The sequence below is a fragment of the Nansenia antarctica genome, assembly GCF_963989245.1.
Source record: "Nansenia antarctica genome assembly, chromosome: 6".
NCBI classification, from domain to species: Eukaryota; Metazoa; Chordata; class Actinopteri; order Argentiniformes; family Microstomatidae; genus Nansenia; species Nansenia antarctica.
In genome coordinates, this window is record NC_137676.1 from 48,182,453 (window position 1) to 48,302,860 (window position 120,408).

Sequence of the window (120,408 nt, forward strand, 5' to 3'; positions counted from 1 at the left end):
GGTGCTAAGAAAGAAAAAAACAAGAAAAAAAAACAAGAAGGGAAAGGAGCTGGTTTACATAAATAAAGGCTATGTACACTATCCACTATACTATACTGTACAGATAAAACGACTAGGGTTGTCATATTGCACATAGTGTTATTGCACATTCATTTAAAGTGTCGCAGTTTGCAGGCTTGAAATGTACACATTTGTGCCTCAGCACTACACCTGATTTTTCAATCCAGCAGCTGCCATCAATCCGTCCAGACTGTCCAGGGCCCAGAACCTAGGTCTTTGCTGGGGTAGAAGCTGAGCTTCAATCTGTTTGTCCTTGCGGCCATGGTCCTGTACCGCCTTTTCGAGGGCAGCCGGGCAAAGTGTTCGTACCCAGGGTGGGATGGGTCTCTGGAGATCTTGGAGGCCTTCCTGAGGCAGCGTGTGTTGTACAGCTCTTCCAGAGAGGGGAGGGGGGCGCCGGTGATCTTCTGGGCTGTTCTCACGACTCTCTGTAGCGCATTTCTCTCTGCGGCTGTGCAGCTGGAGAACCAGTTGCAGATGCAGTAGGTGAGGATGCTCTCCACTGCGCAGCGGTAGAAGGCCACCAGTATCTCCTGCTTGTTGTGGTCCTTCCTGAGGACTCTCAGGAAGAAGAGCCACTGTTGTGCCTTCTTGATGATGGCTGCTGTGTTGTTCTTCCAGGACAGGTCATCCTGTATGTGCACCCCCAGGAATCGGAGGAATCTAGTGAGTTGCAGCTACATTAACATTTACATTTTAGACATTTAGCAGATGCCTTAATCCAAAGCAATTTACAACAAGTACAATTGTCTAAGTCATGATGAGAAAAAACTAATCTATGCTAGGACCAGAGGCCATTAGCAGTCACAATGTAGAGGAACAGTAGAGAAACTGTAATATAACTACAGTCACTTTAGTCAAGACCTTTCAAGGTCTCAAGGTTACAGCTCTGCAACAGGATTATGGGCTCACCACATCTGGGCGGGGTCAAAACTTTTTGATCAAGTGAGTATTCTCTTTCTAAGCTTTTTTCTCCAAAAATACAGTATGTGTTGGAGTTCAGACCATATGACTCACACACTGGCCTCAGCTCACCTATCAGGAGAGTGTTAGGGGAGAGGGAGGTACGGGGAAGTGAGGGACCAGGGGAAAGAGCATGCAAAGCACAAAACAGCGATTAGCAGTGTCAGAGAACATGGGGAACGTATTGGGGTGAATAGGCAGAGTGGAGTAAGAGTATAAACAAATTGACCCAGATAGGGTGTATTCAGAGTAATCAATATTAAACAAAAGAGAGTGGATGTGAGCAAGCCAACTCTGTGTCTCTGTGGAACACATATAACTGACAGAGACAGAGAGAGTGAAAGCCAAAACCTCAGAAGCCAAAATACACTGGAGCATAATTCCCAACACACTTCACACATCACTCCACAGCCTCCAGTAATCCCTGGTTACCCTCAATTAATGCTTTCACCACACAATATTCAAATTCTAAAATGTGGGAAACAGCTCATAACTTTCCCACAGAATCTGATACTTGGGGAATTGGCCTATGCAATTATAAAAGGTCTCTGTATCCCCCTGACAGTAAGGAGAACAGAACAAGAGAGGTAGAGTGGAATTGTTTGGACAGTTCCTCTGTGCAGGATGTCAGTGTATGATGCAGTGTGTGATGTCCATCGCTTTATCATTGCCTGTGTTTGAAGATTTGAGTGCTATGCTTACTAGAACACACTGTTCGAGAAGCTTGCCCCTACTACACAGAGGCTTCCTGACAACATTTAAAAAAAAAAAAAAAAAAAAAACAGTGTTTCAAGCTCACATTGTGGTCACACTTGTGTAATAACTGAACTCAGTGATTTTGTAATAATATCATTTTAAACAGATGATAATGGTACATATGGTGTATGACTGAGCATGGTGCAGTGTAGAACATTTGAACAAGAACATACTGTACATAGTATACTACTATCACAATCCTTACAATCCCCGTGTTGTGGTTGCCATCTAGTGAGCAAAATGTGTAACAGCAACTCTCCTGTCAGTCTCAGGTTACATGTTAAGCATAGTCTCCCTCATGTGTGAAATTGCAGGGTAAATGAAGGATCAATGAGGTTTACTTTATTCAGAGCTATATAATTAGACCCTAGGGGATTTATAGAGAAAGGTTGTTACAATAGCTAAGAAAACCATGTAATTTAAATTTACCAGACGCTTTTAATCCAAATCGATTTACAATTAGAGATTACAGGGACATTCTCCTTGGGGTAATTTAGGGCTAAGTGCCTTACTTAATCGCACACTAGTGGTGGTGTTCCAGGTGCAATTGGAACTCATGACCTTCTGATCACCAGTCCAACTCACTATCCCCTAGACCACCCCTACCCCATGTCATTTATTTTAGACAAAGGTTTTCCTAATCATAATGTAGGTCACAACTGACTGTAAATATGTTTACAATGGAAAGTTTGTTTCTACATATCTGTTTGCTGAAACTGTAAAACAACAACTCTTACCATAGGAACGTAACATAGTTAACTGCTTTATTGATAATATTCATCTTACATAGTCACAGCTCATGTCAAACGACAAATCCATAAAAATTCATGGGCTTTGTCCACTCTAGATATCCAGTTTGTTAATAAGGTATAGATAAGTACTGTGGCATAAGCACAACAACTACCTTTCATGTGTGAGTACAACAGTGACACACATGATTGACACTTTCTGAAATGATCAAATGAAGTACAGTATGACAGGTATAACCATTTCTAGTGTACAGTTCTTGATGATATCAGAATATTGTTGATAATTTAGGGACATACATGTAACAGTCAACGATGATGTTAAGTTAAATACATAGTATAACAAAAACCTCAAGGCAAAATAAAACCGAGCATTTGGACTGAATCTACGGTTATAGAAAACAAATCTGTGGTAAATTAAAAGACTTTGAAATCTGTACAAGAGATAGATCTGATAACATGAAAAAAGCAGCAAAAAGAAAGCCTAATTACAGTGAAAAACTGGAATGAGAAACATAACTCACAAAGAAAGCAGTGAACCTTGCCCCATTCTCCAAATCTTTCGATCGAAGTGCTGCTCTTTCATGTGCTTGGGTTTACCCTAACACGATCCTCGTGTTTATTTGACAGATTTACAACGTTCCCATTGACACTTTGGTATTATATGTCATGGGAACCGGGGAATGATTATTGAAAGGCAAATGGTGTTAAACTAAATTAACTTAACAATCACTGAAGAGCAGGCATTGAATAACAAGCATGTGAATAAGATAATGCACAGGTTTCATCTGAAAGGGAGGTAAAGTCAAGAATGAACCACTCAGGTAAGACGTCAATGTGTGGGAGAAACATCACTATGGAGACAGGCATGCACAGACACACACTCATTCAAACAAATGCATGCACACACATTTATGTATGTACACACACAGACACACACACACACACACACACACACACACACACACACAGTGTGTTGTCCTCAGGTCCAGAGTTGCTGTGTGTTCAGAACTCTGTGGTGAGAGGACCCTTACTCTGGATGTTCCTCATGATAGACTGGACCACCTCAGAAGTAGTTCCCTGACCCCCAATGTCAGCTGTGTGCAACTGAAGGAGAACAAGAACAGTTACCATCGCAGTCAAGTCAACTGATATTTAGGCTATACATTCACAATTGGCACATAGCACTAAGTCACCCATAAACATTATTTTTTAAAACAAAAATAATACTTTTGACTACAGGTTTGACCATGTTGTATAGAGAGAGTGTAAAGGAAGAATCTCTGAAATGTAACAATGATGAAACTGCAAATAACTTGCTGTACTGGCAGACAGTTCAAATTAAGGATAACAAAGGGTCTAGCACTAGCAGTGAACTGTAGGGGATACGTTCAACCAAAGAGGTTGTACGTATGCACTAAGGTAAGACTACTTACCCTGGTCTCATTCATGGTGGTTAGGATAGCATTCCGGATCATAGTGGCATAATCATGGACCCTAGAAAACACAGGAGGGCTTAAGTTGGCATGATCTTTCACATTACCTGATCAATAAGTCCACAAAATCGTTAACACACAATACAAAATACCAAAGCAAATGTACAACCTTGTTGATGCAAAATATTAACTTACTTGAGGTGGTCAAGCATCATGCAACTAGCCAGCAGCATGGCAGTGGGGTTAGCAATGTTCCTGTCTGCAATACTCTTCCCTGTGTTCCTTGTAGCCTAGTGTCAGTGAAAGAGAGTGAGTGAGAACGAGGATGAGGTATGCCTCAAAACAATCAATCACCCATCAATTCACTCTCTTAATCTCACTTTGTCTGAGGCCGAAATTTGGACTCACCGTTTCAAAGACAGCATAGTTTCGGCCATAGTTGGCCCCAGGCACCAGCCCAGGCCCTCCCACCAGCCCAGCACACACGTTGCTGACCACATTACCATACAGGTTGGGCATCACCATCACATCAAACTGTTGAGGTTTGGAGACAAGCTAAAGAATACAAACACAAAGCGGGAGCAAGCGATGAGAAGAGTAACAGAGAAGCTGCAATAATCAACTGACTGTCATTCACAAAGAGAGCCTTTGTTACCTGCATGGTGGTGTTGTCAACAATCATTGCGTCAAAGGTGATGTCTGGATATCCGGAAGCCACCTCCCTACAGCACTGTAGGAACAAGCCATCACCCAGTTTCCTGTTGGGGAGGACGGGGAGCGTTCAACAACCTCAAAGGCCAAAAATACTATGCGAGACTCAAGCCTAGGTAACTGATGAGCTCAATGACTCACATGATGTTGGCCTTATGCACTGCTGTGACCCTGCGACGACCCTTCTCCCGGGCCAATCGGAAGGCGTAGTCAGCGATTCTAAGTGAGTTAGTCCGTGTGATAATCTTCAGGCTCTCCACCACTCCTGGCACACTCTACACAAGGAACGTAAGGAGAAAGTAAGGTTCATACAGTCAAATCGAAAAAGGGTGAAGGAGACACAGAAAGAGAACAAGGGGTGGTGTGTGTGTGTGTGTGTGTGTGTGTGTGTGTGTCTAACCTCATGCTCAAGGCTGCTGTATTCTCCCTCTGTATTCTCTCTGATGATCATGATGTCAATGTTCTTGTGGCGGGTCTGGACCCCAGGGAGGGACTGACAGTGCATCACATTGGCATACAGGTCCAGGCTGGTGCTGGTGGACACACAGAGAGAGAAGGAGTGACTGTGTGAAGTGATGGGGCAGGACAGACAGACAGAGAGCAACAGAAGACTTGACAAAAATCATGTTCACGGACAAATCATTTTAATATAAACCCTTACCGGAGTAGATTGTTTCTGGATTTGTGGGAAGGCGGCATGGTGTGGTTGGTCTCAATATTACCTACAAAACGTTGACATTACATTATTTACAACAATGGTATAGGCCTATGTATTTCATTTAGAATAAAGGCATGTTAATACACTATTTAGTGACACACATGCAATTGTGTTGTTTGCTTTCGTCTCAGAAACTGCATGTTGAGCATCAAAAAGAAATAGCACGGAGCATTATTCAATTTCTCTAACCTTTGAGGGCCACTCCATTGCGGCGGATAGCCATGATGGCATCGTTGATGTCATCCTCAGCTGCCAAAGCGGAGTTGACATTTACCACTTCAAAGTCCACAGGCACACAGCTGAACCTGTAGCACAATACAATTAAATACAACTTTTTTTTACCTCAACTGAAAAACAAAGATCGCATGAGCCTGTGTCTATAAACCATTAATAACATGTTATAGTAACCTGTTATAATACACTTCTTTACTGACCTGAAGAGTTCCCTCACATGGTTGAGAAGTTCAGGTCCAATGCCATCGCCAGGTATCAGGGTCACGGTGTGTCTCCCACCATACTTTGCAGGAGGGGGCTGAAACATAAAAATGCCATGAAGATTATGGCAATAGAAATTGTCTAACAGATGAATGATAACACCAGTACTACCGGTATATCTTGTATGTCAACATGTTTAAGGTCTGAATAAGGTACATCTGCAGGTAAATGGTGAGGATGTGCATGCCTGTGATGGTACTTACTATGATTGGTCCCTGCTTCTTTTTTTTTTTAGGTAGATATCAGGAAAGACAGAATAATGTTTATCAGTTAGAGAGATGCTAGCAGAGAAGGCACCAGAAATCAATACAACATTTCGCCTATCAAAACCAGGATCACTCTTCCCAAATAAGATGGATACAGTAGATATAAAAGGCTGACAACTGAGTTAGCTTTGTAAATGACAAACACAACCTACACAAGTTCAAGTTCACCCAACAATACAGAAAATACAGAATTCTGAATGTCAGAAAATGACTGATAAAAGACCAGTGTTTGGCACTAACAGAGTAGTATTGTGATGCTGTGTTACTATTGGTAGAATTGACATCAATGTTTGATCATTTCGTGGTATGAGATTCAAGTAGGCCTAGGATTACAGTATAGCTTCTGTGCCAAGTGTTAATAATAGGCCTACTCTGTTTAACAGACAAAGGCTATATCTAAACACTGTCAGATTCAACAACATGGATCTGACACTATTCCAATATAATTGACTACTCACATAAGCTGCTGACGACTTCTCTCTGTGACTAGACACTGTCACTCCAAAAACCTGAAAATAAATGCAGAAATACGAATAAGTGCTTTGATTGATTGATTGAAAACTTTATTAGAAGATTTGCAGAAGTAGGTACATGAAAGTACATATTACATACAAGGTCAACTAACAGGATAAAAACCCAAGAAAACCACTGGCTTATTTCAATTGGGGTCCTTGCGTGCGTGGGGACCTCTAGCTCTCCACCTGCGCTTGGGTTAGCGTTTAGTGTTAGACTGATTTGATCTACCTAGCCGAATGTTATTCACTCGAGGTCAAGTACAGTAGTTGGTTACAGTAGCAATATATACATCGTGGCGAGCCAGGGGTATCCTTCAACCAGCTAGCTAACTAGCTAGCTAACCAAATGACCTTGTATTCGTTAGCTTAACCCCTCTGTTTAATTCAATCAACGTTTTTGGTAGCATCGTAGTTGTGAATCACAAAGTATGTGAGCGTTGCCTTACTTTTGCAGTATTTCCCAGTTGTCCACCCCAAATTGGTTTTAGGATTTTGGACATTGAAAGCACTGCACTGGAAGCGGCCATCTTGATACAATGACAGTTCGCGTGCCCGATTATGCTCGTGCCCGACAGCAGAAGTGTCTGACGATTTAGTAGTACAGGCGTTTTGTGAGAAAATGAATGAATGAATGAATGAATGAATGGTCTTTATTGTCATTAATATAGTACAGGTACCATACAACGAAATTTGGGAGGGGGGAACCTCAGACAAATTGCAACAGAAAAACTTTCAACTGTTTATTGCTCATAAATCTCTATATGACATATAAAAAGTCTTAAGAAATCCAAGAAAGTGGATTTTTTTTTTTTTTTTTTTTTTTACCATAACCTGGTAACACGTTTTTGCTTCCAAAAATGACATTATAAAGCTTTAAAATGTTGAAACTTTAATCGAATCACTAAATGAATATACTTGTATACAAGGCAACATAAATTGGCAGTAATCAACATTAATATAGGCATTGATTAACAACAATTGAAAACAATATTATTAAAATATAACTTTTATGTTACTTTCAAAATATTTGTGACTGGTAGATTTGCACTGCCACTAATCAACATGTTGGCACTATTGAACAAAAACGTAAACATGTTAACTTTTAAGTAAAACTTCAGTAGTATCACATGCAGCCTGAGATGAGTTTGCACACCCCAATCCTTTGCAGTTGCTACATGCAACAGAGCACTCAATGCCATGCTTCTTGCATGTGCACCTCAGGCTGCTGCAGTCTGTCTTGCAGGTGCATCTGATGAACCGGAGGAGTTCCTGTGGAGCTGGTGGTAAGTCAGTTTGGACAGGGACAAGCCTCATCACTCTCTTTCCATCCCCATTCTTGTGGCAGGAGGTCATTTGAGGTTCCCTTCCACTGCTGCACCTGGTAGGACACACGAAGACTGTGGTACTTCGCTGCTGCTGACGTAGGTGGCAGACTCTGCGGCTGTACATGAGAAGTGCTAATAGCTACCTTCTCACAAAAACGATAGTGTCGTAGAGAGTCGAGTCCCTCCCCAGGTTTCCCATTGTCCAGGCACAGCAAAGCATTCTTTGTTATTGTGCAAAGATTAGTTATTGTGCATTCTGCTGTGGTAGCTGACTGTGTGTCAAACACTTTAGCTTGCTCACAGAAGTCATCACTGGTTGTGAATTTCTTGAGGGGAGCTCCTTTCTCAATGCCATAAATGCGGGAGGTAGTGTCACAGTGCCAGTGGAGGCTCCTCCATAGAGGTGGAGGAGGCCTGGCCTCCCCAATAATTTGAGAGAAGAGAGAGAGATTTAAAAAAGCAATAATTATATTTTTTATCAGACACACAACATACAATTCAGAACAATACTTCATCCATTTCTAATATTTATCCTGCAGAACAGCACTCATACACGCGTGTGGCGGAAAAAGGTACTACACGGAGGCCAGGCCTCCTGTCGGAAAGTGGTTTCTCATAGAAGTCAATGTAATGCAATTTTTTTCATGGCAATATGTGATTGGCCAAATCACTGAAAATGGGTGGGAACAGGAGGCCTGGCCTCCGTGTAGTACCTTTTTCCGCCACACACGTATGAGTGCTGTTCTGCAGGATAAAGTATTGTTCTGAATGGAATGGAATGGACTTTATTTGTCATTGCTACAGTACAGGTACCAAACAACGAAATTTAGGAGGGGTGGCTCCCCTGGTGTTAGGAAAGGGAAAAAAAGAAAAAAAACATTTTAGAAAAAGCATAAAAGCATAAAATCACAAGAAGGTAAGGAGCTGGTTTACATCAATAAAGGCTATGTACACAATCTACTGTACTATACTGCACAGATAGTCAACTAGGGTTGTCATATTGCACAAAAGTATTTTTTCACGTTATTTTAAAGTGTCACAGTTTGCAGGCTTGAAAATGTACATGTTTGTGCCTCAGCACTAGCTGCCATACAATCCGTCCGGACTGTCCTGGGCACAGAACTTAGGCCTTTTCTGTGTTCAGGGCCTTGACGGCCCTGTGGTAGAAGCAGTCCTTCAGTCTGTTTGTCTTAGCGGCCGGGGTCCTGTACCTCCTGTTCGAGGGCAGCCTGACAAAGTGTACGTGCCCAGGGTGGGTCGGGTCCCTGGAGATCTTGGAGGCCCTCCTGTGTGTTGTACAGCTCCTCCAGAGAGGGGAGGGGGGCGCCGGTGATCTTCTGTGCTGTTTTCACGACTCTCTGTAGCGCGTTTCTCTCCGCTGTTGTGCAGCTGTGGAACCAGTTGCAGATGCCGTAGGTGAGGATGCTCTCCACTGCGCCGTGGTAGAAGGCCACCAGTATCTCCTGCTTGTTGTGTTCTTTCCTGAGGCATCTCAGGGTGTATAGCCGCTGTTGTGCCCTCTTGATGGTGCCTTTTGTGTTGTCCTTCCAGGCCAGGTCATCCCGCATGTGATGTCCCAGGAATCGGAGGGTTGAGACTCTCTCCACGCTCTCTCCGTCGATGAGCAGGGGCTGGATCTCGGACTTTTTCCTCCTGAAGTCTACGATGAATTCCTGGGTCTTTGACTTGTTTAGCAGCAGGTTGTTGACCTTGCACAGCTTGCTCAGTTGCTCTACCTCATCCCTGTAGAGAGGTTGTGTGTCTGATTGACATAGTGTTTGAGTGCTTTTGACATGTCATTGATTGTATGTAGTATGTTGTGGTGAATGTTGTGAGCCTGAGCAGAAGGGACAATAGCTGCTGCAGGCGGACCAGAGATTCATGCCAATTGTTTTGTTTATTTGATGACCCATTGTGCAGGCAATAAAAGCTGCTTCATCCACCATCCTGAGAGTGTCCCAATCCCTTCAGTACCGCCAAACAAAAATTAATAATTTTTAACAAAGACAGATAAGAAGAACAGGGAACATTCCATCGCGAGTGAAGCAAGCAAGCGGAAAACAAATTGGCCTCCTCAATTCTGGAAGTCACCAGCCTCCACTGTGTCACACCCAGCCATTGCATGGATGAAGAGGATGTGAGGGCAAACACTGGGACCCAGCTGCTGCTGGGCGGCCTTGATGTTCCAGACACATGGCTTCTTCATGCTCTTCTTCGCCTCAGGTTTGAAGAAGAGGTCATGTGACTTGAGGTCGGTTTGGTATATGAGGAGGACGAGCAGATCTGTATCATCACCAATGAGCACAGTGTTTGTTACTGTGGCAGACTTTTTGCACAATGAGGAGATCAGCATCACCTGGAGCGTGGTATGTCTGACAGTTCTTCTGTAGGTGACCAGTGACCAAACGGTTTTTGTGATAAACGTTTTTCGTATATAAAAATATGACCGTCCACACCAGCATGTTTAAAAGCAATATAAACGCTGTCATTGAGCATTCCACACCAGTAGTCGGCGATATAATTGTAACCTCATAGCCCCGCTGGCCAATCAGACGCCGCTGTCTCTCAATGTTCTCGATCATTAACCGTGCATTTATATGTAAACAGGTTAAAAGTCCAGTTAACAGTGAAAGAGCACTTTGTACACATGCATTTTCCTCGCTTGTGTAGCCTCGACCACCGTTGCCTGTTGTAAACAAAGTACAGGTACAAAGTACAAAGTACAGTGGTGCCAGGATATGACATTGGAGGGAACAGCAAACAGCTGTAGTGCGCTTGATCATAGAAATCTACGCGTGATGATGACGTGACGAATACAAAAAACTCAGTCTATCTCGTCCACACTTCAAAAATATACAGCGTTTTTAAAATTCTTCACTCTGGCAGGCGTTTTTAAAAATCTTCGTTTTCATGGGGCAAAAACTCGTTTGCGTCTGGACGAACCCCCCAAAACGAATATATAAATCCATGTTTATCAAAAAAACGTATCGGTGTGGACAGGGCCTTAGATTTAGATTTAGTAATCTAAAAATTTATTAGACCCCTATACTTTCTTTTATTTCTTTTTTGGTTTCTTTTTATTTTACTACTCTATCTTTTCAGTTTGTAAAGCGTCTTTGAGTGTCTGGGGCATGGGATAAGTGACAGAAAGACAGAGCATAGAAATAGATGGGTAGAGGGAGGTAGACATGATATCTGTCAACAACAGTTAATAGTTAGCAATAGCTATCGAGTAGAGCGATGTGAGTGGGTATAGAAATAGATTACGCAGAACTGGTTGAACAGAAAAACAGCAACCAAGTAGCCTTGAGCAGAGTGGTATGTTAGAAGAGTGGCGCCAATGAGCTTCAAATAGTTCCACATAGCTTCCTGGTTATACTGTCCTGATTAACCCAATATTTACTTTTTATTGGACTAACAACCAGTTGTCAGGCAACATGCTCTGTTGGTATCTTGTAAAGGAACTATGGTGTTTGGGTCAATAGAAGGTTGACCCCTTCATTGGTACCACTCTTCTTCATAGAACACTCTGACCTAGAGCAAGTACTTGACCTGTGAACAGCTTCCAAATGCAAATGCCACACTTGGAATCAACTCAGACCTTTTACCTGCTTAATTGATTAACAAATAATGAATGAATAGTCCACACTGGCCCTTGAAACAGCTTTTGGGTCATTTGTCCAATTACTTTTGGTCCCTTGAAAAAGAGGGAGCTACAGAGCTGTAATTCCTAAACCCTTCCTTCAATTTGGATGTGAATACCCTTACCCTAAAGCTGAGAGTCTGCACTTTAAGCCCATGTTCATAATATAACTGTAACTTGAAGATGTTTTGGTAAACAGCTAAAATTTAAAATTCTGTCTGTGTCCAAATATATATCGACCTAACTGTACATATATGTTTAACTCTCTTACACCAGTACATACATTCTGTGGCCCCCACCACCATGCAAGTTGCCCATCCCTGTGTTAGACCACAGACCGTTACCGTAGTAACTGGTGAAGAGATGAACATTTTGATGTAAGATATCTGTGTATTGTTAAATCTGTAGAAATGGCAAACAGGTTTTGTGTTTTTCATATTTTCAAGTGGTCTTGTCTTGTCAGAGAAAGGGCTGCCCGTTCCCATGTCTCAGTGGTGCTCTTAGACCTGTCAGACACGTGTATATAGTCCTGGTTGACTTTGCCTACAGCAAGCACACTAATTACTGACTTTTGTAATGAAATCACAAAGTCTCACATATTTTCTTTTTTCTTAAAGAATTTATTAATTAAAGCAGGGGTGGGCAATTATTTTTTCCCAGGGGGCGAAATGAGCAACTGAAAATATTTGTGAGAATAAATGGGCTTCAAAATAAAAGCAATGCGGTTTTAGTCCACCCATAAGATAATTAGAAAATACTGGCAAGTGTTTGTGTGTCATTCAAACACTATTTTTTTTTTCTTTTCAAACACGCTAGCCTTTTTTCAAATATGCTATCCCAAAACTAAATAGGCCTAACCCTAACCCTAACCCTAAACATTTATAGGTGCGCCGGTGGGCGGCTGTGAGGGAGGCCTTCTCCTCCCCCCACCGGTCTCTGTCCTCCTGGAGCTTCGTGCAGGCCTCATCCCTGCTCTTCTCCAGGTCCAGCAGGGCAGCAGCTCTGGTGAGGACCAGAGCCTCAGCTGCCTCACTCTCCAGGGCCCTGACGTTGGCCTGGCTCCTCTCCTCCTGCTCCATGACGTGGACTTTTTGTTGGAGGTCGCTCTCTCTCAGTCTACTTTTCTCCACCTCCCTGTCAAGCACCAGAGCCTTCTCAGCTGCCGCCAGCTTGTCCTCCAGGGCCTCTCTCTGCAGGTCGCTCTCTCTCACTCTGCCTTCTTTCACCTCCTCCCTGCAAAGGACCAGAGCCTCCTCCGCTGCCTCCTTGTCCTCCAGGGCCTCTGCCTCCCTGGTGGCGTTGGCGGTCTCCAGGAGGGTCGCCCTGACCCCGGCCAGGCTCCCCTCAGTCTCTCGCTGGGCAGCGAGGGCCTGGCTACTCTCCTTCTCCAGGTCGGAGTTGTCACAGACAAGACTCCTCTTCTCCTGCTCCATAACGTGGACTTTTCTTTTGAGGTCTCTCTCTCTCAGTCTGCTTTCCTCCACCTCCCTGTCAAGCACCTGAGCCTTCTCAGCTGCCGCCAGCTTGTCCTCCAGGGCCTCTTTCTGCAGGGCCTTGATGTGGTCCTCTGCCTCCCTGGTGGCGTTGGCGGTCTCCAGGAGGGTCGCCTTGACCCCGGCCAGGCTCCCCTCAGTCTCTCGCTGGGCAGCGAGGGCCTGGCTCCTCTCCTTCTCCAGGTCGGAGTTGTCACAGACAAGACTCCTCTTCTCCTGCTCCATAACATGGACTTTTCTTTTGAGGTCTCTCTCTCTCTGTCTGCTTTCCTCCACCTCCCTGTCAAGCACCTGAGCCTTCTCAGCTGCCGCCAGCTTGTCCTCCAGGGCCTCTTTCTGCAGGGCCTTGATGTGGTCCTCTGCCTTCCTGGTGGCGTTGGCGGTCTCCAGGAGGGTCACCTTGACCCCGGCCAGGCTCCCCTCAGTCTCTCGCTGGGCAGCGAGGGCCTGGCCCCTCTCCTTCTCCAGGTCGGAGTTGTCACAGACAAGACTCCTCTTCTCCTGCTCCATAACATGGACTTTTCTTTTGAGGTCTCTCTCTCTCTGTCTGCTTTCCTCCACCTCCCTGTCAAGCACCTGAGCCTTCTCAGCTGCCGCCAGCTTGTCCTCCAGGGCCTCTTTCTGCAGGGCCTTGATGTGGTCCTCTGCCTTCCTGGTGGCATTGGCGGTCTCCAGGAGGGTCACCTTGACCCCGGCCAGGCTCCCCTCAGTCTCTCGCTGGGCAGCGAGGGCCTGGCTCCTCTCCTTCTCCAGGTCGGAGTTGTCACAGACGAGGCTCCTCTTCTCCTGCTCCATAAAGTGGAGTTTTTGTTGGAGGTCTCTCTCTCTCAGTCTGCCTTCTTTCACCTCCTCCCTGCAAAGGACCAGAGCCTCCTCCGCTGCCTCCTTGTCCGCCAGGGCCTCACTCTGCAGACTCTTGTCCTCTGCAGTGACGGTCTCCAGGAGGGCCTGGCGCCTCTCCTTCTCCAGGTCAGAGATGTTGTGGAGCAGGCTGCCCCTCTCTTGCTCCATATCGTGGAGCTTTTGGAGGAGGCCTTTCTCTCTCCATTGGCCCTGCTCAACCTCCTCACTCGCTCTCTCCAACTCCGCCTTTGCCAGAGCGCTGCTGGCCTTCTCTGCCTCCAGCTCAGAGTCCTTGGCCTCCAACAGGGCCCTCCACTTCTCCTTCTCCTCCGCCTGCTCACGCACACACGACCAGGCCAGACGAGATATTTTGGGGGTCTCATCTCCGTCAGGCTTCTCCTCCTGGGGGGCTGCTCTCTGGGCCTGTTTGTCCCCGGGGGCAACCGTGGCCTCAGAGGCCTCGTCACCCGAACAGACCTGCAGGAGCAGAACAGAGGAGGTGTGGCATCATTCATGGCTACATTGTTACACAACACTGGTATAACTGCAGGGACGTGTGTGCTAATAGTGATGGTTACATCTACAGTAATAGGTCTGTCCTCCTTCAGCCTAGCAGCCTCCTCATTCCACCTAGCAGGTTGCCGAAGCGTCCTGTTGCTCATGGCTACAATATAAAAAACGGAAGGAAGAGAATGTGAAATGACATATATATATATATATTTATATTGATATATTATTATTATATAATTACTTGTCATCTATTAGTTCATGGATGACTGTGAGGCTGTTTGAACTTCAAAAGTGACTGACGTTGATATTGCGCGACATTGTGATTGAAGCATCAGTTGTCATGATAACAGGGGCAATGTGCCAAAAAGCCGTATCCTTGTAGTATTTTCTACCTTCCTAAATGATGGCTAGGACGTCGGGTTATAAAGCGAAAGCTTCTTTATATAAAAAAATCTGTTGGCCTACACTTTTGATCACTTTCAAACAATAAACGAGTTATTGGATATTCACTTTAATTCTGGACGTTATAATTTGCATTTCTCAAAACCAACAAACTAAACTGTCAACTTCTATGACGTCTTGCCGCAAGGCCTTCTGGGACCAATTACAGTTAATCATGTAACCTATAAAGTTAATCATGTAACCTATAAAGTTACGACAATCTAATACAGGCGGGGCCGTCAAGCCCATAGACTTTTACTTGTCAAGGCAAATTTTTAAAGCGAAAATCTGTAATTCAAGACTCTCTGGTAGCTTACACACAAGACCCACATTGATCTCTACTCAGCGCGCACGCACACACACACACACACACACACACACACACACACACACACACAAACACACACAAACACAAACACACCTCTGGGTTGGTCCTCCAGGCTGGCTGCTCCCTTGGCCTGGGGGGCTGCCTTTTCTCTCCGTCTGCTCTCCTCCACCTCCTCCCTCGCTCCCTCCAACTCCGCCTTTGCCAGAGCGCTGCTGGCCTTCTCGGCCTCAAACTCAGTCCTTGGCCTCCAACCGGGCCCTCCACTTCTCCTTCATCCCCACCTGCACACGCTCACACATCGGTTCCGTACGAGACTTCTCCTTCTCGGGGGCTGCTCTCTCGGCCTGGGGGGCTGCTCTCTGGACCTGGGGGGCTGCTCTCTGGACCTGGGGGGCTGCTCTCTGGGGTGCCTGTATCTGCGCAATGCTTACCTCCAGCACATTGGCATATGGAGTAGTAATAGTTCTGTCCACCTTCAGCTTAGCAGCCTCCTCTCTCCGCCTAGTAGCCTGCTGAAGGAGCGCCTTCTGCTCATGCTTCCTGCTTGTCGTTCTTGAGCTATTGTTATACATGGCTACAATATGAAAAACAAGGAAGAGAATGTGAAATTACGTATTTCAGATTTATATATTATTATTATATAATTACTTGTCCCCTAGTCATTTCTCAAAACCAACAAACTAAACTGTCAACTTCTATGCTGTCTTGCCGCAAGGCCTTCTGGGACCTGCAGTTCTACCTATTCTTAGTCAATACAACAGAAATGTACTTTGATATGATTGATTAATATATAACATATTAATCAATCTCTTTTATTTTTCAATCATGTAACATATTAATCAATCATGTAACCTACAAAGTTAATCATGTAACCTATAAAGTTAATCATGTAACCGATAAAGTTAATCATGTAACCGATAAAGTTACAACAATCCTATTAATACAATCCATTTACACCTAATATTATTTTCAGCTGTATTAAGTTTATTGTAAAGTGTAGTATGTATATTGTGGTATGTAGCCTAGATCCGCCTTCCCTTGTTCTGTTATCCATTTTGGCCTTGTTATGGTTGTGATGTTTTCAATGTTTTCAATTGGCAATGTTTGTCTCCTGTTTGTCTGTGTTTTGTCATGGTTGTGTCTTTTATTGTTTCTCCTGTTATTATAGTTGGGGAATATTAGCAAGATTGTCTGACCATCTGTGAAAAAAATTCTTACCAATAGCTTTTTTCACCAATGGGTTCATATAGGTGTCTAGTAACACCTCTCAAAAGATGCAAACTCAAATCCACTGGGATTTCAAGCCCATAGACAAATTTTGAAAGCGCAAATCTGTAATTCAAGACTCTCTGGTAATTTACACACAAGACCCACGTTGATCTCTCATCAGCGCGCACACACACACACACACACACACACACACACACGCACACACACCTCTGGGTTGGTCCTCCGGGCTGGCTGCTCCCTGGGCCTTGTTGTTCCCGCGGGGGTCCAGAGATTTGGTTAAGGCGATGTAGTCATCGTGAAACTCCTTTTCAAGCTGCCAAGCAGACTGGAAATTGAAGACATCTCCCTGGTTCTTCTTCTTATTATTTGGCATTTCTGCAACTTTCTACAAACAACTGAACAAGGAAGAGAATGTGAAATGACGTATTTTATATGTATATATTATTATTCTAGAATGACTTGTCCCCTATGAGTTCATGGATGACTGTGAGGCTGTTTGAACTTCAAAAGTGACTGACGTTGATATTGCGCAACAGTTGCAGGTGCAACGTGCCAAAAAGCCATGATCCTTTTCCTATTTCTACATTCAAACATTATGACTAGGACGCATACCTGTCAACCCTCCCGTTTTTTCGGGATTCTCCCGTATTTTACCTTTCTTTCCCGCTGTGCTCCAGTTTAAATATTTTCCCGTAAATCTCCCGTATTTTTCACCTATAATATAATATAATTTAACACTTAATTGTTAGACGTTGGCGCATGCGCACAATCGTTATATCCATGTCGGAGTTGACTTGTTTCCTCTCGTTTCTTGGGCTGCGTTCGTAATCTTGCTCTGAGAGCGCCGGAACGCACACTAGGTGCAACGTCATAAAGGGACCAAGTAATTTGATTGGACAAGAGGCATTCCATGAGTGGTGATCAGATTTTCAGAGCGTATTTACGAACGCAGCCTCGGTTATCTCCGTTTTGAAATGATCGCTGGTAGCTTTGCGCCGCTCTTTTCCCATTGACATGTAACGATGAATTGAGAATCAAGGACCCCAATTGAAATAAGCCAGTGGCTTTCTTGGGTTTTTATCCTGTTAGTTGACCTTGTATGTAATATGTACTGTCATGTACCTACTTCTGCAAATCTTCTAATAAAGTTTTCAATCAATCAATCAAAAAAAAAAAACATGATCATGGTGTCAAGTAATGTATAAATAAATGTGCTGAATTGATATGCCCTTTTGTGTTTTCATGTATATATATGCAGGGATGTTCAAAGTATTTTACTTTCAACCAGGTATCTGATTCTGATCACCTGTAGTCACTTGCTTAATCATATGATGTAGGAACTAGTTAACCCAATTCTTGTTGCACGCCCGGGGGCGTGCGGGGGATATCCTTTATTTTCGGGAAAATATCCCTTATTTTCAAATCCCAATGTTGACAGGTACTAGGACGTCGGGTTGTAAAGAAAAAGCTTCTTTATATAAGAATCTCTGTTGGCATACACTTTTGATCACTTTCAAACAATAAACGAGCTAGACTTTGACACTCAGCGGCAGCGCGCACACACACACCCGCGCAGCCACATCCAGCCCCCCCCCCCAAAACAATTAAAAACAATTATAATAATACAAATAATAATCATATTAAAAAGGCCCATATCTATTCATCTCTCATTCCGATCATTAAAGCATTAAAGCTGTTAACGTTAATAATGGCAGCTTTCCACCTACGTTGCAGAGAATCAGTATTGGACGGAGACGATGAACTGTTTTGCTCTCATGGTTTTATTTCCCACCTCACCACTGGTACATCTTTACATGGTTTTATTTCCCACCTCACCACTGGTACATCTTTACATGGTTTTATTTCCCACCTCACCACTGGTACATCTTTACATGGTGTATATTTCCCACCTCACCACTGGTACATCTTTACATGGTTAAAAGCAAAGAGCTGTCTTAAGACCTTCGCAACCAGATTGTTGCAAAACATGAAAATGGCACTACGTCGCTCCATGAGGACAAAACAGACTCCTGCTCATCTGAAAGACTTTGTATAATAATAATAATAGTGAGCTCCCTCAAGAAAGAGCAAGAATGCGCTCTGGGAGCTTGCTGGGAAGGTGACAGTCTACCCACCTTCCTAGTTTTCAAGTGAAGAATAATTATATTGTTTATGTTGTGTCTCAGGTCCCGTGGTAGGTTCAGCTTAAGGGGGGAGGAATGTGATATCCTGGTTAGACTACCTGTAGTACCACCCCACGCCAGTAGGGGACCACCAGATGCATTGGGCTGAGTTACCTGTTGAATAGCTGGGGTCCCAGATTAAGCTAGCAAGTGACCAGAGTACCACGTTGTTACTTACCGTTCTACAATAAATGGTTAACTTGAATCCTGGATGGCATTCCCATTATTCATAAGTTAGGTTACCACAATTATTATCCAAAAATAATTGAACGTTCGAAAGGTTTAAATATCCTAACCGCCGTCATAATTCCGTTAGCTTCTCGGTGGTCTTGTGGTTACGTCCGAGAACAATAGCGGTTCTGGCCTATCCGCTTGTTAAGTCTGACGTCAAAAGTGACGTTTAGCCATTTCCGAGTCCAAATCAGAAATTCCCCACACTAGAGTGACTGTGAACTACAGCGGTAGAATGACAGTTTAATCGTTTTTTAGACTCGGATCTATTCATACAACAAGGGACACAGCACTTTCCCGTTTTCTCCATATTGTCAGGGTATTTGAGCCTCGGAAAAGCGCTATATAAATATAATTAATTATTATTATTATTTCGCCATTTCGAAGACAGCGCCTCAGCCAACGTTGGCCCCGGAAATACGTCACGACTTAACAAGCGGATTCTAAGGTCGCAGGTACGAGACGGCACTATGAACTCGAGTGCGACCTGTATGTCAGAACCTTGATCTGGACCTGTATGTCCGACCCTTGATCCATAACAATAAAGCCAGATCAACCACACTTTTTGATATTTATTGACCGTGAACTGTCTTCTTAAAGCTACTTTATTGTGTGTTATCCATAGCCAATTTCAAGGCGTCAGCCATGTCATCTCAAGGTCGCCGGTTCGAATCCGGCCGCGGACATGTATTACTGCCTGTTGTTGTGTCTTGTTGTTCTCTCTGACTTACAAGATACCCTTTATAATAATAATGACTCTGGTCTCTGGAGCAACGTTCAACGTGCGTCTTTATTCACCATTCCAACAACCACTAGACCACACTAGTCAATCGATGATAACATTGTCAAGATGTAATGCTACGGAGGCAATAGCAATCAATCCCAGATCTATGCTAAACATATGAATTTCATAGCTTTCAGTCACGTGGTTTCTTCCCTAGCAACGACCAACCTGACGGGCAAAAAGTATCATAGCAACATCGCTCAACATGGCTGCCTACTATTTAGACCACCTCACTCATGAAGAACTATCAAGATACACGACGGTGATAGGAGTGGAGGATTGACACCATTCAAATAGTGTTGGATTCCCTGTCTTCTACTCTATCCGGACACGTTGGAATTATTTTCCTAACCCCCGGAGAATCAAAGTTATTGACCTGCAAAGGGTGCCTCCTTGACCGGCTTTTCCCGTGAATAACACCGGTTATGGAGGTGGTACAAACATAAGACTATTATTGCTAAATTCACCATCAGTATACGGTCATTTTGAGCCCTTAACCACCGCGCTGACACCCCGAGAAGATATACTTTTAATATGAAACTCGATCAACCGGGCGTTCACCGGCTGCTGGACGAAACTCCCAACTCCCGCTGTCAGCGAGGCGAGGGAATATTTATATCCGGGAATTCGCTCCTTGCTGTGTCCACGGTGATAGGAGTGGAGGATCGACTCCATTCAAATAGTGTTGGATTCCCTGTCTTCTACTCTATCCGGACACGTTGGAATTATTTTCCTAACCCACGGGAAATCAAAGTTATTAACCCGCAAAAAGTGGGTTTTGCCCGTGGGTTTTGCCCGCAAAAAGTGCCTTTTGCCCGTCAGGTGGACGTTTCCACTATGCTGTGACGTCACATGAAAGCTATGAATATACTACACCTGTCATCCCTGCTCTCTCTCACCCATCTTTCCTGTCAATATCTACTGCCTCTATCCCATTAAAGCAGAAATGCCCTAAAACTTTTTTTTCCCCAAACATCTAATGATGGGTAAAACTGAGCATGTTGATGAACTGCTGCTTGTTTGTGTTGTTTGGAAGGAACAGGTCTTTATTCATCGTAATAGGCATGTCTTCATCCATGGTTACGGCTGCTCCAGTCCTCCCACCTGCGGTGTGTCATGTCTTTTGTGGATGTGCCCTGATAACCGTCGAACACAACAACTGCCTCTCCATACTTCCTTCAGTTCCTTGTGACATACTCGCTGTACAGCTTGCAGATGTCCTTGTATGTGGATCCACGTGTCCATGGGATGCGCTGAACCAATACTCCACCATCCAGCACATACTGGACTTTTATTCAGAAATTTTATTTTTCTGACTTTTATTCAGAAATGTTAGTTTTCGGACTTTTATTCAGAAATCGTCGTTTTCGGACTTTTATTCTGAAGCATGGTATGTCTGACAGTTCTTCTGTAGGTGACCACTGAGCATGTTTCTTAATTCTTTTTATTGATTTTTTAGGCATGGACCTAGACAATACACATTACCATTTGGGGTGGTCGGGTGAGCTGGTTCAGCTTAGACATGAATATCATGAATAACAGCATGTAGGCAACATTATATAAATATCTAAACAGTAACAAAAAACGTATCCCCAAGGTGTTTCCCACCCACAGTCCATCGTTGATAACAAGAAATAATACTTAATGGTAATATCCCTGAGAGAAAAGTAATAAATTATAAACACAAACCAAAAGCATAACCCCAAACAAACAATAAAATAATAAAATCAAAATCATAATAGGACAATAAGGGTAAGGAGGGGGGGGTGGCATCTAATCATCATCTGGGTGAATGGTGGTCTACTCAGGTGATCGGCGAAGGGCTTCCAAGTCATGACAAAGGTTGTGTTGTAGTTCTGTAGTTTATTTGTATTTAATAATGGGCCTATATGTTTGCTCCTGACTGTGGGGCAAGGTATTTACCTCCTGGCCCCTCCCCCTGACCTGATAGGACCACTGGCTGTGACTGCATCTTGACCAAGTTTATAAGTAAGGATGTGGGCTCTGGCCCTGCCTCTTTTCTCCCTCACCTCTTGAGCAAGCAGCTCCCTCTCTCTCTCTCTCTCTCTGTCCCCTCCCCCTCTCGCTCTCTCTGTCTCTCTTTGCCAGACCAGCGTCCATCTTTGATGTCTGTGTACTTTTGCATTTTGAATAAATGGTCTTAAACTGCTCAATAACTGTTCTTCATTTTAGTAGCCAACAGGTTAGGAATTTACGACAGATGGCGAGCCTGAATCCCGGAGGTCTATAAAAAGGAATCTACGTTTGAAAACTTAAGCTGAATCCACGGCTCTGAAGACGGTAAGTATTAAAATAGCGCTATTTTCTGTTTAAACCGCTAGGGGCGCGTGTGCAACAGCTGGGTTTTCAAGCGTTTTCTTTGAGACTAAAAACAACCTTCAACTTTAAGGTTTAAAGTAAAGTAACTTGTTGGAAAAGGAAACACATCTTTCATAGTCTTTAAGCTGGGGTTGGTGAGAGCCGGATTTTGAAGTCCGTTTTTGTAAATATACGATTAGATTGGTATATTGGTGATAAGGGCCGAATTTTGTAATTCGCCTTTTTGTGTAATATTGTGTAGTCTATTTTTGTAACTAATAGATATTGTTTGCATGGTGTTATGGAATATCGTGTATGTGTGTAAAATTCGGTATTAGAGGAAGACGGACTCTAATAGTGTCTATATGAAAAAGTGTAGACTGCCAGCAACAAACTGATAAAGGCATTTTGAAGTGGACTGGTATATATTATTGATTGTAAGTATATTAGATCAGAAAAGAGTCTGATGTGGGTAAAATTGTAATTTGATAAAGTGTAACTGGATTATGAAGTCTATTTTGTAAGATATGTGAAAGAGCATTATTGTAGCAGTGAAAAACATATGAGCAGAACTGTAGACGCCATTACTCTTTGTCTGTGTGAGAGGACGCCATTGTGTGGGCGGCCATTTGCAGTGTACTGTCAGCGGAGTGTAGACGCCATTTGTGTTGTCCTGTGTAAGCGGAGCGATAACACGCACGCTCGGGCACGCGCGCAGACACGCGGACACAAAGAAGCCTAGATATCTCTGTGAAGAGACTGCATTGTAGTGATTCAAAGATAGAAAGATAGTGAATTGATCATCGGGGGATTTAAAGTAGTTTAAAGATATTTGTCATAGTTTGTTAAAAGTAAAGATAGATTGTGACTTTAGGTTAGATTCAAAGCATATGAGGCAATTTGTGCGTGAGCCTAGACAAGGCTGCTTTCCCTGAGCAGAATCACAGCAGGGTCACAGACCCCAATAAAACGGCCCTGCCTGCTTGCATAGAATGTTGACGAGAGATCTGTAGAGATCACTCATAGATTGATGTTTTTAAATGATTGTTCTATATTAAATTACTTTAATTAATTTAATTAATTACTAATTGGTTGAATTAATTATTCAGATCATTCATTATCTGTTTCACAAAACTTTGATCAATTGTTTTGTGATAATCTAATGATAATCATTCCTTTTTTGATATTTTGATAAATAGCTGAATGACTTCACAGGTTTGCATCAATGAAGTGTCAATGAATAATTCTAACTAATCATTCATTCCTTTCACTGAACAAGTCGATTTCTTTAACAGGTTGTAATTAATAACTAATCATTCATTCCTTTCATTTAACAGTTGATTTATTTACAGGTTGTAATTAATATTTGTAATTTACATATTTTATTTTAGTTAGGTCATTTCCACAGTGTTTGATTAAGGAATAGCAGAATAGTACATATTTGATAGTTGAGCAGTAAAAGGGTTTTTGTGGATCAGTGAATACTTAGGCGTTACCAGCCTTTGTGATTTAATAATTGTGTTGACCAGAACTGTAATTAGTATTGAATGAGTAATCAAGTGACACATATTCATAAACAATTAGGAAACACATTTAAGTATAAAGTACTTACACAGCTATTAGATTTAAGTTAATACTGCACTGACATACACAAGAGGCAAGTCTGTTATTCTGAAGTTGCAGGGTTTTTGTGGGGATGGTTAATACAGTTATATTGGACTAGCATTTGTTTAGCAAACAAGACAAAATAAGGTGGGTTGTAAGAAGCGTACACCTTATCTAATATAGAATATTGTCAGCATATTGAGCAAAGTAGAATGGGGTCGAATTCCACGAAGCTGTTAAAAGATATTAGTGAACATCGTGGAATGTTGGCTACGTTATCCCCTATGGCTATAGTGGAAAAAATGAATCCTCTTGTTAGGGAAATTAGCAAAATGTCTACGAAATGGAATAGCCGTTGGGCATACATTGAACAGCCGTGGCCGAAAGAGGGCAGCATTAATTTACAATTAATTGCAACATTGGAAATACTTATCAATGGGCACAAAGCACATCAAAGAGGAAAGATTAGATCAGAGAAACGCAAGTTAGAGTTAGCTATTTTAGATCTATTTAAGGTAGAGGGACAGAAAATAGCTCAGATGGAACCGGAAAAGAAAAAAGAATTGGCCAGAACACTGGAACAGAAACTGAACATTTCATCCCCAGACCTGTGTCCTGCCTCCAGTCCCCCTCCATATGCTAAGGCACTGGAGGATCATTCCCAGAAGAAGAAGAAGGAGCCAAGGGGAAAAGGGGACGACAGGAGTGACGAGGAAGATGACAGCGAAGATGGCAGTGAAGACTCAAGTGATGACGACAATGCAGATGGAGGCTACAACGCGCAGGTCAGGAAGATGATAGCCACAGCCGAAAGGAAAGGTGGGAGAAGACGCCCGGAGAAAGAGGGAGATTGTCACCGAATGTCATCACATACATTAAAGAACTGTCCAGTGCTGATTCGGGGTAACAAGATGGAATATCATCCGTGGCATCATACAGATTTGTCTGAAGTGATCGAGAAACTCCCAGTTCTTCAAGAGGGAGGACATTCGTGGACGCGAGAGGTCGACGTGATACTGACAGGAACGCAGGCCGCGATGGGAGACCTGAAAAGACTCTTAGCTTTTATTGCAGGATTGGATACAATGCAGGAAATATTGATGAAGGCAGGACTTCATAGATATATCAATACATCAGTTTATGATCCAGAGCTCTTCGCAGCAAACAGAGGCAGGCTGTGGAAAGCAATCAGAGAGACCTACCCTACTCACATTCACCCAGACAATATCATTGTGAAGCCACTGGGGGGGGATGAGAATCCCAGGGGTTATGTTGCCCGTGTGCACACTCAATGGAGAAGTGTGACAGGGAAAGACGCTGAAGATAACCCCTTAGAAAAATCCATAATCAGGGAAAAAATACAAGAAGGGCTTCCTACCCCAGTTAAGGATAAGCTAGCAGAAGTGGTGGGGCTACGACACATGAACAAAGCTGTTTATATAGACCACGTAGCTCATCAAGTTGAGTTATATCGAAAGAACATTCAGATACAGAAGGCACGAGACGAAGAATCCCTCAGAATATTGACTCATTTGCAATTGACTGAAAGCGAGAGGAACATAGAGGGAGTGCAGGCTTTAGCCCCACAGCAACAGCCACCTGGAGTGCAGACTGCTACTTACCAGTCCTACTCACAGGGGCCACAAGGGGGGTATCCTGCTACTTACCAGTCCTACCCACAGGGGCCACAAGGGGGGTATCCATACCCACAAGGGCCACCAGGGGTGCAAGCGGTTCCATACCAGATGTACACACAGCCTGGCCAAGGACCACCACCAGGGGGATGGACAGCAGCAGGGAAGGAGATGCTAGAACCATGCCAATGCGACCAGAATGGACATCTAGCCTGTGCCTGCTGCAACAGGCCCCAGGGGGGCGCAGGGGGGAGCCAAGGAGGAGGATATTGGCCCCCTACTACACCTGCTCCAGGAGTGATGAACCCTTACGGAGGCCCAGCAGCTGGCCTATAGGGGTGCCCGGAAGATCCGAGTGGGAGGTGCCAGCTGGTGGTGACAAAGAAGCCTGAAGGCGCCACACACCTCCCTATGTCTAGAGAATATGTGAAGACAATCGGATTTGAGGGAATTAAACAGCTGATTCCTACAACTGAGCTTGTAGACTTAGAGTACAAGGGACAGAGAGCAACTCTGTCAACACTTGTGTCAGAACACACGCCAACAGGGCTGCTAGGGAGAGATGCTCAATGCCAATTGAACTGTACAGTAAAATGCACACCTGACGGCTGTCAGGTGACGGTGCCATCCGGTGTTCAGATTCCATCGACAGCCAGAGTGATTAAGCATAGAACAGACCTACAAGCTTTGCCTTTAAAGGGAGCTGATATAGAATATTGGGTTGATGGGTCTTGTTACGGGGTAGGAGAAACGTTGTGCGCTGGGTATTCCTTAGTTAAAGCACAGAATTCAAAGTTTATTGTAGAACAGGCTGAGGCAGTTCCTCAGCCTTGCTCGGCTCAGTTGGCTGAATTGATTGCCCTCACAGAAGCATGCAACTTGGGAACCGGACGGAGAGTGACAGTGTACACCGACTCTGCCTATGCACATAATGTTTGTCATTTTAATGGAGCTGTATGGAGGGGGCGGGGTTTTAAGAGAACTGATGGTACGCCTATACAGCATCACGCACAGATCATGAAGCTGTTACAAGCCATGATGAAGCCAAAGGAATTAGCTATAGTGAAGTGTGCCACACACAGGTCTGACTCATCACATGTCACACAAGGTAACAGGGCTGCAGAAGATGCAGCCAAAGCCATTACAGGAGCAGACAAGGCAGGTAAAGGTCTTCTGGTCACACATGAAAAGCAATTACAGGGCATGGTCACACTTGAGGATTTATTGATGTTACAGAGTAGAGCAACTATGTTAGACAAGAACGTTTGGCTAGCAAGGGGGGCAAGTCAGGATGACACAGGTCTATGGAGGAATCATGAGGGGTTGGTTGTAGCACCCTCAGATTTAATAGGCATGTTAATACGGGAAGCTCATGGATTAGCACATGTGGCTAGGGGGGAGGTAAGACGCAAAATCACCAAGGAATATGGGTTTTGGAGTCCATATTTGATGGAACAGATTGACCATGCTTTGGGTCAATGTGGGGTCTGCTGGAGAAACAACATCAGAGTGGGTACACCAGTGGTGTCTGGGCATATCCCTACCCCAATAGGGCCACGGGTGGTGGACAGGGGGGTGGATGTACAGAGTAGGCAGGATGTTGTGCCAACAGGTGCCGAGGTCCCCAGAGAACCTGAGAAGGAGGAGCTACGACGAGATGCTGTGGTGTTGCCAGAGCCAGTGGCAATGCCAGTGTTACAGCCAGTGACATTACCGGCAGTGCCTGAAACCGAGGGGACAGTGGAAAGCTGTCCAGATGCCAATGAACCAGAAACCAACGAAGCAGAGAGTGCTGACAGTCTGGAGGTCCAGCCTGGGAGTGTCCAAAGCCTGGACACCTGTGCTACTGGGGATGCTGGCGAGTGCCTGCACCATGCTTCAGATGATGCTGAGGGCGACTCCCCAGACCTTGATCAGCGTGGGAGGGGACCAGGCGGCTGCCCGAACCTCAATGACACTGACGGACGACGACCAGTTAGGAAAAGATTAAAGACTATGAATAGGGTAGTGAAGCAGCAGATCAAAGGGAACGACGGGAATGGACAGCAGATGATAGCATGGCTGGAAACGGTCTTAGGGGCATGGGAAACTTACTTTGCTAAGATAGGCGCACCTATTATAGCAGACATGATTTTTGACTTTCTTAGGAGGCAGGGCCTCATTGACTGTTTTTGGAAAATCAGTCACTCAGTCCACGTTAATGAACTTTTCAGAAGACTAGTCCTCACCTGAGGTGAAGATCTATGCATTAATGCATTCCCTTTGTCCTATGCTTACTGTTGGAGAATTATGGGTTATGATAACTGAATGTCATTATTTGTGTATTGTTTGTGTATTTGTGTGATTGATGTCAGTTGAGAAGTGATGTGGTGGTTATGCAAAGATAGGAAAGAGGTTCTGTTCCTAGCGCAACGAAAATGGAAGCTCCTGACTATGAAAGTGTTATCAATCTGAGACAGCGGTAAAGGCTGTTCTCCAACTGGGTTCAAGTGCTAGCAACCTCTGACCCTGACGCTTCAAGGACAAAGAAAACATCGGTCGTTGGAAGTTTTTGTGTTGAAATATGTATGATGTACTGTGTTTAGATTAATTTGTATTGTTATTTTTAGGATTCTTTTTTATTGTTGATTGTTTGTATTTGGTTTATATGATATCTTTGGTTGCTGGTACTGGTGCTGGGTTGGTCTGTGTTATTATGTTTCTTGTGTTGTGTGTTGATGTAGTTTTTCTGTTGTTTATTGGAACATGTTGTTTATTTTTTGAATTTTTTATTTATTTATTTATTTATTTTTTTTTCTCTTTGGTTTCTTAGTTACAGTCGGTGGGGTTTTGTGTTTTTGTTTTTGTTTTGTGGTCATTTAGTTTCGGAACACCCTCTGGGTATTCCGAGGGGGGAATCTGTAGTTTATTTGTATTTAATAATGGGCCTATATGTTTGCTCCTGACTGTGGGGCAAGGTATTTACCTCCTGGCCCCTCCCCCTGACCTGATAGGACCACTGGCTGTGACTGCATCTTGACCAAGTTTATAAGTAAGGATGTGGGCTCTGGCCCTGCCTCTTTTCTCCCTCACCTCTTGAGCAAGCAGCTCCCTCTCTCTCTCTCTCTCTCTGTCCCCTCCCCCTCTCGCTCTCTCTGTCTCTCTTTGCCAGACCAGCGTCCATCTTTGATGTCTGTGTACTTTTGCATTTTGAATAAATGGTCTTAAACTGCTCAATAACTGTTCTTCATTTTAGTAGCCAACAGGTTAGGAATTTACGACAGATCCTAAGTGAAAATCTATTTTTTTCTAATGTAATGTGATTCAGGATCTCTTTGAGCCAGCTATTATGTGAAGGGGGGAGGGTGTGTGTCCATTTAAATAAAATAAGTCGTCTTGCAAGTAGGGTTGTAAAAGCAAGGACGCGTCTCTCGAAAAAATGGGTGTTGTAGGCGGTGGGATTCCGATTCCGAATAGGGCTGTGAGAGGTTCAGGTTCGAGGTTCCTGCCAAAAACTGTCCCGAGTGTATCAAAGACCTGGCGCCAGAAGTCTGTCAGTTTCGGACAAGACCAGAACATGTGGGTATGGTTAGCAGGTGATTGTTTGCATCTGTTAAGTGTCGCTGGTGTCTGGATATCTTTTTGCCAGTCGAGCATTCGTGTAGTGTACTCTGAAGAGGACCTTGCATTGTAATAAGCCGTGTCTAGCACACATAGAAGTTGAATGGACTAGATCAAGGATTTGATCCCACTGGTCGTCAAGTATCGGCACCCCAATTTCCTGTTCCCAGGTCTGTTTCAGGTAGGCTGCTGGAGCCGGGTTGAGGGAGTCAATGGAGTCATAAATTATGGAGATAGAGCGTCTCTGAGCGGGCTTTGGACTAAGTAAAGAGTCGAACGGAGACCCGGGTGGATGATTGGGGAAATGGGGATATTTAGTTTTAATAAAATGTTTGACCTGGAGGAAACGAAAAAAGTGAGATTGGGGCAGTTCAAACCTGGATGAGAGCTCTGCAAAGTCTGTAAAAATTCCGTCCTTGTAGAGATCTTTGACACTAACTAAGCCTTTGTCACGCCAGATACGAAAGGTGGGGTCAAAAGAAGAGGGTGGGAATAAATTATTTTCATAGATTGGGGCCAGGGTGGAAGGTTTATCCAGTCCAAAATGTTTACGAAATTGTAGCCAGATCTTAATCGAATGGTGACAACTGGGTTTTGGGAGATATTGTGAATTTTGAGAGGAAGTTGTGCCGTGAGGAGAGACTGAAGGGAGACCTTTGATGACTGTAGCTCTATCTGGGCCCATGAGGGAGGTGTTTCGGCCCTGTCTTTGAACCAATGACGGAGTTTATCAATATTGCACGGCCAGTAATATTGAATGAAGTTGGGTAAGGCTAAACCGCCAGATTTTTGGGGAAGTTGTAGGATAGCTTTCTTAATACGTGGGGGTTTATTAGCCCATAAGAACGAGGATATCAGCTGATCTAGATGACGGAAAAAGGACTTGCTCATAAAGATCGGAACGTGCTGGAAGACCATGAAGATGTTGATGAACTGCTGCTTGTTTGTGTTGTTTGAAATGAACAGGTTTTATTCATCGTAATAGGCATATCTTCATCCAAGGTTACGGCTGCTCCAGTCCTCCCACCTGCTCGCCTGCGGTGTGTCATGTCTTTTGTGGATGTGTCTGTGTTTCCCGGAAGGTCAGGTGTGAGGAGCTCCCAAATGGCATCTGCTAGCACCGGCTTCTGTGGCTGTCGAAGCAGCAGGGAGGTGTCAAACAGTGCTGGACGATAACTACACAGCTCATACCTGAACACTGGTGCCAGGTCTCATACCTGAACACTGGTGCCAGGTCTCATACCTGAACACTGCCAGGTCTCATACCTGAACACTGATGCCAGGTCTTGTGAAGCTTTAGCAGCAATTATGAGGAAACGTTTGGAAACGTTATTTCAGTCGATTCTTCCTCCCCTTTAATAATACCAATTGGTATTGTATTTTATATCGTTGGAAAGCCTGATTAGTCGCCTTTACAACGAGGTACAACTTGTAAGGATGCATTCGTGGAATGAGTAACACAGCTAAACGTCTGGGTAGCGGCCCCCCAAAAATTGCCAAAAGCCCCTGCAATATTCTGGTATTCACTCGTTTTGAGCTTCAAGTGCTGGCAGGTCTATGTCACTCACAGGTGACTGGCACCTGAATGGCACCTAATTGACAGGAATTATATTCTGGGGCCAGTGGCGATCCCATATCTCCAGAATTTGGGAGTGGAGAGGGTGGAATGGCCTGCCGTGAATCCAGACCCAGTGGTGTAGTCTACGTGATACGCAGGACTACGCCGTATACCCACTAGGAAAGGCCAAGGATTTGCGTATACCCACTAGAAAATGCGAGAGGATACGTAACGGCATTTTGTGACAGAACTTTCACACTTTTATTCATAAAATTCACCCCGTCTGTGTTACGAAGCACTTACTTCGAACTTTCTAACATGTTTGTTATCGCATAACCAGTCGTTCAGAATGCTAGTCTCAGTATTTCCCCTACAGAGCCTTGGGGTGGGCGGGCCGCGAATTTGCGAAACCTAGGATGGTAGGGGGAGGCAGGGCAATACCGCTACCTGATTGGTTGGCGAAGCACTCCCTCATTGGCTGGCGAGTCTCTCGTGCCCTGCCTCCCCTTACCATCCTAGGTTTCGCAAATTCGCGGGCGGGCCAGACCTCCACACACAGCTTCGTGCCGCTGGAGAATGGTTTGGTTTTGGTTTTGTTTTAGCTCGAGAGAGTTTTTGCAGGGTGAAAGCTCTGTAGAAGAAAGTAAGCAAGTTGAAACGTTAGCAAATGTAATTACTGTGTTCTGACAGAGAAAGTTGGTTCAAATTAGTCGTTATTATTGTGATTAGAAAGTGTCTGATTATAGTTTCATGGTGTGAATAATAGTGTCAAAGAACTAGCAAGCTAGCTAGCTCAGAGGTGATTAGATGAGCTAGTCTGCTGCACACTTGCCAGCTAAAGAGCTAACTGGAGGCACTTTATTATTTTACTTAAAGTAGATATACTATCTTTCTTATTCTGCTAGAGTTGGGCTTTATGGTAATACCATAATGGCATATACAGTACATGGACAGTGGATTGAAGCATTGGAACAAACCCTCACTCATTGGGAATTTCTGTTTTTTGCAGTTGGACATATGATTTTCTTACAGGTGAGAGAGTAAGTAAAGACAGCATCTGACTGCATTGCCCACAGCAACCCAATATTCAATTAGAATGATGTTATGATTTGATATGAATTCAATGTATACCTCTTATTAAATTATAAATACTCTGGTTGTTATATTTGCCTTTTGGTTGACAGCAAAATAGGGAGAGAGGAGGATAGAGAGGGAGAGAATGAGAGAGAGCAGGATGGTGTCGGCACACCAGAGAGAGAGAGAGCAAGAACCAGGTGAGAAAGTGGACAGGTAGTCAAGACCACATAAGTAAGTAGCCTAGCCTAATGGCCCATAGGGAAGGAGCCTATCTCCTGTTTCTGTAGCGTGAGGCAGCTTGATGTACAAGTACAGTCCATGCCACCCCCCCCAAGGCAGCAAACACCGGTGTAGATGCATACTGTATGCATAAGTGAGTGTGGTGGTGCTTATGGGGTGTCGCTACGCGCTACGGGACAGGTGTCGCTCTGACTGGGAGGGCAAAATCACAGTATACCCACTAGAAAAAACTAGACTACACCACTGTCCAGACCTCAACCCAAATGAACACTTGTGGGATCAGCTTGGGTGTGCTGTACGTGCCAGAGTGACCAATGCAACCATGTTGGCTGACTTGCGGCAAATCCTGGTTGAGGAATGGGATGCCATCCCACAGCAGTGTGTGACCAGGCTGGTGACCAGCATGAGGAGGAGGTGCCAAGCTGTTGTGACTGCGTAGGGAAGGTGTGACATTGAAATGAGGTGCAGAGCCTGCAGCAGAGGGCACTTTACCTATTCAAAGACTCGAGAAACAAGAACATTTAAAAAGACGATTGAGCCTTTCCTCCCATCGGCAGCATCCAGCTATGGATGTCCTCGATCCGGTCCCGTTATTAAATCAGTGCGAACAATCTGCGTAGCGAAATAAGCATCCTCAAAAGATGAAACCGACATGTATCCATGCAAGGTGCATAACCATTGCTAAATCAAGCATTCTGTTCATTTATCAGACCGACAGCAACATTGTAGCTTGTGCGTAATCTGCACTGCGAGGGATCTTTGTTTCTTCTGAGTCTGACCCATTTTTTGTCTTTGTCCTCGCAAGGGGGAGGGATGACGGAACAGTTCTACTCTGCCCCCATATCTAACAGCATGGACTGTATCTAACAGCATGGATTATCTTGGGCTCACGTTATTTCTAATTTTCTAATACATCAAACATTTCCTAAAAATACAGAGCCTATTCTTAAAACAGATTTAATGACGCGATTGCAATGACGTGATGTGTAGCCTACTTATTAATAAAGTTAGTAAATCACACATTCAAATATGCAACACATACGGTACAGATTTATTAATAATTGAAGACGGTGAACAAATACACTTAGTATACAAGCACTCCACCATCTGAGAATAATTTCCAAAGAGGATCCATATTGTGCGTTCATGTGTGTCACTTTATAATCCACTCTCAATAATTAAATGATGTGATGAAATATTGTACTACAATTGAAAAATATATGATATCAAGCCATTTTGGCATATTCTGTCCAAAATAAAAAGTAGGATGCATTCTGATTAGACAATACAAAGCAGCCAAAAATAGCCTAATAAAAATAGAAAGACTAAAGCCTTTGTACCTCTGTCTAACTTCACAAACACAGTGATCACAATACCGTCACAAACAGTCCATTGATGTTAGATGGCAACGGTTAAAAGCACAGACCCAAAATAAACAGCCCCCAGGGTCTGGCTGTGACAGTCACAGAAAAAACATCTCAATAGTCTCTCCTCTAGTCACCTGCTCTCTCGCTCCCTTCTCCCAACACATCTTCAGAAGGAAGCGAGGGAGAGAGGATGCAAGGAATAGAGGAAAGACTATTTGGACGGAAACCAGGGAGGGGAACTATAATTGGGCCGTGTGCAATTAACATGCATCACACCTGCAAATAACACCTGCAATCGCAATGGCAGAGACCGTGGATGACATGTCTACAATTAACAAGTGACAAACTTGATAACATAAATGGGAAAAAAAAATATGGATGTATATGGTTAAAAACCATTTTCTTGTGACATTTTCACTGACAGTCCTTGTTGTATTACTGCAACTGTATAATGTATTGTTCTGTATTCAGGTTAATATTTTGCCTGTAAATGTACACCTTGTCTAACTTGATAACATTAATGGAGAAAAGAAATATGGATGTATATGGTTGAAAACCCTTTTTCTTGTGACATTTTCACTATGACAGTCCTTGTTGTATTACTGTAACTGTATCATTTATTGTTCTGTATTAATATTTTGCCTGTAAATGTACAGCTTGTCTAACTACGGCATCCGACCAAGCCCTCTGTGTGTAAATACTGCAAAATAATGACTTTGACCATGTTTGTTTAAACAAAGACACTCCATATAATTGGGTTATCATATCATATCTCAAATTCACTACTCCTTTGTTGGGAGAGAACAAACCCCAGGCCACTCGTTTTCAAAGGCAGGCAGGTTGGCATTTACGCTTGAGCCAATAGAAACAGTTCAGTTTGTTGTTAAAATGGTCTAAATGGTTATTCCATGTCTGCCATTTCAACATCTGCTGCCTTGGATGCACCTCGTCTCTTCTTGTTCTTCCTCGTCTTCTTCGTTGGTGCCGGGGCCTTCGTAGTAGGGGCAGGGGCTGCCTTTGGTGCCTCAGCTGAAGAGAGACACAGTGGATTGCGTATTAATAATAATAATGAATCCCTCAAGACCAAGCGCCGGACCTGGGGTGATGGGGCCTTTTCAGCCGCAGCCGCAGACAGGCCAACACCCTCCCAACATTTAAACAGAACCCTCAAAACCCACCTCTTCCAGCTTGCCTTCACCAGTTAACCCTCACCCCCTCCCCCTCCCCCTCCCCTTCCCATGTGTCCCCAGCACAGAGAGAACAAACCCCAGGCCACTCGTTTTCAAAGGCAGGCAGGTTGGCATTTACGCTTGAGCCAATAGAAACAGTTCAGTTTGTTGTTAAAATGGTCTAAATGGTTATTCCATGTCTGCCATTTCAACATCTGCTGCCTTGGATGCACCTCGTCTCTTCTTGTTCTTTCTCGTCTTCTTCGTTGGTGCCGGGGCCTCCTCAGCTGAAGAGAGACACAGTGGATTGCGTATTAATAATAATAATTACACCCCCTCCCCCTCCCCTTCCCATGTGTCCCCAGCACTACCTTAATTAGACCCCTATACTTTCTTTCTCTATTTCTTTCTTGTTTCTTTTTATTATTACTACTCAATCTTTTCAGTTTGTAAAGCGTCTTTGAGTGTCTAGAAAAGAGGTATTTAAGTCTAATGTATTATTATTATTTGTATTATTATTATTAATAAATTGGTAAAAACAGTACTGTGCAATAAATACGTTTATCAAGTGATACTGTATGTAATGTATCTGTTACGGTATATGTGGGAATACGGTACATGTGGGAAAACTAGGGTTAGGGTTAGGTGCTAGGGTGCTACGGTTAGGGGTAGGGTTAGGATTAGGGTTAGACATGCCAGCATGTACCAAGTCGACGTAGCACCTAACCCTAACCCTAGTTTTCCCACATGTACCGTATTCCCACATGTACCGTAACATATCTATTGCTATATGGGGAAATGACTTGAGCCCTGACTGGGGAAAAAACTATAGCCCATCAAGATACATGCAAGATAGTTACTGTACACTATTTCATTTGAGTTTTTATTGTTGTAAGTCGCTGTGGACAAAGGCGTCTGCTGAATGCCCTGAATGTAAATGTGACACACACACACACACACACAGTTAGAAAAGTCCTACAAAAGGCCCAGCGTTTACCTTCTTTCTGGGTCGCCTCTCTTTTCATGTGATGCAGCTGTTTGAGAAGTTTGTTCCTCTTTTTTCCAGACAGGGTGATGTTCGCTCTAGCGCTGGTACTGAGAGGAAACAAATATATATCAAATAAATAAATAAACCAATTCAGATCAGTTCACAGCATGGAAGGCATGCAGACAAAAGATCGGACCTGAATACATATAGGTTACATTAAACATCGAGGCCTCTACCTAACCCTAGTATCTAGCAGGAGGATCTCAGCTCCCAACTATTGAATTAAATGATTTTGGTGTAACAAGAAATGTGTGATAACAAAACCCCATTATTATTCGAAATCAATTACTTAAGAACAAATAAACATGGAATGTTCCTACACGAATAACGACAGTATTCCCATAGGAGTCTTAGAAAAACATTACATAAAGAATGCCCAGTCCATTGTCTTTATAACTACACTAGGTAGGTTATTCCCTAGTTTCAAGGAAAGATATCTCTCTCTCTCTCTCTCTTCTCCCTCCTTGTGTGTGTGTGTGTGTGTAGCCTACTTTCTCTTCTTTAGGTGATGGATCGTGGTGAGGCCCTCATCGATCACGGCTCCTACGATCATGTGCCTTCTCTTCTTCTCTCTGGTGATGTACCTCCGCCTCTTGTACAGCTTCTTCCCCAATTCCTTCAGGAGAACAACAGCCATATGAGAGTGGATCCCTTGCCATTGTGCCCAAGCTTTTTAGGCACAGGCCTGGAGATTTCCCCCTGACTTTCTATTGGGGAGTCTACGGTCCCGGCCATCATTAAGCACTCTGTGACAAGACTGCTTTTTTGGAAAAGGGGCTATACAAATACATTTTGATCGATTGATATCCTCCTATTGTCTATGATTGAAAAGTTTCCTTTACTGAGTCAGCTAGCTAGCTACCTTCTCTTAACAACATACAAACTAAAGTTCTTTGTTATCTGTTAATTAAACTAATTAATTGTATTCAGCATGAACTTAACCAGTAGAGAAAACAATACCAAATTCCAACAATTGACTGACAAGTTGATTGCATGGAAAATAAAACATTCTTCTTCTCCTTCTTCACCACGCAAGCTAGCTTGCGAACGCTAGCTTCTAGCATAATTTAACTGAACAAAATAACCTACAGAGTTATAGATTTAGACTCGAAAATGCATTCTATACATTGTTCTAATGTTAAGTGTTAACTTGAGAGTCAAAAAGAGAATTCTTACTGTTTTTGGCCTATTGATTTTGCCACCCGGAGTTCCTGACTTTACCATGCTTGCGGTGGACAGCTAACACATGGAGTAGGGTCCAGCTGCGCGCATCAAATCTTCTTCTTCTTCTTTTTATTTGATTGGCGGTTGGCAACCAGTGCACCACCGTGCATTACCGCCACCTACTGGACTGTGTGGACTAACACATTTGGCTATGGCATGTAACTCACTTCATATTTAACAAACTAACACGTTTGGCTATTGCATGTAACTCACTTCATAGTTAACAAACTAACACGTTTGGCTATGGCATGTAACTCACTTCATAGTTAACAAACTAACCTGTTTGGCTATGGCATGTAACTCACTTCATAGTTAACAAACTAACATGTTTGGCTATGGCATGTAACTCACTTCATAGTTAACAAACTAACATGTTTGGCTATGGCATGTAACTCACTTCATAGTTAACAAACTAACATGTTTGGCTATGGCATGTAACTCACTTCATCATAGTTAACAAACTAACATGTTTGGCTATGGCATGTAACTCACTTCATCATAGTTAACAAACTAACATGTTTGGCTATGGCATGTAACTCACTTCATAGTTAACAAACTAACATGTTTGGCTATGGCATGTAACTCACTTCATAGTTAACAAACTAACATGTTTGGCTATGGCATGTAACTCACTTCATCATAGTTAACAAACTAACATGTTTGGCTATTGCAGGGTGGAGTGTACTCCCGACCGCTAGGGGGCGATAGTATTGGTTTATGTGTTTAGTACTCTCTGTTAAGAGGTTAGAGTTAGGAGAAGTTGTGGTGGCCATTGTGGATGCCAGGTGGTCCGAGGATACACGCTGTTTCTCCTCTCTCTTTAGGACGTGTTTGCCTGTTATACGTAAGTCTGTTATTAGTTATATGTATCTTATTATCAGATTGTGGTTAACAGTAATCGTTCATGTTTGTTTATATCTTGTTATGTATGTCTTGTTTTGGTAATTGTATTTACTCATACGCTGTATTCCCACCCACAGGGTGTTGACATCTTTGTCTGAATAAATATTATAAACCGACATTGAGGAGTCTTCTTCAGCTATGGCATGTAACTCACTTCATAGTTAACAAACTAACATGTTTGGCTATGGCATGTAACTCACTTCATAGTTAACAAACTAACATGTTTGGCTATGGCATGTAACTCACTTCATAGTTAACAAACTAACATGTGTGGCTATGGCATGTAACTCACTTCATTATAGTTAACAAACTAACATATTTGGCTATGGCATGTAACTCACTTCATAGTTAACAAACTAACATGTTTGGCTATGGCATGTAACTCACTTCATCATAGTTAACAAACTAACATGTTTGGCTATGGCATGTAACTCACTTCATAGTTAACAAACTAACATGTTTGGCTATGGCATGTAACTCACTTCATAGTTAACAAACTAACATGTTTGGCTATGGCATGTAACTCACTTCATAGTTAACAAACTAACATGTTTGGCTATGGCATGTAACTCACTTCATAGTTAACAAACTAACATGTTTGGCTATGGCATGTAACTCACTACTCCCAGCAGGCAAGCATGTGGCAGCACGTCTCGCCATCCAGCTGGGCTCGCAAACACAAACACAAACACACGACTTCTCACATACTCTTGTCTTCAGTCTCAGCACTGTCTACGCACTTTGTCCAACACAATAACATGTTCTACAGGGAACGATGTCGGGGGGGTATTCCATCAACGTTCCGCATTTACGATCCCAATGAATCCCGTAAAGACAAGTCGGCTTATTTACTCCATGAACGTGCAGCGTTGACCTTCCCAAATTAGTTCCTCATTCTAAATCTCTGGTGAGACTGGTCTCAAATAATCAGTCAAACAATACGATCAGGGTACGAATATTTCGACCGAGGACCATGGGGGCAGCCATGATCCCCGCTCCATCTGCCGTCAACCACTGTTCAGCCTTCCGCGCGCATCAAATCCATCACCCGGAAATGTGATGTACCATACGTCATCATACCGCGCCTGCATATTTGCATAGACTACGTCATCGTGTGACGTGGGAAAGCAGGGCAGAGTTCCGTATTCTATTCTGATTGGTTGGAGTGACACATTTTGGGGATTCCCATTGGACGTTCAGACTTTGTGACAATATCCGTGTCCGAAATGTCCAAGTAATCTGTAAAACAAGGAATACATTTTCAAATAGGCCTACGTATTCTATCATGTAGTATACATCTGCATCAGTCTGTACTTGAGATAAATTCATACTTCATACTTCATGTCATGTATTCCTGTTCAATAAGATGTAGCTTGTCTCCATCTTGTGGTTGGTCAATGGAAAAGCATCATTTTACAGGACATGGTTCGAGCACCAGCACCATAGAGCATAATATAATATATTTTAAAATCTCTGCCAGCACTGAACATTGTTTTTTAAACAAATCTGATTCAGAGCTTTTAAAAATATATATTGTTTGTTTTAACGCCCTCCCGTGGTAGCATGGGGTACTGCATCGACCAAGATCAGTTCCGTTAAGACACCCATGCCATTCAACATAGGACGAAGAATATAGAACGTGAATCTGATCATCTGTGCAAAATTCTATATTGTTGTATCTAATACTACCTTTAAAAAAAGCTCATTAGTGGTTCAATAGCACCATGGATATAGGCTTAAGGCCGATTTAGACTTCTGCGTATTATCAACGCCGTAGCCTTGCGTAGTCCCGCGTGGGCCCGCCTTGCCTACGGCGTAGGTTGACGTGCACATCTCCAAAAATTTATGAACGCGTCAGTTTCTACGCAACCGTAAGCTCTGTGATTGGTCCGCTTGGTAGCACATGATTCCGACTCTCTCGTAGACCAAAATGCGGAAGCCATGACAGAAATGTCATTGACCTTTTCTGTAATTACTCATTAATAAAGATTTGAAAAATTATGATAACCATCGTATTATCTTAGTTTAATGTCATTTCAATGCATCATAGAACTTTTATTTACAACAAGCATAACAACAAAAAGATCGCTATTATGCCGCTTTGAGTACACCGTTCCAACGGAGCTCCCTATGGAAGCGTCAGGCACAGCCTTCCTGAGCGCGATTCACATTTACGAGATGTACAATCCTGTTTATTTAGAAATAAATGATTAGTTACAGGGAGCCCCATGGCTGTTCGTTGGGTTTTCGCTATTATGCCGCTATTATGCCGCTATGAGTACACCGACCAACGCGAGCGGTCGCGGACCAACGTCGAACTATAAACTTGGAGAGCCCTCGCGTAGGCTACGGCGTAGCCGCGCGTAAATTCGACGCAGGAGTATAAATCAGGCTTTAGTGTAACGGAGGGGCTTTGCCCCACCCATCACATGCGATAATATAGCCAAGACTAACCACTGCATTGGAAGACATGTTTTAGACAGGGTACATCTATATGAGGGTTTGTTTTTTGTTCTATAATAGAGTCATTGAATTTGAATTTTAAAAAGCTGTTTACAGTAGTGTGACTTCATGCTTGTGTGCAAGTCATAAAGATGGACAGTAACGTGTACAACTACTATTTTCTTCCTCACGTAAGTTATAATTCATCATTCATCATCAGTCATTTTCATAATCTTACAATAATTCCAGGATCCCGCTCTCTGCACCTCACAACATTAGCTAGCTAGTTAGCTGGCTAGCTAACGCCCAGGCTCCACTATGGCCATCGAGCGTTGCGTCTGCGCTGCGTTGTGTCCGGAATTGCTGTCAGCCTGGGAACGTTGCTTTTGTAATCAATGAAAGGTGCTCCATTGCCTACGTTGCGTCTGCGTTGGGTTGTGGCCGATGGCTGCGTCCAAAGTATAAATTCAGCAAAGTTTGATTTCTGATGGCGAACGCGAATGTATATTTACTATTGTATATTGGTTGTTGGTTATAATTGTATATTGGTTGTTTTCTGGTGTTGTTTTCTTGTTTTGCTCTGTTTGTAGTCTACTTGATGTCTTTTTATCATCAGTTAAATCACCACAGTGGTTAATCCACTAATAGAGAAGATACCAGATTGAAAATGCTTGTAGCCAACTACTCTATTGCTCGTGCCTGGTCGCAGCTATTGCGAATTGTGAATCACCACAGGTGCTTGAAGCTTGTTGCAGAAATGGATGACGAACGGCTGATACTTGAGGTGGAAAAATCTATATTTTTATATGCAACAAATGACGGTGGAGCAGGTACAACGTCAAGTTAATGCAACGCCGATGGTGAGGTGACGCAACGCTAGTAGTGGAGCCAGCCTGTAATATTCTACAGTAGCTAGCTATCAAGATAACAATGACTGATGCCTTCTTCTGTTTACACGAACACAGCCCATTGTCATATATGCATTCTTATCATTTCAATTGATAGGAGACATTGTAGTATATTTGTACTTAAAACACACATGGTGTGGGCCTGTGCTACTGAAGATGGGGGTTGTATGACGATCATAGGCTCAGGACATTGACTGTTCTTCTATGGTCAACTGAGGAATGACTTCCTGGTTTGTAGGCCATAGTGACATCACAGGTGACTGCCCCTTCTCACCTCTTGACCAGCTCTAGGGAAGGTGATAGGCTATGGCCTGTGACTGTATTTGCATATTGTCTATAAATAAGGGTGTGACCTAAGGGGGGGTCTCTTTAACCACCCCAGCCAGGCCAGCAGAGGAGAGCAGACATCAGGCTCCAGCTATTGGTATATGTATGTATGTTTTGTACTTTGATTAAATCGTCTTAAACTCAATAACTGTTCTTTGATTCATAACCAACAAAATTAACCTCAACATGCTGAAAATAAGGTATTGTCTTGTTTTACTTCTGTCTACAACTACTATTTCCTGCAACGACAACATGTAGGCTACAATTTCCTCAAACGAACGTAAGTCATGTATTATGTCATCACAATATGGCCTCTACCTCTACCTCTAGTAGCGGGACCATTAATTGGGACCTATGCTGTCTCTGCCAATGAGATGCTGATGAACCATTGCAAAGACCCAAAAATGAAGGACTTGTATCACTAGAAAGGGAAAAAAAGATTTCTTAGCTATTGCTAATGTTCTTCCTTCTTCTGTTAATGTTACAATTGATCAGTTGAATGACGGTTCAGGTATTGCAGCAACGCTTAAAACACAATGCTATGTATCACAAACGCTGTAGAAGCTACTGTAGTAGTTGTCGTGTCAAAAGGGCTCCAAAGTATGACGTTGGCTCCTCCTTAGTAGTGAGTCCTAAAAAGCTTCGATCATGTCAACCCAAAGCCTGTGGCATTCATTGTGTTATAGCCTATGTGAGGGGGAGGATATGGATAACCTTCACAAGGCAGTAACAGATAATGTTGATTCCAATCTGAAAAGCTGGGCAGAATCCTGTAAACATTTTTAGCTTCTTGGTAGATTAGTTACACAAGCTTCCGATGTGCACGCAGCAGGTGTGTACTACATGCCAAATGTTATCTCATGTTGCAAAATGCAGCAAAACGGCAAGCATCTCATGACACTGCCAGGCCAGGGTGTCAGAAGGGGAAGCATCTACCAGTGAGTGGGGGACAACCTTTGACCATCTAACTATTGCACAAATTGTTGCTCTGGTTGAGGATCCAGATCCTCCTTCACAATCTCCTATTACGGAAACTCTACAGGAACCTTATGAAAGAACACAGGTGTTTGTGTCTGATTATGAACCCCACACAACAACAGTCAAGCAACATCTCCTCAGCTATCTGCCTGAATAGAGTGTACATTTCAAGCCTGCAAACTGCGACACTTTAAATGAATGTGCAATAACACTATGTGCAATATGACAACCCTAGGGTACATAAGGTTGCAGAGAAATAGGAAATGTTAGAATAGGTATAGCATAGCATAGAGTACAGCACAGTGTTTTATCTGTACAGTATAGTATAGTGGATAGTGTACATAGCCTTTATTTATGTAAACCAGCTCCTTTCCCTTCTTGGTTTTTTTAGTTTTTTTTTCTTTCCTAGCACCAGGGGAGCCACCCCTCCCAAATGTCGTTGTTTGGTACCTGTACTATAGCAATGACAATAAAGACCATTCATTCACCAGAAGGGGAGGGAAACCTACATCGCAAACAATCGCTCAGGATGAGGCAATTCTGTTGATGAGGGCCGCCTTGGTTTTACACAAGTGCTGCTTACAACGAGCCCACACATTTGACGGCTCCTTCCCGTCCAACTGTCTCACAACATCTGTTGCTTTTAATTAATTTGATAATCTGTCGTATCACATCTTGTTGCACCACGAATCCCATTCGAATGGCACGATTTTGCACGAAGATGCATCCAACGATAGCCTTGCATTTGGCCACTTCCCGATAGTTCCTCCTGCACAAAGGCTATTACCTCATTTAAATCTGAGTAATACCAATAAACACTAAACTGACTTTTTCTAATAAATTCTGACTTTAATCTCAGAAATTCTGACTTTAATCTCAGAAATTCAGACTTTTTATCTCAGAAATTCAGACTTTTTATCTCAGAAATTCTGACTTTAAACTCAGAAATTCTGACCTTAAACTCAGAAATTCTGACTTTAAACTCAGAAATTCTGACTTTAAACTCAGAAATTCTGACTTTAAACTCAGAATATAATCCCCCCCCCCCCCCTTTCGGGAGAAAAAAAAAAGACTCAGTTCGTGGCCCTAATACTCTTCCGTACATATTCTATACGCATTGTTTGTTATTTTTCTGGTTTTGATCGCTTATGGATTATTTTTGTACGTCGCCAAGTTTGATTGTTCTATTCAATAAACACTCTAAAACGTACTTTTCATCTCAGCGGATTGTTTGGCGCGTCATACAATTACCAGCCCAGACCCTGCTTGCGTCTCTCAGCGACTTTTTACTTTTGGCTCGATCTATCTCGCTACAGGTGTCATATACAGTAACCCTAACCCATATCCTGTCATATAAAAGTACCTTATTGAATCTCCAGGTAATGTATTTCTGACATCCATCACTTTTGCTGTCGTTAATATTTTTTTTCTGTTTTAGTCTGTCCAATGACACTTGCCCTCCTCCACCGGCCCTAGTTTTGGATCTAGCTTGCTGTTCATTATATTCATGATAAATCGTAGCTAGCTAGCTATAACATCTTCATATACACCATACAGGCTAAATACTGATTAACAGTAGGCTACTTTGGCAAATGCCCATTGAACAGATTTATTCATTATCCTATCTTAAGAAAACGAATGTAACACTCTCATCTGGGGAAAGCCCACGGCAAATCAAATGAAGAACTACAAATCCCTGATGACAGGGAGATGACGTATTCATCAGAGCAACGCATCCGGGTACTTTCCCCTCCCGTAATGTCCACGCCCCTTTTTGGGTGATAGAAGAGTAGAAGTTTGACTGGCGGTCAATGGGAATTTCTGGTCTTTGCTACTTTAATCCGATAAAATAAGAAAACCGTAGTGCTTTTTAGATATTAGGAGCACAAATCCGATGGCCAGTTAGGCAAACTATTATATAGTGTCATTGCCGATCAATGATCGACGTCGTTATATAGAGAAAATTTATGAAATAGGGGTTGATTCATCAGAGCAGTCATACGTCATCTCCCTGTCATCAGGGATTTGTAGTTCTTCATTTGATTTGCCGTGTAAATCCCCAGATGAGAGTGTTACATTAGTAACAGGCTACTTTGGCAAATGCCCATTGAACAGATTTATTTATTATCCTATCTTAAGAACACTAATGTAACACTCTCATCTGGGGATTTACACGGCAAATCAAATGAAGAACTACAAATCCCTGATGACAGGGAGATGACGTATGACTGCTCTGATGAATCAACCCCTATTTCATTAATGTTCTCTATATAACGACGTCGATCATTGATCGGCAACGACACTATATAATAGTTTGCCTAACTGGCCATCGGATTTGGGCTCCTAATATCTAAAAAGCACTACGGTTTTCTTATTTTATCGGATTAAAGTAGCGAAGACCAGAAATTCCCATTGACCGCCAGTCAAACTTCTACTCTTCTATCACCCAAAAAGGGGCGTGGACATTCTGATGACAGGGAGATGACGCGCAATTGCTCTGATGAATGACTGCTCTGAGGAATCAACCCCTATTTCATTAATTTTCTCTATATAACGATGTCGAACATTGATCGGCAACGACACTATTTAATAGTTTGCCTAACTGGCCATCGGATTTGGGCTCCTAATATCTAAAAAGCACTACGGTTTTCTTATTTTATCGGATTAAAGTAGCAAAGACCAGAAATTTCCATTGACCGCCAGTCAAAGTTCTACACTTCTATCAACCCAAAAAGGGGCGTGGACATGACGGGAGAGCAAAGTACCCGGATGCGTTGCTCTTATTCTGACGCGCAGACTCGACCGATCCGGAAGACATCTAGGTGGAAGACAGTTCGATAGAATAATATAATTCCTGCATGCTTGTCGAAACGGGAACGATGAAAATCATACAGATGGCTAAATCGGTCAAATAAAACATTATTGGCTTAGGGTTTTTTCGGAGGGGGGGTTACCCAGGGAAAGTACATTTTGCACAGGGAAAGTATCGATGAGGTTGAAGAAATAAAAGTGTCCCAGGTTACAAGAGCAACGTACAGCTTGTTTGCTGGTTAGCAAAGCGACAAGGGAATCAACCTCCAGTTTGTATACTGACAGTAAGTATGATATTGCCATGTTGATGAGTGTTAAGATTCATTGCCTGTGCTCTCTCTGCAGTGTGTTCCCGTTCACTTTTTTGCCCTTATCGAATTCATCCCAAGTCAGAGCCATCTTGTTTGCTTACAATTTTCATGATCTCATAGGTCGGACAGTTTTCAGAAATGTGCTGAAATGTTTTCTAACATCATTGTATGTAGGCTACTACACGTCTACGTTGGTCTGGAAGTGCCTACCTGTATAACTCCAAATAATCCTATCGTATCACTGATTAAATCGAGTGCTCCTAATAGTCCTATTGTTTTGCCCCTAACCGGTGTAGGCTACAGAGCAATACGATATTGATTTGTAAAGCTTATTACAGTCCATATGTCATGTTTTTCTCCCCGCGCAGGATTACTTGCAGCCCAGTTCTGACAGATCAAACATGAGATTAGCAGGTAGGTTGGAGCTACAATGTATGGAAAAGGTGTGTGTGTGTGTGTGTGTGTGTGTGTGTGTGTGTGTGTGAGAGAGAGATAGTGTAATATTAATGTAATCACCAAATCAATGAATTAATTGGAATGTTCTTCCTCTGTGGCAGGGCCACTGCGAGCTGCAGCTGTGCTGCTTTTGGTTGGCCTCACCTGGGTGTTGGCCAGCTCAATAATAGGAGACAGCAGCTCATCAGTGCGACACTTCTTCACTGGTAAGACAACCAAACTCTCTCTCTGATGGATAACGTACAGCCTATGTTTCAGATTTGAGCCCAGCAGTTCTGTGATGATCAGTCAGTTATACTGTACAGTGTACACATTGGGTTTTTTGGAATTTACTTAAGCATTGATTATCACCATTAACAATAAGTTAAGAATGCTCACTTGATTGACTGACAAGCTCTCTTTCTTCAGGAGCAAGCGAGGAGCCAACAGAAGGTAGGCCTATGTGGGAAGGTCATTACAGGCTGTGGGCAATTTGTACATTCCAAAGACATGCTTTGTCTGAAGGCTAAGTTATTGTGAATGTCGGTGCTAACTTATGTTTCCTTTTTTCTTTCAGAACCCAGACCCCGCAAGTACAAATGTGGTCTATCTGCTCCTTGTCCTCAGAAACACCTGGCCTTCCGCCTTGTCTCTGGAGCTGCCAATGTCATTGGTCCAAAAATCTGCCTCGAGGATAAGATGTGAGAATCAATACCAATTGCTCTCCATTCATGTCATTCTCCCTTTTATCTATATATTGCAGGGCTTAAAGTTCTCCGGCACGGTGCCGGATTTCCAGCGCGGGGGATTATTTTTAAATTTTTTTAATCACATGCTATTTGTTTACATCGTAATTTAAAGAGTCATCTTCAGCAAAGAGACAGTTCCGCCTACCAATGGTATCACATTGCTCAAGCCAACCAACGACTTCTAGCCAATCGGAGGCAGAGTAGTGGGGCGGGCCTTAAGAAGTTTGAATGAGTAATGTTAGCTTGTAGAGACGTTCGCTTTTAGCAGCCCGCTATCTAGCTAACTTTAGTAAGAGTCTATTAAAATGGAAGCCAAGTTTATTAAACCTGGCGAAGACACAGCTATACTAGAACGAAGAGTAAGGAATAAATGGCGCTGGGCATATATTTGAAATTTCTTTATTAGGATTAAACCCCTTGAGATGCATCATCTCGTTTTCGAGGGGGTCCTAACATAAATGACAAACATTACATTACAACAGAAGCAGACAGGTAACGGTACAGTTTACAATACAACACACAGACAATAAACAACAAACAACAAAAAACACGAAAACACACACAAATAAAAATAATGAAAAACATTTCAACCACAAAACAGCTAGTAAACAGAGGGAGATTGGATCTAGAATACAAAGAATGCATGGATAGGAGGAGAGTAGTGACGGGAAGCCTTATGGGACGTGGTGCCTCAAACTGAGGGAGTCGGGTGCTTGTTTCTGTACGCCGTGCTCAAAGAAACTCGTCTACGGCAGTATAGTATATACTATAGTATATATATATATACAGTATATATATATAGTAGTGGGAAGAAGGTTATTGCTCGACATGCCTCAGATCCCGGTCACCAAGCTTCGGTTCGAGCGCTTGCTCATTTATCAACCTTGCCGGGAGCGACGGCTACAGGTACCACTTCATCTTCAATGACTGACCGTGTTTGCGAGCAAAAGATCAGAGTGTGCGCGTTTATAGCTGAACATGATCTGTCTTTCACAATGGCTCAGCCACTCGTCGATTTGTGCAAAAAGCTATCAGAAGACAAAAATGCACTGACAAAGCTGTCCGTTTCCAATCAGCACGCCAGCTATTTAAACACACATGGGGCCTCATTCATAAAAAAGTACTTGAACTTCATCTTTGACTTTGACGTAAGCACATTTTTCTAAACCGTCGTAAGCATCATTTATAAAACGAGCTGAGATGATTTCAACTTGCGTACGTGCTTCCTTCTATAAATACCAAACATACTTGTAATTGAACGCAGGTGAATGAGGTTTGTATTAACGCCCTGTGATAGCGGCTCAATTATAGCGGCTGAATGAAGCCAAGTGCTATAATATAATATAATACAGACAGTACACAGGGCTTAAAGTTCTCCGGCACGGTGCCGGATTTCCGGCGCGCGGGAATTTTGAGCAATTAAAAAATAAATAATCACATGCTATTTGTTTACATCGTAATTTAAAGAGTCATCTTCAGCAAAGAGACAGTTCCGCCTACCAATGGTATCGCATTGCTCAAGCCAACCAACGACTTCTAGCCAATCGGAGGCAGAGTAGTGGGGTGGGCCTTAAGAAGTTTGAATGAGTGTAATGTTAGCTTGTAGAGACGTTCGCTTTTAGCAGCCCGCTATCTCGCTAACTTTAGTAAGAGTCTATTAAAATGGAAGCCAAGTTTCTTAAACATGGCGAAGACACAGCTATACTAGAACGAGGAGTAAGGAATAAATGGCGCTGGGCATGGATAGAGGAGAGTAGTGAGGGGAAGCCTTATGGACGTGGTGCCTCAAACTGAGGGAGCCGGGTGCTTGTTTCTGTACGCCGTGCTCAAAGAAACTCGTCTACGGCAGTATAGTATATACTATAGTATATACAGTATATATACATATATATATAGTATAGTATATAGTATAGTAGTGGGAAGAAGGTTATTGCTCGACATGCCTCAGATCCCGGTCACCAAGCTTCGGTTCGAGCGCTTGCTCATACAACAACCTTGCCGTAGACGCAGCCTTTGACTCTTCGCGCTGTTCTGCTTTCGGCGCCGAAGAGAACTGGTCTCGCGACCCAGGACGTTAAGAACGTTTACCTCAGAAAGACTCGAGACTCATTTGAGAGCAGCGGAGACACCAACGGTCGCACCTAGTAAGTAGAAAAGCTCATATGCTATAGTTACAGGGTAATATGCTATAGTTATTATACATTATTATGTATTAAACAGGGTAATATGCTATAGTTATTCATTGTACAAGGGCAATGCCCGGCTGTGTTATCACGACCGCAACAAAATCTAGTTAGTCAGCTTGTCGACGGTTGACAGCACACAGCTAACTACTAGCTAATCTATCTACTACATAGCCACCAACGCAGGGTGGCTATATATACATATATATAGTATAGTATATAGTATAGTAGTGGGAAGAAGGTTATTGCTCGACATGCCTCAGATCCCGGTCACCAAGCTTCGGTTCGAGCGCTTGCTCATACAACAACCTTGCTGGTAGCGACGGCGACAGGTACCACTTCATCTTCAATGACCGACCGTGTTTGCGAGCAAAAGATCCGAGTGTGCGCGTTTATAGCTGAACATGATCTGTCTTTCACAATGGCTCAGCCACTCGTCGATTTGTGCAAGAAGCTATCAGAAGACAAAAATGCACTGACAAAGCTGTCCGTTTCCAATAAGCACGCCAGCTATTTAAACACACATGGCCTTGCCCCGGAATTTAAAAAACGGCTGTGTGAAAAGCTTAAAAAAGCAACGTTTTCAATGAATATCGACGAAGCTACTAATCTTAACATGGACAAAATCCTCAATGTCCTTGTTCGATTTTTTGATGATGATCTGGCCAAAGTAACAACACAACACCTAGCCAGCAGGAAAGTAAACATCGCCAACTCGTCAGCCCTCATGCAGGAGCTCAAAGATATCCTGGAGTCCAATGGTCTTGACTGGTCACTAGTCATCAGTATTCTACTTGATGTAGATCTATTGATCTATTGTTATAGTGATAGTGGCTTAATAAGTGATGCAATCAGTTTGGCCTTAAGTGATTTAATCAGTTTGTTCTTTTAAAGACATCTAAATATAGGATTTTATTTTGTAGTGAGTATAAAACAGTATTAATGCATTTTAACATTGAGACATATATTTTGTATTGACTATAAAATAGTATTAATGCATTTAAACATTGAGACAAGAAGCTGTCTTCTGTACCCGCTCTCCCAATATCTCAAACTGTGACCCCCTCCCCAAGAAAAAGTTTCAGGCACAGGATTTTTTCCCACTTTAAGCCATGATATTGTCATATCACTCTTCTCTCACTCTTATCACTCTACCGCTTATCTCTCTGCCATCTTAAGTATAAGTATGTCTGAGGAACTGAATGCAAGTATTGTCTTGCTTCCCTTCCATCTTTCTGGCAGTTTTGTCAGTAGCGTTCATCCATACAGTATGTCAGTTGTTACTGTTCCAGTATTAGTGTGTTACAGTGTACAGCTAAACTGGGACCAGTTTCCTGAAATATTTGTAGCTAATGTACTTAATTTCTCTTGTTAACCCAGACTTGTCCGACTTGTATAACAGCAAAGTGTTTTGTTGCACGACTTCCATTTGATTTGGTCACACACCAAAATAATACACCCACACACCCAAATAACTGCCAAATGTCGAGAGAGATACCATGATTACCATGTTAATTGCAGTTCAACATTTAAAAAAAAAAAATGTATTATGTTACCAACCACTCTTACCTTTCTTGTCCAACCTGCCTCTCTTATTTCTGATTTCCCATAGCCTTGTGAGCAGTGTCAAAAACAATGTTGGCAGAGGGCTAAACATAGCTTTAGTAAATGGTAAGTCTAAAATCTTGATATTATATTTCCAATTGCATGATTTGGACTGCTACTGTCACATGTAACACTAATTCCATGTTTTGGTTTCTCAGGTGTGACAGGAGAGCTCTTGGATACTAAATCTTTTGACATGTGGGCAGGAGGTGAGAGGATGAATAATGTAATATGGATATGCTGAGTATATATTGTTCAGTGTTGGAAGTCAGAAGTGATTGTGCTTTAGTACATCCTCTGTTCTACATTCTCAGATGTGGCTGACCTGTTGAAGTATCTCCGGCCTCTCCATGAGGGAACACTTGTGTTTGCGGCCTCCTTTGATGATCCTGCCACAAAGTAAGAGTCCATAATGTGCACCCCCTCTCCCCAATACACTCATGGAACACATGGAAGTCATTTTCACTGAGAACTGTTGCAAAATGGTGGTGTTTTTCACCACCGGATATTGTTAGGTAAGCCCCTGGCGGTTGTGCAAAATTTATTTGTTATTATAATTATTATGTCACCCAGTAGCTATCATACAGAAAACTGGAATGGGGGTTGCTTAACAATACAGTACATACATGTATCAACTCTTACTTGAAAGAATGTAAACAGATTTGCTAAACATGATGTACATGCTATATGTTTGCTTAGTTAGAACAGTCTCTCACTTGAATTAATGCAAATGTATGAGTAATGAAACGAGCATGAGCAACAATAACTAGCTGTTTTCTTCCTCCTAAACACAATCACAGGATGAATGATGAGGCCCGGCGGCTCTTTGAGGAGCTGGGCAGCACAGCAATAAAAGAGCTGGCTTTCAGAGACAGCTGGGTGTTTGTGGGAGCCAAGGGAATCGAGAATAAGAGTCCATTTGAACAGGTAGACTACCTCTGGTGCTTCATTTATGACAGTATGTGTGCATCTGCATTGTACTCGACACACATTATCTTCAACTCTCTCTCAGGTGTGTTTGTGTGACCTCCTGTTGAACAAGATAAGCCAATAAGTATTAGATTAGATTAGATTAAACTTGATTGTCATTGCAGAATACAGGTACCAGACAACAAAACGCAGTTTAGTTTTCATAAAATAGTTTTGATAAAATATGATGGGTATGACAATGATAGGTACAGTATGGCAAGAACGGTAGTCAGAGATATATACAGTTATGAGCCATGTACAGTTGTACAGTGCAATGTGCAAAGGTAGTATTTGTAAACAGCAGTAGTGCAAAGGGTAATTGAGTGTTCACATTGACCAGGGGAGTGTGCAACCAGCAGTAGTGCAAAGGGTAAATTGGATTGACCACATTGGTGGGGGGGATACTGAGTCATTGTACCCCATGTGGGGGGGCATTGTTCAATAGAGTGTAGGGGGGGGGGGTTGTTTATCAGAGTGACCGCTTTGTTCCCCAACAGTAAGAATGACGAGTGGCACTGGCTTTGAGAAATACAAGTTTGAACACACTGAAAGAAAAGTTTTTTTTCATTTTCACCTAAATATTTTTTTTTTGCAATGTAAACAAACTGTTATTGATCAGTGGTCAACTATAAGGCTTCATTGGTGAGTTTCATCAATGTAGTGTGTTTGTTGGTGGTCTTACCGACGTAGATTGTGCCTGCTGTTGTGATTGTATCTTAAGATGGATTATTTGGCTCGAAGCACAAGAGCTTTGCGAGGATGTAACGCATGACTACCTAAGTAAACATAGGAACATAGGAAGCGTGTACAGGGCAAGACAATTTGCACATGGTGCTAGGGCCCGCCGGCGGGCTGGCGGATTCTTAACAGGTTACGAGATAAAAGGACACAAAACAACAGAGCACTGAATAAAACAATAAGGTAAATGTTTAATGGCATATTTTATTTAAATGGGATGAATCTCTCTCTCCTCCCCCTAGCGTATGAAGAACAGTAAGAGCAGTAACAAATATGAAGGCTGGCCTGAGTCTCTTGAGATGGATGGCTGTATTCCCCTGCGGGCGCCCTTGGAGAGCTAAGCCGACTCTCTTGTGCTGCTATTAGGACTAGCACATCTGGAGGAGCAGCAGCATTGACTATCACTACGGGACTAATACTGCTCTCTTACTAAGTCAAGGAACTCTTGGGTTGTGAATTGACCACCTACAAGCCTATTCTTTTTGCTTGACTGTCAACTCACACGTACAAAGGACTTCCTCTTTGGATTCACTGTGAAAAGGCTGGAGCTAGTTGCTGAAGCTTGATATGCAAACGTGTTGATGCAACAGTTTAACTATAACAATGTTGCTGCAATAGCAGGTGACCATGTGTAAGTAAAACGAGAGGGAAGTTCTGAGGTAAAGTGTTTGATGACCAAATGCTGATATACCCAGAGGACTCTTATTATCCGATCAGACTTTGTGATCAGATTACAATTAGGTGTGGTAGTACTTCATACATATTCCTAGAAAACAGTTCTACGCAAGATCTTGCCTTTTATAGTAATTAAGACTTTAAATGATTTAATTGCATTGACAGTTATTGTATAGTCCTTTTTATTAGAAAACTTGCTGTGCAGCAATCATTGTTTGACCAATGTTTACAGAATACCATGTATGTGCAATCTTTCAGACATGTCTGATTTGGAATATTCTCTAGAAGCTTGACATACATATTTGCATGTCATATTAATTAATTGCACACCAAGTTGACATTTTTGTGCCTATGAAACATATGTTGATGAAACATTTGTGTTTGGGATGTTTTACATGATCTATGCCTTTATCTCTGTGTCTCAGGCTTTGTCTTATTATTGTAAGTAATGACATGTAATGCTGTGTTTATTTTTGCTATTGTACTTTTTCTATCCTAAAATCTACGAGATTTCCCTTCCCTTTTAAACATATCTTCTAGGGGTAATTTCACACATGGTCCATTTTTTCGGACTTTTGTGAACTCAAAAATAACTGAACTTAATGCTCTTTAAGTGAACCAAGAGGTGAAAACATTTCATGGGGACTTCTTTAGTTTTCTTGCTTGTCCATTTCAGTCCATCTTTCATTGGAACTCAGGCCAATTAACTGCTTTGCACCTTGGGTAATTGCACATTCAACAGCACCACAGACTACTTTGTCTGAGAGATACACAGAGGTCAGATACACAGATGGTCTCAGTTCAGTTCGCTTCAGATGGGTCTGAGTTCAATTGGAGCATCCACATATGCATGAACATTGGCGAAATGCTCTGTTTTCACAAACATTGGCTGAAAGGGACCAAGTGTAAAAATACCCTGAAAAGTCCTTGAAATAGACCAGCAAGATAACTGAGACCTTATTCAAATAGAGGGCAGTGTGAACACAAAAATAACCGAGTTATTTTACTTTTTCTTACCTCTTGGTTAACGTAGAGTGGACGATATGTGAAAATACCCTAGGATTCACCTCTTGCAGGCCTATAGCTACAGTCTATTGGACACTCAGTAGATGCTAACCATTTTAACTACTTTGTCTTCTTTGTGGATTTAATAATAAAATAAACATTTATTAGAACAATCTTACATTTACCTTCTATACTCTCACAAACTTGACAACAGGATTTTTTTTATTTTTTTACTGTCATCATGATATGGCCAGGAATAGTGTCCTTCATTTACCTTTTTAAGGACAGAAAGAGTACACTTATTTGATGAGTGGATTTAGATATCATTGTGTAAGTGTTTCCAAAGTATGTAAACATGTGATTGTCCTGGATGGTGGAGTGATAACCAGGGATCCACTGGTGTCAGCAGAACATACACTGGTGCTCCACCTGCATGTTATATCTATTGTTTTGTTTTTAAATTCATGATTTTACTTTATTTGACCAGGAAGTCCCTACGATCATGAAGGGGAGTTAGATAGAGGAGTGATAGATCATTCAGCACGACACAACAGCAATGTAGGAGGAAACCCACCAGGGGGGGGACAAATGTCAGGCTTATTCTATCACTTCGCGTCATGTCTTGGATGAGAGGAATGGAAGGAAAATTGCGCACAACAATAGTATCACTTATTTTGTTTGTTTAGAGAGGGAATGTAATAACAAGTTCTAACCAAAACTAGCCACTGACCGTATTCAAACGACGTATGCCTCAACATCACCACCTTGTGAGGGAAAAAGCCCAAATACAATGTTGGACTATTGTTTGTGATTATTGTTTGTAGGCTATTAATGTTTGATAACATTAAAATACTTTTGTATGGTTCTATTGATATTTCATTGAAAAACACAACGAAAATGCGCGCGAGAGCCGCTGCCCTCTCCTGGTCCGACACCAGACTGGCGGTCGCGTGCAGCGCACTGTGGATGAGCCCCGGCCGCGGCAAGTGCATCTCGACTGCCACTGGGAAGAAGGAGAAGCAAGCAAGCGTATATGCCGTTGCACCTTGTGCACAAATGGCCGTGTGACTCGTGTCTTGTAAATGATGTACATACATTAACTTCTTAATCGTGTCTGCATGTATAGGTGTGTGCATTTAAATCGTGACTGAATCGACGACTGAGTGAAATCTACATGAAACGAGGCGAGCAGCATCATCTGTCTGGGAGCACGTAGACCGCCTGCTCTCATAGAGACTGAGACTCGACGACTCAAGAGGGGATTTTCAAGACAGGATTTACTTACCGACACCACCATGAGAAGCGCATTTTATAAAATGAAAAAGAAGCAAATGAACGCGAGTCATATGTGATGCCTATTTTGGGGGGAATTATTTGGTTTCTAATTCTCGTAAGAAAAGAACTGTCGTCTATAGGCCGCTCGTGTAACGTTAGTGGTGTGTGTCCATAACGGAATAAATTAGGGCTCAGTTAGCTAGCTCGCTAGCTGTCTATGTTATAACCCGCGCGCCTAGAAATCACAGAACGGACCAAAGATGATGCATTTAGGTAAGTGCGACTTGCGACATTGTTTCAGTTATCATGTAACGAATTTCAGTGTATCTTACAGCTTGATATCAGTATGATATTTCTCAGCATCTTGGGAGGGAGAGTAGTTACAATGTTATTGCCTGCTAACTACGTACCGGTATACCTCATTGGGGGATTTAAACACTTCAATCTGTCTGGGGAAATATCGTGCAACATTTTTTTTTAAAGGGCTTCCAGTTCCATGTTTGTTTATGTTATGAAATATGGAAAGGAATTCAACGTTTCGTAGTGTGCGGCTGCAAGTGTGTGTTTGCTATTAGAACATATATTTGTCAGTTGCTTACTATGTATAGCCTATTTAGCGTAGCCTTGTCTGGGGAAGAAACGAACAAATATGCGTTATTGTAACTTATCCCTCCGTGTATGACTTATTATTTTCTCACACTAGTGTTGATGTGTTATGCATGTTCGATCTGACATGTGTCAATCATCACATGATGACTCCAGTCCGCTCACAACTGGTGATGCTGCAATCACTGCCGCTGAGGCGTTTGGAAAGTCATCTGCACCCGCCAGCCAGCTCGCGCACAGTCGATAGGCCCAATGCGCACTGCTTGTATTAGAAAGAATATTGTACAAATGAAACCATTTATTTATTACGTTTTGCTTGTCAGTAACTCATAAACCTGTATTGGGGGGCACCTCGATTGCCTCGACAGTCCATACACATAATGTCATCGGTGCATGTTGTTTCTCCTGTTTAATCAGCCTACAACTTCTAATAGATATTATTTTATATTGGTCAAATTACACAAGCAAGATTTAGATTGAATACTAGTCCCACCCTATTGACATCAGTGCTAATTCTGGATAAATGAATGATGACCGACAGGGTTTTGTGTCAGGAACGATCATTATATTGAAAATGAAGTATGATTATTCGGAGGGTCTATATAGGCTACACATAAGTAATGAAAATATTATGTTAGTAAAGCTTTGGTGATAGGCATATTCTGAAAAGTGGATTAAGCCTTTTGTATATTCATATTTCATAATTGTTCAAGGAGTAAACATTGGTTATATAACTGCTCCAGTGGGAGTTATAGTGATGTACCATACTCAAGTAGGGCTCCTTCTCAAAATGCAGACAACTTTGAATGTCAAACCACTGAAAGCTGAATGATAAATAAGTATTAACCAACAAAATACACTCTAGTTAGAAGGTGATCAGCTCAGTAGTGTGGCTGTGTAGTAATAAAAAAAGGGCTCATCCATGAATGCAGGCGTAGTAAACCACTTTTCTAACATGTGTAATCCTGACTCAGCATCGACAGGCGTCTGCTGATTAAAGCCCTCTCACCTGGATTAGATGGTTCCTTCAATGAGAGAGGGCTCTGCTGGGGAATGAAAAAGAGGAGAATAAAAGGGGGTTAGATAATACTCCTCTCTCTCTTTCTCCAGCGCGCTCGCAGAGAACAACCCACTGTGTGTGCTACCTACACTCACTCTCACATGCTTGACCTGGATTGGACAAAAGTAGTTGTGTTTTCAGCCTTGGCTTTCCCCAATGAAAAGAGAACAATCATTTGTGTGTTTGATTCTAGTAGTTAATCGTTTTTTGTTCATGACCTTGAACCTTGCACTGTTAAAACAGGTGCTTTGCTCAAGTCCAGAGCCCTTTAGTTCAAGACTAGATTTTTGTGTTGGCTGACAGCTTGCCTTACATTAATATTGTTTCTCCATACACCAATCCCTTTAATCTCTGTGGGGCAGTTTGCATAAAGCATGTGGCCTATACATAGGCTATCAAATAAGTTTCGGTTCAATGCACTCATCTCAAGTTTGGATTTGGCTTGTGAATAACAAACAATGGTTACTTGATTCTGATCAATAGAACATAATGTGCTCTAACCATCCAGGTAGCCTATATACGTATCAGCTCTGAGCAGGTGTAATAACTGATGGGTAAGAGTGAAATATGAACTCAAATGCGCTCTGTACTTTTGATGGCCTTATTTAGGCCTGCTGTCAGAGGACAGCAATAACTCTGTCCAACATTTTTCCCATTGTGGCTTCGGTATGTATTCACATAATTAATCAGGAGGGGCTAACGAGTTGGGATTTAACAAGCTCATGAGAGTGCCTCCATCCTTGTCCCCTGTTGCCCCCCCTAACTCCCCTCCACCAGACGTGGCTGAACCAGTAGTGTGGGTCAACGTGGGGCATCAAACCTGTGTGCCTGGAGCAAATCGTTGTCTGCAAAACCCACTGAGCTCCTGCTTCTCGTGCTCCCAGTCAAACAGCCTTACTATGCTAATGTAATTGCATCACTCATTGTCTCTCCCATTCTACAGTAACCTCTCACATTACCACTCCCATCTCTCATTCTGTTTTCTGTGTCCCACTCCTTCCTACAAAAACTGTAGTTGTTTTTGTTCAAGCAGAAATTTAGCTATAGTCACTGCTTTCATTCACACAAACACTGGCACATATTTTATCAGGGGAAAATCCCCCCAACCCCCTTTTTGTCTATGCCACCCCCTCTCTTTATCTCTCTCTTGTTCTCTTTCACACACACACATTTTTCCCACCCCTTACACTAGCCAGCCCCCCTTCCCTCCCTCCCTCGCGCCCTCTCTCTCTCTCTCTCTCTCTCTCTCTCTCTCTCTCTCTCTCTCTCTCTCTCTCTCTCTCTCTCTCTCTCTCTCTGTCTCTCTCTCTCTCTCTCTCTCTCTCTTGCTCTCTCTCTCTCTCTCTCTTGCTCTCTCTCTCTCTCTCTATATATATATATCCCTCTCTCCCCCCCCTTTCTCTCGGCTTTCAGTTTGAAACCTTGATGTCCCCTCTCTTCACCCTCAATCCCTTCCTGTCCCCCCTTTTTAATCACACTTTTCATCTATGTACCTCATATCCCCCTTTACCCCTTTACGTCTCTGTCTGCCAGTGCCCACCCCCACCCCCACCCCATCCCAGCCCCCACCCCACTTCACAGACACACAGACACACACACACACACACACACACACATACAGTCCACTGGCTCCTCCTTTGTCTGCCTCACTAAATCTACAGAGGCTGTTCAGTCCCAGGGGATTAATGTGTGTATGCCCATGAAGTGAGGGATGAAAAAAGTGAGAGAGGCAGAGAGGGCGCGGTGTAGCAGCGTGTTTGTTATGTTTGGAGTTTAGTGACTCTGTGGGAGAGAGGGGGAAACTCTCTCCCCTACACTTGATGGAGAGTTTTCTTTATGTGGTGCGTTTTGGTTTTACAAGTTTGCGTTACAGTTTCCAAACATTGAGATCAAGTTCTGCTAGATCAGTTAAGAGAGGGTTAAATGGAGTTTTGGAGCAAATCAAGTTAAGGGTTTCGCAATACTCAACTGAAAATGTCAGAATGATTTTTGCTGTGCATTTAAAAAGTGATCAGACTTTAGTTAACACCTGACTGCACTGCAGGTGTTACACCCATCTGCAGTAGAAGCCTTGAGGGTAGGCAGAATTTAGAATGTAGTTCATGTAGTTCATGTAATTCCATTAACTGTAGGTTTAGTCTGTATGGATGAGACAAGCGACAAGGGAATCTGATCCATCCACAAAACACACATCATACCCCCCCCCCCCCCCCGCCCCCCCCAAAAAAGCTTTGTTTTAAGAATTGAATTTGTTTGTTATCCATATCTCTTATTATTATTACAGAGCGTTACCAATTTGCCTACATGGGCGGTCATTTGGCTGGTGTCAGGAAATTCCTTTTGGCATTATTTATTTTTTTACATGGTGTGGACATGGTGTGTGTGTGTGGGTATGTGAGTGTCCATATGTGTACTTGTGTGTGTGTGTGTGTGTGTGTGTGTGTGTGTGTGTGTGTGCGTGAGAGAGAGAGAGATAGAGATGGGACTGAATGTGTTTGATGTACTGTGATAACTCTGTCCGGTATGTGGCTTTCATGGGAACTCCTTGCCCTGAGGACACTGACAAATAAGCTCCTGTTTAAAGGAGTACTTCCCTCTCTTTATTGCCTGTTGGTTTTCCACCTTGTCCCCCACTTGGTAGGGTATGTTCCCTCTGGCCTTCACTACCTTTTCCCCTTTCCTTGTTTGTGGTCATAGTTTTCATATGTCAAACACCATGATCAAGTTACTTTTATTTCTAGGACTAGTAGATCAATGAGTGATTTTAAAGGACTGTGACTATGACTGTATCTGGCTCATATCTGAATTCTTGACTATGCAGCACAGCATGTAGGCCTACAGCATGTATCCACAGGAGACACAGTGTCTTCCTCATACCTTCCATTAATCTAAGTCCTGTACAGTGGAGTACATTTTATATACAGAGGGGGTTGCTTACAACAGTTCTTATTGCTGTATGAGTTTAAGTACAGTACAGTGCCTCTGCCTCTGCCTCTGGAATGTAACAGAGCTGGAACTCTTCTTCTTTTTCCTCCCTTGTTGTGTCGCCAACAATTAGTCTAATATCCTTCACCCTCAGCCTATTGTTCTTTTCATTTGAGTGACAGGTATTGACATTGAAGGTTGGATTTGCTTGGTTCTTTTATTCAGAAAGAGCATGCATGACTTGAGCATTAATAATTCTGTAATATGGGACATTATGGTTTGGAGCTTGTGCTTCATGTCCCCTGTTGTATACGCCATGACATTGCTTGTTACAACTGATTTCGCATCCCTGTGTGATTTTGACTCTTCCTGTACATCCTATACATTCAAGTTAGCGATCTGTCAACATACTTATGCCCAGGAAGTAACTCTATAAAGGGGTGTACAGCTGCACTGTCTACATCTCTGCTTGATTGATAGTGAATGGTCCTCCCACACATCAGACACCATAACATAGTACAAACAACAGTGCATATCCACATAGTGCAGTGAACGTGTGTCCATCGTGGTTCGCTCTACTGTATCTCTCAGATTCAATATTAGCCAGAAGGTGAATTGAGCAGTAGCCGTTAGAGAGAAGCTGCAAGCTAGGTTGGTAGCCTAGGTATTGACTGTCAGAGGGGAGAGGAGACCTGACACTCAGGGACAGATGGAGAGTGACATAGAGATAAAGATGTAACCAGAGAGAGAGAGAGAGAGAGAGAGAGTTATAGCATTAGTGGGATAGAGTGACACCTCTTTACGGACATTGTGTGTTAGCATAGACTAACCTGTTACCTGTCACCATAGCGTCTCTTTACCATTCAGAAAAGAGGATGGCGTGGGAAGGGAAATGATCTTTTCCTCGTCTCGCGCATATTCTCCGCTGTCAGATGTATGAAAAGCTGTTTTTTACAGATGAGATTCAAAGTTTCAATGGTGTCATAGAGCGTCTTATATTCATGTTAAACTTGTTGCAGCACTCAATCAATCGGCATGTGTTATGACAAGACGAGCAAAACAACGGTTTTGACCGTATAGTAAAATTCCATATCACAGTGTGAATTACAGGCAAATGGTAGGCTATAACAACAACAACAACAACAAAAAAGTATACCACCCAGCCCAAGTTTCACTGTCTGCTGAAAAGAGACCATTATGGAGCAACAAAAGCTAGCCCATTGTGATGAATGAACAATCATTAGGTCAACTGTTAATGGTTGCTTATCCTAATTACTATGATGATTGTGTTCATTTATTGTGCAGCTACAGTATGTGGCGTTCACTCCAGCTCAATTTTACAATCCCCCAGCTTATGAATTAATCATGGTGAAATGGCCATACTGCATCATCCATTTTTAATCATCAGGATCTAGGCCTATTCCAAACAGCAGCTTTGTGTTGACTAATGGACTTGAAACACAACAAAATTGCAAGACACTCACAAACTTGATTGATGATGTACTGTGGTAGTCTTTAGCAAGCTAGTCTTTTTTATGAAGGACTTCTTCATTGAAACGCCAAAGTCTAGCCCATAACAAAGATTAGGCTTTCTGGAGCGTTTTAATTAGCAGATGTAATGGTTGCTTTCCTCTGAAGGCTAAGAACATTCTCTCAAGTCTCACCATACATGGGCACTTGTGGAGCTGCATGTGCTTGCTACTGAATCTGAATGAATGCAGACCAATTAGTCACCTTACAGTAAAAGTAAATGTTTGTACATTTCTAGCACTTGATGTATTGGTTAGTATTTGATTATCAGTTGTGTGGGTTAAAAGGACCTTTTTCTGGTGCCAATATTATGAAAGAAGCCTATTGCCTAGCATTTATTTTTGTGTGCTACCAAGATAACTGCAGGAATAGAAAACCCATTACAAAGAAGGCAATCAACACTTGATATCAAATAGACTCTGGGGAAATGTCTGTGAGTAACAACACAAATTGTTGGTGGTCGGCAGCGTTTAAGTGTGCTAGGCGGTCAGTTACAGTTAAAATGAGAGGATAATTGCTCAATTACTTATTTTTTTAGAGGTTCTTATTTTCTGTGTGGGGCAGTCCCACTCTTATATTTGTCTTTTTTATTGGATAAAGATAGTGAAGATAGACAGGAAAGTAAGGTGGAGAGGGTATGTCAGCAGGGTGTAGTTTGAACCCATGCCGACACAGGCATATGGCAGCTAGTGAAACTGGGAACAAGTCAGCAACCAACCAAATTGTTCAGACTTTTATTCTGAAACATTTTAATACATTTCAACATTTAAAATCGTGAAACGTGAAAAACAATGACACACTCGCTAGTCAAGCCAAAATATTGCAATGCAATGGATTCGGTGAGTAATCCCCACTACTCTACACTAAGTAGGTAGTAGTGGGGATTATTATGAGTGTGTCATTGATTTTCAACAACATTTTTCAGAATAAATGTCTGAACACGGTCGGTTGCCGACTTGTTCCCGGTTTCACTAGCTGCCGTCTCATATGTGTGCACTGTAGGCTGTGGTGCTAGACCACTAGACCACCCAGGGCACCCCAAAGAATATTTCTAAATGTTCCATTAAAAAGAAGAACATCTGATTGGATCTTTGACAGGTAGTAGGTTACTGTTGAAATGAAAAAGTTCTGGATTGGTTCTTTGATTACTCTCAGATCTTCTATCTCAGCGTCAGAGGCTGTGCCGTCCCCCTGACCTCTGCCTACAACATCAAACAATATTTGTTCGAGTTCTTCTTGAGAAAGATGAATATGAATGAAGAGTTTTTACTGTAATGTTAGCATTTGCTGAATATTAATTGTTGTTTGTTTGCTTTCCAGGATTTACCTGAGGATTTTCACCTTACGCTTTGAAGAAGGGGGATCTTTAAGAGGAGCTCCGAGCTCCTCTCAGAGACTTGAAAGACCCTCCTCTGCCTTTGTGTATGTACATTGTTACTGTAGGGTTGGCTGAGGTGAGCTTTATTCCAGCCTAGTGCCCTTAGAGGGTGGTGGGGAAAGGGTACGTAGGAGATGGAGAGAAGGAAGGTAAGGGCAGAAAACTAGTATTGGGAGGAGAAAAGCCTAGTGCTTATCCTCTAATGTCACTGTAAAACACCTGAAGAGAGGAGAGAGGGAGGGTTAGCCTACCTGGTTGGGGGAAGGGCCCGAGTCACCAGCAGCACTGGAAGAACAGCTAGAGAACATAGAAGGGTTAAAAGGGTGACCACAGAAAGAGAGAGAGACGGGGTCTGACAGAGAACCAGAGGGCCGGAGGAGGAGGAGGGGGGGGAGGAGTGGGAAAGGGCAATCCCCATGGCAACTGACCCTGGAGAGCCCACGGGCACGGACGACTCCTCTGAGAAACCTGATGGACAGAGGGAGGAGGAGCACGAGGGTAGGGCCGGCCGAGAGAAGGAGAGGACACGCAGCACTCCCTCCGACTTCCCCTCCTCCCAGACCGAGGAGAGGAGAGCTGGGGGAGGAGAGGGAGGAGGACCAAGGGGAGGAGGAGGAGAGGGGAAGGACAACAGGCAGGTGGGGGAGAACCCTGTCAGACCCATGTCCGTCTCCACCCCCACGTCCCCGGCGGCCCACGGGCCCAGACTGAGAAGAGAGAAGCGCTTCTTCAGGAAGAGCGTGGAGATCTGTGAGGAGGAGGACGAGGTGGAGGAGGCCCACGAGACCCCCCACAGCGCCCCCCACCTGGAGCTGCGTGCCTCAGACAAAGTCTTCACCAGCAGTGCCCAGCAGCAGGCCACCGCCTCAGCCTCCGCCGCCCTGGGCCACGACACCAGCTCTGGTGCCGCCCAGGATCCAGCCAAGGACGCTCCCTCCTCCGCACCCCCACAGACAGGCAAGGAGAGGGACCGGGAGTTGGAGGAGGAGGCTGAGATGAAGGCAGTGGCCACCTCTCCTGGAGGAAGGTTCCTCAAGTTTGATATTGAGCTGGGCAGGGGAGCCTTCAAGACTGTTTACAAAGGCCTGGACACAGAGACCTGGGTGGAAGTGGCCTGGTGTGAACTTCAGGTGAGGATATTCATACTCTAATTCATTACAGGCCATGATATCAAGTAGCTCACCAAGTTTTGATGTTGGTTATGACACACAATACTATCTCTTCTCATACAGTATTATGTGAGCGGTCCAGAAATCATTTAATAAAAGACGAAGAACGTGGAATGAGATGCAAGTATCTACTGCATAACTATGTATTGTGTGATTTTAAGTGCCCATAATCCTAGGTTGTTTGTATTGGAGTGAGATGGACAAAGATAATGTGATGTATGAATTGAAGTATTCCTAGAAGCTCTTTCCTCTTCCTGGGAAAATCTCAGTGTGTAGTCAACTTGCTATTCATACAGTGAAGACAGGGGTGAGAAAAGGAGCAGATGTCTTCATTTTGAATAAGAGTATGGGTGAGTGAGACAAAATGGACCAACCTAGGACTGTATGGGTAATCCAAATAGTGGTGCAACAGTCGTCAGACATGCTCATGTCTTGATAGGAAACAGAATGATGTTTCTTATTCTTTGAAGTTATGGTCCATTCATCCTCTGGAAACTCTGTGACCTCCAACATCAGTGACCTCCAACATCTTTTTCATTGAATTATAAACAGCTATAATAATAATAATAATAATAATAATAATAATAATAATAATAATAATAATAATAATAATAATAATAATAATAATAAAAAATAAAAATAAAGTTGTATTGCCATGCAATCAATTGTTGGAATTTTGTATTTTGTGCTCTAGGCTAAAATACCTCCTGAGCCACTGCCGCTCCTAGACAGATGTGTTGTTGGTTCACACATTTTTTACATCAAAATGTAGCTTACCTGTTCACTGTATGGCTAACGATATAATGTTATATATAATACATTTAATTTCCTATCTCATTAAACCACACAGCACTCAGTTCACGGCCATCAAAACTTTTGTGAAATAATATTTTGCTCATGGGAGTGGGGAAGTGTCCCTCTCTCTGTCCAATCAGGTTATTCCTTGACAATATTTCAGTCTATTTTGGGGACCTGTTTTTGGCTTGTGTGTCAAACCTTAGAACTAGTGATTGAACATATAGCCTACAAAGATCCTGCAGCATCTCTTTAAATCAGCTCAGTAATTAAGAGATCAATGTAAATCACAAGAGGGTTCTATCTTAAAGTAAGAAGTTAACATTACACAATTATTTAAAGTAGTCCAAAGCAACATGTTCCTGTTAAGGTGCAAGTCGTGTATACACTTGTGTCTATTAGAAAAGTGTAGTGTCCCAGCCAATGCTTTTCTTTGTGTTCTTGAGCAGTAATGTTGTTTTGGACGTGAACTGTCAGTTACCACCAATACAACACAACATAGACCTTATCAATGATGCCTAAAAAATAGCCTATCAATGATAATAAACAAACAGTAACATAAGGGTGAGTGGGGCATGATGGTGTATGTAGCAAATAAAGCAACAAATGCCACAGCATCATGAGAATATGCCTCACTATGGGGACTACCGTTTATTCACACTGAAGTTGTGAAATAGTTAAGAGCCAAATGAAGTGCTGCACCCAGAGAAATGTTGATCTCTTCCCACAGAGAGCATGATTGATTGCACTGTAAAGCAATGGGGAAGGATGTTGAACGAAGTGGGCTCAACATGTTGGTGGGAGTTGAGGCACTTGAAGGAGAAAATAAAAGAAACGTGTCTTTGACTTGTTGGAATCACAATAGAGAGCTGTGGAATTTGCCAATTTATTTGTTCGGTAGCTAAGCTTTGTGTGAAAAAAGACTCCCCAGTTATGGGTTTGGTTTGGGGCTAATTCTGTAGTTTGAACCCATGCCGACACAGGCATATGGCAGCTAGTGAAACTGGGAACAAGTCAGCAACCAACCAAATTGTTCAGACTTTTATTCTGAAACATTTTAATAAATTTCAACATTTAAAATCGTGAAACGTGAAAAACAATGACACACTCGCTAGTCAAGCCAAAATATTGCAATGCAATGGATTCGGTGAGTAATCCCCACTACTCTACACTAAGTAGGTAGTAGTGGGGATTATTATGAGTGTGTCATTGATTTTCAACAACATTTTTCAGAATAAATGTCTGAACACGGTCGGTTGCCGACTTGTTCCCGGTTTCACTAGCTGCCGTTTCATATGTGTGCACTGTAGGCTGTGGTGCTAGACCACTAGACCACCCAGGGCACCCCAAAGAATATTTCTAAATGTTCCATTAAAAAGAAGAACATCTGATTGGATCTTTGACAGGTAGTAGGTTACTGTTGAAATGAAAAAGTTCTGGATTGGTTCTTTGATTACTCTCAGATCTTCTATCTCAGCGTCAGAGGCTGTGCCGTCCCCCTGACCTCTGCCTACAACATCAAACAATATTTGTTCGAGTTCTTCTTGAGAAAGATGAATATGAATGAAGAGTTTTTACTGTAGTGTTAGCATTTGCTGAATATTAATTGTTGTTTGTTTGCTTTCCAGGATTTACCTGAGGATTTTCACCTTACGCTTTGATGGGTTTGGTTTGGGGCTAATTCTAAAGTACAGCCTTAACTACTCCATGTGTTTACTGCTTGTAGTATTAAAGACCACTATACCATCAATACTGTACCTCTTCACCTTTCATCGTGGCCTGCCCTCCTGCTTCTAAATCACACTCCTAACAACAGCTCTGGTTTATATCACTTACAATGCCAGCAGCAACTCTAACTGGTACCTCCATCAAAGGCAACTACCTAACCTAAGCACTTAGTAAAGCCAGAGATCTTTGACAAGAGATTTACTGAGGTTGTAAAGCTAGTCTGTTCCACATACAAAGGATATCACTAGGTTATTGTACCTCTTACTATGGCTGTAAGACTTGTATTGTACCACTGGTGAAGGCAGCAACTCTTTGCACTTTTAGTACAGGAGTAAGGCAAGAGCTGGGACACATGGTTTTGAAAACAATGAAAAAACACAAATACCGAACACTTTATGCTCCCACAATGTTGAATGATACATGATTTGAACTTAGTGAAACAATACTTGGGACAGACATGCTCATTGTCCCTTAATTGTTTAACATTACTGTTTAACCTTTTGGATTTGGCTCTGCTTATTCCTATTCCACTTTCTAACTGGACTATTTATCATATGAAAGAGAAACAGAGAAAGAGAGAGATAGATAGAGGGAAATTGTGTGTGTGTGTGTGTGTGTGTGTGTGTGTGTGTGTGTGTGTTGAGGGGGGGGGCAGCAGAGTGAGAGAATGATGACCCAAACAGAGGATTAACATGGCATCACTCCCAGAGAGAGTGGCTGTGTGGGTTATGCTAATTTAACACACACACACACACACACACACACACACACACACACATGCGCACACGGGTGGAGCCATTAGCACATATACACACCCAATACACAGAATATATCTTGTGACTTGTTTATTTTCAATATTTCCCTCATTTGCTGAATTCCTGTAGCCTAATGTGAATTCTCAGTATCAAAGGAAGATGTGATTAGGATGGATGATGATGATGATGATGATGATGATGATGATTATTAGAATTGATATGGTTGGTAGTAGCGGTAATGATAATTCATGTCAAGGCCGCTGTTGCAGTGGAAGACAATATGCAATGTTGTGTATAAACGATTAAGGCTTCAAATATAAATACTGATCATTTTTCAATGCAAACAGCAGCATAATAAAACTAGGACATAACCTCATGGGACAACTATTTGCCACCAAATGCTTCTCGAATTGACACTCAGACAAACATCTAGTCTCCAAGATATAAGGCAGTGAGTGTCTCTCGTGTTAACAAAAGTTTGCAGGTGAGATAGTTTTTAATCATACAGTAGTATCTTCATATATCATATCATATATCATATTTTGAGATTGCTAGATCTATATCGATGCAGGTCATTGAAGTGGTTTGTTGTAAGTTGAATTATTCTCTATCATTATAGACCATATTATTTGCATCTATTTGATTGCAAAGACAAACTCAAGGAAATTAACATGGATACACACCAGTAGTACAAGCTCAACACACTTGAGATGTGCACTGTCCATGAGCATACTGTACGCGCAGTGAGCAGTTAGAAACGACTCTTGTATCCACAGAGAAATGGAAGGCACTCCAGAACTGGGGATTAGCTATACTAATGCATATTGAAAGATGCTCTCCTTCCTCTCTCTTCCCTCGAGAATTCTGTGTTCAAAGGTCAAAGCCATATATCCCCTCTTGCTAACATTTGTGCTGTAATTTATCACATTAAATAATGTGTGTGTGTGTGTGTGCGTTTGTGTGTGTGCGTGCAAGCGAGTGAGTGCACGTGCACAAGAGTTTTTGAGTGTGAATATCTGTGTACAATTGTGTGTCTGTATGTGTGTCTTTCTCTTTGTCTGTGTGAGTGAGTATACAGAGTGATCCAGGGAGTTAATTACAGTGGGTGCCTGTCAGGCTGGAACAAAAACCCTGCACAGACAGCACAACTCGGGCGGCAGAAACTCGACTGGCTCAACCCTGTCAAACCAGACTGGCCCAGCTCAGGGGCTGACACAACAACAGGCTATGCCACAGCTAGAGGAATGAGCCAGGCTTGGGGATGGCTGAATGGAGCTAGAGTAGTCTAGCATAAGTAACCTGCCCAGGATCAAGACATCAGATGACAAGTTTGGACCAGTGAAACAGCCTTTAGGGCTGTGTTTTACTCTAGTAAAGGTTGCCATGATAGCCTTGCTTGCTGTGGGAAAAGTTGAGGACATTTTTGAGGGAAGAGCTAACTAACTATTGTTTCCCTAGTTGAAAGCATGACAGGTTACTACAGATGGAATTTCAAGCGCAAGTGTTGTGTCTAAGTTATTGAGAATAATGCCAATACAGATAACTACCTTTACTTAACACTATTCTTCTGAAGGCTATAGCCTTGCTTCTGTACTGTAGGTGCTTTGTATGCAGCCAACATTTCTCGTAATATAAGGCTTTCAAGCTTTAATTTAAAGTCAAACCCAAGTGTGTAATTAAGACATTGATCATAGGAGCTCCCTGAACTCAAGAGTTGTGAATAATATTTGCCTGTCATAAATCTCAGCAGGAGGCAGTATGATAACAATTAATAAATAAAAATATTTTTTAAACGAATTATTATTAGTTTTTTTATTATATATTTGTTTTTCACTGTCGGTTTAGTTACCTAAAACCCCCACTAATAGAAGATAAAAGGCCATAACTAGAAACATCTGTGATGGGATGCCTTTTGAACTTGGCCCATTGGCCTGTGTGCTAATCCGAGTGAGATCTGCCCTTTTCCACCAGTTCATCTTGTTAGTCTGAGCTCCCATAGATTACAGTAATCTAATCTCAGCAACCAGCCACCTCACATTCTCAACCCGTAAAAGGTGACTCCCACACTATAACAGCCACACTCCGACTAGCTGATGTGTGCAGACATGTCCATATGCCCAGAGAATTAGCTTCACCTGGAGAGCTGGTTACCTGGAGGCTGCATAGCTACCATTCACATCATATGATGTTAGGTGAATGATCTCCTCCTTTCACTCTCTCTCTCTCTCTTTGGAAAAAAATATTGCCTGGTTTTATTATCAAGATACTGTAAGCCTATCAGTCTGAGGTGTATCTACAACTTCAGTGTCAGTCAAATAGGGATTGCACTGTAGAGGGAGAGGCCTGAGAACGAGGTCCTTCACAACTACAAACCAAGTTGTTTTCCCATTTTCTCAAGCAAGCCTTGGCTTTAAAACGCTGTCTGCTCAGTGTTTTTATGAGCCTACCTAAACCAGGGCCTGACCTTCTGCCTTAACAGGTGTCTGATCCAAAACAGTCTCACGTGTGTGGCTCGGGGCAGGCAGGGTCAAGTCTTTTTATGGAACGGGGTTACAGGCCTGCGACTGGAGCCATCAATTACCAAACTGACCGTACAGGCGATTAGAGCATGTACACAGGTTATGTAATGTCTTTGTTCCATGTTTTCTCTGAGAGCTGCTACACTGTTACAGGTGGAGGTGCTCAAAATAGCTGTGTTACAACCAGCAAAGTGGTGCAACTGTAATTCACAATCATCAACAAGTCATTAAACTAAATTAACACACATATTAGCTATTGTAGATTATGATTTATTTATGCTAGGAAGAGTAGGAGCAGCGTAGATATTCCATATGTATCGCACCACTTAGTAGAATGCAGAAGGACACCCACAACCTGCACACAATAGGGCTCTTTCATAGCCTCATAGCCCCCCTTTTTCTCTCCCTCACTTTCTGTCTCTTTGTTACTCTGTTGCTCTCTTCCATTTTTCTTGTGGTCAATTTAGCAGTGGCTTTCCATGTTTTGATTTTGTCCTTTATGTTTTGGTCAACATTCTGTGTTCTTTCCACATAGATTATTATATTATTATCAATGCTTGCCTTTGCTAAAAAGCAAATGATAATTGTTATTGTTGTTTTTGTTTACAGTACATACATATCCCTTGTCTAACATTCTGGTATGCAGTATTGATAATGAATGGGGAACTATCATTTATTCATGCAGCACTTGAGGATCTTGTTTCCTATTGCGTAGAGCAGGTGTTTATGTGTCTGTCTGTCTGATGGTTTGTGTATCTTAGCTTGTCTGGGCCACAGTGACATGACTGATAATGATAATAATTGACCCCTCTGACCTTTGCTGACCGGACTATTGTGTGAGCTGACACTCGGGAGAGGCACAATAGATGCATAAGGGAGAGCAGGATACAGAAGGAAAGTAGTCAGACATTCAAGTAGACATCCTGTGTCTACAGTCAGACAGAGTGATACTCAAACTACACCATGACAGACGGATGTGGTTAGGATTGGATAGAGACGTAGAGACACCCACATACTGGGACAGAAACACACCCATTGACACCCAGACAGACCCAAACAAATACACCGACCCAGACAGAGCCGGTCAGACAGACGGAGCAGCAGGGAGGAGAGGGCAAGTCCCAAGCTGAGGCTCTTATTTTTAGTTATGATAATGAAGCATTCTCACTGTTGTGATGCTCAGTTCCAGAGAATAAAGGAGAGAGAGAGAGAGAGAGAGAGAGGGAGAGGGACAGAGAGAGAGGGAGAGGGAGAGAGGGACAGAGAGAGAGAGGGGGGGGAGAGGGAGAGGGAGAAGGCTTCACATAGCCATGGGGAGGGGAGAAGTGGCCTTCACCACTACTTCCAGAAAAGGACATTTGGTTGTCGAATCGATGGAGAGGATCTTGGAATAGATGATGCAGTGACAGAGGCAGACATAGGGAGACGGCAGGGGGGAGTTTAATGAAAGGACACTGTATTACACTGAAATCTAATTATTCACATTGAAACATCTGCAGTAGATCATAGGCTAGCTAGCCTATCCATTCAGACTACTCATATAAACAAAGTGTTCTAAGTAAATGTAAGTGGTTAATGATGGAAAGCAAAATATTATGAATGCTATGTTTGGGGTGTCAGGCTGAAATGTCAGGCATCCCACGTCTTAGGCCTACAAGGGGATGATATTGTTTCTTATTCTTTCTCCAGTGAAGGCTCTTTGTTTGTTTTAGGCTACCATATGGTAATGTCACACACAATTCAGACTGTGACCAGACGTTGAATAATGCCCAAGAGAGGCAAGTGGCATGGTCAACAAAGGTCAAATGACCACAAACCCCCATCCATTATTTGTACACAATTGTAAGGAGAACCACCATTATGGAATTACTACTCGATCCATTTAAATGATTCATGATTTTATAGTTTGTTGAAGGCATTTTGGTCCAACATTGAACTAAAGTTTATCAATTGATAGAAGTGCCATTTTTATTCGAAATGCAAATGATACAGAGAAACATGTGAGCTATTGTTTCTTTAACTTAATTCAAAGTAGCCTTTTTATTTCATGCAAGCAAATCCTTACTCTGGTTTGATATTTCAGAACACATTTATACAGTTTTATTAGTTTACCAAACTAAATCCTATCCTCATCCTATGATGTGTCCAGAGTGTTTGCCAGTAGCCAACAGAGGGCCTAGGCTGTAACCTGGTCTGCTCCTGTGGGATGCTGTGTCAGGGGGAAGGATTTCTGCAGCATCCGCCATACTGGGGCAATCACAGCATGGCAGATGCAGCAGGCATTTTTTTATAGGCTGAGGTTGGGTGTTGTCTCTTCAAGTCATGCAACTCTATTTTGCTAGCACCACCTAGTGGTAGTGGGCAGGCAGTGAAACATGGTTGCAAATGGCTCTTCTAGCACAGTTCTCCAGTAGTGGGCCTGTTGTTGACAGCACTAACTAAAGCTCCTAATATGTTTCCCATCAAGTTCAGGTTAAGGCAATGGATTTGTAATGCAAAGGCAATGCATTTTTCTTGAGAATGAACCTGCAAGGCCTCTGTAAAGCCTTGAACACACCGGACGCCTGTGTACACGCATGCCTGTGTACCGTATGCATAGCGGAACATCTACAGCTCTCACTCTTGCGACTTCCCTACTGGCTGTGTGTCTTCTGTGGCTCTAAATGCGGAGCTGCTACTGCCAGCCCTATCTTTGTACATTGAGTTTTGCCTGCAATGCGCGCGGCATACGGAAAAAATAGGTGAGAGTCTAACTTTAGCTGGTGTGCCGTGGCAGCCATCGTGAGACATGCTTGAGACACGCTCTCTAACCCGCTAACATGTGCGGTGAAACAAAACGCACACACGCTACTGAGGTTGACGCTTGCAGTATAAACCTGCCCTAATGTAGACCTAAATACCCCAAATTGTACATTTTATTTTCCTGTACAATATTAGTAGTACTACACACTGAAGACTTCTGCACTCATTTGGTCTATGCACACAGTCGGTCTAACCTGCGGTGTGTGTGTGTGTGTGTGTGTGTGTGTGTGTGTGTGTGTGTGTGTGTGTGTGTGTGTGTCTCAGGACCGCAAGCTGACCAAGGCAGAGCAGCAGCGCTTCAAGGAGGAGGCAGAGATGCTGAAGGGACTTCAGCACCCCAACATTGTGCGCTTCTACGACTCCTGGGAGTCGGTACTCCGCGGCAAGAAGTGCATCGTCCTGGTTACCGAGCTCATGACCTCTGGGACACTCAAAACGTCAGTGCACCCCTCCACCCCCTCTCTATGCCAGCATACATCCCACGGCAGCAATTTTGCATTATGCAACATTATGCAACATGCACCTTATTCAGGATTACGCCCTGTTTTGCCTGCAATGGAATAGCACTGACAATTCAGAATAGAGTACCCTCCTCTCTCTCCCCTTGCTTAGTGCAAACTACTTCTAACTGAAACTATGAATCTTATCAATGATTTTCACACTTTTATCCATTAAATGTCTAAATTACATGACCTTGGACTGTTGAAATGGTTGAAAGGGCGGTCCATATTTAATTTGAACTGTTATTGTTGTTTACAAACATGGCCTCCCCTCTAATTACAGTTACCTGAAGCGCTTTAAGGTGATGAAGCCCAAGGTCCTGAGGAGCTGGTGCAGGCAGATCCTGAAGGGGCTACAGTTCCTGCACACGCGGACCCCGCCTATAGTGCACCGCGACCTCAAGTGTGACAACATCTTCATCACAGGGCCCACGGGGTCGGTGAAGATTGGTGACCTGGGCTTGGCCACCCTCATGAGGACCTCTTTTGCCAAGAGTGTCATAGGTAATGGATGTGAAATGGCACTGGGAATCTGGATGGTCTCTCAACTGCATTTCCCTATGGAGCTGTTATCTGCACAACTCTCAGAAGCCAGAGGCAATGCCCATGAGTATAGAGTTATTCAGATAAACGTCAATCAAAAATCTATAATGGCAGCACTAACTGTAAAACCATAGATTAGCTGGTGGCTGTTAATTGTTTTTTTGTTAAGTGGCATTTTAGGGTTTGACCTCAGAGCAAGCATATTTACTGTTAAGAACTATCATCCCGACAACAAACTAAACCTTCCAAGATAGAAAATGATTTACTACAGTAAACACATGTTGTAGTATAGATACTTATTGTGAGACAGTAGGTGTCGTTGGCACCATTGTCCTGACATTGACTGAGATGTGACGGTCTTGTAGGCACTCCTGAGTTCATGGCTCCAGAGATGTATGAGGAGCACTATGACGAGTCTGTGGACGTCTATGCCTTTGGGATGTGCATGCTGGAGATGGCTACTTCGGAGTACCCCTATTCAGAGTGCCAGAATGCAGCGCAGATCTACCGCAAAGTCACCAGCGTAAGTCTGAGACTATAGATAGCTACTTTGGCCTTTAGCCTGGCTGTGCTTTCGTGAATTGGGTGCGAAAACTGCAATGTCAGGTTTCTTTCATGACCTCTTTCTGATTACTACTCCATTGTAGGAGTCCTCTCAATAACAAATATTGTACACTCTGCCCCCCGCTCCCTCTCTTTGCAGGGTATAAAACCAGCAAGCTTTGATAAAGTCAACGACCCAGAGATTAAAGAGATAATTGAGGGCTGCATTCGTCAGAACAAGAGCCAGAGGTAAGCCTTTTTTTTCCTCTTATAACATGATGTGTTGCATTGCCTCTCATAAACAGAGCACACAAACGTTATCTGTTTCTGCTTTTTTTCTATCTCCGCAGGCTCTCCGTCCGGGACCTCTTGACACACGCGTTCTTTGGGGAGGACACAGGGGTGCGGGTGGAGCTGGCAGAGGAGGACACGGGGTGCCAGGACTGCCTGGCTCTGAGGATCTGGGTGGAGGAGCCCAAGAAGCTGAAAGGCAAGCACAAGGACAATGAGGCCATCGAGTTCAGCTACGACCTGGAGAACGACAGTGCAGAGGAGGTGGCTCTGGAGATGGTGAGAGACTTACAGAGAGAGAGAGAGCAGGGCAGGTCTGAGCAGGAATAGGTAGGAGGGCCTCTCTAGGGTTTAGGTGGAGGGAAGACTGTTGGTCAAAACAGCTTTGATGTATGGTGAGAACCTCATTCTATTAATCATGCTCTTCTGGCTGGTAGCTCTGACTTATATTTCCACTCCGTACCTCTGATGCATTAACTTATCCCCCCCCCCCTCTCTCTCTCTCCACCACAGGTGAAGTCAGGCTTCTTCCACGAGAGCGATGCCAAGGTGGTGGGCAAGTCCATCCGTGACCGCGTCACCCTCATCAAAAAGTCTCGTGAGAGGCGCCAGCAGCAGCTTCTGCAACAGCAGCAGCAGGGCTTTGGAGAGAGGAGGGACTCCACCGCCTACGCCTGCTCCCACCCGTCCTGCTCCTCCTTACTGGGGGCCATGGCAGCTGGGATGACAGGTGGGGGAGGAGGGGGGCAGGGGGAGACTGAGGAGCTGCCAGAGGTGGACCAGCATGTCAGGCAGCAGCAGATTCAGAGTGGGAATCCCCCAGGCCTGCCAGGTACAGTACTACATCAGCAGAGCCTTTGGACCTTTAGAGATTACCATAGATCTATGACTGTACAGGTCATGACTGAGGTAGATAACTCAATCTAACATGGAGCAAAATTGGACTAACATGACCATTGACCAGACCAGTACGGGACGGTACGGCACGCATTTGTATCCTACCCGTACCGTACTTTCAGAAACGCTTCTCCATTATACACAACAGACCTGGAGCGAGCCGGGACAGTAGGAGGAGTTAAGTGTCATAAGAGCACTTCACTTTAATAAGTGCCGCTATACAGCTCAACGGGGGGAAATGCGATAAGAATTATGAATGAATGAATGAATGAATGAATGAATGGTCTTTATTGTCATTGCTATAGTACAGGTACCAAACAACGACATTTGGGAGGGGTGGCTCCCCTTGTGCTAGGAAAAAAAAAAAAAAAGAAGGGAAAGGAGCTGGTTTACATAAATAAAGGCTATGTACACTATCCACTATACTATACTGTACAGATAAGACGACTAGGGTTGTCATATTGCACATAGTGTTATTGCACATTCATTTAAAGTGTCGCAGTTTGCAGGCTTGAAATGTACACATTTGTGCCTCAGCACTACACCTGATTTTTTCAATTATGGCAAAATGCAGCACTATCATGCACAGATCAGCCTTAAAACATGTAACGTTAGATATATAACGTTAACGTTAGGGAGCGATGTATTTCTACGGAAAGGCTGTGCTTGACGCTTCCATTGGACTGACACCGGGGCGCTCATACAATCTCCGCGTTTGTTGCAGAGGAACAGGGTGACTTGTACCCTGTGACAAACGCGCAGATACGAGTGCTCCGGTGTCTTGCTGGTAGTCTTTATTTATACAGCATATGGATGTTACGTGCCGCTTTCATAATTTTATTTAGCCTATATAGCACAAGTCATGCATTGAATGTAACCTCAAGTGCAGCTGAACAGTATTAAGTAAACCACAATGTGTGGGTGTCCGCGTCATCATTATCGAAAAAACGCACCCAATCGCCGACCACACGACTCCAAAAACGATATGGCAAAACTAAATTTTGAAATAGCAGTAATACCACATTCATTGATAAAATGACATAAGGGATGGAAAGGGGGGATGGCAGTTTTAGAAGGGGTATGATGAAGCGTGCTGGACGGTGGAACGGTCTAGCATAGGCACAGCATTTTTTTGTTATGCTTGTTGTAAAAAAAAGTTATATGATGCATTGAAATGACATTAAACTAAGATAATAAGATGGTTCTCATAATTTTTCAAATCTTTATTATTAACATTTTCCGAGAGCGAAATCTGTTGTGGTATTTAAAAATGGCGGTTAGCGGTGAACTCTATGAACATGGGATGACGATGTTGTGACGATTTCCATTGACCAATCAACGGTCTTTAGTGTCACACGTCACACACAGCCTGGCACGGATAGTACCTTTCGCTCCTAGTCAGGAAGGGTAGCTAAAACCAGCATGGGTACTTCGGCCCGGTACGGCTCGGTTGGCAGTGGAGAAAGCAAAACAAACCGGGCTCACGTAAGGTACGGTACGGTAGTGGAAAAGCGCCATTAGTTGGTTTGACGGCAATCCTAGAATTGAATTTACTTTCATTATACTGAAACAATTTGTAAAGTATATGTCTTGTTCTATGCATCTCATTGTCTTTGATTCAGAAGGTGAGAGCATCGGCTCAGTCAGCTGTGAGTCGTTTGCGAGTGGACAGAGCCAGGCATATCCTCAGCAAGGGGAGTCATATATCCACTCTCAACCCAGCCTCCCTACAGCTGTTCCTGTGAGTCTGTGTTTATAAATGAACTATCATACCTTGTCTTCACTCAACAACCCTGCTCATGTTAATTTACATTTCTATTATTATCTATTTTTAGGCAATGCAGAACACTGGGGTTGTGGCTCACCCACAAATGCTCCCAGTAGGTCAGAGCGGAGGGGCTACAAATGTGCCTGTTTGTCAGAGTGGTGGAAGATCCAGCATGTCCATTGGTCAAAGTGGTGGTCAGAATTTCATTCAGCCGGTTCCTATAGCAACACAGGTCTCACCAGGTGTACCACAACATTATTCTCAGGTAAGTGGATGTCTGGAAATGGTGTCTATTATATTCTCATTCACTGACTCTCCTGGGCTTAATATAACTAGTTCCCCCACCACAGTTTTAACCATGATACAGACTATTCATCTTTCAAGCTAACTATTGTATCAGTTGCTCTTTAACGATAATGAAAACGTTCATGATTGTATGCTTATGCTACATGTTCTAAACATTTGTTTGCAATCCTTTGATGATTAATGCCCCTTTGCCACTTACTCTTACCTTCTCTCTCCACCACTACCTCTTTCCCACCTCTTATCATGCTCCATTTGCCCATGATGATCATCTTCAAATCATGCCTGCACCTCAAATCATCTCAGTCATACCATTCAGATGGATCACAAACTGTCCCTCCACATGGTTCAAATGCCCCCTCACAGTCATATGTACCTCCAGTCTCCCCCCAAGCACCCATCAATATCCTTAGTACTCCAATCGCAGCGGGAGATCCCACTGGACTAGTTGGGGGCATGGTCCCCCTCCCTCAGCAGACCCAGCCTGTCACTCCCATGCAGCCATCTGACATTGTACCCCAGTCTTTAGCCCAGCTAGCACAGCCTGCCTTGATCCCTCAGCAAACCATTGTTCAACAACAACAGCAGCAGATACTGATGGAGCCACAGGCAACTCTACCACAGCAACAGCAAATGGAGGCCCAGGCTAATCTGCTCCAGCATCAACAAGCAATTGTTAATCAACAGCCTCAGGCGGTTATGTTACAGCAACAGATAGAACAGCCCCATTCAGCTACGGCAATCCAACAGCAACAAACTGAGCCACAGCAGCAAGTATATGTACAGCAAATGGTGGTTCAACAGCAGCATGTGCAACAACATCCTCAGCAGGCCTTATTTCAACAGCAACAATCCATGGAGCAACAGCAACAACAAGCTTTATCATTGCAGCCAGTGGAGCAACCTCAAGCATATGTACCGCAATCGCAAATTGATCTACATGACCAGAGCTTGATACAACAACAGCAGCAACAACTGCAGCAGCAGCAACAACAAACATTGTTACTACAGCAACAACAACAGCAACAACAACAGCAACAACATCCACAACTACAACAACAACAACAACAACTGGAGGAGCAGCAAGCTCTCCGACAACAGCAACAAGCTCTTTTACAGCAGCAACAACTGGACCAACAGCAACAGAGCCAATTACAACAGCAAATTGAACAACAACAGCAACAGCAAGCAATACTGGAACAACAGACCCAGTTGCAACAACAAACAGAACAACAACAACAGCAAGCATATATACAACAACAGCTCGAGCAACAACAGCAGCAAGCTTTACTACAGCAACAACAACAGGCCCTACTACAACAACAACAAATAGAAGAACAGCAAGCTCTATTTCAACAACAACTATTGGAGCAACAAAAGCAAAATGCTATTTTACACCAACAACAACAGGAGCAACAACAACAGCAAGCTTACATACAACAACAACAACAGGCACAACTACAACAACTACAACTGGAGGAGCAGCAAGCTCTCCGACAACATCAGATATTTGAGCAACAAGCTCTTTTACAGCAGCAACAACAACTGGAGCAACAGCAACAGAGCCAATTACAACAACAAATTGAACAACAACAGCAACAACAAGCAATGCTAGAACAACAGACCCAGTCACAACAATTAGAACAACAACAACAGCAAGCTGTAGTACAACAACACATGGAGCAACAGCAAGCAATTGTACAGCAACAACAACTACAGCATCAACAACAGCAGCAGCAAGCTCTTTTACAGCAAAAACAAATGGAACAACAACAACAGATCCAACTCCAACAACAAATGGAACAGCAGCAACAACAAGCTATCTTACAACATATGGAGCAACAAAGGCAACAGCAAGCTCTGTTAGTACAACAACAGCAACAACAACAAGCAGAGCAACTGCACCTTGAAGCTTTGTTACAGCAGCAGCACCAGATTCAACAGCAAGAGAGTTTGCAACAGCAGCAGCAACCCACCATTATTCAATTACAGCAAAGTGAGAAACCAGAGACTGCAATCATTCAGCAACAGTGTGAGCAGCAGACTCTAATTCAACAGCAACAAATTGATCTGCAGCAGTCATGTATGGTACAGCAACAGAATATTGCTTCATTTCAACCACACACAAGTGTAACACAGCAGCAACTAAAAGAACAGCAACAGGCAGCGCTAATCCAGCAACAGCAAGCATACATTGACCAGCAGCACCACCTGAGCTCTGTGGTTGAGCCACAGCTCCCCATAGTAGCTCTAGCTGCCCCAGAAATGATTCAGGTCCAAGCTCAAATGGCCACCCAGGGTCAGAGTCCAATAGCCATTCAGCCACAGATTCAGTCACAGGTTCACATCAAGGCACCAGCCCTAATCCAAGCCCAAGTTCTTACCCAGAGTCAGAGTGAATCTCACCCCCAGAGCCAAGGTCATGTCCCAGTGCTACTTCAGGCTCAGCCTCCGCACACACTCCCAGAGACTGTGATTGAGACTCAAATGCCTGCTCAAGTGGTGGCCCCAATCCAGGGGCAAATTCAACCCATTCAGTCCCAAGTTCCAATACAGGCCCCTCCTATACCGGTTCAGATACCAGTGCAGTCAGTTATTCAGACTCAGCCTCTGCACCCAACACTTAATCAGGTACAGCCACCAGGCCAGATCCCAGCTCTCGAGACACAAATGATGCCTCTGCCGAGCCAAGCTCATGTTCAACCTCCAGTCACTGCCTCAATCCATAGTCACACCCAACATGAGGCCCCAATGCAGCAGAGTGCTCTGATACAAGGATTGGTCCAACCTCAGCTCCAGGCCCAAGCACCAGCTGGCCTTTTACAAGCACAGTATGCTCCAGTAGCCCCTCAGCCCACCCACCAAACCATGCAGTCACTCCATCAGAAACAGGACATCACACAAGTTACACAGCAACAGCAGCAACAACAACAGCAGCAGCAACAGCAGCAGCAGCCAGTCCTGCAGTATCAACAAATGCTGATGTCTTCTGGATCAATGGGAGCTGTTGGAACTGTCATGGCTGCCTCTGCCACTGTCATGGACCCCACTACAATGGTCTCTGCACCACAGCTTATACAACAGACTGGACAGGCGTATATTCATGGCCTGGCCCAGCTACAGCCTGTCATGCAGGCTCAGCAGCCCACAGGAAGTGCAGCTGCACAGTCAATAATCCAGTCCATCCCTCCTCAGCCCATTGAGCAATACCATCAACAGCTGCAGCAGCTTCCACAAGTACAGCAGCAGCAGCTTCAACAGGCTCAGACAGCCCCTGCTCCCGTCCAGCAGGCCCTTCCCCCTCAGCAGGCCCCCATTCTTCTCGATCAGAGTCAAATGCCCCCCCAGCCTCAAATGCCCCCACATCTGGTGCCCCAGCCCTCTAATGTGTCTCAGACCCAGGCCAGAGTCCTCCCCCTCTACAGTCAGGTAGTAGCAGGCCCTCCTCCATCCCATCAGCACCAGGCCCAGCAGCAGACCCTAGCTGCTCACACACACACACAGACAAGCACCCAGGCTCAGGCGCACCCCCAGACACAGACCCACGCCCAGCTACTGGCACACTCTCACACACAGACACACACTGAGACTGCAGGAACTGTCGAACAACTTCCTCTAACCCATGCAGCCCTCCCTCCTCCACAAATGCCCCTCAGCCCCTCTCATACTTCCTCGCACCCCATGTCTCTGCTATCCCTCCATCCTGCTGGCCCTGTCCCAGAGCAGTCCATCCCAACTGAGGGGCAGTTCACTCTGCCAGGACTGGCTGATGTGGCCCCCATCTGTTCCCCTCCTGTTGCAATGCTCCAACCGCTTGACTCTAACGCCCCCTTGCTGCCCCCAACCTCGCTACAAGACTGTGACCCTATCCTGCTGGGTATTGCTCAGGTACAGAAGCATACACCTGCATACACTAATCAGATCAGCTTGTTATAATTATAAGCATAGGTATTGAAAGCAATTCAAGGATACATACGCTTTCTTCTATGAAATGGTAATGGCAATTATGTTTGAGACACTTCTTTTTCCACTGAATTGCACTTGCAAGTTATTTCTAATTAACTAACCAGAGCTATGGCCAAAAATAGTTGTCTTTTAACTATCATCATTTCCATTGATTTTATGTGTTATATACAGTATCTTTATTTTTGTTTAACATACATTTAATACATTTAAATTTAATTTCAACTAATTGGTATTTCTTTTTTTCTCTCCATATGTGTGTCTCTACAGGAGAATCCAAACCAGTCCAGCATAGAGAGACACTACTCATCTGGGTATGTCTCCCATTACTACAGTTTGTTTAGATCTGAACTGTCAAACCCTTTTTTGACAGTTGCATTATTGGCACTCTTCACAATAGTAACTCTAGCAACAATAGATTTACATAATAATTAGTAAATGCATGATAAATGGATTTCAGCTGTTGATTAATAGATCATGGAGATAATAGTGTTTTGATCTGTCTTTTCATTATGAACATGGACATTGCCTGCATGTCCCACAGTTCTGTCCCAGCCAATGGAGATGAATCTCTTCAGCTGGTCAATGGGAAATTGGAGAGAGTGAAGTCTCAGAGGAGACCCTCCTATCAGAGACCAGAAAAAGGGCCACACTTCCAACTGAGCATGCTCCAGGTATGCCAAACCTGAGTCTCAATATGTGACACAGTATGGTGAAAAGGGCCGCATGTCGGCAAAAAGCTTTTTTTATTATGTGTTTTCCGTTTTTCTTTGCATATTACCAAAGTTGAAGTTTTGAAGAACCCTCTTGATATAACAAACAACAGTTTTAGGATCATTAAATACTTATAATATGTGAATTGGATTCACTGTCTCGTCTGCCTTAGGCTACTGGGTAAGTGATACATGGCTTGTAAACAAACTTACGTTGTAGGACGTGTTCAAAAGCAAGGATTATGTGATCTAATTATGTGAAGTTATGTGTTTTTAGCATGTTGATGCTCTATCAACGTGTTGTGATGTGCTAAACATGCAGTTAGATGTTCATAGTGATGTTGCTTTTTAGCCGCTAGCGATTAGCAGCTGTTTTGCGTGTGTTTTGATTCAGAGCAATATTCTCCTTAGTTTGAGGTGTACCAACATTCAAATAAACATATTTTCTTCAACTTTTTAACCAGACCATGTCACGTATAATTGTTAATTAATTAATTGCTTAAACATGCTTAAACAAACATATATGTCTTCCTGAATTCCATAGGTGTCCGGCAGTGGGGACAATATGGTGGAGTGCCAGCTTGAGACTCACAGTAACAAGATGGTGACCTTTAAATTTGACACTGAGGGGGATTCACCTGAAGATATTGCAGATTACATGGTGATTAACACAGTACTTTAATCTGCCTTTGGATTTGTATGTATTCTGTATTCTGTGTAAATCGTGCTGTTACTGTATGCTTTGTGTAGGTGGAGGAGGACTTTGTCCTTGAGTCAGAGAAAGAGAAATTTGCGGAGGAGCTGAGGGCCATTGTCAAGAAAGCACTTGAAGTTCTCCACACACACTCACAGGTCTGTTTTTGTCCAGATAACCGTAGTTATGTTTTTGTCCTCTCTACTCATTCTTTACATTCACGTTAAAGCAGTACAGGGTTTCCTGCTCATAGTGTAATAGTGCCTTGAAAATAGGTTATTTTCTCCTTCCAATATGCAATATGGAGAATATGCCCCATTGTGTAGCAAATGTGTGATTTATTCATAATTCTGCTATTATTTCAACATTGTATGTATTATTATTTCTCTGTCAGACTGGATCTATTGAACAGTTGCAAGTGAGCACCCCCGGTACAAGTGAGTTTTTCCACCCACAACCCCTCTCTGATATACTAGGTTTGAATTAATAAAAATAATATATATTTATAATTAATTCTCCAGTTAGAGTAACATGATGTGTTGTTCTTCTTGGCTATCTCTCTCTCTCTCTGTCTTTCTTCCTCTCTGTCCTCCAGTGGATTCTGCCCCCCAGGCCTCCCCAGTGGGTCGTTGGCGTTTCTTCATCAACCAGACCATTCGCCACAGAGACTCTCAATCCAACCAGGGAGCCTCGACTCCTCCCCCTACTGGAGAGACACGTGTACCCCAGTCCACAGAAGCAGAAAGGGGTAAGATCTTTCCCAAAGGGCCTCTGTATGTATTGGCAACCATGGCTCAATAACAACCTGTGTTTTGTGTGGGTTGTATAACAGAAACTAACCCTCTGTCCCTCTTTTCTGGTCGGCGTAGAAGGGGATGGATCCCAAAGGTCCGAGTCCTTCGCTGGAATAGCCTCTCCTCCCTGTCCCACCCTGTCTGCCTCCTCTCCCCCTGTCTCCACTGTTTCCGCCCCTGCCTCCATGTCTAACCCAGCCACTGCTGCCCCTGCTCCTGACACGACTGTCTCTGACAGCGTTTCTGCCCCAGCCTCTACTCTCACTAGTGCAGTTGTTGCCTCTGTCCCCGCTGGCCTCCAACTGCCAGTCCTCACCTCAGCATCTATTGACCAAACCTCCAGTGCCACAACATCCATCACCACCCATGTACCCACTTTCACCAACCTCCCCACCCTTGCGGCTGCTCCCGCCTCCGTTGCTCCCATCCTCCCTGCCTGTCTCACTGAAGCTCTCCCATCCCCAGCCACCAGTGGTGGCCACATCGTGGGCTCAAGTCCAAGTGATGTAGTGTTGGCACTATCTGCCCTGGGTCAGTGTGTATCTGGAGGGGACCACTCGTCCAGTTCTATTCACTCTCCAACTGCTGCTGCCGTCACCTCTCTCCCTGTTAGCCTGGCTGGGCTGGAGCAGCAACAGACACTGGCTCAGATGCCAAGGTCAGCCCCGCTTCAGACACAGCTAAATCAACAGATATTACCCCCGCCACAACAAATACAGACAGTCCAGCAACTTCAACAACAACAACAACAACAACAGCTTCTTGAACAACAACAACACCTCCAACAGCAAGACATACTACAACAGACACAGCAGCAAGTGTACCAAGAGCAGATTCAGCTACAGCAGCAGCAACAAGCTGCACTGCAACAATCTTTCCAACAGCTGCAAATGCTACAGCAGCAACCACCCCAACTCCAACATCCACCCCAACTCCAACACCCACCCCAACTCCAACACCCACCCCAACTCCAACACCCACCCCAACTCCAACACCCACCCCAACAAAAACAACCACCCCAACTCCAACACCCACCCCAAATCCAACAACCACCTCAACTCCAACAACCACCTCAACTCCAACACCCACCCCAACTCCAACACCCACCCCAACAAAAACAACCACCCCAACTCCAACACCCACCCCAAATCCAACAACCACCTCAACTCCAACAACCACCTCAACTCCAACAACCACCCCAACTCCAACACCCACCCCAACTCCAACACCCACCCCAACTCCAACACCCACCCCAACTCCAACAACCACCCCAACTCCAACACCCACCCCAACTCCAACAAGCACCCCAACTCCAACACCCACCCCAACTCCAACACCCACCCCAACTCCAACAACCACCCCAACTCCAACACCCACCCCAACTCCAACAGCCACCTCAACTCCAGCAAGCACCCCAACTCCAACAAGCACCACAACTCCAACAAGCACCCCAACTCCAACAAGCACCCCAACTCCAACAACCACCCCAACTCCAACAACAACTCCAACAACAACAACAACAACAACAACAACAACAAACACAACAATCTGAGACACATTTGCAACCCCTGCCCAGTCAATCAGAACAGTTACAACAGCCTATGTCACTGCAAACACAGACAGAGATGTTACCACTGGAACTTCAACAGACCCAACAACTCCCTGTTCAAAAGCAAAACCCGCAATACAACCCACAGTTACAAATGCAACAGCCGCAGTTACATCAGTTACCACAGCAACCAGTAATGCCACGACAACAAGCCCCAATTGAACTGCAGCAACAGCAACAGTTAGGTCTACAACAAACACTACACTGTCAACAGCAGCAACAGCAAATTCTACAACAACAACAACAACAACAACAACAACAACAGCAGCAGCAGTTGTTTATGGCTGCTCCAGCCATTCAGGCAGATCAGTTACAGCAGCAACAACCCCAGCTGCTAACCCAGTCAGTAAATCAACAGTATATCCAACAGTCAGCACAGCCACTGAATATTGCACTTGTGCATCAACAGCAGGCTCAACAACATACACATCAGCTCCCTCTAGAGCAGACACAGCAACTTGTACAACCACAACAATTGCTACAACAAGTACAACAACAACAACAACTACAACAACAACAACAGGAGCTTAATACCATGGAGATGCACCCTCAGCAGGTGCCGCAGCAGCACCAGACGCCATTACCAAAACGGCCCTCGTTCCAACAGTCAGAGTCTGAGCTGTCTACTGGGGAGGCGAGTTTCACAGAAGATACAGGCAGCCATTCTGCCCCTCTGCACCCCTCCTCGGACTCCTCTCTGCCCCCTCTCACTCTGAGCACCTCAGATGCGCCCTTACCCCCCCTCTCCCTCACACTTACCCCCTCCCCCGCTCAGCCCTCCTCTGTGGCAGAGTCGGACAGTGAGGGCCCCCCCAAAATCGAGTTTGTAGACAACCGCATTAAGACCCTGGATGAAAAGCTAAGGAACCTGTTGTATCAGGAGTACAGTAGTGGGGCAGTGCTGGCCGGGGGAGCTGCTGTGGCTTCTACTGTGGCCCCCACTTCAGTATCAGCAGCCTCAACATCGGCAGGAGGGGAAGAATCATCAGAGCCTCGTTCGCTCCATCCCTTCTCCTTCCCTCCACCCGCCTCCTCCTCTGACACATCTCCTCATTCCTCCTCCTCCACCACCTCCTCCACCACCTCCCGCTCCTCCTCCACCTCTCCTGACCTAGAGAGGGGGAGAGGAGGTGGAGGACGAGAGGAGGCTTGCCCAACGGAGCTTGGCCCTGTGGAGCAGCAGCCTGCCCCGTCTCTCTCCTCCGCCTCCCCCCCTTCCTCCCTCCTGGCTGCTTCACACAGAGACACTGCTGGGCCCCCACCTCTGCCTGGAGAACCTACCATTCTTGTAAGTGAGGTCTACAAATATGGATGTATAGAAGACTGTGTGTGTTTTTTATTTATGTTTCCTATCATGTTAAAATGTTCAATAATTAGATACTACAGTACAATGTATACAATGTTGTATAATGATGTATAACAGGATAAATGCCTTTCTTACTGCTGTAATTGTATTTATGATATTTAAGTCTCTCTTTTTCTCTCTGAGTGTCTCTGCCCCTCACAGCCAGTCTTACCTGTTGCTGTGCCATATCCCTTTCCCCCCCGTACCCATCCTTATCTCCAGGCTGCCCCCTCACACTCTGACACCAGTACCCCAGGAGATGTTACGTGGCCCCCCAATCAGCATCCCATCCCCTTGCGGCCTGGACAGCAGCAGCACAATGCAGGAGGTGGATATTTTGGCCTAAACCTGACATGTCCTAGTATCAGAAATCCTGTTAGCAAGAAATCCTGGACTCGCAAATTCAAAAGCTGGGCATGCAAACTGCGCCACTCCGCCAGCTTGTTCAAGAAGCCCAGAGTCCAGCAAGGTAGCGTCTTCTTAGAGAGAGAGCGGGGGAGAGAGAGAGAGAGAGAATGGGGTGTTGGTGGAGATTAATCTCAATAATGTCTAGATATGTGTTAGTATAACATAGACTTGTATCTTGCTCAACTACCAGGAACGTTTTAACTGTTATGGCTAAAGGAATGGTTTAATCCTAAGTAACATATTTTTGGTATTTCTATTGTAACGTGATCGTCTCTGTTGTATAGTGTTGGTGTTGATATCAGTACATGATACATCACTTTTTTTTGGATTGTTTGTTTTGCTGAATGGCTTTACTAAATTTATTTTGGCAACCTTTTTTGCATGGGTTTGTCACCCAGGGGCAAGGACAGTGGAGCATATGGAAGGGGGGGAGCAGGGCAGAGAAGTGTAGGAAGAGAATGGCATCATGAGCCTGATGCCACTGGTGCAGATGATCTCACAATCTGGAGATCTGGAGAAATACCCGCTGCACCCAGGATATGACCTCATATCAACCAGAATCCTCTGCTCTTAGATCCATGGCCCACACCAACCCCTGCATACCTGAGTAGCTCAGAGCACTGCATTTACCACAAAACCACCTGAGGGTTCACTATCACTCATACTACACTGTCATGGTTACCCATGAGAATGAGTGGTTAGACTGGTAAAGAGGCCATGTTATGTTGTCATGACAGCAGATTCAGTGCAGTAGATCAAAATATTACATTTACTGCACCTCACATTTTGATTATACCAGTGAATGGACCAATAGCATTGTATTCAGATGCAGCACATTACAGGAAACTTACACCTTACACATTTTTAAACATGCCATTTTCTTTTAGTATGTTCTGTATGTGATATCCTAGATTATGATGATGGTCATCATTTACAGAATGTTGTGCACATTGAACAGGGTTTTAGAGGTTACTCTCTAGGGTTTTAAAGGTTCCTGTTATTATATTTATTTTTTATACTTTTTTTTACATTACCTTTTTCTTTTTTAACCTAGCTTTTGTAAGGCTATGCTTTTTCATGTTCTTTTAGCACACTGGTATTTTTGCATGTATCTGTGTTTAACTGTAGTGTAGTTATGTGTATTTATTAACATATGCATGAACATAGAGTATGTGCACTCCATGTACCTTATGTTCTACATATGTGTGTATATATGGTGATGTATCATTAAGTATCTAAGTGTTAGTGTGTTAACTAACATCAGCAGCACACATCAAGCTGCACATTTTCATGTTGATATGAAATGATGCAGTATATCCATATACACACTTTATGTTTAGAAAAATATCATACACCATGAACAATATCACTGTCAATCAGAGAGCAGATTCACAGGAGATGTTGGTATCTGGTGTCTGATATGTGACTGGGAGAGTGAGACTGTGAGTGTGAAAGAGTGGATGTGTGGGTGGGTTGGGGCATACTGATGTACACATTCACCTGACATTATCCCATAAAATGTATTCCTATTCCATGTCTGTATTTGTCTTACAACATCTATCTACTTATCTACCAACCCTACCCACACCCCATAACATTTGAGCTTATTTTAGAATGTTTACCATAAATCACTGTAAGAAATCACTGTCACTCACTGTAAGAAATCACTGTAAGAAATCACTGTCACTCACTGTAAGAAATCAATGTCACTCACTGTAAGAAATGTAGGAACATTGTAAAAGCACCGGTATGTTCAGAATCATTGTAATATTCCCACATCCCCATAGTCTCGCATGGAAGCTTATAAGTCACAGATTGCTGATGATGTGATGTCATGTGATAGAATGATTTTTAACTCTTGTGTTTTTGTGTCTGTGTTGTCTGTGTGCCGTGTGTTCACGTCTGTCCACGTCCGCCTGTCCGTGTGTCCCTCGTGTTTGTCCATATGTGCCTTTTTTCTGTTTCTGCATGTTTCTTTGTCTACCTCCTCACTCATGTGAATGTATGTCTTTATCCCCTCCTGTCTGTCCATGTCTCTGGGTCCTTGTATCCCCCCTTTGTTTTTCATTCTCCATCTCTTTATCAGACGGACACTCCAGCAGTCAGGCTGTGAGAGAGGAGAGAGAGGGCTCCTCCCTCATTCCTCGCCATTCACGCAAAGGTCGTTTTGAGGTAGGGGAAGCCCATCACTCCCGGATTAAGCAGAATATGCTGGAGAAGGAACACAAAGTTAATGAATCCCGCTACCTCTTTTCCACAGGTCACCCCAGTATCCCAACCCCCTGAGGCCTCTTCCCCCAAGGCAGTAGCCTCCGGCCAGGGTGGTGGCCACAGGAAAGTGGGCCGCTTCTCTGTGACCCAGGCCGAGGCTGGGAAGGAGAAAAGGCTAACCGACAGCTCCCTGGTGTCCCCCGACCTGGAGAGGGAGAGGAGGAGGGCCAGGGGGAAGGAGGGAGAGAGGGAGGAGGGCAAGAGGACCCCTGCACTGTCTCACCCACCCAGAGGCCACGCCCATGGACATTCACCCCCAGGCAGCAGCGATGATGATGAGAGCGAGTTGGAGGATGAAGACCTGAGGAAAGAGCTGCACAAACTGAGAGAGAAGTGAGACAGGGGAAAGGGGAAATAGGGGACAGGATTTGAGTCTCAGATTGCATCCAAAATGGCTTCTCTCTCATTTTGACTAATCAAATGTTTACTTTCTTCTTCTTATTCACTCCATCCATCCCTGCCTGCCTTCTCAAATGTCTTCACTCTCTCTTCCTCCGCCTCAACTCTTAATCCCTCTCCCATTAATGGTTTCCCAAATACTTTCTTTTCCTACCTTTTTCCACGTCCTCCCCTTTGCATTTCATATCTCTTCCATAGACACATCAAAGAGGTGGTCTCTCTCCAGTCACATCAGAATCACGAGCTACAGGAGCTGTACAGACAACTCCGCTCCCTCAAAGACCACCGGCAGACGCTCCCTCTACCCCTGCCTCGCACCCCTCCCCTCCCATCAGGACCCCCCGCCATCTCCCCCCGCAGGCCCAGACCGGCCAAGGTCAAGCTCCGGCCCCGACCCCATTCCCACATGGACAACAACGGAGTCGCACACCCTGGTAACTATGCTATTTCTCTGTTCCACTTATACACTCTTTCTCTGCTCTATCTGTCTATCTAACACTCTTTTCTGTTCTCCCTCTCTCGCTCTTATTCAGTTACCTAATAAATTCTAAATATGTAATTTTACTATATATGTGTAAGTGTGTGGCGAGGGGATACTATATATACTGTAGGAGATTAGGATTATCTCTTGTTGTTTTTAGGATTACAGCAGTCCAGTAGTTTCTCAGGTGGAGAACAGAGCAGACTCCCCCCGTACTGCAGCCCAGAACACCCTATGTTACTGACTACCAAAAGGGGTAAGAGTTAGTATTTTCACAAATAACGCTCCTATACTTTGAATAGCAGTGTTTGCCTAACTAGCTGTCCTTCATATCATCTCAGACCATAGTCCTCCACCCCAGGGGATGGGTGCCAGGAAGAGCACATTCACTGATGAGTTGCACAAACTGGTGGATGATTGGACGAAGGAGACAGTGGGTCCTGCCCCTCCCAAGCCCTCGCTTAATCAAATCAAGCAGATCCAGCAGGTGCAGGAGTTAGGAGGCTGGAGCCAGCCCACTGAGGTAAAGTGCATAACCTCTTGTCACATACCTACAGTATTGAGTATATATTTATTTTTCAGTGTGAGTCGTGCTTCCTCGTGAATACCGTACATGGTGTTATTATGGTTGTGCTATCTGGTTGCTATTGTGCTAATTACTGTGTCATCTTTCCAGGTTGCTCCACCAGGTTGGTTTCCTGTGTCACCTCTGAGTCCCCAAGCAGCACCTGCCTCTGCCACCCTCGCTGCATCAACCCCATCTCAATACACCAGTGGGGTGGCCCTGGCCCAGTGGGGCGGGGTGGGGGTAGCGGATGCACTCCGTTCACCAGGACCACAACAACAACCACCACAACAACAACAAACACACATGCCTCAAGTCCCACAGCTGCAACAAAGTTTACATCTCCAGCAACCCCCGCACACTCAGCCTCACTCATTACAGCAAATGCCCTTTCAGCAATCCCCATTACACCTACAGCAATTACCACAGCCTCTGATGCAGACTCCACTGCTCTCCCAATCCCAGCCCATGCAACCACAGATGCAACAGATCACCCAACTGCCCCATGCTCCACCTCAGAATCAACCCCTGTTGTCTTCCCAAATGCCCCCGTCTCAGATGCCTCCGTCTGTGTCTCTTCTGCCCAGCTCCGGCACCGTGGTGCCTGCGGACAGTGGCACTGCTGCCGGGGGGACATTCTGCTCCTGCTCCTCTTCCTCTTCCTCCTGCTGCTCCTCCTGCTCTACTGCTGCTCTGCCTTCCAGTGCCAAACTTCACCCAACACCCCCAACCTCCACTCTTCCCCTGGGACAGCAGTAAAAAGAATAAAGGGGGGAAGAGTGAGGTAGCTATGATGGGATGGAATTAATAGTTGGAGAGAGATGACGAGAAAAAAACATATTGAGAGTAGGTGTGTGTGTGCGAGGCCTGTCTGAGAATGAGCAAATGGATTCCAGTGTATTTCTAGAGATAAGATGGAGAGTGAATGTGAGAGATCGTAGAGCATAGTATGTGTGCAGAAAGATAGCAAAATGGATCATGAATATTGGTTTGGGTGTTGAGTTACCTATGTAAATTATGTAATGTGTGCGTGTGTATTTGTGTGTATGTGTATGTGTTTGTGTTGCCATGGATTTTCTCAGTACATATCCCATCTGTATTTTGGCACCAAGTAACGATCATGTTTTTCTTTCCAACTCGGTTGGACCTGAACTCTTCCTAAGCAGAGACATGAAGGAACACACAAACATTCTTGATGTTATGTATTGACATCATTTTTGTTTTTATTTGTCAATGCTTACATTGAAAGGACTGAATTTAAAAGTGCAATTAGTAACTGTCATCTAAATTGATCATCCTGTATTGTTGTTATTTGTCTGTAAGGCATAAACAAAATATTTTTGTAGAAGCACGTTGACAACAACCAGACATAAAGAATTAACCAACATCTTAAATGAATATAGCACAAATGTTTTAAGAGGCAATGAGACATAAAGCAGTTACAGCTACTGCATGTTACATCAATGAGCATGGCAATCTAGCTGTCATCGCTACCACAATGCCACTAAGCACACTGTTGTACAGTGTAGTGCACGGGCAAGGCATGTACTTTGTGTATTGTGTTCTACTTTGATAAGTAATGGTAAAAATGTAGGTTTAAGATTTGAGGTAATATGATGAGTAACATGATAAAAAGTTCTGCTAAATTGATTCCATGAATATGCTGATATGATAGATAAATTGATTTGATTCATATGTTCAATTGATTTTGTATTGAGGCTTACTGAATGTATACTCATCCCAGGACTGCATGACCTGACAGCTACCGACCTTGCCTTGCCTGAATTTAGTGCAATTTGCTTACACTGCTTATATTTCTCACATCTGCTGAACACAACAACTCTGAGATAATTGATTGATCAGAACTAATCACAGTTTTATTTCAGATAGGCACTTAAATAAATAGATTTGTGGAAATTTTGAATTTCCTCATTAATCTCAGCCCTTCATAGGAAGACAATGAGAAAATAACTGCCAAGTCATTTTTTGGAATGGGTGAACCATGGAAATGTGCTGCTCCTATATTGCCTTTTAAAATGAATACGTGTGTGTGTGTGTGTGTGTGTGTGTTTTTCTTTTGTGTGACAAAGCTTTGTGATATTTCTTCACTGCATCACAAATTGTATCCCCACTGCTTCCATGGAAAGCAGCCTCTCACATTAGTTGTGACTGTACCAGTATACAATGTTTACTTAGAGCCCATGTCATGGGCGCCTCTCCTCAACACAAGACGTCAAACCAAGTGAGTGCTTGGACCCATAAAGGCCATAGTTTTAGTTTGTTGTCCAACAGCATTGTGAGGGCCTCACTGGGCAATATGTCAAGCCGGTAATGTTTCTGGATTTCATTAACTATTTTTGTCCTTAAACATGGGTTGTTTTAAGTGTGAATGACTCTTTTGTAAATTAGACTAAGGACCTGCAGGAAGTGCTGCAAAAGGTTTACTGTACGTGATCGAAAACGTTTTATTTCTAAATTTTTGAACTTACTTAGTGACTGATGCAGGGGTTCACATGGAAATTAGATACATCTGCAAATGTTTATTGGTTTGCAAATATCAGTGCACTTAGCCATATACAAATTTGACCAAGAAATGGTCAGGCATATATTTTCTGAGAGCTTACAAAAGGTTTTATAGTCTAAGCAGTATCTCTGTTTTAATGAAATTAATGATAGAGAGATTTTGTGCCAGAGCAAAGAGGAGATTGTACAGTATATGTGACAGACTGCTTAACAGTGATGAAGATGCACTAAAACTCAAAAGTGGAGGGAGGAAAAACAAATAATGTTCTATTGGGGAGCTAAACAGTTTGTGCTTAAGCTTATGGTTGTTCAAATGTAAAACTTTACAATTGCATATGAATATAGAGTTTAACATAATGGTTTTGAGTATTTATGTTGTTTTCTCTGAGACAACCCACATTTTCACAGTAATTTAGTTCATTATTAGTGGTGGTGAGTTACTGTGCTGTCATGTCAAATACTAACATGTTGACTATACGTCACAGCTTTGATGATATTCATGAAAGGAGATGTGGAACTCGCCCTGTCCTGAAGTGTTACCAAAATGTAATCTAAAAGAAAAACATTATTTTTGTATTTTGAAATGGGGTTGTACAAAATGTAAAATGTGTTCTGATCAGTATTTAAAATCTGAGGTTATCTGAAACTAGAAAACATTGGTTCTCATCTGTTCATGAAGTTCCCCTGGGTTTATTCCTTTCCTTGTTGTGTTTAAACTATCACATTTAAATCCCAAGAGTTTTGTCAGTTTGAACATGTTTTTTGCATCTTCAAACCTGACTCCCTGGACCAAACAAAAACAAACAAACATCACCAGGAGATGTCTTTATTGGGTTCCTAGTCTACAAAACACAACCCTGGGAGCTCCAAAATGATCTGAATGAGAACCAATGATTTAAGGATATTTAAACAGAAATACCTAGAAATAAATTGTATGTTGCTGGTGATTTAGCCTCTGTAAAATAACTGTAACTAATTCAATTGTTGATTTTATTTATGTTTTGTAACTAATCTAAATAAATGATGGTGTTAAACATCAACAAGATCATATTGGGGAACTGTTTTGCTTTACTCTGTCTTGTTTTATAATATGAAACTGGTTGAGATAATTCATGTCAGAAACAATTGATTAGAGGACCATGGTACACAACTCTTATCAACTCATAGAGTTGATACAGTTGTACACCATGGCTGTTTTCCAAAATGCGTTTTTGCACTATATCTGAACTAAGCGTATACCGTACTTGGTATACGATTTAGAGTGCAAGAACGCATTTTGGAACATAGCCTATTTGTCTGTCTGTTGTTACCAAAACCTCTGTTGTTGCGTTTGGCTTCATTGGCCGCAACTTTATTGTTCTCTCAACTACGGACAGCCCCGAGTGCTTGCTTTTGAAATGGCGTTGCTGCATCACAAATGTCTCTAATCTGAGTCGTTTTCAGTCACAGCGCTCATGAAGTGGTCTTTTTAACTATTACATTCTGGTAGCATACAATTCTGGACTTAAACTACACCCCTGGATAGTATTTGTGCTTAAGAAAAGAATGCAATAAGGTCTGTTCAGGAATAGTTTCCCCTGCATAATAAGGCCGCATTGATCCTCGGCCTTTCGGAGTGATTTCAACCGCTTTCGAGTGCTTGGCCTCAGCAACCAGACACTTTAGCTAGATACGGTAAGAATTCATTTCTGACCCGTTTTCTGAACTCAAAATGTGTATTAATGTAGCTAGCAGTATACGTGAGTTTTATTGCAAGAGAGTGTACACCTAAATAACTTAAATGCTTGAAGATTAATATTGGAAACAGTAGCTAACAGTTAGCTGCTAGCAAGAATACACAGATTAGCTAAAATAGTTGTTTCGCTCGTAGCCAGCGCTGGGCTAACGTTGGCCGAAACAATAGGTCAGAATAAACAGGCAAGCAACCTGCTACGTTGTACACACACATGTTTTTTTTGCTGTTTATTCAATGGATTTAAACTAGCAATTGTTTGTTATTTTGGTTAACTACTTGCTATGCTTAAGCTAGCTAGCTGGTGTTAGCTAAGATAGCGACAGTGTTCACAACAGCTGTAGCTAGCTCTGTCCCTGTAATGTTAGCAAACTAGCTGTCTAACTATCTAGCTTAGTGAAGTCGTAGTCAGGGGAAGTTCAGTGTCATGCATTGCACATCATGTAATGACAACGGTCTTTGTCAACTAATTAGGTAGTGTGTCTGGGCAGCAATGTGCAAGGAGTAATAACAAGCCTGCTGAGGCAATGTTGACGTTTGTAATTAGGGATGCACCGAAATGAACATTCTTGTCAGAAGCCGAAACCGAAATGAAGTGAACACTTGGCCGTATACCGAGCGCGTACCGGCAGTTTTTAATTTATTTTGCCAATTTTGGATGAATTTGTGCATAAATTAAATAAATGTAGCTTTTTATTCATGCTTGTATGCTTATTCATGAACATTATAATTATTTAAAAATTGCGTGTTTGAAATTGTATACTTTATGTTACGTAACATTTCATGAAAGATGTCAAATGTGACAGTGACTGGTGGTGGGGGTAACAAGTCTCCAATTAAAATGTTCGGACTTTTATTTTGAAAAACGCTGTTGAAAATCACATCACACCCATCGCTAGTGAAGCCAAAATATTGCAATGCAATGGATTCGGTGAGTAATCCTCACTGCTACCTAGTTAACTATAAAACTACTTTACATTGTTAGCAGGCTCACAAAACAAGCTGTGTTACGCCCTTCACCAGCAGCTGTCACATAATACTGTGATCCCATCAGTTTCCAGTCATCGCTTAGCTCGCGCTTTTATTTTGAAGTCACGAAAACTTATCTCCCAAACTTACCCCAACTTAAGGCCGGTTTAAAGTTCTGCGTAAAGTCGACGCCATAGGCTACGCGTAAGCTTATGTAGTCCCGCGTGACCGTGCGTAGAAATGTCATTTACTTTTTCTGTAATTACTAATTAATAAAGATTTGAAAAATTATGATAACCATCGTATTATCTTAGTTTAACGTCATTTCAATGCGTCATAGAACTTTTATTTACAACAAGCATAACAACAAAAAGATCGCTATTATGCCGCTTTGAGCTCCGTTGAGTTCCTAACCGGAAGAGGCACAGCACAGGGGCATAGAAAACACACTGCCACCTAGCGATGTGACGGTGTAATTGCAGCGCGGCCTACGCAGAAGTGTAAAGTGCGAGACCCCTTACGTGCGTAAGCTGCGCACGTAAATTCGACGCAGAACTTTAAATCGGCCTTTACCCCAACCCTTGAAATACACCGCAAGCGACAACCTCAGCAGCGCGTGTGTGTTTCATTTCGGCGCCCATGTTAATGTGCCCATTGTGTTTCAAGGGTTAAATAGGCCGTAAGCGTCAACCTCAGCAGCTCATGTGCATGGCGAACTGCTGCGGCTCTCACACTGGCTCCGTGTCTTCTGTGGCTCTAACCCCTAAAACAGACCGCAAGTGTCAACCTCAGCAGTGCATGTGCGTTTCATTTCGGTGCCCATGTTAATGGGATAGAGCAGCCATACATGAAATGAAACACACACACACGCTGCTGAGGTTGACCCTTGCGGTCTATTTCAGGGGTTAGGGGTAACTGCGGAGCTGCTACTGCATATACATTGAGTTTTGCCTGCAACGCGCACGGCACACAAAATAGGTGAGTCCTAATAACTAGATGGCGTGCCGCGGCAGACAGCTTGAGACGTGCTCCGTTAACATGGGCGCTGAAATGAAACGCACACATGCTGATGCTTGCAGTGTATTTTTGCCAATAATGTCGGAATGTGCCTCTCGTTGTCGTTCAGAGAACAGATGCCAAACTGCCGACATGTTTGCTGTAATTTTATGACTTGGCAGTAGGCAGTCATCACTCAATGCTCGTCTCATTCACAGAACAGCATGGGTTGCTTGCACTGTTTGATCACGTCATCAAAATCGGCCAAACACCGAATGTGCTTTTTTGCTATTTTCAGTTGAATAATTTCGGTGGCAGAACTTCCGGAAGTTCCGGTGCATCCCTATTTGTAATGCAATGGCTGTGTTCGGAATGGCATACTAGCATACTGCATACTACACATACTCAATGAGTATATACTGTATACAGCCTACTAAATTCATAATAAATATGCCATTACCAGCCGACTGTTCACACTGAAGTATGCATCTCAGTATCCCAGAATGCATTGTGCACCGGCCGGCAGCGGGGATTTTACCAAACCTGCATTTGTTTTATGGGCTAAAAGCTGTTGTAATTTTGGCTCTACAAGTGTTTAATTGAAAAAGAAGAGAACGCACAACGCAGAAAACTTGGGCGAGGTGCTGGCGACGGAGCAGAATACGATAGATTGAAGTAGAAGCCGCACACTAGTTCCAGATGCAAAAGTGTATTTTAATTGACAAATTAAAATATACTTTTGCATCTGGAACTAGAGTGTGCGCCTTCTACTTCATTCTACAAGTGTTAACATGTCATTTTATAATATGTTTTCAGGCAAGAAAGTAACCATGTATATTCCCAAAATGTGGCCAGATATGGTTATCAAAATAACCAGTTTATATATCTGATCTGATGTTTGTTTTCCACTTTTGTAGGCTAACGTTAGCTAGCTACGTTATGTTATTTAGATACATTTACTGCGGGGCTCGACAGAAACGTTGGAACATATAGGGCTGGGTTAAAAAAATCGATTTCCCGATTCTGAATCGATCTTCATTAAATGAGCGATTATCGATTCATAAATCCCGAGATCGATCTTTCATGCCTTTTCCTGCTTGCAGCTTCAACCCGCAACGAGATCTCGCGCTACAAGAATTTGTCATATCTCACGCAACGAGAGGTCTCAACATTGTAAAATCTAAAAACATGGCGATGGCAGGGACACTCAAGTCACCACCAGGCTTAAAGGCAGACGTCTGGGTGCATTTTGGATTTAAAAATTGTGACGATAGAGATGAGCAGGACAAAAGCAAAGCCATATGCAAGCTGTGCGCAGTGGAGGTTAAATTTAGTGGAAACACCACAAATCTACGGAACCACTTATTGAGGCACCACCCTGACGTGAAACATGGAAAAGCGGATCCGAAACAAGCCTCGCTGATAAAGGCGTTTGGTTGCAAAAATTCCAATCAAATTCTCTGCGTGCCCAACAAATTACAGAGGCTGTAGCAAATGTTATTTGCAAGGATATACGCCCGTACAGCGTTGTCGAAAATGCTGGCTTTCGAAGCCTCGTCAGTGTACTAGAACCACAAGCTATTTGAGACAGTCCTGAGGGATATGTGATGTCTTGTTTACCGGTAGGCTATGTTTGTAGTCCCTTTACTTACACCGGCTGCAGTAAAGCACGTTAAAAAGCACTTTTTTAGTGTCTGATTTAGCAAAATGTTGGTCAATGATGTTAATTTATGTTCCAATAAAAAGTACATTCATGTAACTGCTTTGGAGTCAATTCTTAATGTAAACATTGATATGTTTAACAATGCTACATGTTATAGGGTTCCTTGAACGATTTATAGCATTAGTTCTGAGAATCTCTTTCATATTCAAGCAAAATTGATATTGTAACTAAATCGAATCGGAATCGAATCGTGAATCGAATCGGGAGCTGTGAATCGGAATCAAATCGTTTTGGGAAATCAGTGGCGATACCCAGCCCTAGGAACATAATAGCTAAACAAATTGTAAAATGATTTGGGGGCTAGATATTTGAAGTAACTAGCTTACTATATTGTTGTCTTAGCAGTTGTTCCTTCTGAAGCTACAATACTGGGACCATTCGTGAAAGTGTGTGTGTGTGTGTGTAAGACACAAATAAACTTGGATGCATTTCAAATGGCATCTTTGTAATCATGACGACGTAGACATGTCTAAGAATGCATTTCACCGTGTAAATTCCCAATATAGTGAAAATACCACTGCTCATCAGTGATCAGACTTAGCTGAGGTGCTGGAGCTGAAGAGTATCAATAGAGTGCAAAAAAGCAGCATCCGCACACTCAAATCTGTGCAAAAAACTTTTTTAATCGTGAGCTTGAGTGTTGAGTATGAAAAGTAACCTCACTTACGCCGACATCTTTGTGAATCTAGTATACATAGCCTACTACATTTCTCGCGTACTCAAATTTCACAAACTATGCAGTGTGAACGCACTACATACTCAAATCTATGTCATACACAGTATGACTAGTACGCTTGTATGCTATTCCGAACACAGCCAGTGTCTGTTACATTTATCTAGTCAGGTGAGGTTGCTAGCTTGCTAGGTCCCATAACAAGCCAGGTAGTCTGGCTGTTGTTTGAGGTGGATATCCCGATAGTAAAACAACTCTTGTTCTTTTTTCTCTTTTTTTTCAACAGGTCCCCAACCATTGTGAATGCTGTGTGCCATGTGTGACAGGCACCTATACCCAGTGAAGTGACAGATCAGCAGTTCACCTGTTACTGCTCTGTGCGGCTTCAGAATACATTAGATGTTCAGTGTAGTGCTGTCTTTTGTCAGAGTATAATAATATCAGGTGGAGTGCTATTTCCCATACAATCCCAGTATGGCGTCTGTTCCAGTGTACTGCTTGTGTAAACTACCCTATGATGTCACACGGTTTATGATTGAGTGTGACATTTGTCAAGACTGGTTTCATGGAAGGTAATTTTCTTTTTTTTTATTCGTTTTATTATATTGTTAGTCATGTTAAATCAATGTGTGCACCTGAATTTGTGCAAATGTGTACATTTTTGTGTTTAGTTGTGTTGGAGTGGAAGAAAATAAAGCAGCAGAGATTGATCTGTACCACTGTCCCAACTGTCAAGTCAGCCATGGGCCCTCTGTCAGTAAGTCACTTCCATAGAATTTTACTCCCTCCAGTCAAGGCTGAGAACTCTTCGTTTTTAAATGATTTGTACCTTTTTGAATATGCACGTCTCAACATATGAATACACATGCCAAATTCCTCTGAGCTTTTTGGCTTCTGCTTTGCCTCTCTAAAGTGGTGCAGTCTTCTCAGCAGTCCTTGTTGTGTCTTGATTGTTTTGCAGTGCGGAAGCGGCGTGGGTCTAACAAGCAGGTTGATGCTGGTGCAGGTGTGGGAAGAGAAGCTGGACGACCAGTAAAAACCGGCAGCCCACAGTTTGTCCGAGAGTTACGCAGCCGCAACTTCCCAAAGTAAACCTCCCACATCCACTCCAATGCATGGAAGTTGTTGTTTTACTAGCAGTTGATGCTACTTATACATGTTCACATTGATGATGCTTCCCCTATTTCTACAATGAACAATAACAAAACATTATACACCAAGATAACGCAATGTTTTCTTACACAGAGCATTTAGCTTCATGCACACAACTCTGATCAGTCTCTTCCTCCCCATGTGTCTCTTTGTGTCATAGTGCGGATGAAGTGCTGTTGAAGCCTTCTGGGGCCCAGCTGACAGTGGAATTTCTGGAGGAGCGCTCCTTCAGTGTTCCTGTGATGGTGCTCAGGAGGGATGGCCTGGGCATGAACCTGCCCCCTGCAGCATTCGGAGTCAATGACGTTGAGCATTACATTGGTAAACCTCCCTCTCCACAGACAAGGGTCATCCCTGATCTTCTAACGTTTACCACATTTTATACACATGCGATACAATGCAGTAAATGCACTTTACAGGACAAATGCATACAAACAAATGGAGATGATAAATACACTATAATATGAGTTATCTTGTATCTTGCATCATGCTTAAGACAGATATGATTCTGTGTTGAATGTAGGTGCGGACAAAGAGATTGATGTGATTGACGTGTCCCGCCAAGCTGATCTAAAGATGCGATTGGGAGATTTTGCAGAGTACTACAACAGCCCCAACAGAGACCGGGTGCTCAATGTGATCAGCCTGGAGTTTTCTGAGACCAGGTAGTCTACGCAGTTTGCTCTTGTGCCACGGTTCTCGTCACCATCATTTTCAATGTTATTTCTGCAAACAGAATCAAGTTGTTTACATTCTGGTGTGTGTTATACAAGCTAAACATGTTTTACAAAGTGAGCTATGTAGCCCCTTGAATCAGTTTTTTAATTATAACATCAAATATCGTAGGCTGTCAAACCTGGTAGAAACGCCGAAGATTGTGAGGAAACTGTCATGGGTGGAAAACCTGTGGCCTGTGGAATCTGTGTTTGAGCGGCCCAACGTCCAGAAGTACTGCCTCATGGGAGTAAAGGATAGCTACACAGACTTCCACATTGACTTTGGAGGCACCTCTGTGTGGTACCATGTCCTGCGGGTAAGGAAGGAACTGGTACAAAGGAGAATTGGAACTGGCCATACTTCCTGCTAAATCTGAAGATACCAATTTGTATACCTGTGATGTTATATTCATCATCTTTGTAAATGCTGTGTCTTATCTATCTACCTATCTGTGTGTGTCCTTCAGGGTGAGAAGATTTTCTACCTGATCTCTCCCACAGCCGCCAACCTGGCTTTGTTTGAGCGCTGGAGCGCCTCCTCCAATCAGAATGAGATGTTCTTCGGGGACCAAGTCGACATGTGCTACAAGTGCTCCGTCAAGCAGGGAAACACCCTCTTTATCCCAACAGGTATATTCAACAACGCATCATCAGATGTTGTGCTGCTGTCGTGCCGTCGTCAAAGATTAGTACTTTGGCTGGCCTGTACATTGTGTGACTGGTGCATTATTGTTACTGGTGATGTGGCAGTATGGCATGACTAGTCAGACATAAACACGTGTGTTGGTCATGTGTATCTGCACGTGTCTCTCAGGGTGGATACATGCTGTTCTGACTCCTGTGGACTGCATAGCATTCGGAGGGAATTTCCTGCACAGCCTCAACATTGACATGCAGCTTCGGTTAGTCTCCCATCTACTCACTCAGTATCTCTGAACTGACCTTCGTTGTATAGCAATCATTTCAGCATTAACAATGTAAAAACTACAGGCACATTTAATTTTCTTAGTTTGACTTAGACATTTTGTCAATCACCATTCTCCTATGGTCTGCCTTCTTTCCCTATAGAGCGTATGAAATAGAGAAAAGGTTAAGTACAGCAGACTTGTTCAGATTCCCCAACTTTGAGACTGTGTGCTGGTATGTTGGCAAGCACCTGCTCGACACCTTCAGAGGTGAGTCTAATTAATTAATTTATTTTTACATAAACTCAGTCCTCTGCTCTCTTATGAACTACATTCATGCCAATATATGTCAAGAAGCTTGATGAATCATTATCACTTAAAAGTATCTGTGCATTGACAACATAGTTTCATCCGACAAATCTTTCTTAAATCATGTTGTTGAGTCATCCGTTTCTTTTATTTGTTGCTGTAGCATAAATGTGAGAAAATGTAGGTATTCAAGATGTGGCTAGATTTACTAGGTCAGGTAGCTTGCTAGCTAGCATGATACATTTAGATGTAGGGTTACTTGCTAGGAACTCTGAATTGCCTGCTCAGGTCAACTTCAACTATCAAACAAGGCCATATCCCTGGATTCCTGGTATTAGTGGCCAGAGGAAAAATAGGTGCACACCTAAAGCTGCTTCACTTTTTCCACATTTTGTTGTGTTATAGTATATTATATTAATTAAATACTCAATTTAAATTGGTTAAATAAATACAAATTGGCATCAATCCACACACAATACCCCAAAATGACAAATATCTTTTCTCTTTATCCTGACAAAGTCCTCAGTCCATGCCAGTGACAAATATACCCATGCATCCCATATATATATATATATATATATATATATATATATATATATATATATATATATATATATATATATATACAGTAATGCTTGAACGTATGTGAATCCCTTGTGCAATCATAGATTTCTTTTGTTTTTACCATGGAATCTTTATTTATTAATCAGAACCAGTCTTTTTTATCTGACATAACAGGTTTATATTTACCAATTCCATATGTTGGTTTAGAGGGAATCATGCGTGTAGTAGGAAAACTAAATTATAAAGAAATTAGTGCAGGTGCAAAAATAAGTGAATCTCTTCAATCAATAGCTTGTGGCACCTCCATTAGCAGCGATAACTTGGAGTAAACGTCTCATATAGCCATTAATCAGTCTTTTTTACATTTACATTTTTTGGCATTTAGCAGACACCTTATTCCAAAGCGACTTTACAATCAATACATTTGGGAATACTAAGGAATACTTAGTATTAAGAATACTAAGGAATACATACTAAGGAAGTGAATCATCAATTCACCAATTCTAGCAGGAAGAGTAATCTACCTCAGGCCAGGGGCCACTGACAGTCGTTGTGAATTAAAAAAATATTTTTTTATAGACACGTCTGGAGAGACAGTACAAGGGGGCCACTGAAGAGACAGTACAAGGGGGGCAGCAGAAGTCTTAGGAGGCACAGTATAGGGGAAAAGCAGGTGTCTCAGGAGACGCAGTGCTGGGGGGTGGTAATGTCTCAGGAGGAGCAGTTAAGGTGTATCCTGAAGAGATGGGTCTTCAGTCTCTGATGGAAGATGGGTAGTGACTCTGCAGTTCTGACAGCCGTGGGCAGCGCATTCCACCAGTGGGGAGCCAGTGTAGTGAAGAGACGTGACCGGGCAGCGCGTCTGCCGTGTTGGCGTAGAGGTGGTGGGACCAGTCGGCCAGCAGAGGTGGAGGAGCGGAGTGCACGGGCTGATGTTTGGGGGGGTGACCATTGCCTGCAAGTATGTAGGGGCTGTCCCTTTTGCTGCCTGGTAGGCAAGCACCAGGGTCTTGAATCTGATGCGAGCTGCTATAGGGAGCCAGTGAAGGGTGTGAAGGAGGGGGGTGACATGAGAACATTTGGGGAGATTAAACACCAGACGGGCAGCAGCATTCTGGATGAGCTGCAGAGGTCTGATGGAGGAGGCGGGGAGCCCGGCCAGGAGTGCATTGCAGTAGTCGAGGCGGGAGATGACCAGTGATTGGGTCAGGAGTTGCGCTGCTTCTCTGGTGAGGAATGGTCATATTGTTCTGATGTTGTAAAGGAAGAATCTGCAGGAGTGTGCTGTTGCTACCTACTTGATTTAACCAAGGCAACTTGGGGTTCACTTATTTTTGCACCTGCACACATTCTTTTTGACAATTTAGTTTTCCTACTACACGCATGATTCCCTCTAAACCAACATATGGAATTGGTCAATATAAACCTGTTATGTCAGATAAAAATGACTGGTTCTGATTAAAAAAAGATTTCATGGTAAAAAAAATGATATATATATATATGATAGGGGTTCACATACTTTCAAGCCTCACTGTATATATATATATAATATATACTCATTGACATTTCATATGGATACATTTTTGGGAGGGAAAAAGAAGCAATGCACAGATTCTTTAAAGATTGCCTCTCTTGGTAAACATGACTGCAGGTCTGAGAGAGAACCGCAGACACCCTGCTACCTACCTTGTCCATGGAGCTAAAGCCCTCAACAACGCTTTCCGCACCTGGACACGCAAAGAGGTAAGTGGATTCATGATAGTTTGTCTCAATGAATCTTGGGTACTTTGTAGATGCTGTGGTTTTGATAGACATTGTGGTTGTATCCCTCAGGCGATATCTGACCACGAGGTGGAGATTCCAGAAACCATTAAGACACCGCAGCTGGTGAAGGACCTGGCCAAAGAGATCCGTCTGGTTGAGGTAAGCATGGGATATTGATTACTCTGTCCATATGTTTAGACAAAACAACTCAGAAGAATGCAAGTAGACATTCTAAGGACTTTCTCTCCACTGCTTTCTGGCATAGGACATCTTCCAGCAAAACGTAGGTCGTTCTGGGACTGCTTTCCCTGGAGCACCGGGCTTCCCCTCTCCCCTCCCCAAAGCACCTCTAACCACGTCACAGAGCCCAGGCCGTCCCCCGGGCAAAAAGAGAGGCCCTAAACCCAAGGATGGAGTAGGGGGCCTAGGCCCCCCAGGAACCAAGAAGAAGAAGGGCCAAAAGGGCCTACTGAAGGCAGAGGCAGGGGAGCTGGACCTGCTAGAGATTCACACCAAACACACACTGAAGAAATTCCAACTTGGCAAGTCCAAAAACAAAAACAAGGTATACCTGATCACAGTCCTTTTTTTTTATTCAGGTCCTGGCTTCGCATTATTTCTCTGTACTCTTCAATTAATTGATAGAAACCATGTAAATGTATTTGCAAGGATACAGCTATGTTGAGTGGCTTAGTATAGAAATAACTGTGCAGTGTGCAAAAGCTATTAAGATACTTTGTGAATTGTGCCTTATACTAACTATTGATTTACACAAACTATTGATTTACGTCATGACTTTGTCCCTTGCCTTGGTTGCCTACAGTTGTTTTACTTCTCGTCAAATGAGTGCAATTTCTCTCCATCTCCAGTTAGAGCTACCTTTGGAGGAGTTTGAAGGGAAACTGAAGAAGAGCAAACTGAAACTGGTGCTGACCAATGGCAAAATACAGGGGTAAGACTTGGGTTTGAAGAAGCTGATAACTATACCTTTTTTCTCAAATTTGTATAATTTTTACTTTGTCTTCCACTGGTTTATATAGTTCCTTATTTTGCCGATTGTAGGAAGAAGGGGGGCCGCTCAGGCAGCAGTAACGGTGCAGGATGTGCCTCTCACTTCAAGCGTCACGGTATGGAAGAATCCGCTCTCTCAGACTTTGAGTCTGAAGACGAACTGCAGATTGATGAAACACCACCTCCACGCCGCAAGTCTACAGGATCCAGCAAGAAGAAACTAAGTGGTGAGTGATCCTGTTACACAGTAGAAATGTAGTTGAGGAACACTTGTTTTATAAGCCTATTTATTTTCTGCTCTCTGCTTAGTCACAGGCACTTTTCATACCAGTGGGTCTTCTCTTCCCCTTCAGGTTAAATTAATAAAAGCAATAAATCCATTTTGAAGAGTCCTTTGGGTAAATTAATGAATTAGATATGATCTAGTGCGGTGCAGTAGAGAACAAACTGTAAGCTTCCTGCTATGTTCTGTGTAGGTCTTCCAAGGAAGCTGCCTCGGGCTAAGCCCTGCTCTGACCCCAATCGCATCAGGGAGCCAGGAGAGGTGGACTTTGACATTGAGGTGAGATCATGTACAAAAGATAATCATTGTTGGTGGAAAATAGAGGCTATCTGTTTATGAAATAACAATACATTTCAGCATACAGCATTAATCAGGTCAGGATGTTACATTTACATTTTTGGCATTTAGCAGACGCCTTATTCCAAAGCGACTTACAATCAATACATTTGACTAAGTAGGTGAATCCTCAATCCCCCAGTCATAGCAGGAAAAGTAATCTAGCTCAGGCCAGCGGCCATTGGCAGTCGTCGTGCTAGAAGAAGAAAGATGTTTTTTTGTTTTCTTCTTTAGTAGATAGTGGAGAAACAGTACAAGGGGGTCGTAGAAATCTCAGGAGGAACAGTATGGGGGGGAAGCAGGTGTCTCTGAAGACAGTGCAGGGGGGTAGTAGATGTCTGTTAAGGTGTAGCCTGAAGAGATGTGCCTTAAGATAGAGAGTGACTCTGCAGTTCTGACAGCCGCGGGAAGCTCGTTCCACCAGCGGGGAGCCAGTGTAGTGAAGAGACGTAACTGGGCAGTGTGACTGCCGCGTTGGCGTAGAGGTGGTGGGGCCAGTCGGCCAGCGGAGTGAACGGGCTGAAGTTTGGGGGGTGACCATTGCTTTCAGGTAGGCAGGGGCTGTCTCTTTTGCTGTCTGGTAGGCGAGAACCAGGCTCTTGAATCTAATGCGAGCTGCTATCGGGAGCCAGTGAAGGGTGCGAAGGAGGGGCGTAACATGAGATAATTTGGGGAGGTTGAACACGGGCGGCAGCATTCTGGATGAGCTGCAGAGGTCTGATGGCGGAGACGGGGAGCCTGGCCAGGAGTGCATTGCAGTAGTCAAGGCGGGAGATGACCAGTGACTGGGTCAGCGTTGCTTCTTTGGTGAGGAATGGACGTATCCTTCTGATGTTGTAGAGGAAGAATCTGCAGGAGCGTGTTGTCGCTGCGATGTGTAGGCAGTCCAGGATCACTCAAAGGTTCTTGGCTGTCAGGGAGGAGACTTGTGACACTGTGATGGAGAACTCTTGGAGAGGGCAAGCTTTCCCAGGGAGTAGCTCAGTCTTATTAAGATTGAGCTTGAGGTGGTGGGCTGACATCCATGTAGAGATGTCATCAAGACATACATTTGTTTTGCCATTTTGATGAGCAAGACCCAACATGCTTGTGTTTTTTTTTAAGTAGATGTGGCATGTGAAATGAGCTGTGATATTTTTCTTGTGATGACTGATGGATAGATGATTCACTTACAACATGTATTTGTTCTGAGTCGCTTTGGATAAACGCGTTAAATGTAAAAAATGTAAATGTAAATTCTATATGTACCTGGGGGTATAGGAGGACTATACCACAGATGAGGAGACCCTGAATGTCCATGGGGTGAAGGGTGGAGCTGGAGGCATCTTGGACCTGCTGAAGGCCAGCAAACAGGTGGCAGGCCTCGACTCTGCTCTCAGGTAGCTACACTTCAACTGCCAAATCAGCCATCATTCCGTCAAGACCCATAATATTATCCTACGCCAATCTTATCTGCTTGAACTCAAGTCAATTATTTGAAATATTCCTTGCCATCTGAATACCAATGAAAATGTGGCATTCAGGTTAAGTTGGGAGGACGTGCCACTTGGAGCTTTTATGAAGATACTGTTTAAAATAAGCTCAGGCACTTGTGTCATTTACAGAGTTTTTTCAACAGCTCTCCCCCAAATGTTTGACATTAATTATTTTTTTTACTGTTCATGCATATCTCTCCTTCACCCAGTGAGGAAGCCCCAGCCTCTCCAAGCACTCGGGACGCCATCCAGGGCATGCTTTCCATGGCCAACCCTCCCTCCTCTTCGTCCTCGTCCTCGTCCTCTTCTTCTTCCCCCCTCTCTATCTCGGGAGGCCTGTCTGAGGGTTTGGCAGTGGTCAAAGAGAAAGGCGGGCGGGCTGTGTGGGTCACAGAAGGAGCCAAGAAGAGTAGAGCGACCCCTGAAAAGAAGACGCCCTTCCAGCGCCCTGGGAAACGGCCAATCAAGCGCCCCGCCCGTCACCTTAGTGACGAGGAGAGTCCAGACGAGCAGGAAACACTTGGCACCTGTTTTAAAGACTCAGAGTATGGTGAGTTACAATAAGCACATGCTTATTGTTGATAAGAGAATAACTCCCAATCACACTAAATAATAGATTAACTACTCAGGTAGATACTTTGTTAATGACCTACTGATGTCTTCTCAAGCTTGTAATCAAACACTGTCTCTCAGTCTACCCCTCATTAGAGTCTGATGAGGAGGACCATGCAAACAAGGCCAAGATGAAAAGGAAGAAAAACCTGGCTGACACACCTTGGAGCCCCAAAGGTACTGAACTCCGTCTTCTCTCAAATCAAAGTGACAGTCTTTTAGAGGAATTTTGAACACGGTGAACATTTTCATTGGATTAACATCTCCCTTGCTTCTTCAGCACGGGTGACTCCCACCCTCCCCAAGCAGGAGCGCCCAGTGAGGGAAGGGGCCAGGGTGGCATCGGTGGAGACTGGCCTTGCTGCAGCTGCTGCCAAACTGGCACAACAGGTGAGAGAAAGGGACAGTGTGTGGAGTGACAGCAGTACAAGTACAGTTTTGACGGCGGTGCATGCTCCTCTGGACTGTATCTGTTGTCTCATTGGGTACTAGGGGTGGGAATCGCAGGGTAACTCACGAAATTTGCCCCCGATACCGATGTTATCACGGTACAGCGTGTAAGACAATTCATCAACGATACATCACAATATCTGTGTTAACTGAAAAAATATATAAAATAGTTATAATATAAAGGCAAAAAGCAGGAATTATGTTTTTTTTATTCATTTACTTTGTTGTCACCGGTTGTGAACAATGAAACAAACAATAAATTAGGCCTAGTCTACATCTTTCTTACTCTTAGATTAGTGTGTCTAATAACATACACAGGCACTGACTGGAACTTGTCCATGTGTGCCTGCAATCATTCATACAAAATAAAGTGCCTAGAGGCTGAACTGCCCATAAAGCAGGAGTTAAAATGTTTAAAGGAAGGACTACATACAACGCTGGAATAGCCATTTCAGTGAAATATTTTCGAGACAGTATTTCATATCTTGGTTCCAGTGTTTGCAGCATTCGGGGGAAACCTTCTTTTTCAACTACACTGTACGGGCGAAGGTCCTTGCAGATAAACCTGTGATAGACTTGGTAATAGACGTAGCCCTCGGGGAGTTAAAAGGAAGCCTTGCTTTAAAATATAATGGTCCCAGACTTTTAGGCTTGTAGGCTAGAGGTGCATTTTGTATTTGTTTTTCCCTGCTTTCTGCCATTAAAAAAACCCAAATATATACTGTATATATCGATATTTTGCAACGTGAAACGATAATTGTATCGCAAGAGGCCACGATACGATAATCGCCGTATCAATATTTTGTCCCACCCCTATTGGGTACATGGCAAAAGAAAACAATATTTCTTTATCAACTGTTGATTTGTTCTCTTGACACTTCTACCTTGGGTTAATTCAGGAGCTCCAGAAACCTACCAAGAGGAAGTACACCAAAAAGCGCCCAACTGCCCCCCCTCCTGCCCCACAGCCTCCACCTCAGACAGATCCATCCCCACCTTCCCCATCTCCACCCCCAGAGCCTCCAGCTGACTCCAGCCCAGAGAGGCGGATAGAGTGCTATTCGGCCAGCCTGCTGGACCATGAGTACACAGCAGGACCAGGCCCCTTTGGCCCTGGGGGTCCCAGAGGGAGTGCGGCCATGGCCCCCGGGGTCTTTCTCACCTCCAGACGGCCCTCCCTCTCCCCTCAGAACAGCAGCACTTATTCCCCCTCGGCTCCGTCCCCCGCTGGGCTAGCAAGCCCAGGAGCCACTGTAGCTGGGCATGGTAAGCACACATAAACAAACTGCTACATACCAATATGACACATGTGATGTTACACACTCTATTCTTACCCAATGCCTCCCTCTACCTCCGTTTCTCAGGGAAACGTCCAAAGAAAGGACTTGCAACAGCAAAACAGAGACTAGGAAAAATTCTGAAAATACACCGAAATGGCAAGCTTCTACTGTGAGATATTCTGGAAAAGTGGCTGGAGGAAGATTTTTAGAGGGAAATATTCCATGGTGGCAGATGGATTGAATCAAAGAGGACTTGAAGGACGTGACTGCTTTAAGAAAGCCTGATTGACAGATTTATATATATTTCTTGCTATGTTTACTGTTTTTTCATCTGGTGTCTCATCTTCACTTATCCGTTCATGTACTCATTTCAAATGCCTCTTACCTGGCCACCTACAGACCACGTTTTTTTTAACCAGAATGCTTTTGTACTATTATTTCATGTTTATTCATACTTTGTTATGAATATACTGAATAGGCATTGTTTCTCTATGATGTCATTCACAGTCCAGAGCAAAGAAAAACTATGGCTCCATGAATTGCTATCTTCACTTAACTTTGATAACCAATATTAACCGGTCATTGAAACATACAGTTTAACTTACATGCAGGAATAAAATATTTATACAATTGGAAATTAAAATGGGTCATATTGATGATAGTTTGAGTGGTTGTTAAGAATAGACTTAGGTTATGTAGCTAACCCACGGTCTCCTTTAGGGCTGTACAGTATGTTTGTGTACAGTATGTTTATGTATGTCCCTGTGCTTGATGGCAATGATGGGCAAATGCTTAAGTGAGGCATGTAAAAGGGAAAGGTCCCACTTTCTAGTCTGGTATTTGACTTAAAGGTAATAAGGTTGTCAATTCGGAAGGTTCAATTAAATCACAAATGTTATGATTAATTGGCTCAAATCATTTGTAGAATTAATGAAGATTAATTTTGTGCATTAAACCATGCATGAATACCTAGAAGTTTGGTTCATTTGGAAGGAATTTTGAATAATCCTTACATCCCTGAAAGTACCTGAATAGAAAGTCATTACTGAATTATTTATTCCTGAAGGATTCAGCAAAATGGGATTGTAATTTTATTTATTCAAGCTACTTTTTTGTATTTATTATGTGGCTGTAGTATGCCTGCCATCTCATGCACCCTCTCCAGTTGTGTTCACATCCATGTTCTTTCCTCAAAAACTTGCATCACTCTACCCCTTCTTTATCATATTTTCTTTTCATACTGTAGGTAATTCCATTAATTCAGTTTTCCTTTCCTCATATAAGATAAACATTTTATTATGTTCCTCTTTACCAAAATTGTTGTAGATATTTAAAAGATATGATCAATGTGCTGTTTTCCAAGAGTTCACTTGTTCAGTAGTATCATTGTATTCATTTAACACATTTTTGATAAAATTGTGTGTTTTTAGATGTGTATATTTTTGAATTTATACAGTCACCTGGTCAAAGCAGTCACGATATGAACAGTCTAGTTCCAAGTCCTTTTCTAGTTCACATCCAAGTCTTAATATCACACAGACTTGAGCCAGCAAGGTCATAGACTGACACATTTTATTTAAGGAATGTGCAACAGATTTAGACACAATTATAGTTTTACGTTAGGACATTAAAGTTGGGGGTTTGGAGTTTGATATTAATTCAGATATGTAAATAATTGTTGTTATTTGGTTTTTATAGTTCAAAGAAAGACTTTGTTTGAAATTCTTTCTTAACATACCGTGTACAAAATACATAAATGTCATTTGGAATATGTATGATATAGTCAAAGTTGAGTTTTCTTTTGTATGCAGTAATTGTCACTATGTTTAGTTGGTCATGTTGTATTGTTAATGTAATAATGACGTTTGTGCACAACAGGTCTGCTCTTATTGTTCATTTACCTTTTTGTTTTGTTTCCTAATCATTATTGATATTTACGCTTGTGTCAATGTACTGTATATGTTAGACATGTAAAGCATTGGCCTTGAGGAGATATTCATAGGCCTACAATACATTACTTTATACATTTCTGATTTGTCTGCCCCACTATTTCTCACTAGTACCAAAAATAGTGTCTTTAATTTAGTGGGCCAGTACTGTTAAATTAATGTTAGTTTTTCTTTAACTTAATTTGCTACTCTTTGCAGTAGACCCCCCCTCCCCCATTACAGCATTGGATAGAGAGTGTTTGCACTGATGCTCATTTCACAATCTCAACCCTGTATGTTCTAAAGTTTTCAATGGTCTTGCTATTATCGTAATGATGTGGCAAGGAACATGTGTATTGTATTAAACACACCAATACTTTACATCTATTTGGACTTACATTTTTTTATCCCCATAACATTTCTACCAAGGACTTTGCAACGGATACCATTTATTATTGTCGTTAGTTATAATAAATTACTTATTAGATGTTTTTTCTTTCACTACAGAATCTCTTAGCTCTTACCATTTACTCAATGTTCATATTTCAATGGTTGATTATAGTGTGGATTACACAGTTCCTCTCAGGGTTTATTTGATATCAATATCGTGTTCATTATGTTTATGGTGGTGCTTACAAGAGCAGTAGAGTAACACAAATGTCCTCATTTAATATTGGACAATAAATTGCATTTGTATTCAAATACTGAATAAAAATGTCAGGTGTTTATGACCTTGATTTTCAGTAAGCTTGAGAGAATTGTCATATTAAGATGAATTAAAGAATATTTTTCAAAGATAAGTGTTGTTCTGTGAGTGATTTCATAGGGCCAACTATGAAACAAATAAATAAGCAGATGTCAGCAGTTTCCCCCCCACATATCTCAATGTGTGATTGTCACACACAGAAGTCAGGACAGGACATACAAGTTGAATCCACTGCAAATATTGTCTGCAGTACACTGAAAATGTATCAGAGAAGTTGAAGTATTCGTCTTAAACATTACCTAACCCTTCCTCAAATAGGACCGTGTTCAGAAGATATGAGCTTATTACAATTCAGTAGGCCTTCAAAAAAGAGTGTATACCCACATATCATTGACATAATAATGTGCCTAATGTTGGGAGTGCCCAAGCTACATAGGAAGCCTGAAGTTTCTCTCGCGAGATTCTAAGCTAACCTACCCTGCTCACTAGTGCAAGATGGAGAAGTGAAATTAACACGCATCTAAGGTAAGCCAGTAGACGCATTCCTGCGTGTCTGTTTGGCCATTGTGTGTTGAAAGGTTGAAATTGGGGATCTGTAAAAACATATGTGGTCGATATTCGACAGCGTTTGTAACGTAGAACTCTTCAGTGAACGTTTTCTAAGGCTAAAGTCCGGACATTCTGCTGTGTAAACCGCCATTTTTAATGTAGCCATGGACCACGGTCCCCCTGACTGACTGAAGGAGCATTGTGGTGAGCGCTGCATGCACGCGCCAAACGCACACACAGACCGACACACACTGCTTGTGTGTTCACACGCTACGCTATCTAACTAGCTAGCAACCTACTTCGTGAAATTTCTGGTGTGTGTGATCAGGTAATTGCTGGGGCCTGATGACCTGGTGAAAATTACAAAGAGCCTGTCGAGATTGCGGATGAAAGTTAGGCAAGTTAGCTTAGCTAGCTAGCGTCATCTATTCGTGGATGGAAGAAGATGGCTAGCTAGCCAGCTAGCTGTCCTGCCAGCATCATCGTTAAACAGCCGTTCTGATCTAATGACAGTTCCCTTGACTGTGTGAGACAGAGAGGTGGTTTTTGGATTGATCATTATGATAATCAGACCTGTCAGGGTGTATCATCATATAATGTGGATGAAAAACCAGATCAACGCATTGAATTTGGAACAAAGTGACGTTTTTATGGTGGGGGTCTAGTCTCATTTACAATTGTGGCCCTGCACTAGTAACGGCTTTAAGATGAGGGTCTTTGATCAATATCCTAACTATAACTTAAGGTGGACCATAGTAGCTAGTAAACTGCCCATTAGCCTAGCTAATATCTTCATAGCATTGGTCACGATGAAGCGTAATGACATGGGGAAAATATAGTCCACAGCAGTTGAGCCCCAGTGAATAATATATAACATATTTTTGTTTGATATTTCTCCTGGACTTAGATTTTGCCTTCCCAATGTCCACCTTCTGTGTACATTTCATTGGTTGATGGTTCCCTCAGTATTGGGCTAGATTCCAGTGCTTTTCGGGTCATTGTAATAATTAAAGCTGTCAAAAATGCTATTTTTAAAACAATTGCTTTGCTTGATTTTATGCTTTCAGATTGTTTTAGGAGACCATAACTCAGCTGAGGAGAGAGATGATGGAGCTATTGAACCATTGCAGTTTCTGGTATGTACCAACCTTGGTTACTATGATTAGCTACAATAAATATTGTAATTTAGATTTGTTATTCATCTGTATTACTATTAATCAACTTTCTAAATGATACAATGCTGATCTCCCAGTAAGACTTGTTAAGTGTAAAAGTCTTTATCATCCTAAAACTGTTCATCATTTGAATGTGTAGTCATCCTGTTTGCCATGGGGTTATTAGTTTGTCTATTGTATAATGTTTCGATCACATTGACGAAAATAAGAGCCAGAAAGGCAAACACAACTGTTATTTTCCATGATTTGCTTATGTCAAAATATGGACTTATTATTATGCTCTTCAGCTGTGAACTGACATCTTGAAGTTGTATGAAGATGGTATGGATGGGGTCTGTCTACTAAGGTGGAGCCTGGCTTCCACCCTCATCTTTTGGAGTTGTAGTTATATAGGATGTTTTGTTCACCAAATATGTATTTATTATGAAGGGGATAATGTGGACAATTTGGTTGCAGAGATTTCGACACCATATATCCAGTAACGGTCTCTGGGATAGGGATTACACTTGCTTTAGTTTTGAACAGATGTGATTAATTACTAGGTAGGCGTTGTATGTTAGCTTTATTTATGCTCATCAAAATGCTATTATTATAATTTTTTGTTGTCCACTATTTGGAGAAACATACACGCAATGATTTGTATCTGAATCATTCGTACGAAAAAAACAACAACAAAAAACACTCGTCATGGTACTTTAGTAGCGACAGTTTCGTGCTTACAGACACTCGCGCGCGCACATTCTCATGTGAACATCCCAGGTATATCCAGGGACATCGTAGAGCTACGCACACTTGCTCTGCGAAAACGATGAAACACACCGACTCGCTCGGTCAGTGTCACGTCAGGCCCGTACGGGGGAATGATTCAGCGGGTTATTCTGCGTTTCGGCTGCTACACCAACTGGCTAGCCAGCGCGTGTGCGGTAAGTGCGAGCGTCTTTTTATCCGCCTGAAAGCATAGGAGGAAGTATGACCAAACGCACTGCTGGCCGTCATCTCCAAACACGACCGATCGACGACGTTGTAACAGTCTCATCTGATGTGACTGTCGCCAGCTAGCCAGTTGTGTTTACCTGCGGTATGTGTTTGGCATTGGTAAGGATGCAGTAAGGGTGGAGAGCACGGACTTCTCGTGAGGCCTACTGCAGGCTCAGCCGGGAGCTAAATTAGTCAACCCACTGCATGTTCAAGCTTCTGAGGAGTGGGAAAATGACATGGTAGCGCCGGTGTTTCAACCTATCTGGTTACCGCGTTCCACTTGTCAGACATTAGACTGTTTTACGTAGCTAGCTAACTACAACATTTAGCTAGCAGCATGTCATAGCTAGCTCGCTACTACACATTCCTCCAGTGCTTAGATTAACTAAACTGGCTGTCGTTGCTTGGTTCGCTACCGACTCTGCCTGTTTTGCATTCAGAAAAATATGTTGACACCCTTGAAAGCATTCGTTATCGATTGAGCTCGGTAGCTGTCTTTGGTAACTAGCTGCCAGCGAGCGTTAGCTAGCATTCTCTCAACACAGCAGAGGTAACTTGTTAGCTAGCGAATTGTTAGCTAGGTAGATTGATTGATTTTATTAGTATTGATTGATTTGGCACTTGTATTTTCATGGCGCAATGTTTATTAGGGAAGATATTGTTATGACATCTAGCTAGGGTTAAACTAGCTATCTAATCGACTTGTCAATGAATGCTCCATCCAGACGCGTTAGCTTAGCTAGCCGGGGTTGCTAACGAGTCAACAAACGTCAGCTAGCTAAGATAGCCTATGGACAGCTAGTTTGGCTCCCTACCGCAGAGCTTGTGGTGTCACATCTATTACTAGCGATCAGGCATACTTGTATAACTCTGATTATTTGCCGTTTTGTGATTTAATGTTATGCTTGTATTTACGTCAGTTGTCTAGCTATGTTATAGATTGCAGTTCGTAGCTAGCGTAGCTTATGTCTCATATTTCAGACCAAGCTGCTGCTACCTAATTTTGTTTCGTTTGATTATGTATACCCCTCGACCGCGCGATACACAGAGATGCCATGGCTAGTTTGCGCTGTTTGCACTTAAAATCTCTTATGCTGAGTAATGATCAACTCAACAGTGGTACACACACATTTTGATCGTGTGTGTATATATGTATGTAGAATATAATAGATGTATATATCCACCGTAGTTAACATGTTATTGTGTTAATATGTTGTTGAACCAACAATCATACTTACTAGCAGCATTTCAGAAAGGATTTTGAATATGCTTTGAACTGCTGAGATCTATCTCTATATTTGGAACCAAGCAGGCCCCTGAAGCCTGTATTTCAGTTCAGCCATAGATTGTAACCAGGAGATGGCTTATTTGAATTGGTGTTCAAAGAAATATTAGTTGCCATGTTCCCCGACTTTGTATTGATAGATGACACAGAGAGCTATGAAGTTCCAATCATTTTATGTAGCCTATATCTGCATGGAATATGTAGCACCATGGAATTGGTTTGTCAAGTCTCTGTTGTCTGTAATTATGTTTGGAAAGAAAACCTTTTCTCAAGAGGATTTTGTTGTTTTTTGATAGCAGAGAAGTCTGCCTTTATGCTGTTGATAATATTAATGACAATGACTTCTTGTTTCAGGTATTGTGAATGAAACATGCTGTTAAGTGGGTATTGCCAAATTAAGTACCGTAAGTGTCACTTTTTAAAAACATGCATGCTCTAGGTATATTCCCTCATCTTATGATGTGCTCTCATTATGTCTGCAATGCATGATGTTTTATTAGTATTATTTTTAAATGTATTTAAATAAACATTGCATCAATTGAAATTCACTTCCAGGGCTCGACATTAAGGCTTGTCCGCTTGTCCGGGACAAGTACATTTTATGTTTGGACAAGTGGACTTCCTCCTGCAGTTGTCCGATGGACAAGTCAAAACAAAAAAACAAATCAATATGTATTAATATCTGCAAACATTAATTCCTCCTTCCGATCTGAATAGTAAAAAAAAATAGCAAGCAAAGCGATGCCGCGCCTCATTCTCGCTGTTTCAGTCTCTCGTAGTTCGTTATCATCATAGTTCGTAAATTCACTCAGAGCGCCAGAGCCCACACTGCGTTCAACGTCATAAAGAGACCAAGTAATTTGATTGGACAAAAGGCATTCCATGAGTGCTGATCAGATTCCAGAGCGAGTTTACGAACGCAGCCATAGTGTTGTGGGTCTCCTGTCACTAGTGCCATTCACGTGAACATGCGCATATTCGCTTCTTCTCAATGCCGCTTATTTTCATGTAGTTCGATGCGATCGTATATTTTAGGTTTGAAGTTTTAAGACCAGCACATTGCAATACGAACTTCAGAATGACACTAATGATAGATTTCTCAATTTGAATATAGGATAGGCTACTATCCAAAGGCTAGCAAATAAGATTGCTTCCATTGGGGAGGGACTGTAGTTACAAACATTTTTTGTAAATATTCCTAGATATTCATCCCTTTTGTGGCCAATCTTAATCTAAAAGGGTTAGGGTAATCACTGATTACCCCTACGTTTTTAAATAATTACAAAATATTGCTTAATGAATACATTAGAAAATTAAGGATACATCATTATCAAATCAATAGTAGTCAAATGTGTTATTTGCATACACATACACTCACTGGCCACTTCATTAGGCACACCTTGGGGTTGGACCCCCTCTTTTGCCTTCAGAACTGCCTTCATTCTTCGTGGCATAGATTCAACAAGGTGCTGGAAACATTCCTCAGAGATTTTGGTCCATATTGACACTATAATATCACGCAACAGCCCGTCTGGCACCCATGCCAGGTTCAAAGTCACTTAAATCACCTTTATTTCCCATTCTGATGCTGGTTTGAACTTCAGCAGATCGTCTTGACCATGTCTACATGCCTAAATGCATTGAGTTGCTGCCACATGATTGGCTGATTAGGTATTTGCGTTAACAAGCAGTTGAAAAGGTGTACCTAATGAAGTGGCCGGTGAGAGTATAATATATTATTATTCATATTATTGCTTTTTCAAAATCTTTGGATTTGGACAAGTAACTTGAGCTCTCGGACAAGTAAAAGATAAGTTCACTTGTCTGAAGGACAAGTACCTGAAAAAGCTTAATGTCAAGCCCTGATCAACACACGCTGCCTCAGGAAGGCCTCCAAGATCTCCAGAGACCCATCCCACCCTGGGAACGAACACTTTGTTCGGCTGCCCTCGGGCAGGCGGTTCAGGACCATGTCCGCAAGGACAAATAGACTGAAGCTCAGCTTCTACCCTAGGGCCATTCAGGCCCTGAACACAGCAAAGACCTAGGTTCTAGGCCCTGGACAATCTAGACAATTTGATGGCAGCTACTAGATTGTAATCAAGTGCAATACTGAAACACAACTGTGAACATTTCAAACCTGCAAACTGCGACACTTTAAATTAATGTGCAATAATACTATGTGCAATATGACAACCCTCGGGTACATAAGGTTCAGAGATAGGAAATGTTAGGATATTTATTGCATAGCATAGAGTACAGCACAGTGTTTTATTTGTATAATATAGTGTATATAGCCTTTAAGTAAATCAGCTCTTTTCCCTTCTTGTTTTTAGTATTTTTTTCTTAGCACCAGGGGAGCCCCCCCTCCCAAATTTCGTTGTATGGTGCCTGTACTATATAAATGACAATAAAGACCATTCATTCATTCACTTCCATTTGCACCCCAAAACCCTTCGCTGGATGAATCTTGTATTGAGATTGATGCTGACATGCTAACTTGATCAAAAGGCACTGTTTTATTAGATCCTTTTATTTACGGTATATATATATATATATATGTGTGTGTGTGTGTGAGCAAAAGTAGAGGCCCAATTTTTTTTACCATGTGTCATTACAGAAGGTGTGCATGCATACTAATCCATCGTATTTCAACAGGAGCAAAAAATAGAAACTAGGGACGATGAAGGTCGACAGAAGCAAGTTAAAGAAAACCCCCACAGAAGCTGTGAGTATGCATATTGTTAGCACTGTAATCCCTGTTGGACTCACTAGGAGGTCTTTGTACTCAGCGTGGTTGTCCTTTATGGTTTTATTTCTCTCCTCCGCAGCCTGCAGACTGCAGGACACTCATAGAGAAGCTCAAGGGATGTAGTGATGAGCAACTGCTGCTGGAACTGCAGCACATCAAGACCTGGAATATTGGCAAGGTGAGCACCAGGGAAGGGAAGGAGGGCTGTGCACACATCATATAGGCAAGTTTACTGTCACACTTTTGGTTCCAGTTTATTGTCTCCAAATCGGAGAGCGGCTCCTTGTACTCTTCACATACATGTACAGACATTTTTTCGGGTGACATTGTGTGGTTATGGAGACCCTGGATTTAGGTGTCTTGGGGGACATCCTCATGCACCGTTCCTGCACCGTTCCTGCTCAGTCAATGAAACGTAACCTCTCTTCTCTCCCATCAGTGTGAGCTCTACCACTGGGTGGACCTGCTGGATCGCTTCGATGGCATCCTGTGTGATGCGGGGCAGACGGTGGAGAACATGTCCTGGCTGCTGGTGTGTGACCGGCCGGACAACGGGCAGCTCAAAGCCCTGCTGCTGGCTGTGCTTAACTTCACTGCACTGCTCATCGAGTACAGCTTCTCCAGACACCTCTACAGCTCCATAGAGGTAGGCCTGTTGGCCTGCACCCATGCAGTTATCGCCATCTCTCTCACAGGGCTACTCACCTGTCCCAGACCACGGCTAAATGCACTGATTAGATTCCTCCCTTTTGTTAACTCTCACTCTCTTCACCCTTACAGCACTTGACCACCCTGTTGGCATCATGCGACATGCAGGTTGTCCTGTCTGTGCTGAACCTACTTTATGTGTTCAGTAAGCGTTCCAATTACATCACCCGACTTGGGTCTGACAAGAGAACCCCTCTACTGGCCCGCCTCCAACACCTGGCTGAGGTATGCGTGTGCCATTAGTAGCATGTTGTTATAGATTTTAACTTCCAACCATATTTTAAATTTTCATAAAAAAATCAAGTTAAATGGGGAGGTTGAGGAGCTGTATATCTAATGGATGTGTTTTTTGTCTCCAGAGCTGGGGAGGGAAGGAGAATGGCTTTGGTCTTGCAGAGTGCTGCAGGGACCTGGCTATGACGGTGAGTGTTTGTCACTGTCATGCTATAATAACAGCTGTCCAGGACAATTGCTCATTGCTTTGTAATTATATGACATTTTTCATAATGACTGCCAAAATGTTACTAACAACACTCCATCTAATCAACCCTTCCCTCCTACCCCCCTTCTGTTGGCATACCATGTGATTGGAACAGAAGTACCCTCCCAGTGCCACTACTCTGCACTTTGAGTTCTATGCTGAACCTGGCCCTGAGGTCAAAGTGGAG

At 43.1% G+C, this 120,408-nt stretch overlaps 5 protein-coding genes across 6 annotated transcripts; 3 read left to right on the forward strand and 2 right to left on the reverse strand.

Annotated features, from left to right (window-relative positions):
• Positions 1 to 2,542: 2,542 nt before the first annotated feature.
• On the reverse strand, positions 2,543 to 7,209 carry idh3g (isocitrate dehydrogenase (NAD(+)) 3 non-catalytic subunit gamma). 2 transcript variants are annotated; one of them, XM_080533785.1, is made up of 13 exons: positions 7,113 to 7,209; positions 6,610 to 6,660; positions 6,089 to 6,103; positions 5,825 to 5,922; positions 5,580 to 5,695; positions 5,334 to 5,394; positions 5,073 to 5,205; positions 4,814 to 4,947; positions 4,617 to 4,719; positions 4,370 to 4,516; positions 4,157 to 4,251; positions 3,962 to 4,022; positions 2,543 to 3,632 (listed from the first exon to the last, which is right to left on the reverse strand). In XM_080533785.1, exons 1-13 carry the CDS (start codon positions 7,191 to 7,193, stop codon positions 3,531 to 3,533), a joined length of 1,197 nt encoding a protein of 398 aa, XP_080389911.1. In that variant the 5' UTR covers positions 7,194 to 7,209; the 3' UTR covers positions 2,543 to 3,530. The 2 variants fall into 2 exon arrangements, with proteins under 2 accessions (XP_080389911.1, XP_080389910.1); XM_080533784.1 differs by having other exon boundaries at positions 6,089 to 6,106.
• A 25,533-nt stretch (positions 7,210 to 32,742) lies between these two features.
• LOC308159769 (uncharacterized protein) lies at positions 32,743 to 36,601 on the reverse strand. The gene is made up of 5 exons (XM_080533584.1): positions 36,471 to 36,601; positions 35,786 to 35,910; positions 35,244 to 35,341; positions 34,480 to 34,533; positions 32,743 to 34,106 (listed from the first exon to the last, which is right to left on the reverse strand). Exons 1-5 carry the CDS (start codon positions 36,516 to 36,518, stop codon positions 33,979 to 33,981), a joined length of 453 nt encoding a protein of 150 aa, XP_080389710.1. The 5' UTR covers positions 36,519 to 36,601; the 3' UTR covers positions 32,743 to 33,978.
• An 8,301-nt stretch (positions 36,602 to 44,902) lies between these two features.
• Positions 44,903 to 54,296, forward strand: fam3a (FAM3 metabolism regulating signaling molecule A). The gene is made up of 10 exons (XM_080535067.1): positions 44,903 to 45,171; positions 45,567 to 45,612; positions 45,756 to 45,860; positions 46,063 to 46,086; positions 46,211 to 46,334; positions 50,178 to 50,236; positions 50,329 to 50,379; positions 50,485 to 50,569; positions 50,971 to 51,097; positions 52,120 to 54,296. The coding sequence occupies exons 2-10, from the start codon at positions 45,600 to 45,602 to the stop codon at positions 52,216 to 52,218; spliced, it is 687 nt and encodes a 228-aa protein (XP_080391193.1). The 5' UTR covers positions 44,903 to 45,171; positions 45,567 to 45,599; the 3' UTR covers positions 52,219 to 54,296.
• Positions 54,297 to 62,747: 8,451 nt separating this feature from the next.
• On the forward strand, positions 62,748 to 90,945 carry wnk3 (WNK lysine deficient protein kinase 3; the record flags this gene model as incomplete). The annotated part of the gene is made up of 27 exons (XM_080534585.1): positions 62,748 to 63,461; positions 72,364 to 72,536; positions 72,883 to 73,103; positions 73,508 to 73,665; positions 73,846 to 73,934; positions 74,036 to 74,255; positions 74,490 to 74,808; positions 76,496 to 76,614; positions 78,541 to 79,032; positions 80,017 to 80,832; positions 81,178 to 81,221; positions 81,452 to 81,581; positions 82,165 to 82,281; positions 82,371 to 82,472; positions 82,709 to 82,751; positions 82,910 to 83,062; positions 83,187 to 83,766; positions 83,897 to 84,683; positions 84,932 to 86,005; positions 86,285 to 86,531; positions 88,557 to 88,579; positions 88,731 to 89,074; positions 89,339 to 89,574; positions 89,782 to 89,877; positions 89,963 to 90,144; positions 90,298 to 90,429; positions 90,604 to 90,945. 27 exons carry the CDS (start codon positions 62,748 to 62,750, stop codon positions 90,943 to 90,945), a joined length of 7,953 nt encoding a protein of 2,650 aa, XP_080390711.1.
• An 8,331-nt stretch (positions 90,946 to 99,276) lies between these two features.
• phf8 (PHD finger protein 8) lies at positions 99,277 to 112,028 on the forward strand (the record flags this gene model as incomplete). The annotated part of the gene is made up of 21 exons (XM_080535147.1): positions 99,277 to 99,374; positions 99,474 to 99,559; positions 99,764 to 99,890; positions 100,115 to 100,275; positions 100,478 to 100,619; positions 100,801 to 100,987; positions 101,138 to 101,300; positions 101,485 to 101,572; positions 101,739 to 101,845; positions 104,100 to 104,191; positions 104,282 to 104,371; positions 104,478 to 104,777; positions 105,082 to 105,164; positions 105,275 to 105,450; positions 105,700 to 105,785; positions 107,103 to 107,221; positions 107,527 to 107,867; positions 108,011 to 108,106; positions 108,210 to 108,319; positions 109,279 to 109,645; positions 109,744 to 112,028. The coding sequence occupies 21 exons, from the start codon at positions 99,277 to 99,279 to the stop codon at positions 109,830 to 109,832; spliced, it is 3,108 nt and encodes a 1,035-aa protein (XP_080391273.1). The 3' UTR covers positions 109,833 to 112,028.
• Positions 112,029 to 120,408: the final 8,380 nt, after the last annotated feature.

Coding starts and splice junctions, on each gene's coding strand:
- idh3g (XM_080533784.1), bottom strand. CDS start 7,193: ATGGCCGCTTCCAGTGCAGTGCTTTCAATGTCCAAAATCCTAAAACCA. Junction 5,206..5,333: donor TCCAGAAACAATCTACTCCG/GTAAGGGTTTAT, acceptor TGTGTCCACCAG/CACCAGCCTGGACCTGTATG. Junction 4,517..4,616: donor TTGACAACACCACCATGCAG/GTAACAAAGGCT, acceptor TGTATTCTTTAG/CTTGTCTCCAAACCTCAACA.
- LOC308159769 (XM_080533584.1), bottom strand. CDS start 36,518: ATGGTAAAGTCAGGAACTCCGGGTGGCAAAATCAATAGGCCAAAAACA. Junction 35,911..36,470: donor AAATCAATAGGCCAAAAACA/GTAAGAATTCTC, acceptor GTTCTCCTGAAG/GAATTGGGGAAGAAGCTGTA. Junction 34,107..34,479: donor AAAGAACAAGAAGAGACGAG/GTGCATCCAAGG, acceptor GTCTCTCTTCAG/CTGAGGCACCAAAGGCAGCC.
- fam3a (XM_080535067.1), top strand. Junction 46,087..46,210: donor AAGCGAGGAGCCAACAGAAG/GTAGGCCTATGT, acceptor TTTTTCTTTCAG/AACCCAGACCCCGCAAGTAC. Junction 51,098..52,119: donor ATAAGAGTCCATTTGAACAG/GTAGACTACCTC, acceptor TCCTCCCCCTAG/CGTATGAAGAACAGTAAGAG.